We start from the raw sequence: 117,628 nt of genomic DNA, 5'->3' as shown, positions 1-117,628 counted from the left end.
CCATCCCCGTGCTGTGAGTGTGAGTGTGTGACTGTGATTCCCATCCCGTGCTGTGAGTGTGAGTGTGAGTGTGATTGCCATCCCCATGCTGTGAGTGTGAGTGTGATTGCCATCCCCATGCTGTGAGTGTGAGTGTGAGTGTGATTGCCATCCCCGTGCTGTGAGTGTGAGTGTGTGACTGTGATTCCCATCCCGTGCTGTGAGTGCGAAGTGTGTGAGTGTGAGTGTGAGTGTGAGTGCAATTCCCACCCCATGCTGTGAGTGTGTGAGTGCAATTCCCATCCCGTGCTGTGAGTGTGTGTGAGTGTATGAGTGTGAGTGTGAGTGCAATTCCCATCCCACGCTGTGAGTGTGAGTGTGTGAGTGTGAGTGCAATTCCCACCCCGTGCTGTGAGTGTGAGTGTGAGTGCAATTCCCATCCTGTGCTGTGAGTGTGAGTGTGTGAGTGTGTGAGTGTGTGTGTGTGTGTGTGTGTGTGTGTGTGAGTGTGAGTGCAATTCCCACCCCGCGCTGTGAGTGTGAGTGTGTGTGAGTGTGAGTGCAATTCCCACCCCGCGCTGTGAGTGTGAGTGTGTGAGTGTGAGTGTGAGTGCAATTCCCATCCCACGCTGTGAGTGTGAGTGTGAGTGTGAGTGTGAGTGCAATTTCCATCCCGCACTGTGAACGTGAGTGTGTGAGTGTGAGTGTGTGAGTGTGAGTGTGAGTGCAATTCCCACCCTGCGCTGTGAGTGTGAGTGTGTGAGTGTGAGTGTGAGTGTGAGTGTGAGTGCAATTCCCATCCCACGCTGTGAGTGTGAGTGTGAGTGTGAGTGTGAGTGCAATTCCCACCCCGCGCTGTGTCCCATCACACCCCCGGCCATTCCCCCCTCCCCGGAGCTGCAGCGCTGCCGGTGCCGCCTCTGCCGCCCGCAATTATTTCCCAGGGTGCCAAATGATTAATTCAGCTCAGGAACGGAGCCGAGGCTTTCTGCAAACTCACCCGAGCAATTCCCTGGCAGCTCCGCGCCGCCCCCCCGGCCGGGGAAGGCTCCGTGCCAGGCAAACTTTCGGCGAGATCTGCTTTAAAAAACCCTCGGTGCCAGCTGGGTGCTGCCCCTTTGCCAGCGGGCTGTGCCAGCTGCCCACCAGACCCCACCCAGGGGTGCCCAGGTCCCCAAAATTCCTGCAGGATTGAGGATTTGAGGCACTGCAGCCTAAAGATGCATCAATGATCCTGGCCCTGGCGCAGATGCGGGTAAACTGAGGCACTGCGAGTGCTGTGCTGTGCCAGCTCGGCTCTGGCTGCTCCCACAACCAAAGGGGTTCGTGGATGTCCCTTGGAGGGGTTTGTGATGTCCCTTAGAGGGGTTTGTGATGTCCCTTAAAGGAGTTTGTGATGTCCCTCAGAGGGGTTTGTGATGTCCCTTAGAGGGGTTTGTGGATGTCCCTTAAAGGGGTTTGTGATGTCCCTTAGAGGGGTTTGTGGATGTCCCTTAAAGGGGTTTGTGATGTCCCTTAGAGGGGTTTGTGATGTCCCTCAGAGGGGTTTGTGATGTCCCTTAAAGGGGTTTGTGGATGTCCCTTAAAGGGGTTTGTGATGTCCCTCAGAGGGGTTTGTGGATGTCCCTTAGAGGGGTTTGTGATTTCCCTCAGAGGGGTTTGTGATGTCCCTTAAAGGGGTTTGTGATGTCCCTTAAATGGGTTTGTGGATGTCCCTTAAAGGGGTTTGTGGATGTCCCTTAAAGGGGTTTGTGATGTCCCTTAAAGGGGTTTGTGATGTCCCTTAAAGGGGTTTGTGATGTCCCTTAGAGGGGTTTGTGGATGTCCCTCAGAGGGGTTTGTGATGTCCCTTAGAGGGGTTTGTGATGTCCCTTAGAGGGGTTTGTGATGTCCCTCAGAGGGGTTTGTGGTGTCCCTCAGAGGGGTTTGTGATGTCCCTTAAAGGGGTTTGTGATGTCCCTCAGAGGGGTTTGTGATGTCCCTTAGAGGGGTTTGTGATGTCCCTTAAAGAGGTTTGTGATGTCCCTTAAAGGGGTTTATGATGTCCCTCAGAGGGGTTTGTGATGTCCCTTAAAGGGGTTTGTGATGTCCCTCAGAGGGGTTTGTGATGTCCCTTAGAGGGTTTGTGATGTCCCTCAGAGGGGTTTGTGGTGTCCCTTAGAGGGTTTGTGATGTCCCTCAGAGGGGTTTGTGATGTCCCTTAGAGGGGTTTGTGGATGTCCCTTAAAGGGGTTTGTGATGTCCCTCAGAGGGGTTTGTGATGTCCCTTAAAGGGGTTTGTGATGTCCCTTAGAGGGGTTTGTGATGTCCCTTAAAGGGGTTTGTGATGTCCCTTAGAGGGGTTTGTGATGTCCCTTAAAGGGGTTTGTGGTGTCCCTTAAAGGGGTTTGTGATGTCCCTCAGAGGGGTTTGTGATGTCCCTCAGAGGGGTTTGTGGGGGCTGGCAAAGCCCTCGGACTCCTCCACCCACCTCGGCCCCGCAGCAAAAGGGGTTTTACATGACAAAGCCTCTGCTGGCTACCGGGACCCCCTCCCGCCGCCCCCTCCCCATCCAGCCGAAGCTGCCAAATCCCAGGAATCGCCACCCCAAGGGCATTCCCGAGCCACGGAGGGGTCTCTGGGGAGGACACCCCCATTCTCTGCTCCCCAATTCTGCTGCATCGGGCTGAGCATCCTCCTCATCCTCCTCATCCTCCTCATTCTCCTCTCGTGCGGGCTTTGCCAGCTGCCAGGAGGGAGGGACGGGGAGGGACGAGCAGCCTGCCAACACGGTAGTATCTTTTTTTTTTTTTTTTTTTTTTCTTTCTTCTCCTTCTTAATTAGGGGAAGGAATAAATATAAAAGGAGGAGGGAAAGGGGAAGGGAAAAAAAGCAAAAAAAAAAAAGCGGAGTGGAGGACACGGACACACACACACACACACACACAGAGAAGGCTCTTTTCTCGGTGCCTGCACTTATGCCTGGTGCAGCTCCGTGCCAGCCCTGCTGCCGAACTGCCCGCGCTGCCCCGGAGGAGCCGCAGCTCAGCCACACGCCGGGCCCCGGGGCCGGGGCTGCGGGCCCGCACCGAGCCAGGTGAGCTGGGGGTACCGGGGAACCCCGGGATCTGCGAGATCTGCGGTGCCCCTGGGATTGGTGCCCCCGGAATTGATGCCCACAGGGTCTGCGGTGCCGCCGGGATCCGCGGTGCCCCGAGATTGGTGCCCCGGGATTGATGCCCACAGGATCTGCGGTGCCCCGGGGATTGGTGCCCCGGGATTGGTGCCCCGGGATCTGCGGTGCCCCCGGGATTAGTGCCCCGGGATTGGTGCCCACAGGATCTGCGGTGCCCACAGGATCTGCGGTGCCCCCGGGATTGCTGCCCCGGGATTGGTGCCCGCAGGATCTGCGATGCCCCCGGGATCTGCGGTGCCCCCGGGATTGGTGCCCCGGGATTGGTGCCCACAGCATCTGCGGTGCCCCCGAGATCTGCGCTTTCCATCCCGGTCTCGCCTTTCATTCAGCCCCGCACAGAAAGCGAAACGAGAGCCGGGCTGGCTCAGCTCTGAAGTTTCCCCGGGGTTTTTCCCCTCGCACCGTCCTGCCCTGCAGCGGGGGGGGCTCGGGTGGCTTTGTCCTTGTCCCCGAGGTCTCTGGAGGGGGCGGCTCCGCAGCGCCGGGGGCACAGCGGGGGCTGGGGGGGTTCTGCCAACTTGGGAGGAGAAAGGAGTTTGGTGCCGCCCGGCTGCTGCAGCCTGGAGCCCAGCTTAGAGCCCAGCCTGGAGCCCAGCCTAGAGCCCAGCCCAGCGCAGCAGCAGGGCTCCGAGGTGTTGGGCACAAAGGGCATTTTCGGGGCTGTTTCCTCGGGAACCCCGTTTTGGGAGAGTCCAGGATGGGGTTGGTGTGTTCCGTTTGTCCTGCAGAGTCGCTGCTCCGTGTCCCAAGGAGGCTGCAGCAGCGCAGAGGGAAACTGAGGCACGGAGCCGGGCAGGGATCAGGCTCTCCCCAGCTCCTTCCCGTTCGTGTCGCTGGGCTGAGCTAGGGGCAAAGCTGTCCGGTCTGAAAAATCCCAAAGTTTGAGATTTTGGGATGGTTTTCCCCGTCCTCCCCCAGCTCTCTCTGCTGGGAGGCAGGAGGGGGGCAAGAGGTGAAATATTTCGGGATTTTCACGGCTTTTTCCCAACCCACCAGCCCCGCTGTGAAGCCCAGACCCGCCGGGGGTGTCTCGGGGAGGGGGGAATTTTCCCCGCTGCCCTTTTCCCCTCCCGCAGCCGGAACATTTCACCCCCAGGGTGAAGGGGCTGCCCTTGAGCATCCCTGCCAGGGACCTCTGCCCCTGCCACTTCTCCACCCCAGAACCTGTTGCTCTTCCTCCTGGCTGGCACTCGGGGTGGGAGAATCCCCCCTGTGCCCATCCCGGAGCCTTTTGCACGGCAGGGAGAGGCTGAGCTGGATATTTTAGAGGCTGAGCTGGATATTTTAGAGGCTGAGCTGGATATTTTAGAGTTTCTCAGGGAATGGTTTAAACTGGGAGCTGGGGTGAGGTTGTGCTGGGAGGGTGGGGGGGACATGCGAGTTTGGGAGGTGCTGAAATCAGGGACCCGCGCGCTACTGCCCCACCCCGCGCCTCAGTTTCCCCAGCAGAGCCCCGGGAAGGCGGGGGTGGGTGTGCAAACCTTCCACGTGCGCGTGTGACACACTTAGCCACGGCTGCACGTGCCGGGGTGTCCCCGGCGGCTCCTGCGGGCTCTGCTCGCCCCCCGCCCCTCCGAACCTCCCCCCGGGACCCTCCCCGCGCTCTCCCCCGCACAAGGAGCCCCTTTCTTCGGGGGGCTCGGGCTCCTGGCAGCTGCAGGGACCCCCCCCCCCTTCCCCACCTCCTTCCGGCCTTTCAGCTCTGCCAGCTCCGCTGCCAGGAGCCCTCCGGGCGCTCCCGGGGTTGGCACCGCCTGGCACGGCCCCGCTCCCCACGGGGACCCCTCTGGGGGTGGGCACGGATCCTGGGGGTTTGGGGCAGGGGTGGGCACGGATCCTGGGGGTTTGCAGCTGCCGGGGGACGGACACGGAGGGGACAGGAGAGAATGGCAGCCGGGACAGCGGGTCCGTGCCCGTGCCCGTGCGGCAGCGGCGTGTCCGGAGCCCTTTGGCGGTGGGGACGGGGCTGGAGCAGGGCCAGGCTGTGCCGGAGGCTGCTGACTCATTCTGCAGCTGAGCATCCCTGGAAAGGCACCGCTCTGCTCCCTCCTCCTCCTCCTCCTGCTGCTCCGGATCGCTGCGGGCTGGCAGGGCACCTTGGGAGCGGCGTGAGCAGCATCACGTGGAGGGACAGGAGAAAACTCCTCTGGAGATGAAAAGGGAGAGGAGGAAAACCCCTCCGGAGATGAAAAGGGACATCCACAAACCCTGCTAAGGGACATCACAAATCCCTCTGAAGGACATCACAAACCCCCCTCCGGAGATGAAAAGGGACATCCAGAAACCCTTCTAAGGGACATCCACAAAATCCTCTCTGGAGATGAAAAGGGACATCACAAATCTCTCTAAGGGACATCCACAAACCCCTCTAAGGGACATGATAACCACCTCCCTCCGGAGATAAAAGGGGACATCCACAAACTCTCCTAAGGAACATCACAAACCCCTTTAAGGGACCTCCACAAACCCCTTTAAGGGACATCACAAACCCCTCTGAGGGATATCACAAACCCTTCTAAGGGACATCCACAAACCCCTCTCTGGAGATGAAAAGGGACATCACAAATCTCTCTAAGGGACATCCACAAACCCCTCTAAGGGACATGATAACCCCCCCCTCCGGAGATAAAAGGGGACATCCACAAACTCTTCTAAGGAACATCACAAACCCCTTTAAGGGACCTCCACAAACCCCTTTAAGGGACATCACAAACTCCTCTAAGGGACATCCACAAACCCCTCTAAGGGACATCACAAACCCCTTTAAGGGACACCACAAACCCCTTTAAGGGACATCACAAACCCCTTTAAGGGACACCACAAACCCCTTTAAGGGACATCACAAACCCCTTTAAGGGACATCCACAAACCCCTTTAAGGGACATCACAAACCCCTCTGAGGGACATCAGAAACCCCTTTAAGGGACATCACAAACCCCTCTAAGGGACATCACAAACCCCTCTAAGGGGCATCACAAACCCCTTTAAGAGACACCACAAACCCCTCTAAGGGACACCACAAACCCCTTTAAGGGACATCCACAAACCCCTTTAAGGGACATCCACAAACCCCTTTAAGGGACATCACAAATCCCTCTGAGGGACATCCACAAACCCCTCTAAGGGACATCACAAACCCCTTTAAGGGACACCACAAACCCCTCCAAGGGACATCACAAACCCCTTTAAGGGACCTCCACAAACCCCTCTAAGGGACATCCACAAACCCCTCTAAGGGACATCACAAACCCCTTTAAGGGACATCCACAAACCCCTCTAAGGAACATCACAAACCCCTTTAAGGGACATCACAAACCCCTTTAAGGGACCTCCACAAAGCCCTCTAAGGGACATCACAAACGCGCCCCTGGAGATAAAAGGACACATCCACAAACTCTTCTAAGGGACATCCTCAAACCCCTCTCCAGAGATAAAAAGGGACATCCACAAACCCCTTTAAGGGACACCACAAACCCTTTAAGGGACATCACAAACTCCTCTAAGGGACATCACAAACCCCTTTAAGCGACATCCACAAACCCCTCTGAGGGACATCACAAACCCCTTTAAGGGACATCCACAAACCCCTCTAAGGGACATCACAAACCCCTCTAAGGGACACCACAAACCCCTTTAAGGGACATCACAAACCCCTTTAAGGGACACCCACAGGCACAGCCCCAGGTGCTGCAGGTGCCACGTTCAAGGAGCCAGCTCTGAAAGCAGGGCCGAGCTCAGGGCAGACAGGAGGAGCAGCGCTGTCCCGAAATAGATCCCAGCTCCATTTTCCACCTGGTTTCCCACAGAAATGGAGGTTAGCCGGCCCTGCCACGTGCCTGCCCGTGTGTCTGTCTGAGCCCGGCAGCTCCTGAGCTCTGAGGTCTCTGGGACAACTCTGAGCCTCACGAGTTGCTGACATTATGATTATTCAACATTTTTTGGCTGCTCTTCCCTAGTCCTGCTCTCAGATTTTCCCTCAGAATTTGTGAGTTGAAGGATTTTCCATTTGTGGCAAACAGCAAAGATACCCAGCGCAAAAATCCAACCCTGAACCCCAAAGTCTGAGAGTCTCTGCTCGTGGGGCAGGGTGAAATTTGCTTTAACCCTTTCCACACCCCATTCCCGGTGCCAGCGCACACTCCGGGATGGGCACAGGAGGAGGGCAGCCACTCCAGCTTACCCAATTCCTGTGGCATTTTATCTCTTGGATTTCCTCCCCGGGATTTCAGGGCCGCTGTCCGCGCCATCCCGGCGCCTTGGGGACGGGAAGGAAAGGTGCCAGTGACAAAAGCCTGCCTTGCCAGGCTGCCCAGGGGGTGGCACCAGCCCCCGGGCTGGAGCCTGGCCACGGCTGCCACGCAGGAGGGTTTTGTCCCTCACACAGAGCCATGGGGCTGCATTCAAAATATCTGTCTGGAGCACAGACAGCCCCAGCCTTGGCCCTGGCACCGCTGGGCAGCCCAGCTTTGGCTGCCCCTGCTGGGAAGGGGATGTCTGCGGTCTGCACTGGATGGTTGGTGCCCACGGGATGTGGTGCCAGGGGATTTTTGTTGGCGTTGGGAGCTGTGCATGCACAGCGCCTGGTGCTGTGTACCCGTGGGGTGTGGTGCCAGGGCTGTGTACCCACGGTGTGGTGCCAGGGATGTACATCCATGGTGTGTGGTGCCAGGGGCTGTGTACCCATGGTGTGTGGTGCCAGAGATGTACATCCATGGTGTGTGGTGCCAGGGATGTATGTCTGTGGTTCCAGGGATTGTACATCCATGAGGTGTAGTGCCAGGGCTGTATACCCATGGTGTGTGGTGCCAGGGCTGCCCATCCATGGTGTGTGGTGCCAGGGGCTGTGTACCCATGGTGTCTATCTGTGGTGCCAGGGATGTATATCTGTGGTGCCAGGGATTGTACATCCACGGTGTGTGGTGCCAGGGGCTGTGAACCCATGGTGTGTGGTGCCAAGGTCGTATATCCATGGTGCCAGGGGCTGTGTACCCACGGGGTGGTGCCAGGGATGTACATCCATGGTGTGTGGTGCCAGGGATGTATGTCTGTGGTGCCAGGGATGTACATCCATGGTGTGTGGTGCCAGGGGCTGTGTACCCATGGTGTGTATCTGTGGTGCCAGGGATGTATATCTGTGGTGCCAGGGATTATACACCCATGGTGTGTGGTGCCAGGGGCTGTGTACTCACAGTGTGCAGTGCCAGGGAATGGATATTTGTGGTTCTGGGTGTTGTGTGTCCATGGCGTGTGGTGCCAGGGCTGTACATCCATGGTGCCAGGGCTGTACATGCATGGTGTGTGCTGCCAGGGGCTCTGCACCCACAGCGTGTGGTGCCAGGACTGTATCACCATGGCTCCAGGGGCTGCCCATCAGTGGTGTGTGGTGCCAGGGTTCCAGGGGCTGTGGATCCATGGTGTGTGGTGCCAGAGGTGTACATCCATGGTGTGTGGTGCCAGGGGCTGTGAACCCATGGTGTGTGGTGCCAGGGATGTACAGCCATGGCTCCAGGGGCTGTGTACCCACGGTGTGTGGTGCCAAGGTCGTATATCCATGGTGCCAGGGGCTGCGTGTCCATGGTGTGTGGTGCCAGGGATGTACATCCATGGTGTGTGGTGCCAGGGCTGTATATCCATGGTGTGTGGTGCCAGGGGATGTATATTTGTGGTTCCAGGGGCTGTGTGCCCACGGTGTGCACTGCCAGGGTTATATATCCGTGGTGTGAAATGCCAGGGCTGTATGACTGTGGTTCCAGGGGCTGCCCATCCATGGTGTGTGGTGCCAGGGGATGTATATTTGTGGTTCCAGGGGCTGCCCATCCGTGGTGTGTGGTGCCAGGGTTCTAGGGGATGTGTGTCCACGCTGTGTGGTGCCAGGGCTGTACATCCATAGTGCCAGGGGCCGTGTACCCATGGTGTGTGGTGCCAGGGCTGTACATCCATGGTGTGTGATGCCAGAGATGTACATCCATGGTGTGTGATGCCAGAGATGTACATCCATGGTGTGTGGTGCCAGGGCTGTATATCCATGGTGTGTGGTGCCAGGGCTGTACATCCATAGTGCCAGGGGCTGTGTACCCATGGTGTGTGGTGCCAGGGGATGTATATTTGTGGTTCCAGGGGCTGCCCATCCATGGTGTGTGGTGCCAGGGCTGCCCATCCATGGTGTGTGGTGCCAGAGATGTACATCCATGGTGTGTGGTGCCAGGGCTGTATACCCATGGTGTGTGGTGCCAGGGTTCCGGGGGATGTGTGCCCACGCTGTGTGGTGCCAGGGCTGGATTCACAGCCTCTCCCAGAGCAGTGCTCCCCTGGGCACACTCTGGGCACACGGCTGGAGGAGGGGCACAGGTGACAGGGCAGCACGCTGTCAGTCTGTCCCTGCAGCCAGAGCCTGGGCACAGCCTGAGCTGCTCCTGTGGCTGCCGAAATCAACACAGCGCAAAGAGCTCGTAAATTACAAATCAGCTCAGAGCCTCAGGCTGCTCGCTTCCCTGGCAAGGGCACGATGCAGCCCTGGCACGGGAGGCTGAGGAGCCACGAGAAGCTGTGGGATCTCAGCACCTCAGGATGGAGGTGCAGAGTGACCGAGACCACCCTTGGGGGGCTCGGGAGTCCTGGAATGTTGCCAGAAGTGTCTGGTGGCTGGACTTTGATCCTGACAGGAGACGACACCTGTATGAGGATGGGAGGATTTCACTGGGTGAATGGTGAAGGGATAAGTTAATTAGAGTGTGAAACACAGGGTTTAGGATTTCTGTACAGGGGGGTCTAGAGAAGTAAGATGGAGGAATTGGGGCGTGTCCTGTCCTTCTTCTTCTTCTTCTTGGCCTCCATCTTCTGTGGTGATGGTGGCACTTTGGGATTGGTCTTTACTAGAAGTGCACCGGTTAATAAGGGTGAAAGGTATTGGAGAAAAATCATAAATATTGTACACGTAACTTCGGGTATAAAGATAAGTGACCGCCCCAGGGGTTGTGGAGTGTGCCCATGGCTGACTTGCTGTGCAGACCTCTGTTGGGCTGAAAGAAAATCTTTTAGATAAACAATTAATAAACACCAAGACTGAGTCAAGATCAGAAGTCTCTCCTCGTCCTTTGAAGCACCGGGCTGTCCAAGGCCACCCTGGGCCTTTCCAGGTCATTAAAACAGCCGAGAAACCGACAAGTGGCATCCCTGAGCTATCTCCGGACACAAAACAGCCGGGAAGAGAAACATGAAAATCTACAAGGAGCCTCTGCAGAGGGGTCGGGGGTACGGAGCAGTGCACCAGGCAGGGACATTTCCCCACATTGGCAGCATCAGCCTCCTCTCTGGATGGCTGCAAGAGCAGCGAGACTGCAAGGACACCCAGAGCCCCCCATGATGTTCTTATCACGATGTTCTTATCACCCCCTGCGCTGCCCACAGGGCTCTCCTCTCAGCAAGGACACCCAGAGCCCCCCATAATGTCCTTATCACCCCCTGTGATGCTCCCCAGAGAGGGCTGGGTGATGCCAGTGCTGGCCCCGGGGCTCTCTCTCAGCGCTGGTGCCTACCCCACCGGTGGCAGCCCTTTGTGCCAGGCAGCCTGAGGGAGGCACGGGACATAAAGGCTGCTTTGGGCAGCCTCGCTTTTCCCAGCCCGCACACAGGCGTGAGCTGAATGGCAAAGGAGCCGTCCTGCTCCTTCCCTCCCCCCTGCCCCGGGCTCTGGGTGTGCTCTGGGCTGTGCCCCCCTGCTCGCTGAGCTCAGCTCCCTCCTCCAGCCCCCCCTGGCAGGGCAGGCGTGTATGAGGGCATGCACACGCGTGTGCACACCTGAAGTGTGCCCTGCCCGCTCCCTGAGCTCCCTCAGCACCTCCTTCCTCACCAAACCCTCCCTGAGCTTTCTCACGGTGGCACCATGGGCACACGGCCCTGGCGCTGGCATCGCCTCCCTGCCCGCTGCAGCCAGGGCTTGGGCTGGCACCATCTGTGCTGGGCAGGCCAGGCTGGGCTCTGCTGTCCCCAGGGGAGGTCAGAGGGGCTGGATGGCACCCAGTGGCTCCCAGCCAATGCTCCTGGGTGCTCATGCTGTCTTCTTCCTCTTGTAAGCCAGGGCACCTTCCCTTCCCTTCCCTTCCCTTCCCTTCCCTTCCCTTCCCTTCCCTTCCCTTCCCTTCCCTTCCCTTCCCTTCCCTTCCCTTCCCTTCCCTTCCCTTCCCTTCCCTTCCCTTCCCTTCCCTTCCCTTCCCTTCCCTTCCCTTCCCTTCCCTTCCCTTCCCTTCCCTTCCCTTCCCTTCCCTTCCCTTCCCTTCCCTTCCCTTCCCTTCCCTTCCCTTCCCTTCCCTTCCCTTCCCTTCCCTTCCCTTCCCTTCCCTTCCCTTCCCTTCCCTTCCCTTCCCTTCCCTTCCCTTCCCTTCCCTTCCCTTCCCTTCCCTTCCCTTCCCTTCCCTTCCCTTCCCTTCCCTTCCCTTCCCTTCCCTTCCCTTCCCTTCCCAAAACTTCCCTTCCCAAAACTTCCCTTCCCTTCCCTTCCCAAAACTTCCCTTCCCAAAACTTCCCTTCCCAAAACTTCCCTTCCCTTCCCTTCCCTTCCCTTCCCTTCCCTTCCCTTCCCTTCCCTTCCCTTCCCTTCCCTTCCCTTCCCTTCCCTTCCCTTCCCTTCCCTTCCCTTCCCTTCCCTTCCCTTCCCTTCCCTTCCCTTCCCTTCCCTTCCCTTCCCTTCCCTTCCCTTCCCTTCCCTTCCCTTCCCTTCCCTTCCCTTCCCTTCCCTTCCCTTCCCTTCCCTTCCCTTCCCTTCCCTTCCCTTCCCTTCCCTTCCCTTCCCTTCCCTTCCCTTCCCTTCCCTTCCCAAAACTTCCCTTCCCAAAACTTCCCTTCCCAAAACTTCCCTTCCCAAAACTTCCCTTCCCTTCCCAAAACTTCCCTTCCCAAAACTTCCCTTCCCAAAACTTCCCTTCCCTTCCCAAAACTTACCTTCCCAAAACTTCCCAAAACTTCCCTTCCCTTCCCTTCCCAAAACTTCCCTTCCCTTCCCTTCCCAAAACTTCCCTTCCCAAAACTTCCCTTCCCTTCCCAAAACTTCCCAAAACTTCCCAAAACTTCCCAAAACTTCCCTTCCCAAACCTTCCCTTCCCTTCCCAAAACTTCCCAAAACTTCCCAAAACTTCCCAAAACTTCCCAAAACTTCCCTTCCCAAAACTTCCCTTCCCTTCCCAAAACTTCCCTTCCCAAAACTTCCCTTCCCAAAACTTCCCTTCCCAAAACTTCCCTTCCCTTCCCTTCCCTTCCCTTCCCTTCCCTTCCCTTCCCTTCCCTTCCCTTCCCTTCCCTTCCCTTCCCTTCCCTTCCCTTCCCTTCCCTTCCCTTCCCTTCCCTTCCCTTCCCTTCCCTTCCCTTCCCTTCCCTTCCCTTCCCTTCCCTTCCCTTCCCTTCCCTTCCCTTCCCTTCCCTTCCCTTCCCTTCCCTTCCCTTCCCTTCCCTTCCCTTCCCTTCCCTTCCCTTCCCTTCCCTTCCCTTCCCTTCCCTTCCCTTCCCTTCCCTTCCCTTCCCTTCCCTTCCCTTCCCTTCCCTTCCCAAAACTTCCCTTCCCTTCCCTTCCCAAAACTTCCCTTCCCTTCCCAAAACTTCCCTTCCCAAAACTTCCCTTCCCAAAACTTCCCTTCCCTTCCCTTCCCAAAACTTCCCTTCCCAAAACTTCCCTTCCCAAAACTTCCCTTCCCAAAACTTCCCTTCCCTTCCCAAAACTTCCCTTCCCAAAACTTCCCAAAACTTCCCTTCCCTCTGTGCCCCAATTCCACATCCATCACCCCACGCCCCCCAGGTTCTTCCAAGCCACTTCCCCTCCTGCAGGGATGGGAGATTTTTGGTGCTTTTGTGGATTCTGAGCACATCTGGGTGGTTTTTTCTCCCCCCTTTGCAGGGCAGAGCATGGCCCCAGCCCTCCCCCTGCTGCTGCTCTGGCTGTTTGTCCCCACGGCGCTCCCGGAGGCGTTTGGCCCTGGAGATGGCACAGGTAACTCAGCGCCCCATTGGTGCCCTAGCAAGGATCTCAGGGGGCTCCTCACACCAATCCTGCTCACATCTCCTCTCTTCTCCCACCTAGAGGACCCCAAGGCTCTGCAGGTGTCCATGCCACGGCACCCAGCCCTGGAGGCCGTGCTGGCAGGAGATGTCACCATCCCCTGCCTCATCACCTACCTTGGCCCCCAGCCCACCACCGCCAGCACCGGCGGCCGCCGCGCCGTCCTGGGCACACCCCGGGTGAAGTGGACCTTCATCTCTGAGGGCAGGGAGGTGGAGATCCTGGTAGCTCGTGGGGACAGGGTGAAGGTGAGCGAGGACTATCGGCTGCGCGCCTCCCTGCCCATCTTCCACCAGCGCTACACCAACGCCTCGCTGCTGCTCACCGAGCTGCGCCCCAACGACTCGGGCATCTACCGCTGCGACGTGCAGCACGGCATCGAGGACGGCCACGACATCCTCCACGTCAAAGTCAAAGGTACCTCAGGGTGGGCACAGGTGGCATTCGGGGCAGCTTGGCTCGGCAAACGCTGCCCTGGGTGTTGTAGCAGGACGATCTCCAGCAGGGGAATAATGTGCAACGACTCTAGCGATTTCAGAAGGCTGAACAATTGCTTTATTAAGCAATTGTTTATTAGTTTATTAACTAATTGTTTTATTAAGCAATTAGTTAATAAACAATTGTTTAATGAGGACGGCCACGACATCCTCCACGTCAAAGTCAAAGGTACCTCAGGGTGGGCACAGGTGGCATTCGGGGCAGCTTGGGGCCCTCTCCTGGCTCAGCAAACGCTGCCCTGGGTGTTGTAGCAGGATGACCCCCAGCATGGGAAAAACATGCAATGACTAGTGATTTCAGAAGGCTGAACAATTGCTTTATGAAGCAATTGTTTATTAGTTTATTAAAGAATTGCTATATTATACAATTGTTCATTAAATAATTACTTTATAAGCAATTAGTTTATTAGTTTATTAAATAATTGCTTTATTAAGCAATTGTTCGTTAAATAATTGTTTTATAAGCATATTTTTATTAAATAGTTGCTTTATAAGCAATTAGTTTCTTAGTTGATTAAATAACTGCTTTATTAGGCAATTGTTTATTAACTAATTGCTTTATATTAGTTTATTAACCAATTGCTTTATAAGATATTTTATTATACTGCACTCAAACTGTATTATACTTTGCTATACCATACTATAAGCTTTATAATAAACTTTATTAGTTTATGAAACAATTGCTTTATTAAGCAACTAGTTTATTAATGAAATGCTTTATATTAGTTTATTAAGCAATTAGTTTATTAAATAATTGCTGTATAAGCTATTATAACTGTATTATACTACACTCAAACTATACTATACTTTTCTATACTATACTATAAGCTTTATAATAAACTTTATTAGTTTATTAAACAATTGCTTTATAAGCAATTAGTTTATTGGTTTATTAAGTAATCGCTTTATTAAGCAATTAGTTTATTAACTAAATGCTTTATATTAGTTTATTAACCAATTGCTTTATAAACTATTATAACTATATTCTACTACACAAACTATACTATGCTATACTATGCTATAGTAAATTATAAGCTTTATAATAAACTTTATTAGTTTATTAAATAATTGCTTTATTAAGCAATTGTTTATGGACCAATTGCTTTATAAGCAATTAGTTTATTAGTTTATTAAACAATTGTTTTTTAAGCAATTAGCTCATTAACTAAATGCTTTATATTAGTTTATTAAGCAATTAGCTTATTAACAAATTGCTTTATATTAGTTTATTACGCAATTAGTTTATTAACTAATTGCTTTTTAAGCTATTATAACTGTATTATACTATACTGAAAATGTACTATACCATTACTATTACTGTACTATCCTATACTATACTATATTATTACTATTACTATTATTATACTATACTATACTATACTATACTATACTATACTATACCATACCATATATACTATACTATATATACTATACTGATACTAAAAAAATCCCCGTGGCTCTTTTTCAACAATCACAACACAGCTTTGACCTAATTGGTCAATCAATCCAAGCAACCATCACCATTTTCTAATTAACAAACCCCTTCCTGTACACAATCCCCATAACACATTCCGCGTGTGCCAAACAACAGGAGCAGCACGTAGAGATAAGAATTGTTTTCATTCCCTTCCCTGAGCTCTCTCACTGCCTTCCCCAGGAGAAATCCTGGGAAGGATTTCTCTGTGAAGGGAGCTGCAGCAAACCCTAGGTGCATTTGTGGGGGGCTGCCATGAAGCCCCTTGCCCACATCCGTGTGTGTGCCCGCAGGGGTGGTGTTCCACTACCGGGAGGGCTCCATGCGCTATGCCTACACCTTCTCCGAGGCGCAGGAGGCTTGTGCCAGGATCGGTGCCAGCATCGCCACCCCCGAGCAGCTCTACGCCGCCTACCTGGGGGGCTACGAGCAGTGTGACGCCGGCTGGATCGCCGACCAGACCGTCAGGTGGGCACCCCTGTGCCTCGCCCTGTTGTGGTTTGCTTTTGGGTCTTAATTGTTTAATTCGTAATATGTTAGATTGTTCTATGTTAGAAAAACGGTTCGTTCCGTACCCCCCTGTTCAGTTTCCCAAAGGGTTCTTCCCTGAGTTGTTTACCCCATATTTTTCCCTTATATCAATCCCCATGTCAATCTCCTCCACCCCTCGCATGTTCCCAAACTCTACCCTGTCAATCCTCTAAACTCAGCCCCTACAGTTTGTCAGTGATGGTTTTTTTACACCCCTTTAGCCAGTAAGTTCTGCATCAGTGATGCTGTTTCCCTTCACCCATTTGCTAATTACCTATTCACTCCTTCTTCCTCATTGGTGTTAGGTTGATGTGAGCCCACCCCATGTGTGGTGGTGTTCACAGGAGTCCCAGGATGAGGGAAGAGATTAAAATCTTGACTCCATGTTTCAGAAGGCTGATTTATTATTTCATTATATATATTATATGTTATGTTATGTTACGTTACATTATATTAATCATATCATATCACATTAAAAGGATATATTAAAATTATGCTAAAAGAAGAGAAGAAAGGATTTTATCAGAAGGCTAGCAAGGAATAGAAAGGAATGATAATAAAATCTTGTGACTGACCAGCGAGTCTGAGACAGCTGGACTGTGATTGGCCATTAATTAAAAACAACCACCTGAGACCAATCACAGCTGCACCTGTTGCATTCCACAGCAGCAGATAATCATTGTTTTTATTTTCCTCTGAGGCTTCTCAGGAGAAAAAATCCTGGCAAAAGGATTTTTCATAAAATATGTCTGCAACACCCATGCTCCTCCTTGCTGTCTCCTGATTGGTTTGTAGGCAGTCTCCTCCCCTGGACTGCCCCCCTTTATAAACTGTTGTAATCCTGTGGTCAGTGCTCTTCTGTGTGTGCTCCCTCGGAGTTTGTTTGGTTGTAACACATCTGTGTGTGCTCCTTTGGAGTTTGTTTGGTTGTAACACTTCTGTGTGTGCTCCCTTGGAGTTTGTTTGGTTGTAACACTTCTGTGTGTGCCCCCTCAGTGTTTGTTTTGTTGTAACACCTCTGTGTGTGTTCCCCTGGAGTTTGTTTGGTTGTAACACCTCTGTGTGTGCTCCCTCGGAGTTTGTTTGGTTGTAACACATCTGTGTGTGCTCCCTCAGTGTTTGTTTGGTTGTAACACATCTGTGTGTGCCCCCTCAGTGTTTGTTTGGTTGTAACACCTCTGTGTGTGCTCCCTTTGGGTTTGTTTGGTTGTAACACCTCTGTGTGTGCTCCCTTTGGGTTTGTTTGGTTGCAACACCTCCGTGTGTGCTCCCTTTGGGTTTGTTTGGTTGCAACACCTCTGTGTGTGCTCCCTTTGGGTTTGTTTGGTTGTAACACATCTGTCTGTGCTCCCTCGGAGTTTGTTTGGTTGTAACACCTCTGTGTGTGCTCCCCTGGAGTTTGTTTGGTTGTAACACCTCTGTGTGTGCTCCCCTGGAGTTTGTTTGGTTGTAACACATCTGTCTGTGCTCCCTCGGAGTTTGTTTGGTTGTAACACCTCTGTGTGTGCTCCTTCTGAGTTTGTTTGGTTGTAACACCTCTGTGTGTGCTCCTTCTGAGTTTGTTTGGTTGTAACACCTCCGTGTGTGCTCCCTTTGGGTTTGTTTGGCTGTAACACCTCTGTGTGTGCTCCCTTGGAGTTTGTTTGTTTGTAACACCTCTGTGTGTGCTCCCCTGTGGTTTGTTTGGTTGTAACACCTCTGTGTGTGCTCCTTCTGAGTTTGTTTGGTTGTAACACCTCTGTGTGTGCTCCCCTGGAGTTTGTTTGGCTGTAACACCTCTGTGTGCGCTCCTTCTGAGTTTGTTTGGTTGTAACACCTCTGTGTGTGCTCCCTCAGTGTTTGTTTGGTTGTAACACATCTGTGTGTGCTCCCTCAGTGTTTGTTTGGTTGTAACACCTCTGTGTGTGCTCCCTTTGGGTTTGTTTGGTTGTAACACCTCTGTGTGTGCTCCCTTGGAGTTTGTTTGGTTGTAACACCTTGGCACTGCTCCCAGCCGTTCCCCAGGGAGTCAGCAGCTCCCCTGTGCTCCCTGCCCCAGGTACCCCATCCAGACTCCCCGTGAGGCCTGTTATGGAGACATGAACGGCTTCCCAGGGGTGAGGAACTACGGCGTGGTGGACCCTGAGGACATGTATGACGTGTACTGCTACGCTGAGGACCTGCCAGGTGCCCGTGGTGCCACCTCTTGCCCTCCTCTGCTCTTCCTCCCATGCTAACTTGCCCCTGTAACCCGTTGTGAACTCAAGTGAAAAGCTGCAGGTGCTGTCTTTGGGTGTGGGAACCTGCTGTGTGTTTCCTAAAGCATTCCTGGTTCATTTTGGGCTGGTGTGGGGCTCTGTCCCTGGCAGCAGGCAGTGCCCAGGCTGCGCTGTGCCCGCAGTGATGTGCCCCAGACCAGCAGCACGCTGGGTTGGGTGGTTTGGGTTTGGCTGTGTGTGTGCTGTGCTTTGCATGAGGAGCAGGGCTGCAGATCCTGCCTGGCTCTGTGTGCCTGGGGGTGGCTGGTCCCTCCTTTTGGGGTCCCCGCTGGTGGTGGCAGCTGCTCTGGGGTTGGTTGGTGCCGGGGGTGAGGGGCAGGGAGGCAGGGGCAGCTGTGGGGTTGGTTCATGCTGTGCTTTGGGGCCGTGGTCCCCAGCCCTCCTGAGCATGGAGCCTCACTCAGGTGCTCGCTGGGCTTGCAGGTGTCCTCAGAAACGTCCCACACGCGGATTGCTCAGTGCAGGGCATGCACCTGCTCCTCTGCAATCCCGTTCAGGGCCGCTTCAAAGTCTCAGCTCTGTTTGCAAGGGCAGGGATCAATCCCACGTGGCGTGAGAGCTCCAGATGTGCCTGCACTCTGGCTTTCTGTGCATGGGCAGGGAAACAGGCAGGGATGCATGCAGGGATGAAGGGAAGCAGGCAGGGAAGCACTCAGGAAGGCGGGGAAGCAGGCAGGGATGCAGGCAGGGATGCAGGCAGAGAAGCAGGGATGCAGGCAGGGATGCAGGTAGGGAATCAGGCAGGGAAGCGCTCAGGAAGGCAGGGATGCAGGCAGGGATGCAGGCAGGGATGAAGGGAAGCAGGCAGGAATGCAGGCTGGGATGCAGAAAAGCAGTCAGGGAAGCACTCAGGAAGGTGGGGAAGCAGGCAGGGAGGCAGGGAGGGAAGCAGGAAGGCAGGCAGGGATGCAGAAAGGCAGGGATGCAGGCAGAGAAGCAGGCATGGATGCAGGGATGCAGGCAGAGAAGCAGGCATGGATGCAGGGAATCAGTCAGGGATGCAGAGATGGATGCAGGGATGCAGGCAGGGAAGCAGGGATGCAGGCAGAGAAGCACTCAGGAAGGCAGGAAAGCAGGCAGGGATGAAGGGAAGCAAGGGAACAGGCAGGGATGCAGGCAGGGAAGCACTCAGGAAGGCAGGGATGCAGGCAGGGATGCAGAGATGGATGCAGGGATGCAGAGATGGATGCAGGGACGCAGGCAGGGAATCACTCAGGCAGGGATGCAGGCAGGAGGGCAGGGATACAGGCAGGGATGAAGGGAAGCAGGTAGGAACGCAGGCTGGGACGCAGGCAGGGATGCAAGCAGGGAAGCACTCAGGAGGGGCAGGGATGCAGGCAGGGATGAAGGGATGCAGGCAGGGAGGCAAGCAAGAAGGCAGGAAGGGATGCAGGGCAGGGAATCAGGTAAGCAGGCAGGGATGCAAGGATGCAGGCAGGGACGCAGGGGAGCAGTCATGGATGCAGAGATGGATGCAGGGATGCAGGCAGGGAAGCACTCAGGAAGGCAGGGATGCAGTGATGCAGGCAGGGATGCAGGCAGAGATGCAGGCAGGAAGACAGGGATGCAGGCAGGGAAGCACTCAGGAAAGCAGGCAGGGATGCAGGGATGCAGGGAAGCAGGGAAACAGGCAGGGATGCAGGCAGGGAATCAGGCAGGGAAGCACTCAGGAAGGCAGGGATGCAGGCAGAGGTGCAGGCAGTTAAGTAGGGATGCAGGGATGCAGGCAGGGAGTCAGAAAAGCAGGCAGGGATGCAGGAGAGCAGGCAGCGATACAGGGATGCAGGTGTGCAGGCAGAGAACCACTCAGGATGGCAGGGAGGCAGGCAGGGATGCAGGGAAGCACTCAGGAAGGCAGGGATGCAGCGATGCAGGCAGGGATGCAGGCAGAGATGCAGGCAGGAAGGCAGGGATGCAGGCAGGGAAGCAGGCATGGATGCAGGGAAGCAGGGACGCAGGCAGGGATGCAGGCAGGGATGCAGGGAAGCAGGCAGGGTTGCAAGGATGCAGGCAGGGATGCAGGGAAGCACTCAGGAAGGCAGGGATGCAGGCAGGGATGCAGGCAGGGATGCAGGGAAGCAGGGAAACAGGCAGGGATGCAGGCAGGGACGCAGCCCTCCTCCAGCCCCCGTTCTCCCTCCACACACCGCATTCTCCATCTCCACACCCTCTCCTGGGCTCACGCCCAGAGCGGACCCGCCGAGGGGGCTCCCCCCGCCCCTTCCCAGCCCCATCTCTAACCCCCCTCTCCCTCCTCTCTGCCCAGGTGAGATCTTCCTGGAGACATCCCCGGCCAGGTTCACCCTGGAGGAGGCTGCGCAGCGCTGCCGGGCTCTGGGCGCCGAGCTGGCGAGCCCTGGCCAGCTGTACGCCGCCTGGAACGCGGGGCTGGACGCCTGCAGCCCCGGCTGGCTGGCCGACGGCAGCGTCCGCTACCCCATCGTCACCCCCCGGGAGCGCTGCGGAGGGGCCCTGCCCGGCGTCAAAACCATCTTCGTGTTCCGCAACCAGACGGGATTCCCCGATGCCCAGAGCAGATACGATGCGTACTGCTTCCGAGGTAAACGGGGATGGGTGGGAGGGTCGCCCCGGGTTGGGGTGCGTGTGCCGGGGTTGTGCTGGGGTCCCTGGGTGCTCTCGGTGCTGCTGCTGCGCTGTTGGGGCAGGGCAGGGGTGTTCGACAGCGGCTGAAGCTGCGGTGCTAGGACAGGGGTGCCCTGCATGCTGGTAGAGCCGAGAGGGGAGGCGTAACCTGCATGTCCTGACACTGCATGCTGACACCTCGATGCTCTGCACGGTCCTGACGCTGCATGTGACGGCTCTCCATAGGGCAGGGATGCTCTGCAGGGCACCAGAATTGCATGCTGAGCCCTCTCCATAGGGCAAGGATGCTCTGCAGGGTCCCAGAATGACATGCTGGCCCCTCTCCATAGGGCAGGGATGCTATGAGGGTCCCAGAATTGCATGCTGACAGCTCTTGGTACAGCAGGGATGCTCTGCAGGGTCCCAGCAGTGCATGGTGACACTTCTCAGTGGGTCAGGGATGCTCTGAGGGTCCCAGAATTGCATGCTGACCCCTCTTCATAGGGCAGGGATGCTCTGCAGGGTCCCAGAATTGCATGCTGACCCCTCTCCATAGGGCAGGGATGCTCTGCAGGGTCCTGACACTGTGAGCTGACAGCTCTCAGTAGGTCAGGGATGCTCTGAGGGTCCCAGAATTGCATGCTGACCCCTCTTCGTAGGGTAGGGACGCTCTGCAGGGTCCTGACACTGTGTTGTGACAGCTCTCAGTACTGCAGGGATGCTCTGCAGGGCTCCAGCAGTGCATGCTGACCCCTCTCCATAGGGCAGGGATGCTCTGCACAGTCCTGACACTGCATGTGACAGCTCTCCATAGGGCAGGGATGCTCTGAGGGTCCCAGCAGTGCATGCTGACAGCTCTTGGTACAGCAGGAATACTCTGCAGGGTCCCAGAATGACATGCTGACCCCTCTCCATAGGGCAGGGATGCTCTGCAGGGTCCTGACACTGTGAGCTGACAGCTCTCAGTACTGCAGGGATGCTCTGAGGGTCCCAGCAGTGCATGCTGACAGGTCTCAATGCAGCAGGGATGCTCTGAGGGTCCCAGCAGTGCATGCTGACAGCTCTCAATGCAGCAGGGATGCTCTGAGGGTCCCAGCAGTGCATGCTGACAGCTCTCAATGCAGCAGGGATGCTCTGCAGGGTCCCAGCAGTGCATGCTGACAGCTCTCAATGCAGCAGGGATACTCTGCAGGGTCCCAGCAGTGCATGCAGACACGCTGTGGCAGAGGAGGGAGGCCCTGCATGTCCTTGGTGCCAGTTCTGACAGACCAGGGGTGTCCTGCATGGCACCATCACTGTGCGTGGGCTCTGTGGGCACAGCTCCAGGAGAGTTCATCCCCCAGGGCTGCAGGCCTGGCGGGCACTCCTGGGCCCTGGGGCTGTGGGGCACAGCCTGCCAGGCTGGTTTGGGGTGATGCTGGGCAGCAAGGATATTGGAAAAAGGCTCCCAATATTACCAGTTAGATTGTGCCTGGGCCAGTCTGACCCTCGCTGCTGGGCCAAAGGCAGCAACTGCGGTGTATCACCCCAGAGATACCTTGGCTTGCTGGTGGTTGCAGCTGGGCACTGAACGAGTCCAGGCTTGTTAGGAACCCCGTTTACCTCAGGAGGAATGGCTTCAGGCGATGGTGAAGAGAAAAAGGAGAGGATTCTGCTGGAGGGTTTAATGTCCAGAGGTTTATTCCATGGTTACAGAGGTCTGAACGTGAGCAACTGCTCCAACAGAACTTGACCGCATGGTCTGATCACCTTTTTAAGCTCAGGGACAGGGGGAGGGGAGGTACAGGTGAGCCACCAACCAGGTGAGAGGGGCAGGGTCTCAGGGGAAGATGACACCCAGACAGGCCAATGACCTCTGGGCATAGGGGCATCCTTTGAACTTGACCAACCACACGACGCCTTGCTGGAATGTTCAGCCTGACTGACAGGACTCACTCAGCATGGGGGCAAGGGGGAAGGGAGAGAGGTATAGGCACACCTGGGGGAATGACCTGGAAGGCCAAAATGGGACATCACAGCACACCACAACACAAGGAGACCTGTGGGGAGCAGCAAGGTGAGCAGTGAGGCAGGACGCAGGCTGGCAGGGATAAAGGGCACAGAAGGATCAGAGCTGTCCCCGCACTCCTCCTGCCTGACCCCACATCTCTGCGTGTCTGCTCAGGGCCGCGGGGGCTCCCAGTGTGGGGATGCTGAGCATCTCTGCGCCTCAGTTTCCCCATCCCTCTGGCTTAGGCAGGATGGACCCGTGCCGTGACTCCACCACCCCTGTAACCCACTAACCCCCCACGCATGTCTGCCCTCCCCGGGGTGGGGATGGGGGTGCAGAGGAGGATCCCCACAGCGAGGGGAATGCACGCTTTAGGATCTGGCCCCGCCACGTGCTGCTGAGCCCCACTGCTCCTGCTGGGGCTGGTGGCACTGCCAGCTCTGGTGGCACTACCAGCTCCTGCTGGGGCTGGTGGCACTGCCAGCTCTGGTGGCACTACCAGCTCCTGCTGGGGCTGGTGGCACTGCCAGCTCTGGTGGCACTGCCTGGGAGGGCCTGATCCTCCCCCTGCTGACCCCATGTAGAAGGGGAAGGGGAGGCTGAGGAGAGCTGGGGTGCCCAGGCTCCAGGCCTGCTGTGGGGTGCGCTCGTCTCTGAGCGCTGCGGAGCCACGACAGGGCAGTAATATCCCACTTTCTTTCTGCCCACAGAAGGGACAAACCCTTTCCCTGAGGCTGCAGGAAAATACCAAGGCCAAGAGCCCGAGGAGAATCTCCTCCAGGAGATTGTCACAGTGGCAGAAAAGCTGGAGGAGCTGCAGCTGCCCCGAGCGCCCGTGGAGCTCGAGTCGCGAGGGGCCATTTACGCCGTGCCCCTCTTTGAGGACCCTGACCTGGGCAAGCCAAGCCAGAGCCCTGGAGACACCCCGGGGCCACTAGCTACCTCTGTGTCCTCAGGTCACCCCATCCCCGCCTCCCCTTTCCCCACAGCCCCGGCCAGCCCCCAGGCAGGTCCTGTTTCAGCTGGGGAGCTCATCCCTGCCCAGGAGCACGGGGGACAGCGGGGGCTGGCACGGTGGTGCCAGGGCTGGGCACAGAGCAGGCACAGATGGTGCCCAGGTCACCCCAGGTGCCCCCGTCCTTCCCCATGGATGGTGTAGGGCAGTGCAGGGACAAAGGGACATCTGCGTGTCCCAGCATGCAGGGCAGTGCTGGAGCGGGGATTGGCAGCACCAGGAGCTGCAGGAGGGGGCTGGCAGCTGGAGGGGCACCGGGCAGCGGTGAGGGCAGAGCTCGGGCAGCCGCGCCCTGCGGAGGGGACGGGGTTCAGCGGCACACGGGCTGGGGGCCACTCCCATCTGCCCGCACAGCTTTGTGCCCGCGGGATGGGCAGAGCTGGCAGTGCCCGCAGGGTGGGCACCGTTGGCAGTGCCCGCAGCCCTGAGCTCTGGCTGGCAGTGCCCGCAGGGTGGGCAGAGCTGTCAGTGCCCGCAGAGAGGGCAGTGCCCGTAGAGTGGGCAGCGCCCGCAGGATGGGCAGTGCCAGCAGTGCCCTTAGGGTGGGCAGAGCTGGCAGTGCCCGCAGGGTGGGCACCTCTGACAGTGCCCGCAGCCCTGGGCTCTGGCTGGATGCCCGCAGGATGGGCAGTGCCCGCAGGGTGGGCACCGCTGGCAGTGCCCGCAGAATGGGCAGAGCTGGCAGTGCCCGCAGGGTGGGCAGCGCCCTTAGGGTGGGCAGAGCTGGCGGTGCCCTTAGGGTGGGCAGAGCTGGCGGTGCCTGCAGGTTGGGCGGAACTAGCAGTGCCCGCAGGGTGGGCAGCGCCCGCAGGGTGGGCACCGCTGGCAGTGCCCGCAGTGCCCTGTGCCCTGGCTGGCTGCCGGCCCTCACTGCCTTTCCGCCTTGCCCTTTGCAGAGGAGCCGCAGGGAGCAGCGCCGGGCAGAGCTGGCAGCGCATCCCCGGAGCGCCCGGCCGGAGGGCGGCACCGCGGGCACCCCACGGAGCCGGAGGCACCCACGGCTGCCCCCGCAGGTGACACGGAGCCTCCCGAGGGCTTCCCTCGCCCTCCCACACAGCGCCCGGACCCTCCACGGGACGCCTTGGGGCGGCCGGCCGGCCCTGCCACCCCCGGGCCACCCGGGCACCGAGCGCCATCGCCAACCGGTGCCAATTCTGCCACCTCAGAGAGCCGAGAAGGCGCCGGGAGCCCCCGCCGCGGGCACAAATCCGGCGGGGCCAGCACTCCGTTTTCCGGGGCTGAGGACGCCGAGCTCTCCGGAGATGTCGGAGATGCCCTCGCTGTGTCCCCGCTGCCCCCCGCGCCCCCGCAGGAGGACGGAGAGGAGCACTCGGGGGCCGTGTGGTTCCCCTCGCCCGCAGCGACCCCGTGGCTGCCCCGCAGCAGCGCCGCACCGGCCCCGGGCACACGGCGAGGGATGCCCGCTGCACCTTCTGAGGAGGAGGATGAGGATGAGGAGGAGGAGGAGGAAGAGCATCCCTCCGTTGGCACCGTGGAGGGTTTCCTTACGGCCGTTCCGGGAGAAGCAGGTGGGACCCGCAGGGATGGCCTCAGCTCTCCCCGTCCTGGCACCTCGGGGGTGGTGGTGCCAGGGACCCCCAGCTCGGCCGTGCCCCTGCCCGCCGTGCCCACCGAGCGGGCCAGCGTCGGGGCGGGCGCCTGCTCTGCCCGGCGTCCCTGCCGTGCCAGCCTTGCCCTCGGGGCAGCCGTGCTGGCCGCTCTGTGGCACTAGAGATAGGCGACACCTTTCCTTCACTGCTGCCCTCTGTCTGTCTGTCTGTCTGTCTGTCCGTCCGTGTCTCCTCTCTCTCTCTCTCTCTCAGCTGGGTAAGGGAAGGTTCCAGGTCTGGAGAAGCACATATTTGTCAAACAAATTGGTCTGATCTCTGCATGCACTTTAAATCTCTTCTACTTCTGTGAAGTGTTTTAATGACTGTTTCCATGAAAAAGCCCCGATAAGCGGAAAGGCGGCCCCAGCCCCTGCTCTGACTAACCGTGGTACTAATAAAGGGAATTAATTAAAAGCTTTGTAGAACAAGCATCTCGGCGAGCTCTTCCCTTCGTCCTTGCGCCTCTCCCACTGACGAACTAATCCCTGCCCCCGGCCCTGCCCTGCCCTGCCCGGGAATGGGGTGGAAGGGACCCCTTGGTGGGGGGGTTTGGGAGGGCTGGGGCTGCTTTTCCCCCTCCATGTGCCCCCAGGACTGACCCTGCAATGCCCTGGGAGGGCTGGGGCTGCTTTTCCCCCTCCATGTCCCCCCCAGGACTGACCAGGGGCTGCTTTTCCCCATCCATATCCCCCCAGGACTGACCAGGGGCTGCTTTTCCCCCTCCATGAGCCCCCCAGGATTCACCCTGCACTGCCCTGGGGCTGCTTTTCCCCCTCCTTGAGCCCCCAGGAATGACCAGGGGCTGCTTTTCCCCCTCCATGAGCCCCCCAGGACCGACCCTGCACTGCCCTGGGAGGGTTGGGGCTGCTTTTCCCCCTCCATGTCCCCCCCAGGACTGACCAGGGGCTGCTTTTCCCCCATCCATGTGCCCCCAGGACTGACCCTGCACTGCCCAGGACTGACCCTGCACTGCCCTGAGATGGCTGGGGCTGCTTTTCCCCCTCCATCTGCCCCTTCAGGACTGACCCTGCACTGCCCTGGGAGGGGGGGTGAGGGTTGGGGCTGCTTTTCCCCCTCCATGTCCCCCCCAGGACTGACCAGGGGCTGCTTTTCCCCCTCCCTGTCCCCCCCAGGACTGACCAGGGGCTGCTTTTCCCCCTCCATGTCCCCCCCAGGACTGACCAGGGGCTGCTTTTCCCCCTCCCTGTCCCCCCCAGGACTGACCCTGCCCTGCTCTGGGAGGGGGGTGAGGGCTGGATGCTGCCTGGCACGAGCAGGGGGACACACGGGGGACACAGAGCCCCACCAAGGCCACCCTGCCTTGTGCAGCTCTCCCTAAAATCACTGCAGATCCTTCGGGCCACATCCCCCAGGGGCTGAGATGGGTGAGCAGAGGGACCACGAGCTGCTGTGGGTGGGTGGGGGTGGTCACCCCTGGGGTGATGCCAGCTCTGATGCCCATCCCAGTGCCAATCGCCTGCCCCATCCCGCTCCCTGCAGCACAGGGCACCGTGTGGGGTCCCTGCCCTCCCTCCCCAGGGCATAACGAGAACACACACAGGGCTTAAGAAATGCCCTGAATTAGGAATTCTATTTGCATCCACAGCCTGGCAGCCTCCAGCTCTGTGATTTCCTCCCGAAATTCCGAGTTCCCACTCTCCTCCTGCATTGTGAGAGGCAGACAGAGAGGGCAGTGCCCAGCCCAGCCCCAGGGCACCAGGGAGGCTCTGTGCAGGGTGCCCAGACCCCGTGGCATGGCTGCCCTTGCCTTGGCAAGGAGAGATGCCCAGGAGGAGCCAGCCACGGGACATTTTGGGGCACCCATCCTGTGCCATGCCTGGGGATGGATGGGCTGCACAGGGAGCCACCAGCGCTTCATGGGGAGGGTGACGGTGGCAGCATTGTCCTTGTCACAAGCCCAGGAGCATAAAACAGGGCGTGATTGGGCTGGAATGGGTCAAGGGCTCTGAGCAGCAGCCGTTCATCACACTGAGCTGGGAGCACACGCTGTGCTCCGCCTTCATTAATGACCACAACGGGCTCCTGGGGCAGTGCTGGCGGAGTTACCAGCCTTGGCCAGGCTGCAGGTGACACCAGAAGGACAGGACAAGGACACAGGGCTGGGATGTGCCGAAGGCTTTATGGTCTGTGCTTCCCTCCCAAAACGCTGCATCAGCCAGGGAAAAGCAGGAAATGGTGTGGTTGTATTCGCAGTGGTCTGGGGATGAGGGAAGAGATGAGGATCTGACTCCACGTTTCAGCAGGCCTTATTTATTATTTTAATAAATTATATTATTATACATTATATTAATAATTATATTAATATATTATATATTATATTAATATATATTAATATATATTACATTAAAACTATACTAAAAGAATAGAAGAAAGGATTTCATCAGAAGGCTGGCTAAGAATAGAAAAAGAAAGAATGATAACAAAGGCTTGTGTCTCAGACAGAGTCTGAGCCAGCTGACTGTGATTGGCCATTAATTAGAAACAACCACATGAGACCAATCCCAGATGCACCTGTTGCATTCCACAGCAGCAGATAACCATTGTTTACATTTTGTTCCTGAGGCCTCTCAGCTTCTCAGCAGGAAAAAATCCCAAGGAAAGGATTTTTCATAAAAGATGTCTGCCCCAAGCTGTGCAGAGGGAGTGGGGCAGAGACTGGTGTGGCAATGAGCCCAGGGGAGATAAGAGCATCCAGCTCTGAAGGAAAGGGAGATAAGAGCATCCATCTCTCACCTCTGTGCTCCAGGGGAGGCCAACACCCCAGGTGTGGCCAGCTCTGGGCCAGGGATGCTGGGCTGTGCACACCCAGAGGTGGACGGGAGGTGTGGGATTGCTCCAGGCACCTCCTGGTGCACCTGAGAGCCTCACCTGGCCCAGAGCTGGTGGCCCCAGAGCCAGCTCAGAGCCCTGCTTGCTGTGGGACACTGCAGGGGTGAGGATGTTGAGTCAGGGATGGAAAGAGAACTCCACTCTTGAGGTGGATCAGAAGGCTTTGTTTAGTGAGAGTAGAGGGTCTTTAATAATGGGACTCTCTAAGGTGGTTGGTCTCAAATTAGAAACATCTCACGCTATTGGTGAGCGCAAAATTAGAAATATTTAATTGGTCTGAAAGCAGAGACATCTCACTTTATTGGTGAGCTCAAAATGAGAAACATCTGATTGGTCTCAAAGTAGAAACGTGTCACACTCTTGGTGAGCTAAAAATCAGAAATATCTAATTGGCTTCAAAGTAGAAACATCTCACTTTATTGGTGAGCTCAAAATCAGAAAAATCTAATTGGTCTGAAAGGAGAAACATCTCAAATTATTGGGGAGTTCAAAATGAGAAACATCTAATTGGTCTGAAACAGAAACATCTCACACTATTGGTGAACTTAAAATGAGACACATCTAATTGGCTTCAAATTAGAAACATCTCACTTTATTGGTGAGCTCAAAATGAGGAATGTCTAATTGGCTTCATTCAAAGCAGAAACATCTCACACTATCGGTGAACTCAAAATGAGAAATATCTGATTGGCTTCAAAGTAGAAACATCTCACACTATTGGTGAGCTCAAAATTAGACACATCTAATTGGTCTCAAAGTAGAAACATGGTAATTAGCAACATATCACATTATTGGTGAGCTCAAAATGAGAAACATATGATTGGTCTCAAAGTAGAAACATGTCACACTATTGGTGAGCTAAAAATCAGAAATATCTAATTGGCTTCAAAGTAGAAACATCTCACTTTATTGGTGAGCTCAAAATGAGAAATATCTGATTGGTCTGAAAACAGAAACATCTCACACTATTGGTGAACTTAAAATGAGACACATCTAATTGGCTTCAAATTACAAACATCTCACTTTATTGGTGAGCTCAAAATGAGAAATATCTGATTGGTCTGAAAGCAGAAACATCTCACACTATTGGTGAACTCAAAATTAGAAATATCTGATTGGCTTCAAAGTAGAAACATCTCACTTTATTGGTGAGCTCAAAACGAGGAATGTCTAATTGGCTTCATTCAAAGCAGAAACATCCCACACTATTGATGAGCTCAAAATCCAAAATATCTAATTGGCCTGCAAGTAGAAACATCTCACACTAGTGGTGAACTCAAAATGAGAATATCTGATTGGCTTCAAAGTAGAAACATCTTACACTTTATTGGTGAGCTCAAAATTGGAAATATCTAACTGGCCTCCAATTACAAACATCTCCCACTATTGGTGAGCTCAAAATTGGAAATATCTAACTGGCCTCCAATTACAAACATCTCGCACTATTGGTGAGCTCCAAATTAGAATTATCTAATTGGCCTCAAGGTAGAAACATCTCACACCATCAGTGCCCATGAATAACACACAGTGGAGAAGCACAACTCCAACCGATGCTGACAGAAACATATTGGAAAAAGGCTCCCAATGTTACCAGTTAGATTGTGCCTGGGCCAGTCTGGCCCTCGCTGCTGGGCCAAAGGCAGCAACTGCGGTGTATCACCCCAGAGATACCTTGGCTTGCTGGTGGTTGCAGCTGGGCACTGAACAAGTCCAGGCTTGTTAGGAACCCCGTTTACCTCAGGAGGAGTAGCTTCAGGCGATGGTGAAGAGAAAAAGGAGAGGATTCTGCTGGAGGGTTTAATGTCCAGAGGTTTATTCCATGGTTACAGAGGTCTGAACGTGAGCAACTGCTCCAACAGAATCCCGGCCGCATGCTCTGATCACCTTTTAAGCTCAGGGACAGGGGGAGGGGAGGTACAGGTGAGCCACCAACCAGGTGAGAGGGGCAGGGTCTCAGGGGAAGATGACACCCAGACAGGCCAATGACCCCTGGGCATAGGGGCATCCTTTGAACTTGACCAACCACACGACGCCTTGCTGGAATGTTGAGCCTGATTGACAGGACTCACTCAGCATGGGGGCAAGGGGGAAGGGAGAGAGGTATAGGCACACCTGGGGGAATGACCTGGAAGGCCAAAATGGGACATAACAGCACACCACAACAGAAACAGATAATAATTGTTCGAGTTCTTTCCTCCACAATTCTCAGGCTCAGGCTGGCAGAAATGCTCTGAGCTGAGGATGCCCAGGTGGCACCGCTGGGCAGCGGGGAGGTGCTGAGCCCTGTGGTGAGCACGGCTGCTGTCCCTTGCAGGTGGCTGTGTCCCCAACCCCTGCCTGAACGGAGGCACCTGCGTGGAGGACGGCGCCCGGCTCACCTGCCTGTGCCTGCCCGGCTACGGGGGCAGCAGCTGTGAGAGACGTGAGTGCCCCGGTGCCAGCCTGGCCATGGGTGCCAGCCTGGCCTGTGAGTGCCCCGGTGCCAGCCTGGCCTGTGAGTGCCAGCCTGGCCATGTGAGTGCCATGGGTATCCATGTGAGTGCCATGGGTATCCATGTGAGTGCCATGGGTGCCAGCCTGGCCTGTGAGTGCCCCGGTGCCAGCCTGGCCATGTGAGTGCCAGCCTGGCCTGTGAGTGGCAGCCTGGCCTGTGAGTGCCCCGGTGCCATCCTGGCCATGGGTGCCAGCCTGGCCTGTGAGTGCCACCCTGGCCATGTGAGTGCTCTTGGTGCCACCATGGCTATATGAGTGCCCTGGGTGCCACCCTGGCCACTGGAGTGTCCTGGTGCCACCTTGGCAATGTGAGTGCCCTGGTGCCACCCTGGCCATGTGAGTGCCCTGGTGCCATGTGAGTGCCCTGGGTGCCACCCTGGCCTTGTGAATGCCCTGGGTGCCACCCTGGCCACTGGAGTGTCCTGGTGCCACCTTGGCCATGTGAGTGCCGCCTTGGCTATGTGACTACCATGGGTGCCACCCTGGCCATGTGAGTCCCCTGGGTGCCCATGTGAGTGCCCTGGGTGCCATGTGAGTGTCATGGGTGCCACCCTGGCCATGTGAATGCCCTGGATGCCAGCCTGGCCATGTGAGTGCCCTGGGTGCCCATGCGAGTGCCCTGGTGGCACCCTGGCCACGCTGCCCATCTCCCAGCAGCCCGGGCACACAGGAGGGGCGATGAGGAGTTTGGGGTGAGCTGGGCTCCGTGCTCACCCTGTCCCCTCTGCCCTGGCACGGCTCAGCCCTGAGGAGCTGCAGCCCGGGCTGGGACAGCTTCCAGGGCTCCTGCTACCGACACTTCCCCACCCGGAGGAGCTGGGAGGACGCCGAGAGCCAGTGCCGGCACCACGGGGGGCACCTGGCCACCATCCTGACCCCCGAGGAGCAGGACTTCATCAACGGTACGTGACACTGCTGCTGTGTGACACTGCTGTGCCCTCCACACTGCTGCTGTGTGACACTGCTGTCCCCTCCCTGCCGGTGTGTGACCCTGCTGTCCCCTCCCTGACACTGCTGTGTGACACTGCTGTCCCCTCCCTGCTGCCGCTGTGTGACACTGCTGTCCCCTCCCTGACACTGCTGTCCCCTCCCTCCTACTGGTGTGTGACACTGCTGTGCCCTCCCTGACACTGCTGTCCCCTCCCTGCTGCCCGTGTGTGACACTGCTGTCCCCTCCCTGACACTGCTGTGTGACACTGCTGTGCCCTCCCTGACACTGCTGTCCCCTCCCTGACACTGCTGTCCCCTCCCTGCTGGTGTGTGACACTGCTGTCCCCTCCCTGACACTGCTGTCCCCTCACTGCCGGTGTGTGACACTGCTGTCCCCTCCCTGACACTGCTGTCCCCTCCCTGCTGCCGAGCCCTGCAGGGCTGCGAGTTGACAGGAGGTGGAGCCCGGCCCTGCAGGGATGGATGGACACACAGACAGACACACAGACAGACAGACAGGCCAGAACAGGGATGGTGCATGCAGAGACGTGGGAGCAGATGGGTTCAGCCCCCTGAAATGTGTCCGGAGATGGGAACAGAGGGGGGAAAGGGCTCTGGAGCACCTGAGGGGGCTCAGGGTGGGATTAGGGGGGACCTTCTCACTTTTTACAGGGTGGAGTCGCTTGGGGGTCAGAGAATGTCCAGGGATGGGAACAGAGCTGGGGAAGGGGATCTGGAGCTCCTGAGGGATGTGGGGAGAGCTCAGCCTGGAGAAAATGAGGCTCAGGGGGGACATTCTCCCTTTTTACAAAGTGGAATCACTTGGGGGTCAGGGTCTGGAGAATGTCCAGGGAAGGGAACAGAGCTGGGGAAGGGGCTCAGGAGCTCCTGAGGGAGCTTAGGTGGGACTCAAGGGGGACCTTTTCAGTTTCAATAGTTCCCTGACAGGAAGGTGGAGTCACTTGGGGGTCAGAGAGTGTCCAGGGATGGGAACAGAGCTGGGGAAGGGGCTCTGGAGCTCCTGAGGGATGTGGGGAGAGCTCAGCCTGGAGAAAAGGAGGATCAGGGGGCGCCTTCTCACTTTTAACAGGATGGAGTCACTTGGGGGTCCGGCTCTGGAGTGTCCAAAGAAGGGAACAGAGTGGGGAAGGGGCTCTGGAGCTCCTGAGGGATGTGGGGAGAACTCAGCCTGGAGAAAAGGAGGATCGGGGGGCACCTTCTCACTTTTTACAAAGTGGAGTCACTTGGGGGTCGGGCTCTGGAGAATGTCCAGGGAAGGGAACAGAGCTGGGGAAGGGGCTCTGGAGCACCTGAGGGAGCTCAGAGGGGGCTCAGCCTGGAGAAAATGAGGCTCAGGGGGGACATTCTCCCTTTTTACAAAGTGGAATCACTTGGGGGTCGGGCTCTGGAGAATGTCCAGAGAAGGGAACAGAGCTGGGGAAGGGGTTCTGGAGCACCTGAGAGAGTTTAGGTGGGACTCAGGGGGGACCTTTTCACTTTCAATAGTTCCCTGACAGGAAGGTGGAGTCACTTGGGGGACAGAGAGTGTCCAGGGAAGGGAACAGAGTGGGGAAGGGGCTCAGGAGCTCCTGAGGGATGTGGGGGGAGCTCAGCCTGGAGAAAAGGAGGCTCAGGGGGCGCCTTCTCACTTTTTACACGATGGAGTCACTTGGGGGTCGGGCTCTGGAGAATGTCCAGGGATGGGAACAGAGCTGGGGAAGGGGCTCTGGAACTCCTGAGGGAGCTCAGAGAGGGCTCAACCTGGAGAAAATGAGGCTCAGGGGGGACATTCTCCCTTTTTACAAGGTGGAATCACTTGGGGGTCAGGCTCTGCTCCCAGGGAAAAAGGCTCAGGAGCAGGAGAAGCAGCACCAGGGCAGGGCTAGGTTGGATATTGAGAACATTCCCCCACGGAGATGCTGCCGGTGGCTGAAGGGGTTTAGGAGACCTGTGGATGTGGCACTTGGGGACAGAGGTGCCCCTGGCTGTGGGGGATGGCTGGGCTCCATGATCTCGTCCCTTTTCCAACAAAATCCCACAGTCCGGTGATGGGTGGGCAGAGCAGCGGAGGGGTGGGTGTGTAAATTTGAAAATTGGGTGTAAATGTGAAGGCAAAGCCAGGACCCGCCTGAAATGAGCCTTGGAGGGATGGGGGAAGGCAGAGCAGGGCAGAAGTGCTGTGGGAACAGGACAGGGAGCAAAGAACCTGAAGGAACTGAGGGCGGAGGGGGAGGAAGGGGCAGGAGAGACCTCACAGGGACACAAAGGGACACAAAGGGACACAAAGGGACACAAAGGGACACAAAGGGACTGGCTGGACCTGAAAGGGGACTGGGAGAGCCAGGTGGGGACAGGTGCAGACAGGTGGGGACCTGCAGGGACAGGTGGGGACTGGCAGGGCAAGGTGGGGACCAGCTGAACCAGGTGGGGACAGGCGGGGACAGGCGAGGACCTGCAGGGACAGGTGGGACTGGCATAGCCAGGTAGGGACCTGCAGGGAGAGGTGGGGACAGGCAGGGACAGGCGGGGACAAGTGGAAACCTGCAGGGACAGGTGGAGACCAGCAGAACCGGGTGGGGACAGGTGGGGACCTGCAGGGACAGGTGGGGACTGGCAGGGACAGGTGGGGACAGGAGGGGACAGGTAGGGACTCACAGGGACAGGTGGGGACCTGCAGGGATAGGTGGGGACCCGAAGGGACAGGCAAGGACCTGCAAGGACAGGTGGGGGACTGGCAGGGCAAGGTGGGGACTGGCATAGCCAGGTGGGGACCAGGAGGGCAAGGTGGGGACCTGCAGGGACAGGTGGGGACAGGCGGGGACAAGTGGAAACCTGCAGGGACAGGTGGAGACCAGCAGAACCGGGTGGGGACAGGTGGGGACCTGCAGGGACAGGTGGGGACTCACAGGGACAGGTGGGGACAGGCGGGGACAGCTGGGGACGGGCGGGTCCCGGGCTCTGCCGCCCTCTCCCGGCCGCTCCTGTCCCGCCTCCCCGGAGCTGAGGGGCAAAGGGGTTCCCCGATGTCCCTTTGGGGTGTCCCCAAACCTGCCAGCACCTTCCTGCTGCAGCACGAGGGACACCCCCAGGTCCCAAATCCCCCTGAGCGCGGCCCTTCAGCCCCCTCCTGACACCTGGCTGTGTCCCTGTCCCAAACATCCCCTGTGTCCCCCAATATCCCTTCAGCCCCCTCCTGAAGGTGGCACCTGGCTGTGTCCCTGTCCCCACCACACCCTGTGTCCCCCAGGAGCCCTTCAGTCCCCTCCTGACACACCTGTGTGTGTCCTTGCGTCCCACACCTGGCTGTGTCCCTGTCCCCATCACACCCCGTGTCCCTTAGCAGCCCTTCAGCCTCTCCTGGCAGGTGCCACCTGGCTGTGTCCCTGTCCCCAACACCCCCCGTGTCCCCCAGACCAGTACAGGGAGTACCAGTGGATCGGCCTCAACGACCGCACCATCGAGGGCGATTTCCAGTGGTCCGACGGGAGCCCCTTGGTAAGTGGGGCTGCCAAGCCCTGGGTGCCCTCACAGGGCGGGCACCGCCAGCCTGGCACCTCCTTATCCTCCCCCACAACTCGGGTTTTGGGGCTCCCAAGCAGGAGCTGCCTGCTTCACCTGGCTGAGCATCCCCACTCCTAGCCAAGCTAACAAACAGCAAAGCTCATAGCACGACTGACTGTTGTAATCACACTTTACAACTGATCTGCCTTCACAATTATCCTAACAGGAGCTGCAATCCTACTTATTGCCTCTTTCACCCTGTGCAATCCATCTTATTGCCTCTTTCACCCTATGCAATCCACCTTATTGCCTCTTTCACCCTAAGCAATCCACCTTATTGCCTCATACACCCTGTGCGTGCTCACAATGACACAACGACATGTCGCAGACATCTTTTCTGAAAAATCCTTTCCCCAGGGTTTTTCCTCCTGAGAAGCTGAAAGGCCTCAGGAACAGAGTATAAACATTGATTATCTGCTGCTGTGGAATGCAGCAAGTAGATTTTTGATTGGTCCATGTTGGTTGTTTCTAATTAATGGCCAACCACAGCTGGCTTGGACTCTGTCTGAGCCACAAGCTTTTGTTATCATTCCTTCTTTTTCTATTCTCAGCCAGCCTTCTGATGAAATCCTTTCTTCTATTCTTTTAGTACAGTTTTAATATAATATATATCATAAAATAACAAATCAAGCCTTCTGAAACACGGAGTCAGATCCTCATCTCTTCCCTCAGCCTGAGACTCCGGTGAACATGGTCACACCGAGGCCCTGTCCCATCCCACATCACATCAGTCCAAAACTCCTCCACACCAGAACATCTCCTCATAGCCCCACATAAAATCCCCATAATGCTCCTAATCCTCAAACCTGAACTAATCTCTGGTATCCCCATTTGCAAGTACAGTTTCAACCAGAACATTAGACTCTAAAAAATAGAAGTTAAACCCTTCTTACCGGCCAAGGAGAGGTAAAACCAGTGAGAACTGCTAACTCTTGTATCTGAGTATAAAACCTCAGTCTCCTTACTTTCCAAGGATAATAGTAACACAGTGGTTTTAGGAGCCACTCATCTTGGTGCAGGTCCAAGTGAAAGTCATGGACCTCTCACTAGTCCTAAACACATTCATGCTGTGAAAAACGCCAATCACTTGTTTTTAAAATTGTAAAAGTTTAATAGTAGTACAATGGTTATAAAAATAGTAATACAATTAGACTAATAATAATTTGGACAATTTGAATTAGGACAATATGAGACAATATGAGACAAAGAGTTATGGATGTCCGGGTACCTTTTTCTGGGCAGCACAAGGTCAAAAAAGGACCCACGTTAACAGAGGATTAACCCTTAAAAGCAACAGCCTGTTGCATATTCCTACACCTCATACATGATGCATAAATTCCATTCAAATACAGAATTCTGTCTGGTCATCATCAACTTCTTCCTCTGAATCCTAACAGCACCTTTGAAGTGGGAAGAAGTTCGTTTCTTCTGATAATGAGCAATAAATTCTCTTTCTCTGAAAGATTCAGGTGTCCTGTGGCTGCTATCTTGCTGCAAGTCCTTTCTTTAAAAAAAATATCCCACATAGCATAGTTTCTATTTTAACAATTTTTATAACCTAAAAACTATATTTAGCACACTACTTAAGAGAATTAATCCAGCATTACTTCCTAACATACCACATATAATATTCACTTCAATATTTGCAAAATGCCAATCATAAAATACATGCATTTTTCACAATACTCTTAACCCTCTCCACCCCCATCCTATTTCCACTTCTATCCAAGAACAACCCCAGGGAGCCACACCTGGGCTTTGCCATGGAGGTGGCACCTCTGTCCCAATGGGGGTGGCAGTGCCAAGATGCTGCCCCCACACCTGCAGGGTGTGCTGGATGCCCCCCTGCACCCCCCTGTGCCCCCTGTGCCCACAGCTCTACGAGAACTGGCACCCTGGGCAGCCTGACAGCTATTTCCTCTCGGGGGAGAACTGCGTGGTCATCGTGTGGCACGACGGTGGGCAATGGAGTGACGTGCCCTGCAATTACCACCTGTCCTACACCTGCAAGATGGGGCTGGGTAAGCTGGGCTGAGCCCTGATTTGTGGGAGCAAGCAAACCGCGCGATTTTTGTGAAATTGGAAAGTTGTAAATTTGTGACGTTTGTAAATTTGTGAAAGTTGCATGTTTATTACAGCGATTGTTAGGATGGTTCCCCTTAAAATGACATGAGTGCCTCTGGGAATTCCAGATCCTTTTTTAGCTCCCTCTCAAATCCACATGCAAGCAATTGCACAACTGGTCATAATTTCATTGTTTCACAAGTTCACAGTAGGTTCATACATATTCATTTTTACAAATTTTGCGTGACATTTGCGCTAATTTTTCTTTATCAGCAAGAATTCCTGGGTCAGGTTGCCCTGCTCTGTCTGCCCTCCCCTTTAATCTCTGTCCTTCACTGAAGCAGCTTCTTAGAGCATTGATTTTCAGGAGAACAGGCAGTCAGATTAAACAGCAATGTTTTCAAGCTACAGAGCTAACTCAAAGATGTACATTTCACCTCAATCAAAACGGATTTCTGGAAAATTTCCACTCTGTCTTACCCCCCCACCCCGAGGAGGGGCTTTGCTACCACCTCCACAGCGGGGAAACGAGTCCTGGGCATGGGCCCCTCAGCCTGTTTGGGCTTTTTGGGGCTTGCTCTGGGCTGGGGGGGCTTTACTGCAATTCCCCCTTTTTGGGCTCTGGGATGGGGGAGGGCTTTACCCCTGTTTGGGCTTTCAGGGCTGGGGGGGCTTTACCCCCATTTGGGTTCCGAGATGGGGGGGTTTTACCCCTGTTTGGGCTTTCTGGGCTGGGAAATGCAATGTTCCTGTTTGGGCTCTAAGCTGGGGGGGCTTTATTGCAATTCCCCTGTTTGTGCTCCGGGCTTGGGGGGGGGGGGCTTTACTGCAATGTCCTTGTTGGGGCTCCAAGCTGGGGGGGCTTTACCCCTGTTAGAGCTCCAGGCTGGAGGGGCTTTACCCCTGTTTGGGCTTTCTGGGCTGGGGGGGCTTTATTGCAATGTCCCCATTTGGGCTTTCGGGGCTGAGGGGCCTTTACTGCAATTCCCCCTTTTTGAACTCTGGGCTGGTGGGGGCTTTACTGCAATGCCCTGTATGGGTTGTCCGAGCTGGGAGGGCTTTATTGCAATGCCCCATTTGGGCTCTGAGCTGGGGGGAGGCTTTACCCCCATTTGGGCTCCAAGCTGGGGAGGTTTTACCCCCGTTTGTGCTTTTTGGGCTGGGGGGGGCTTTACTGCAATGCCCCTGTTGGGGCTCAGGGCTAGGGGGGACTTTATCCCCCTTTGGGCTTTCCGGGCTGGGAAATGCAATGTTCCTGTTTGTGCTCCGGGCTGGGGGGGGCTTTACTACAATGACCCCCCATCCTTGCAGTGCAGTGTGGGCCCCCCCCCCGCCCTCATCAACGCCCGAGCCTTCGGCAGAGCCAAGCAGCGCTACGAGATCGGCTCCACCGCCCGCTACCGCTGCCGGCCCGGGCTCGCCCCGCGGCGCTCGCCCATCATCCGCTGCCGCGAGGATGGCACCTGGGAGCCCCCCCAGCTTTCCTGCCGGCCTGGTGAGTGCTGAGCCCCCCACTGAACCCCCCCATCTCGGGTTGTGTTGAGAGTTGCTGCCCCGAGATGTTGTCTCGGTTTTGCAAAGACAGGAGTCTGCTAAGGAAGGCAGGAGGCTCCCCTGAAATGGAGAATGTAAACCCGCCTCAACCCTCCCAATTGCTATAAATTTTAAATTAAGGGGCTCTCAGGAAAAAATATGGGAGCAGGAAATAACAGCTTTTTAATAGGGACGGGAAAATAAAGATAAAATAAAACTATGCAGTACACTAGAACAACACTGCCAGAGTCAGAACCCAACCTGACACCCTGTGGGGTGTTGGTAGCAGTCCAATTGGAATTGTGCTGCAGCCCTCCTGAAGTATCAGATGTGGTTCCGTTGGAGCAAGGGGGATCTGTAGAGAAGGATGTATTCTTCCTCTGAAGATCCAGTGGAAGAGGCAGCTGCTGTTCCTCTGGGGAATCCCGTGGAGAAGCCGTGCTGGTGTCTCAAAACCTCTGGATTATATCTGGGTAGCAATGCTTGGCTCCTCCCTCTGGGCGGAGCATTTCCCAATGGGATGTTATAGTTCTTATCAGCCATGCAGTGACATTCAATAGCTGTTATCAGCAATGTCCCCTCCCGAGGGAGGTGTGATTGTGGTCACACAAAGAGAGAGATAAGGCAAATTGCCCACTTGACAAAGATAATCTGCCATGCAGATGGTAATGGAAAACATCTTGCATTGCAATCTTCAATAGATGTGCAGGATGTCTCTGTTTCGGCCCACGTGGCTGAAGAACGAATCTGGACTTTTCACTTTTCGGTCTTGAGGTTGTTTATTAATTGTTATCTATAAAATATTCTTTCTGCCCAGCTAAGGTCTGTGACACCAGCAAGGGGGGCTATTTACAGATGCGAATGAGATGGGGCTGCTCTGGGAAGTGCCTCGAGCTGTTTTAATTTCCAGCATCAGTCTCATTACATGGTTATGACAATGGGAAGATGCCAGCAGCTCACATTCCAGGCAGCAAGCCAAAATCTTAATGTTACAACTTACTTTATAAGCTTCTTGACCAATCACACAAAGCAAAAGCACATTGACAGTAGTTCTATCCCATTACCATAAGTACAGGTACCTTTGGTTGAAACAATGCTTACTTATTTCCTATACAATACCTGCTTGTGAGCTTTAAAACACAATGCACAGAGCTCCATTATTAACCTTTAACCTTCCTAATATCTTGCTAGATAAACTTTCTGCAGCTTAGAGAGCTATTCAGACAAGCGTTAATACACAGGCCATTGTTCTATTTGTTCTTGCTTTTTCTACAGTTTAAACAATTTTTCTGCTGACCTATCTCATGGCTGCTGCTTGGCTCTACTCACAGTTCTGCTGTCTCTGAGGCCTGCCTTTTGCAGCTTTCCCAAAACCCTCTGATTTTGTGGATTCCCACAGTCTGCTCAGCAAGGCAGCCACAGGCACTCTCTGTGTTGTCCTTTTATACTGCAAACTACGTGTAACATATTTACACTTAATTCCCAATACCCATCACCCATGTTAGACAGTGAGCTTCTATTCCAAATATAACATATTTACACTTAATTCCCAATACCCATCACCCATGTTAGACAGTGAGCTTCTATTCCAAATATAACAAATTTACACTTAATTCCCAATACCCATCACCTGTGTTAGACAGTGAGCTTCTACTCTAAATATAACATATTTATAATTACTTCCCAATACCCATTGCCTCTGTTAGACAGTGCACTTCAACTCTAAACCAATCCCTCAGTGTCAACATCACAGCAGAAAATGGAGAACAAGAAGAAGAAGAAAGAAAGGCTGGACACGCCCAGATTCCTCCATCTTGTCCCCATAACCAAAAATCCTAAAATCTACATTTTCACCCTGTGATCATTTTGTTATTGCACCATTCAAACCTGTGTGACTTTCAGGTCCTCCTACAAAGTTGGCAACTTGCTCCAAGGGTCAAAATCAAATCCCCAGGTGTTCTGGGCAGCATGCCAGTGTTATAAATGATCAAATCGAGGGCCAACTTATAAGAAAATTTAGCAATGATTTATTAATTTGTCAGTGAGATTGAATTTTGATCGTCAAAAACCACCACAGCCAAGGGCAGTCAGTATTCACATGTAACAGGGTGGTCCATCAATCATCGTGGGAGATGCAATCTTCGAGGTGAAAATCACTCTTGAGTGGTCCTGGCACCCAGGGAAGCAGGTGATTATCACCTGGAAGTTTCCATTCCTACGTTAAAAACCCCAAAGTTATCTCAACATAGTCTTGGAACTAGATGAATATGAATAAGACACTGCTCCTGACCAGGGTGGTCAAAAGACATAGTTTGGATCTTACAACATTTTATACATTAATAGCATGAATTATCTCTATCATATACTACATCAGGGTGTCCGAGCCCCCTGACGGGGTCTTCGACAACTCTGGACACCCAGAGGGATGTGCTGGGTTCTGACACCCCTTTGGTGGTGCTTTCCCTTCATCTGGCACTTCTGTGTCCCCCCAGGTGTGGCTGAGCCCCCCAACAAGTGAGGGGGTCCCCAGTGCCTGGACTGGTGTGGATGGCGACAGCACTGGGAGACCACGATGGAGTGAAACCTCGCTGTTGGGTGTCTGCCCCCTTTGTTTGTTTTATATCTGTACAAAAATATCCTAAAAAAAAAAATTAAAAGAGCCCATTGAAAGGAGCCCCCAGAGCCCCAAAATGCAGCACAGGAATTTTGTCCTCAAAGTCACAGCAGAGCTGAAATCCAGAGGAGACACCACGGGCAGAAACGTGCCAGCATCACCCTCCCATCCAGCTGGGGGTTGGCATGGGGACATCCGGGCTCTGCTGCAGCTCAACACCCACCCAGAGGGGTCCGGGGGGGCTCCTGCACCTCCCTGGAGAGGCAGAAGCTGCTGCAGCAGGCTTGGAGTGGGGACCTGCTGCCCAAACCCCCTCCCCGTGCTGCTGTGGGCATTAAAACCAGTAAACAGATGGCACAGAGTGGCGAGCTGGTTATTTGGGGTGGGGGCTGGGGGCTGGCACAGCGGTGGGTGGCACTGCACAGCCCTAAAGCAAGGAGGGTGGCAGCCGGGGAGAGCCTGGGCACAGAGACACTCCAGGAGCCACAAAAACAGGGAGAAACTACTCCAAAATGCCCCCAAATCCCAGAGACACCCCCAGGAGCCACAAAAACAGGGGGAAACCACCCCAAAATGCCCCCAAATCCCAGAGACACCCCCAGGAGCCACAAAAACAGGGGGAAACTACCCAAAGTGACCCCAAATCCCAGAGACACCCCAGGAGTCACAGAAACAGGGATAAACCACCCCAAAATGCCCCCAAATCTCAGAGACACCCCCAGGAGCCACAAAAACAGGGGGAAACCACCCCAAAATGCCTCCACATCCCAGAGACACCCCAGGAGTCACAGAAACAGGGATAAACCACCCCACAGTGCCCCCAAATCCCAGAGACACCCCAGAAGCCACAGAAACAGGGGGAAACCACCCCAAAATTTCCCAAATCCCAGAGACATCCCCAGGAGTCACAGAAACAGGGGGAAACCACCCCAAAATGCCCTCAAATACCAGAGACACACCCAGGAGCCACAGACACCACCCAAAGTGCCACAGTTGGGCACAGAGACACCAGAGGAGCCACCAAAAACAGCGACAAACCAACCCAAAATGCCCCCAAATCTCAGAGACACCCCAGGAGCCACAAAACCAGGGGGAAACCACCCCAAAATGCCCCCACATCCCAGAGACACCCCCAGGAGCCACAAAAACAGGGGGAAACCACCCCACAGTGCCCCCAAATCCCAGAGACACTCCCAGGAGCTACAGAAACAGGGAGAAACCACCCCAAAATGCCCCCAAATCCCAGAGACACCCCAGGAGTCACAGAAACAGGGAGAAACCACCCCAAAATGCCCCCAAATCCCAGAGACACCCCCAGGAGTCACAGAAACAGGGATAAACCACCTCATAATGTGTCCCACAAGTTGTCCTAAACACCCCACAAGTCATCTCAAACACTCCACAGGGAATCCCAAACAAATAACACGTCCCAAACACCCCATGAGGAGTCCCAAACACCCCATGAGGAGTCCCAAACACCCCACAACATGTCCCAAACACCCCACAGAGAGTCCCAAATACCCCACAGGGAGTCCTAAACACCCCATAATGTGTCCCAAACACCCCACAAGGTGTTCCAAACACCCCACAACATGTCCCAAACACCCCACAGAGAGTCCCAAATACCCCACAAAGGTGTCCCAAACATCCCAGAGGGAATCCCAAACACCCCAAACACCCCACAAGGTGTCCCAAACACCCCACAACATGTCCCAAACATCCCATGAGGAGTCCCAAACACCCCATGTGTCTCAAACACCCCATGAGGAGTCCCAAACACCCCACAACATGTCCCAAACACCCCACAGAGTGTCCCAAATACCCCACAGGGAGTCCTAAACACCCCATAATGTGTCTCAAACACCCCACAAGTTGTCCTAAACACCCCACAAGTTGTCTCAAACACTCCACAGGGAATCCCAAACACATAACACGTCCCAAACACCCCATAATGTGTCCCAAACACCCCATAATGTGTCCCAAACCCCATGAGGAGTCCCAAATACCCCATGAGGAGTCCCAAACACCCCACAAGGTGTTCCAAACACCCCACAACATGTCCCTAACACCCCACAGAGAGTCCCAAATACCCCACAGGGAGTCCTAAACACCCCATAATGTGTCCCAAACACCCCAAACACCCTACAAGGTGTCCCTAACACCCCACAGAGAGTCCCAAATACCCCACAAGGTGTCCCAAACACCCCATAATGTGTCCCAAACATCCCATGAGGAGTCCCAAACACCCCATGAGGAGTCCCAAACACCCCACAACATGTCCCAAACACCCCACAGAGAGTCCCAAATACCCCACAAGCCTGCTGGGGTGGGACATGGGCACCCTTTCCATCAGGGGATGCACCAAGAACCCACACCCAGCCCTACCAGAGGATGCACAAACCACCCAAGCCTTCTGGGAGAAGATCACCCCTTCTTCCTCACCTCCACCTCTCTGCCCAGGTGATGAGCTCTAGTGACCCACCACTGTCACTCACATATTTTATGAAAATCCTTTCAGCAGGATTTTTCTCCTGAGAAGCTGAGAAACCTCAGAAAAGAAAGGTAAACAATAACTGATGGCTGTGGAATGTGGTCTGGAGATGGTTCACCAACAGGTGCATCTTTGGTCTCACGTGGATTGTTTTTACTTGATGACCAGTCATGGTCCAGCTGTGTTGGACTCTCTGGTCCATCACAAGATTTTATTATTCATTCCTTTCTAGCTTTCTGACATCTCCTTTCACTTTCTTTAGTATAGTTTTAGTATAGCATTTTCTTTTAATATAAAATATATATGCCATAAATAATAAATCAGCCTTCTGAAACATGGAGTCAAGGTGTTCTTATCTCTGCCCTCGTCCTGGGGACCCTCAAACACCAACAAACCACCACTGTCCCCTGTGCTCAGCCCCATGTCCTCACTTGCCCATGAAGCAGTAGGAGCCCTAGGTCCTCCTTTCTCTTTCTCTAGTATAGCTTTAGCATATAATTTTCCTTTAATATAATACACACCATAAAATAATAAATCAGCCTTCTGAAACATGGTGTTCTCATCTCTTCCCTCATCTTGGAGACCCTCAAACCCCACCACACCAGCACTGTCCCAGTTGCTCCACCCCGTGTCTTCACTTGCCCACAAAGCAGTAGAAGCCATAGGTCCTCCTTTCTCTTTCTTTAGCATAGTTTTAGTGCATAATTTTCCTTTAATATAATATACATCATAAAATAACAAATCAGCTTTCTGAAACATGGAGTCAAGATGTTCTCATCTCTCCCCTCGTCCTGGGGACCCTCAAACCCCACCACACCACTGCTGTCCCCTGTGCTCAGCCCCGTGTCCTCACTTGCCCACGAAGCAGCAGGAGCCATAAGTCCTCCTTTCTCTTTCTTTAGTATATCATTTTCTTTTAATATAATATATACATCATAAAATAATACATCAGCCTTCTGAAACACGGAGTCACAACGTTGTTATCTCTTCCCTTGTCCTGGGGACCCTCAAACACCACCACACCAGCGCTGTCCTCTTTGTCCTCAAATGCCACCAAACCACCCCTGGTTTGGTGCCCAGCCCACCCCTGGTTTGGTGCCCCAGCTGCCCAGTCCTGTGTCCTCACTTGCCCATGAAGCAGTAGGAGACGTAGATCCTCCTTTCTCTTTCTTTAGTATAGTTTTAGTGTATCATTTTAATATAATATACATCACAAAATAATAAATCAGCCTTGTGAAACATGGTGTTCTCATGTCTTCCCTTGTTCTGGGGACCCTCAAACACCACCACACCAGCACTGTCCCCTGTGTCCCCAAACGAACATCACCACACCCCCGCTGTCCCAGCTGCTCAGCCCAATGTCTTCACTTGCCCACAAAGCAGTAGAAGCCATAGGTCCTCCTTTCTCTTTTTTTAGTACAGTTTTAGTATTTAATTTTCCTTTAATATAATACATACAATAAAATAATAAATCAGCCTTCTCAAACATGGTGTTCTCATGTCTTCCCTTATCCTGGGGACCCTCAAACACCACCACACATGGGCTGTCCCCTGTGTCCTCAGACAAACCCCACCACACCAGCACTGTCCCATGCGTCCTCAAACACCGCCACACCAGCGCTGTCCTGTGTGTCCTCCAACAAACACCACACACCAGCGGTGTCCCATCTTCTCGGCCACGTGTCCTCACTTGCCCACGAAGCAGTAGGAGCCGTAGGTCCTCATCTCCTTGCTGGGGAAGCCGAAGCTGCGCACGCCGGGCTCGGGCAGCCCTCCGCATCGCTGCCGGGGCGTGGTGATGGGGTAGCGCACGCTGCCGTCCGCCAGCCAGCCCCCATCACAGCGATCCAGCTGGGAAAACTTCCAGGCTGAGTAGAGCTGGCCCACCTTGGCCAGGGCAGCACCCTGGTTTCGGCACGCCTGCGCCGCCTCCTTGAAGTTCAGGTGGCCCCGGATGAAGTAGACTTGGCCTGGGGGATGGAGAGGGTGTTGCGTTGTGATTTCAGGGTTTAGCTCAGAAATTCAGGTCCCTCCCCTGATAATTCCCTCCCAGGTGTGTCAGTCACCTCTCCTTTTCCCTCCCAGCGCTGTCTGCCAGTCCTGGAATTCCAGAAGGAATCGAGTGATTGGCACATTCAAACCCCTGGGGGGGCATTGGGCCATCCAGGTGTCCTTTGTCCCTTTGTCCCTGCCCTCCTGTCCCTGGTTGGTGGCTCCCTACCCCTTCCCTGCCCCTCTCCCTGGGGTTCAAAGGAGCAGCAACCACAGGCTCAGGGAGTTCTGTTGGAGCTGGTGCTGCATTCAGAGGCCTGTGGGCCAGAATAAAGCTCTGGATCCAAACCCTCCATCAGAACCGACTCCTTCACCATCACCTTAAAGCTTGTCCAGCAGAGATAAACCCAAGGAAGAGACCCTGTTATGGGGGAAGATCCATCCCACCATCACCAGAGCTCCTGCAGGCCTGGACTTGTCTCCATGCACCCAACTGCAACATCCAGCCACCCAAAAGTGTCTGTGGGGTGAAACACCACACACCCAGCCGGCCAAAAGTGTCTCTGGGGTGAAACACCACAGTTGCCACTATTTTGTTCAGCATCAAGGGCCAGACAAGCTCAGGCACGTCCCATCTGGCTAATTGGTAATATTCCAATATAAGAGGGGACACGGCAGGTGAGCAACCTTCCTGCAAACAACTGTCACTGTCACATTTGCTGAAAAATCCCCTTGCCCAGGATTTTTCTCCTGGGAGGCTGAGAAGCCTCAAAGAGGAATGAAAACAATCTGATTTGCTTCTCCTGTGTTTTGCTGCTTTGGACATTGTTTACCAACAGGTGGTTGTTTCATTGGTTTCATGTGAATTGTTTTTGACTCAATGACCAATCACAGCCAAGCTGCGTCAAGGCTCTGGAAAGAGTCACGAATTTTTCATTAGTATCTTTTAGCCTTCTGTCTGTATCCTTTCTGTATTCTTTAGCATAGTTTTAGTATAGCATTGTTTAATATAATATACATCAGAAAATAATAAATCAGCCTCCTAAGAACATGGAGGAAGATTCATCACTCCTTCCTTCGTCTGGTGTTCCAGATTGCAATGCAAGATGTTTTCCATTACCATCTGTATGGCAGATTATCTTTGTCAAGGGGGCAGTTTGATTTATCTCTCTCTTTGTGTGATCACAATCACACCTCCCTCGGGAGGGGACATAGCTGATAACAGACTATTGAATGTCACTGCATGGCTGATAAGAACTATAACATCCCATTGGGAGATGTGAGCCCAGGGGGAGGAGCCAAGCATTGCTACCCAGATATAATCCAGAGTTTTGAGACACCAGCATGGCTTTCTCCACAGGATTCCCCAGAGGAACAGCAGCTGTCTCTTCTTCCACTGGATCTTCAGAGGAAGAATATATCCTTCTCTACAGATCCCCCTTGCTCCAACAGAGCCACACCTGACACTTCAGGAGGGCTGCAGCCACATTTCCAATTGGACTGCTACCAACACCCCACAGGTGTCAGGTTAGGTTCTGACTCTGTCAGTGTTGTTCTAGTGAACTGCATTGTTTATTTTATCTTCTTATATTTCCCTTCCCTATTAAAGAACTGTTATTTCCTGCTCCCATATTTTTGCCCCAGAGCCCCTTAATTTAAAATTTATAGCAATTCGGAGGGGTGGGGAGGGTTTTACATTCTCCATTTCAGGGGAGGCTCCTGCCTTCCTTAGCAGACTCCTTTCTTTCCAAACCAAGACATCTGCGTACCCCGCGAATACACGAAAAAACCTGCTGCAGATCCGGGTGGGCAGCAGGGCTCGGGGGCGTTGTGAGCAGCACAGGGGAACGCAGCACTACCTTGAAGGGCAGAGGTGAAGCAGAAAGCATCGAATCTGTCCTTCTGCTTGTCCCTGGCGCCGTAGGAGCGCACCCCGGGCAGGAGGAGGCGGCCGCCGCACGGCTCCCGTGAGTTAATGATGGGGTAGTGCACGGTCCCATCCAGGATCCAGCCAGCGTTGCACCAGTCCAGCCCCTCTGTCCAGGCTGTGGGGAGAGAGGCAGCTCAGTCATGGTGTTGTAGGTAAAAGTTAAGTTATGTTAAATTATAGTTCAATTATATTGTATTAATTATGTTATATTAATTGTATTATGTTAAGAGGGGAGGTTATTAGAATGTTCTAGGAGAAGGGTCCAGGGTTTGGTGGAAGGGCAGTCTGGCAGGGCAAGGTGAGGTCAAAGCGAGATTGGATGGAAGATCTGAGCAATCATTCGAAGCCCTGCAGAAACAGTTGGTCCAGAATGAACGGTGTTAAAGACCAATGAGAAGCCTGGAAATTGATCAATCACCATGCAGATCCAAAATGGACCAATCCTGGACTCGAAGGTGGCTATAAATGGGGGAGTTAAGTTGGGTCTAGGTTCTTTTTGGAAACTTGTTTTGTGGGGACAACCCAGTGCACTTGGGGGTAGCACACTGTTCTGTTTTTGGCTGTTTGGGCCCTCAGGCTTATCCTGGGTACTCCATTCCTTGCAGCCATTTTAATAAACAAGAACCTCTTTCTCCAGAGAAAGTTTCGCCTCGTTCATATTCATAACACTGCCGTTTCCCCCCTCCCCATCCCCAGACAGGCGTGGGTTTGGGCTGAAAAGGAGGTTTTTTGGATGCTTCACCTTTGTAGAGCTGCTGGTAGGTGGCGAGGCGGGAGTCCTGCTGCTCGCAGGCTCGCTTGGCTTCGTGGTAGTTGAATTTGTAGCGCCCGTTGCTGGGCTGGTAAGGGAAGACAACACCTGAGGGGACAGAGATGGGGTGAGGGCAATGCTCTGCCCAAGGAGGCTTTGACTCAACACCTCTGGGGATTCAGTGCTGAATTTAAGGCTGGGGAATGGGGATGCAATGGGGGTGGAGGCTCCCAGCCGCAGGCAATCTTAGCAAGCAGCTCAGCTCTTAAGCGAGATCAGCTCTTTGGTGAATTCAGCTCTTTAGTGATTTCAGCTCTTTGCTTGCTAAGTGCCTCTGCAGATGCAGGGATGAGAGAGGAGAAGAGTTGTGTGAGGTTCCATAGTGTCTTAATTAGCAGCTTCTGTGAAGGGTGACAGTGACAGCTCTTGTCCTGAACCCACATACCCTATATAAACCCAGAGAATGTGACATTCACATTCTCTGAAAAAATTCCTTCGCCCAGGGTTTTTCTCCTGGGAAGCTGAAAAGCAGCAAGAGAAGCCTCAGAGAAAAGGAAAACAATTCTTATCTCATTTGCTTCTCCTGTGTTGTGCTCATCTGGAATGTGTTAGGAGACTGTTTACCCACAGGTGATTTTTTTATTGGACTCCAGTGTGAGTTGTTTTGACTCATTGGCCAATTACAGCCAAGCTGTGTCGGGACTCTGGAAAGAGTAATGAGTTTTCATTATTATCTTTTTAGCATTCAGTAGCATCTTTTCTGTATTCTTTAGTATAGTATAGTATTCTTTAATATAATATAGTATAATAAAGTAATCAATTAGCCTTCTGATAAGATCGAGTCAGGCGCATCATTCCTGCCTTTGTCGGGGGACTTTGTTTACAAGAGACACCAATGGAAGCACAAAACCTCAGACTGTTATAATGCACCCCAAGCTCACCCTCAAGGTGCAGCGTGAGTGAGACGCCCTCATCCCCCAGGGCTGTACCCCAATCTCACCCTCGAGGTGCAGTGTGAGCGAGATGCTCTCATCCTCCAGCCCATTGGTGAGCTGGCAGCATTAGCAGCTCTCATCTCCCAGAGATGATTCCAATCTCACCCTCGAGGTGCAGCGTGAGCGAGATGCTCTCATCCTCCAGCCCGTTGACCAGCTGGCAGCGGTAGCGCCCCTCGTCCTCCAGCGCCACGTCGCTGATGGTGAGCGAGGCGTCGTAGCGGTGGCTGTGCCGCAGGCGCACCCGCGGGCTCAGGGGCCCGTAGTTCTTGTGGAACAGCCCGTTGGTGATGATGATGATGTTCTCCCCGTAGTTGGCCGGCTCCACCTTGCTCCACTTGACGCGGTAGTTGCGAGGCAGGGCGCGCAGCACGCAGGGCAGGGTGGCCGTGGCGCCGCGCTGCGTGTGCACCGTGGGGTGCAGGGGCTCCAGCAGGTACTGCAGGTGCAGGGGGGCTGCAGCCCCCCAGGCGGGCTCAGCACCACTCCTCTGACACCCCCTGAGCAGCCTCAGCCCTCACCAACATCTGGTGGTTTCTATCATCCATCCTGGCCCCTCTGCATCAACCTTCTCCAGTGTCTGATGGTTTCTATCATCCATCCCAGCCCCTCTGCATCAACGCTCAGCAGTGTCTGATGGTTTCTATCATCCATCCTGGCTTCTCTGCATCAACCCTCAACCCTCTCCAGTGTCTGATGGTTTCTATCATCCATCCTGGCTCCTCTGCATCAACCCTCAGCAGTGTCTGATGGTTTCTATCATCCATCCCGGCCCCTCTGCATCAACGCTCAGCAGCATCTGATGGTTTCTATCATCCATCCTGGCTCCTCTGCATCAACCCTCAGCAGTGTCTGATGGTTTCTATCATCCATCCTGGCCCATCTGCATCAACTCTCAGCAGCATCTGATGGTTTCTATCATCCATCCTGGCTCCTCTGCACCTCTCCTGCACCTTCAGGAGGCACAGCTCAGCTCCTGTCCGGGCTGGACTCATCCAAAATCACCTCCCCTCTCCAGCACTGAGTCCAAACAGCAGTGCCCAGTCCTCCCTGCAGGCCCTGCACTCTACAGGGGCTCCACATCCATATATATATATATATATATATATATATATATATATATATAAAAATAAATATACATATATATAAATATACATATATATATACATTTATATAGGGCTCCACATCCATATATATACACATATACAGGACTCCACATCCATATATATACACACATATACAGAACTCCACATCCATATATCCATATATATATATAGGGCCCCACATCCTGTCCCCCATTCCCTGCTCGCTATAGGGTTCCACATCCATATATATCCATATATATCCATATATATAGGGCTCCACATCCTGCCCCCCAGGATATCCACCCTCTAAGGCCCCACATCCTGCCCCCCAGGGCCTGCACCCTATAGGGGCTCCATATCCATATATATACATATATATAGGGCCCCACATCCTGCCCCCTAGGCTCTGCACTCCACAGGGCTCCAGATCCTGCCCCCCAGACCCTGCTCCCTACAGGGGCTCTACATCCTGCCCCCCAGGCCCTGCACCTCACAGGGCTTCACATCCATATATATATATATATACATATATATATATATAGGGCCCCAGATCCTGCCCCCCAGGCCCTGCTCCCTACAGGGGCTCTACATCCTGCCCCCCAGGCCCTGCACCTCACAGGGCTTCACATCCATATATATATATATATATATATATATATGGCCCCAGATCCTGCCCCAAAGGCCCTGCACCCTACAGGGTTTCACATCCATATGTATATATATACATGTATATATATATTTATATATATAGGGCCCCACATCCTGCCCCCCAGTCCCTGCTCCCTATAGGGCCCCACATCCTGTCCCCCACTCCCTGCACCCTATAGGGCCCCCCATCCTGCCCCCCAGTTCCCGCTCCCTACCTGGGGTCCCCGTTGGCCTCTGGAAGATGCTGGAGCCTGGGGGTGCTGCCAGGAGCCAGAGGCAGCCGAGCAGGAGCAGCCTGTGCATCCTCAGAGCCGGGGGCAGGACAGAGCCTGGGGGGAACACAGGGGTCAGGGACATGCAGAGGGACACATCCCAGCTTTGGGGGGCCCTGGAGGGTCTCACCCTGCTCTAGGGGGGTCTCTGTGGCATTTGCTGTGCAGAGAGGACATGGATTGCAGGACCCCACAGCCCGTGCCAACCCTCCTTGCTGGCACTGCCCCGCTCTCTTACCGTGCCCAGCCAGGTCCTTGGGGGATCCGCTGTGCCCATCCAATGCCCCGTGCCCACGAGCAGCTCCTGCTGCTGCCCTCCTCTGTCACCAACACCCCATGGTGGGGCTGGGGGTCCCACGGAGACAGAGGTGACACGGGGACACACGGGAAGTGGCGAGCAGGTGCTCCCAGCCAGCCCTCCTCTGTCACCGTGCTGGGACGGGCAGTGCCCTGGCACCCCCCTGGCCCTTGATGCCCGCTCCCATGGTGCCCTGCCCTGTCACCGTCTCTTCCTGCTTTCTTCTCTTTTATTTTGTCCCCTCTCCAACACCTCCCCGAGGAGCGCACGGGGAGGAGGAAGCACAATTTCCCATTGTGAGTGTCTTTCTCTTTATTGTTCTGCTCGGCAAAACACAGTGTGCCCGGGTAACAAACATCCCTTTATCTGCAGGGCACAGCTTTGGGAATTCAGGGAAAACGACTCGGAATTCAGGGTGAACGACTTCAGTTCTGCATCGGCCTCCAGCAGCCTCTTGGGCTGGCAAACCCCCACCTTGTGCTGGGATGGAGCTCTCTGAGCCCACAGTCAGCAGGGCAAGGGTTAATTTAATTCCCCTCTCTCTGTTCCTGATGGAGGGATGATGTTCCCTTTGGGAATTCAGGAAAAACCTCTTGGGCTGGCAAAGTCCCCCCTTGTGCTGGGATGGAGCACTCTGAGCCCACAGACAGCAGAGCAATGGTTAATTTTATTCCTCACACCCCATCCATGTTGAGACATTCTCTTGGGACATTCCCTCTCCCTGATGGAGGGATGATGCTCCCTCTGGGAATTCAGGAAAAACCTCTTGGGCTGGCAAAGCCCCCCTGTGCTGGGATGGACTCTGTGAGCCCACAGACAGCAGGGAAATGATTCATTTAATTAATTTAATTTAATTCCCCTCTCCCCATCCCTGATGGAGGGATGGTGTTCCCACCCCTTGAGGCTCTGGAGGGTTGTGCAAGGGGGCTGCCCCACCACTCGAGTCCCTCTGGATTTATCCTGCCCTCCAAAAAGGCATCAGAGAGGCTTCCCCATCACCCCCTCTGGCCAGGAGCAGAGCACAGGCACACAATGGTGCTGTGTTCTGGGCTGCCACAACTCCTTCCTCCCCCAGGGTCCATCTCCAAGGATGGAGGAAGCTTTTCTTGAAAGAAGCACGGGACAAGCAGTGACTGTCCCCAACACCAGCCTGGCCTGGCCATGGCACACACAGCACAGCAAACAGCCCCACAAGGAAGAAAGGCACTGGGGTGCCCTCGTCCTCCCCAGTCCCCCCAGCCTCTTTTCAAGGAGGAGCATCAATTTTGGTGGCAGCAGGTTGAACTGGAAGCTTCTTTGTAGGAGTGTCGGGGGGTGGGATGGTCAGGATGGATGGAGACAAGAGATCTCTGAAGCCAGGTCCTGGAATTTGGGGTTTTTTGCAAAGGGCCAAGTGCAGGGGCCTTTTGGAATTTGGGGTTTTTTGCAAAGGGCCAAGTGCAGGGGCCTTTTGGAATTTGGGGTTTATTGCAGAGGGCCTGGGTGCAGGGCCCTGCTGGGATTTGGGGTTTATTGCACAGGGCCTGGGTGCAGGGCCCTGCTGGGATTTGGGGTTTATTGCAAAGGGCCTGGGTGCAGGGCCCTGCTGGGATTTGGGGTTTATTGCACAGGGCCTGGGTGCAGGGCCCTGCTGGGATTTGGGGTTTATTGCACAGGGCCTGGGTGCAGGGCCCTGCTGGGAGCTGCAGCCACAGCTCGGAGCAGGCCTGAGAGAAGAGAGGGGTAGAGAGGGTGAGAGGGTGAGAGAGTAAAGGAGTAAAATGGGTAAGAGAGTAAAAAGGGTAAGAGCTTAAAAGCCTAAGAGGGTGAGGTTTCTGTTACAACACAATAAATCTTCTTCTTCTTGAATATTGTAATTCTCACTAACCAGTCTAGTACAAGATACAAATCCTACAGCATTTCCATACAGCCTATAAGAATCATTACATTACCACACTGTGTTACATTTTAAACCCTAAAAACTCCTCTTTGGACCCCTTCTGCCAAGCTGTAGGGTCTGCTCTGAGCCTTGGAGCTGTCTGCAAGCAGAGGGTGTTGTTCCATCAAAAGGGGATTACCTTCAGTCCAGCCACACCATTGTTTTCCAGGTGTTCAGTAATTAAAGGATCTCAAAGCTTCCTTTCATTTCAATCTCACTTATAGTTTCTATATTCTCAAAATCTTTTGCCAGACAATCACATTTATAAGGCTTTCCTGTTCCATCTTCCCCAACGCTTCCTCCAGCTCAGAATGCTCAGAACTTTGTGATCATCGCTGTGATGAGCAGAAGGTGCCCGTAGCTTTGCTCTGCCGGGCTGAGGGAGGCTAAACTGGAGCAGCAGCACAGCAAACTCCTCCCTGCATCTCCCCAGGGACATGGGCTGGGTCCGAGGCTCTTCAGGGAGTCTGTCATCTCCCTCCCTCACACTTCCTGTGCCCACGGCTGCAGAAGCACATCCTGTTCTCCCCTGTGAAAAATGCATGTATTTTATGACTGGCTTTTCGCAAATATTCAAATGAATATGGTATGTGTTGTGTTAGAAAGTAATGCTGTATTAATTCTCTGAAGTAGTTTTAGGTTATAACAAAATGTTAAAATAGAAACGATGCTATGTAGGATACTGTTTTTAAAGAAGAGACTTGCAGTGAGATAGCAGCCACAGGACATCTCAATCTTTCAGAGAAAGAGAATTTATTGCCCTCTTATCACAAGAAACGAACTTCTTCCCGCCTCAAAGGCGCTGTCAGGATTCAGAGGAAGAAGTTGATGATGACCAGACAGAATCCTGTGTTTGAATGGAATTTATGCATCATGTATGAAGTGTATGAATATGCAACAGGCTGTTGTTTATAAGGGTTAATCCTTTGTTAACGTGGGTCCTTTTTTGACCTTGTGCTGCCCAGAAAAAGGTACCCGGATGTCCATAACTCTTTGTCTCTATTGTCTCATATTGTCCTAATTCAGTTTGTCCAAATTATTATTACTCTAATTGTATTACTATTTTCATAACCATTTTATTACTATTAAACTTTTACATTTTTAAAACCAAGTGATTGGCATTTTTCACATCCCCCAGCAGCAGCTCTGGATTTCTTGGCTGCAGGATGCTGACTCCCAGCTCGGTGCTATCACAGACGAGCTGTTTCTCACATTTTTCCCAAGTGAAGGCACCAGTTAGAGCCCTCAGCAAACCACAGCCCGAGGCAGAACACTTGCAGGGGCTCCCGTGAGTGACTCATCCCCCTTTCCCACCCCCGTTAGCATCAGGGTTTGACCCCAGCCCACCACTGCTTATCTGAGTTCAGAGTTTGGCCCAACGCTGTGGGAAGGAGTCACCCAAGTGACTTCCCAAGTCATTTCTCTGCTCCTTGTCTCTTTTTCTCCCTTTTTGGGATCTGCACCCACTCTACAAACACCTCTGCAGCAGCAGAGGCAGCCAGAGAAAAGCCAAGGAGCCCCTGGTGCTCAGCTCCACCAGCTCCTGGCTGGGCTCCATCACGAGCCTCCGACTCTGCTCCTTGTTCTTAAAACTCAGATTTTCCTTCTCTCCTCTCGACCCCACAGGAAATCTCACCCCCAAAGCCCCTTGAACACTCATTTTTCCTTCTGACCAGGGAATTGGAGCCAAGCTTTGCTGACAGCACCTCCACAGCAGCTCAGCCCCTTGTGCATCACCCTCCACCTCCACTGCCTGACCCAGTGCCCAAACCCCACCGTGTTTCTGCAAGGCAGAGGCAGAAATCTCATCCATCCCCCCCCATATCTCCTGCCTGTGGGAACCCAGGAAATTCTTCTGGCTGCCCTGGATGGCTCAAACCCCTGTCAGGGGGCTCAGAGCCCTTGGCACAGAGCCCCAGACCCCTGTGCCTCTGATTTAGCCCTTGGAAAAACCAATTACCAACCTTGTATGAAGAATTACAAGCCACGACAGTTAAAGCAGAATGACAGTGAATTCACCACAGAGTGGAAAATAGATTTTTTGGGGTTTTTAGAATGGGGGTTCAGGGAACATGATGGAGGAATCTGGGTGTGCCCAGCCTTTCTCCTTCTTCTTCATCTTCTGCTGTGATGGTGGCATTTTAGATTGGTTTAGAGTAGAAGCTCACTGTCTAACATAGGTGATAGGTATTGGGAAGTAATTGTAAATAAAATGCACGTAGTTTTTAGTATAAAAAACTAACACCATCGTAAGGGCTGGAAAAAATTACCAGCTTTGTGTGAGGAGTTACAAGCCACAAGAGTTTGAGTAGAATGATAGTGAATTTATCACAGGGTGAAAAATAGATTTTTTGGGGTTTTTAGAATGGGGGTTCAGGGAACAAGATGGAGGAATCTGGGTGTGCCCAGCCTTTCTCCTTCTTCTTCATCTTCTGCTGTGATGGTGGCACTTTTAGATTGGTTTAGAGTAGAAGCTCACTGTCTAACATGGGTGATAGGTATTGGAAAGTAATTGTAAATATTTTTTGGTAAATATTGTAAAGTAACTGTAAATATTTTCTAACATAGGTGATAGGTATTGGAAAGTGATTGTAAATTTTTTAAAAAGAATATTATAGATAAGATACAATAAATAACCTTGAGACTGAGAAATGAAGAGCCCTGACTTCTTTGAGCACCGGGCTGGGAAAAGAGATTTTTTTAACATTTCTTGGGGGTCACAGTGACCAGCTAGAGACCCCGAGACTGCCCAGAGAGAGGAACACGGACCCCACACACTTCCCAGCACAGTGCCTGCAGCCACCTGGTGTGGCATCACCACCTGTGCAGGTGTGATCCCAGCCCGAATTTCCGTGTTGGCAACGCTGCCCTGCTCCCGGCACTCCCTTCGAGGTGAGGAGCAGCTGGCAGCCACCCCAACAGGAGGAGTTTCAGCCCTAACCTGGCTCTCCCTCCCCATGCACCCCTTTCTTGGGAGGGTTTCACCTGCCCCCCGACATGCCTGAGCACGCAGCCGCCTCCAGGCTGTGCTTCTCGGGGCTGTGCTTCCTCCTGCAGATCCTCCTCATCCTCCTCTTCGCGGTGTTGGTGCGCTACAGCCCCGAGGGCAGCCCCGAGCCGTGCCCCCCTCAGCTGAACTGCAGCCAGAGGAGCCAGGACCCGAATTTCCTGCAGCCCCGTGAGTAGAACCCTCCTGATGAGGGGATGGCACTGGGTGTCACCTGCAGGGCTGGCACTGGCTCCAGAGATACCAGAGAGGCACCATCGAGCTGCAGGTGTGGGGTGCTGGTGATTCCCAGAGGGGCAGAGCAGCCACGCTGCAAGGATTTCTGAAATACTTGCAGCAAAAGAGGGAAATTTGGGGCAGAGACAAACTGGGGATCATCATTCCATACCTGGTAAGGAGCACAGCAGCTGCTCCTGGCACTTCAGGGTGTGCAGAGCTTCCCACCTGGCTTTGCAGTGCCAGGGGATTCACACCGAGCCCCTTCCATGGAGGATTGGAGCTCAGAAGGGATCACTGAGTGCAGAGACAAACTGGGAATCATCATTCCATGCCTGATAAGGGTGCACAGCAGCTGCTCCTGGCACTTCAGAGCTTCCCCAGCCAGGTTTGCAGTGCCAGGGGATTCACACTGACCGCCTTCCACGGAGGATTTGAGCTCAAAAGGGATCACTGAGTGCAGTGAAAAACTGGGGATCATCATCCTGGTAAGGAGCACAGCAGCTGCTCCTGACATTTCAGGGTGTGCAGAGCTTCCCAGCTGGGGTTTGCAGCCGGCATCCAGCAGGTTCTCCCGGTTTCTTTCTCCTGCCCACGTAACCCCACCCTGCAGTGACTCACAGCCTGCCCCACAGCTGTCAGCTGTGCAAAGGGCACCCAGCCCGAGCAAGAATCAGGCCCCCCATCCTCTGGTTTGCCACCAAATGGTGCCAGACCGACCCCAGCTCTCTGCTCATCCTGTCAACTGGGACGTGATGCCTTCAGGGGTGCTGACATCTCAGAGCCACTTTGATGCTGCTCTGGTGGGTGCAGCCAGCTCTGAGGTTTCTGTGCTGTGGGGAGAACGTGCTGAGATGTCTGCACAGGGCAGATGAGGATGGGGTGGCCTGGAGCTGCTGCAGAGGGTCAGGGGTGGCTGGAGCTGTCCCTGGCACTCCCCACTGCAGATCTCCAAGGAAGATCTTCTGTGGGAACCCAGGACATCCCTCTGGCTGACCAATACCCCTGCCAGGGGACTCAGAGGCCCAAAACACCTGTGTGGTTTTGATTATGACCCATGGAGCAAATTACCAACCTTATATGAAGATCAGCAAGCCACAACAGTTTAAGTAGAATAATAGTGAAGTTATTACCGGGTGGAAAATGGGTTTTTGGGGTTTTTAATAGGGGGGTTCAGGGGGCAAGATGGAGGGATCTGGGCATGCCCAGTCTTTCTCCTTCTTCTTCTTCTTCTTGGCCTCCATCTTCTGCACTTTTAGATTGGTTTAAGGTAGAAGCTCACTGTCTAACACAGGTGACAGGTATTGGGAAGTAATTGTAAACATTGTACATGCAGTTTTTAGTATAAAAAGACAACACTGCCCCAGGGGCAGGCAGAGTGCCTGGAGCTGTCCTGCTGGACGGGGCAGGAGAAAATTTTTTCTAGATAAGACACGATAAACAACCTTGAGACTGAGAAATGAAGAGCCTTGACTCCTTCTTCAAGCACTGGGCTGGGAAAAGAGACTTTCCAACTTTTCTCGGGGTCACTCTGACCAGCTAAAGATCCCGACAATCTTCCACCGTGGCTCCAGACTCACATAAAGAGGAGTGAGCCTTCATCTCCCAAACCTGGGGGTGTCTCAGCTGTTGGGGACCATCAGGAGGGTGTTTGCCCTCCCTCAGTGCCCCCAGACCCATCCCTGTGCCTCTCCCCCCGCAGGGTTTCAGGATGTCCACGTCCAGCTGCTCCTCAGCTTTGGGCTGCTGGTGGCCTTCCTCAGCCGCTATGGGCCGGGCAGTGCTGCCATCATCATCCTCATCACTGCCTTCTCCATCCAGTGGGCTGTCCTCATGCAGGGCATGCTTTTCTTCTTCCTCAGCGGCAAGATTTCCGTGGGAGCTCAGAGGTAAGGCCGGAGGGAGCTGCTGAGCCCAGCCCAGCCCTGGCGCACTGGCTCCCTCCTCTGTAAAACTCGGGGCTCTGCTTTGGAGGAGGATTTTGCCCACAAGTGGGACGGGGTTCTTTGAGTAGCACTGTAAGAGCCTAAATGAGAGGTGTGGGACTCCAGGTGGCTCTTCAAAATGCAGTTTATAACATCCAAGAGTCACAGCAGTCCAGGATTGTGGGTGACAGAGCCTGTGCCTACAGCTGTCAGCTCCAGCTGCAGGCAGGCCTGGAGACCCTTTGCTTTTGGTTACATTGCATTATTAACTTTTCTTTTGCTTACATTAGATTATAAACTTTTCTTTTCCTTACAATGCATTACATACTTTCCTTTTGGTTACATTGCATTATGTACTTTTCTTCTGGTTGCAATGCATTATATACTTTTCTTTTGCTTACAGTGCATTATAAACATTTGGTTACAAATGCATTATATACTTTTCTTTTGGTTACAAGGCATTATAAACTTTCCTTTTGGTTACAATGCATTATGTACATTTATTTTGGTTACATTACATTATAAACTTTGCTGAGCATCTAAATACACTAGAACCAATCTATACCTTAACTTTTACCTACAGCCTACCATAACTACTGTAATTACCATCTTCATGTTACTGCTCTCCAATCACTAAAAGTCAGTACATTACAGTTTAAGTGGGAAGTTTTTTTCCAGTTTTCTTTCTGTGAAAAATTCTGAGACCTTTTTTCTGCTTGCAACTTTGCTGTCTTGTTTGCCCGTGCTATCTTTCTGCTTGGTAAAAACATCTCCTTGTTTGGAGTGGGTTTATCCTTTATTCAAAGCCATAAAACCCCTCATAACTAACATGAAATACCCTTTGTCTCCTTGGTTAGCCAGTTAGACTGGCTCAACAATTCTTTTCTTCTGTATCAAAACTTGCTTCCATCTTTATTCCTTCATCAGACTCTACATTTAAAGCTAAGCACACATATCTGTGAGACTTTCTTGTCAAACTTTCATCCTTCCCAACACAAAATAGTGCTGGGGCCATTGCTGGCTGCTGAGGCTTGGCTGGGTTTGGGGTGTTTGTGTCCAAACTCTGATATTTTCACCTCTGAGCACTTCCCCACCCCACTGGAGCAGCCTGGAACACCCAACTCACCCCAGGGTGCAGGAGATGAAGGTTCCCCCCTGCCTCTGTCAGGGTTTGGGGGAGAACTGAGCAGCTCCAGGCTCGGGGAAGGTGATTCCTGAAGGGTTTTGTTCTCATTCTCTAATGGGCAACTGAAGTTACCCAGGTGACCAAAGAGCCACCTCCTGGTGTCCCCACTGTGACCTGAGAACCCAGCAGTGCTCCAGGGCTTGGGGTGAAAGGGATGAGGCCATTTCTTGCCTGTCTGGGCATTTTGAGCACCTGGAGAGTGCAGAGGAGGCTCCTTTTCTGCCCCAGCAGAGGTGAGGTGTGTCCTCTGAAAGAGCCCAAACCAAACCTGGGCATGGAGAAGGTAAAAGCTGTAAATAAACCACCTCCAGAAAGCAAGGGTAAATCCAGCACTCTTTCAGCTCTTTTTTGCCAAATGCTTGAGACTTTCTTGTCAAACTTCCATCCTGCCCAACATCCCACCCTGGCAAGGGCTGTGTGAGCCCTGCCCAGGGATTTAGGGGCACACTCTGCCTCTCACCTGCCTCAAGCCCAGCCATCCCTGTGCCACCAGCACCACAGGGCTGTGCCTGCTCAGCTCCTGATCCCTGCCAGCTCTCCCCAGCCCCTGTGCTCACCCCTGGCAGTGCCAGCTCCAGTCTCACACTCTTCCTCTCCTTCCCAGCATGGTCAGTGCTGATTTCTGCACTGCAGCTGTTCTGATCTCCACCGGAGCTGTTCTGGGCAGGGTGAGCCCTGTGCAGATGCTGCTGCTGGCCCTGCTGGAAGTGACCCTGGGCACCCTCCATGAATTCATCCTGCTCAGGCTCCTGGGGGTGAGTCACCCACTGGGGAGCCACCAGAAAGGGACTGGCCTGGGTTTGGGCTCCTCATGGCAAGTTCTACCTCATCTGGAGAGGCAAATCCCTCACCCTGCTGTAGTATTTGTACTAGTTGTTGTTGGTTTCCTGGGTCTGGATTGAAGGCACTTGAGACAGTAATTCATATTTGGACTCAGGTGTTTATTATTTCTTATCAGTAAAACAGCCTCACTGCTGTGAGTTCAGCAGCTTTTCATTAGAAGGCACAAAATGGCCAATAATCTTTTGTTACAAGGTCTTTTAAGACTAAACTATCCAATTACGAAATAACACTTAGATTATTTCCCCTTTTAACCCAATAACTGATCCCAAAGACCCCGCAATGAGGACTTTTCTGCCCAAATACAAAATGCTGGAAGTCACCCTGTGCACCCTCAATGAATTCATCCTGCTCAGTCTCATGGGGGTGAGTCACCCACTGCGACAGGGAGTGGCTCCTCATGGCAAATTCTGCCTCATCTGGAGAGGCAAATCCCTCACCCTGCTGTAGTATTTGCACTAGTTGTTGTTGGTTTCCTGGGTCTGGATTGGAGGCACTTGAGACAGCAGTTAGCGTTCGGACTCAGATGTTTATTTTTTCTTAATTTCTTAATTTCTTATCAGTAAAACAGCCTCACTGCTGTGAGTTCAGCAGCTTTTCATTAGAAGGCACAAAATGGCCAATAATCTTTTGTTACAAGGTCTTTTAAGACTAAACTATCCAGTTACGAAATAACACTTAGATTATTTCCCCTTTTAACCCAATAACTGATCCCAAAGACCCTGCAATGAGGACTTTTCTGCCCAAATACAAAATGCTGGAAGTCACCCTGTGCACCCTCAATGAATTCATCCTGCTCAGGCTCATGGGGGTGAGTCACCCACTGCGACAGGGAGTGGCTCCTCATGGCAAATTCTGCCTCATCTGGAGAGGCAAATCCCTCACCCTGCTGTAGTATTTGCACTAGTTGTTGTTGGTTTCCTGGGTCTGGATTGAAGGCACTTGAGACAGCAGTTAGCGTTCAGACTCAGATGTTTATTTTTTCTTAATTTCTTAATTTCTTGTCAGTCAAACAGCCTCACTGCTGTGAGTTCAGCAGCTTTTCATTAGAAGGCACAAAATGGCCAATAATCTTTTGTTATAAGGTCTTTTAAGACTAAACTATCCAATTGAGAACTGACACCTAGATTATTTCCCTTTTAACCCAATAACTGATCCCAAAGAGCTGCAACAGGGACTTTTCTGCCCAATTACAAAATGCCACCCAAACCCATGAAGAAGAAACCCAGGATGACACCCTGTGCATACTAAAAACCCCAAAAACCTCAATCTCTCACCAAGTGATAAACCTACACTACTCTCTATAATTTATTTCACACTTTTGTGGGTTCCAGTCTATCTTGAAGTCTGGGAAACTTTCTCCATGAATGAGAGTCAAAGTCAGAGCTCCCCGGGGGTCAGAGCAGACAGAGGAACATTCCTGGTCCCCTGGGTTTCCATATCACCCCAATTAATGCACTTTCCATGTTTCCCACACTCCCCAGGTGAGCGACAGTGGAGGCTCCTTGACCGTGCACACCTTTGGTGCTTATTTTGGCCTGGTGGTTTCACGGGTCCTGTACCAGCCCCACAAGGACAAGAGGAAGAGGGAAGAGCAGCAGGATAAGGGGCACCACAAGGATGTCTTTGCTGTGGTTGGTATGGAGCTCAAATCTGCAGCACCTAGAGCTGGTGGTGGAAGGGTTGTCACCAATCTGAGGGTGTGGCTTTGAGCAGGAGATTGCTGCAAACATCAAGGACAGATGTCCTGCAGCTCCCTATGGACTTGTCTGGGCGGCACCACCCTCTTCTAGAAAAACCATTTCCTTGTGTTCTATCTGAACCTCCCTTGTGGCCTCGTGCATCTCTTGGCCCTCACAGGAACTTTCTGTCCCCACAAGGGATCAACTCCAGCACCAAGACCTGTTCTGCTCCCTGCAGGAACCATCTACCTGTGGATCTTCTGGCCCAGCTTCACCTCCACCACCACTGTCCACCATGATGGAGAGAACTGGGCAGTGCTCAACTCCTACTTTTCACTGGTGGCAAGCACCGTGTCCACCTTCATCCTCTCTCCTGTGCTCTATGAGGAGAGCACCCCAAGGATGGTAGGTCAGTCCTGTCCTGGGACAAACCCACACCCTGCCCTGTAGGAACAGGCCTGAACACACCCAGGGAAAAAGGGGAGGCCTGTTAGGCTCATTAAGGTTCATTAAGAACAAATTTGTGACCGTGTTCACGGGGGTCCGAGGAAGAGGGAAGAGACGAGGATCTGACTCCATGTTTCAGAAGGCTTGATTTATTATTTTATGATATATATTATTGTCACAAACATCTTTTATGGAAAATCCTTTCCTTAAGATTTTTCCTCCTGAGAAGCTGGGAGGCCTCAGGAAGAAAATATAAACAATGGTTATCTGCTGCTGTGGAATGCAACAGGTGCATCTGTGATTAGTCTCATGTGGTTGTTTTTAATAAATGGCCAATCACAGTCAGCTGGCTCAGACAGAGAGCCCGAACCACAAACCTTTGTTATCATTCTTTGCTATTCTATTCTTAGCCAGCCTTCTGATGAAATCCTTTCTTCTGTTCTTGTAGTATAGTTTTAATGTAATATATATCATAAAATAATAAATCAGCCTTCTGAAACATGGAGTCAGATCCTCGTCTCTTCCCCCAACCAAAAACCCCTGTGAACACGGTCACGTATTATATATATTAAAACTATACTAAAAGAATAGAAGAAGGGATTTCATCAGAAGGCTGGCTAAGAATAAAAAAGGAAGGAATGATAACAAAGGCTTGTGGCTCAGACAGAGTCCAAGCCAACTGTGGTTGGCCATTAATTAGAAACAACCACATGAGACCAATCCCAGATGCACCTGTTGCATTCCACAGCAGCAGATAATCAATTATTACATTTTGTTCCTGAAGCCTCTCAGCTTCTCAGGAGGAAAAATCCTAAGGAAAGGATTTTTCAGAAAATATCATGGCCACAGCAATTTGAGGAAGACAAACCCCTCTCCCAGCCCCGTGCTGGTGCTCTCCATGGAGTCCATTCCCCTGACCGTGTCCTGCTCCATCAGGTTCAGCTCCAGGATGCCACCCTGGCTGCCATGGCTGTGATGGGCATGGCTGGAGAGATGCTGCTCACCCCCTTTGGTGCCCTCATCGCAGGGTTTCTGGTTGGCCTCATCACCCCCCTTGGCTTCAGATTCTTCACGGTGAGTCCCCAGGGATGCTGATCCCAGCCAAGGGATCTGATTCCCAAACCCACAGACACCTGGGCAGCTGATCCCAGCCCACCACCAGCTCTTCCCTGTGCTCTCCCCAGCCTGTTCTGCACTCCAAGCTGAAAATCCAGGACACGTGCGGGGTGCACAACACCCACGGGCTGCCCGGGGTGCTGGGGGCCCTGCTGGGGACGCTGCTGACGCTGCTGGCCACCGCTGACACTTTTGGTTACAGGTGAGAGGAGCCAGAATCAGGGCTGCCAGTGCCTTATGCACCAAGCTGGGGTCACCACAACCCCTGAGATCAGGGCTGCACCACGCCCCTGGTACAGCAGCCCTTTAGGAGGCAAAACCCAGAGATATGAGCCAAACAAAGCTCCCAAAACAAGCAAAAGCAGCTCCCCAAAGCCTGTGCCCTGTCTGGCATGCAGGCTGGAGCTGCTGTTCCCACTGGTGACCCAGGGCAGCCGGACAGTCACTGACCAGGCGTTGATCCAGCTCAGTGCCCTGCCCCTCACCCTGCTGCTTGCCACGCTCGGGGGCTGCATCACGGGTGAGTTTTGCCTCCAGCACAGAGGGACGGAGGGGCAGGGAATGGATGGGTTTGGGGGAAAGCGCAAGAGCAGCCCCAAAGCAAAGCTTCCCCTCAGGCAGGCCGGGCAGAGCCCAGGGGTGCTCAGCACTGGGCAAACCCAGCCGAGATCGGGGCCAGGGCTCCCCTTGGGGCTGGGTTTCTCATGCAGGGCCGGGGCCATCCATGGGGCTTTACTCCCCTCTGGCCGGGGATCTCCCCAGTCTGTGCTCTCCCCAGTCTGTGTTCCCCTCGGGATTGAGGCTTTCCCCAGGTCCGCTCTTCTCCCGGGGTCTGGGCTCCCCCCGGTTCCGGATCCCGGTTCCCCATGGCACCCCTGTGCCAGGGTGCCGGTTCCCCCAGGTCCCAGTTTCCCCCGGTCCCAGCACCTCCCGGCCCCTGTTTCCCCGGCACCCCCCGGTCCCAGCTCCCGGCTCCCCCCAGTCCCGGTTCCCCCCGGCTCACCCCAGTCCCGGTTTCCCCTCGGTTCCCCCCGGTCCCGGTTCTTCCCCGGTCCCGTCTCCCTCCGGCTTCCCCCCGGCTCCCTCCAGCTCCCCCCAGTCCTGCTTCCCCCCCCGATCCCCCCGCTCCTCCCGGTCCCGGCACCCCCCGATCCCGTTTCCCTCCAGTTCCAGCTCCCGTCTCCTCCCCGGTCCCCGTTCCCCCCGGTCCCAGCACACCCCGGCTCCCGGGACCGGGGGGAACGGGGAGTTCCCCTCCGGTTCCCCCCGGTGCCGGTTCCCCCAGTCCCGACTCCTCCCGGTTCCCCACGGCTCCTCCCGGTCCTAGCACCCCCCTAGTCCCGGTTGTCCCGGCTCTCCCTGGTCCCGGCTCCCTCCGGCTCCTCCCTGTTCCCCCCTGCTCCCCGGTCCCGGCTCCCGGTTCGTTCTGGTTCCCCCTGCTCCTCCCGGTCCCCGCTGCCCCCGATCCCCGCTCCCCGCAGTCCCGGTCCCGTCTCCTCCCGGTTCCCCCCGCTCCCCCGGTCTCGGTCCCCGCCGCCGCCGCTAGATGTCAGGGGAAGCCCGGGCAGCGGCCGCCCCACTCTCAGCCGCCCTCGCCCGGCTTTGGGTGTCCTCAGGAACCATCCTGAAAATCAACGTGCCGAGGTGCTGCGCGGACACCCAGTACAAGGAGAGCCCCGGCTTGCAGGAGGTAAAGCTGGGAATTGTTGGTAAAAAGGGATTTTTGGGTCTCAGGCAGCGGCAGGGGTTGGGTATTTTCCTCCAGCTCCCTCCTCTTGCAGCAGCATTTAGGTGAGCTGCACTAAATGCCCCTGGCCAGAGAATCCCCGACTCTCTTTAGGTGTTTTAGGTGCTCCCCTCTAAAAGCACCAGGTCCAACCATTCCACTGCTGCCGAGGCCACCACTAAACCATGTCCCCAAAAGTCTGATAAATCCCTTCAGGGATGGTGACTTTATCTCTCCCCTGGGCACCCTGTGCCAGTGCTGGACAATTCTGTGGTGGAATTTCCCCCAGTATTCCATCTAAACCTTCCTGGTGAAAGCTGAGCCCCCACCCAGCCCCAGTGTGCCCTGAGCAGGGCCCATTTCTGCCCCTCCCTTGTTTCTGAGCAAGGCTCATTTCTGTCCCTCTCTGGTGCAGGGCCCATTTCTGTCCCTCTCTTATCCCCAACCAGGGCCCATTTCTGCCCCTCTCTGGTGCAGGGCCCATTTCTGCCCCTCTCTTGTCCCTGAGCGGGGCCCATTTCTGCCCCTCTCTTGTCCCTGAGCAGGGCCCATTTCTGCCCCTCTCTTGTCCCTGAGCAGGGCCCATTTCTGCCCCTCTCTTGTCCCTGAGCGGGGCCCATTTCTGCCCCTCTCTTGTCCTTGGTGCAGGGCCCATTTCTGTCCCTCTCTTGTTTCTGAGCAGGGCCCATTTCTGTCCCTCTCTTGTCCTTGGTGCAGGGCCCATTTCTGCCCCTCTCTTGTTTCTGAGCAAGGCCCATTTCTGCCCCTCTCTGGTGCAGGGCCCATTTCTGCCCCACTCTTGTCCCTGAGCAGGGCCCATTTCTGCCCTCTCTTGTCCCTGAGCAGGGCCCATTTCTGCCCCTCTCTGGTGCAGGGCCCATTTCTGCCCCTCTCTTGTTTCTGAGCAAGGCCCATTTCTGCCCCTCTCTGGTGCAGGGCCCATTTCTGCCCCTCTCTTGTCCCTGAGCAGGGCCCATTTCTGCCCCACTCTTGTCCCTGAGCAGGGCCCATTTCTGCCCCTCTCTTGTCCCTGAGCAGGGCCCATTTCTGCCCCTCTCTGGTGCAGGGCCCATTTCTGCCCCTCTCTTGTTTCTGAGCAGGGCCCATTTCTGCCCCTCTCTTATCCCCAACCAGGGCCCATTTCTGCCCCTCTCTGGTGCAGGGCCCATTTCTGCCCCTCTCTTGTCCCTGAGCAGGGCCCATTTCTGCCCCTCTCTGGTGCAGGGCCCATTTCTGCCCCACTCTTGTCTCTGGTGCAGGTGCCTGAGGAAGGATCTGAGCCCAGTGCCAGTGGAAAGGAGGAGCTGGGCATCAGCACCTTGGTGTAACAACCCCAAAACCCCTCTGTGGGGTGTGCCATGGCCAGTGCCAGCTGGTTCTGGCAGCCTGAACCTCCCAACAGGAGCCAGCCAAACATTTTGGGAGCAGCTGCGTGTCCACAGGCCTCTGCAGGGTGAAGAGGAGCTGCAGGATCCCTGTGTTTGCTCAGGGTGTCTCCAGGCTTGGCTCAGCCACGTCCCCTCCCTGCTCCTTGCCTCAGTTTCCCCATCAGCTGCTCTCTGGATGGAGGCAATGGGGAGAGGAGGGATGGCTGTGGTGGGGAGCGGGCCCAGCAGGCTGAACAGAAAGCAGCAAAGACTTTGTACAGATATTTGTGTGCACATAGCAATTAAAATATATGGAATTTTTCGTAACTTCAGGATTTGCCCCTGAATTCTCATGGCACCTGCCCAGCTCTGCTGGCTGTTTCCTTCAGGTGTCATCCAGTGGGGAAGGCAAAGCCCTCCCAGTTTGCCCTGCACCCCAAACACTGATGCCCATTTCCATTGCTCTGGAAACCCCCAGTTTGCCCTGCACCCCACAGAGGGGCTCCCACTCCCCTGGGAGCAGATTGGAACATTCTGGAACACTCTGGAACCCACAGAGAGCCCTGCAGTGACTGGAGCAAGGCCACAGCCCCAGAGGGCTCCTAGAGGGGCCATGCTGAATGTGCTGGGGGTCCCCAATGTTGGGGACACCTTGGGGTCCCTTCTCCCACGAGCCTGGGGTGGCTGCCAGACGCTTTCACACCTCCTGTGCCAGACTGGCACTCACCACGTGGGATTCCTGTGGGCACAGGTGTGCCCAGCTGCCAGTGCCACCATCCCTGAGGAGGGGACACAGCCCCATAGGGGTGCAGGGACAGCACAGCAAAGTTTGGGGGAAATGCTTTGCCACAGGTGGGACTCTCTTGTGCTGGTATCTGCTGCTGTTGAAGCACACGGGTTTCCTTTAACTGAATGGACAAAAAAGGAGGACAACATTTCAAAATTTCAATTTCAAAATTTCAAAAGAAGGAAAAAAAAATTCATTAATTCAATGCATTAATGAAATTATTAATGGAAAGCATTTGTTTGCAGGTGATCATAAAACGTCACTTTAAAACACAGCAGGAAGTCAAAAGGTCTTGCTTTGATATAAGTCAAAGTATCACTTTAAACCTTCCCCAGTTTCATTGTCCCTTACAGAAAATGGTAAAATCAGCACAATAAAGCCTCGGTGTCACTGAAATTCCATGACGAAACACAGGGAAGTGGGTCAGGCGTTCCTGCTGCCGCTGCAGGCCCTGAGGAAGGTCTGTGCAGGGACCAGAGCCCCACTCCTGGCTCAGGGGGCAGGGGAGGACACGTCCCCGTCCCCATGTCCGTGTGACACGAGGAGGGAGACGTGGGGTGCAGCAGGGCTGGTGCTCATCGCCCCTTGCCTGAGCTGCAGAACCCCGGCCCCACATCCCAGTGCAGAACCCCGGCCCCACAGCCCAGTGCAGACCCCTGATCCCACATCCCCCTGCAGAACCTGACCCCACATCCCCCTGCAAAACCCTGACCCCAGAGCCCCCTGCAGACCCCAGCCCCACATCTCCCTGCAGAACCCTGACCCCACATCCCCCTGCAGAACCACGGCCCCACATCCCCCTGCAGAACCCTGACCCTGCAGACCCCGGCCCCACATCCCAGGGCAGAACCCTGACCCTGCAGAACCCAACCCCACATCCCAGTGCAGAACCCTGATCCCACATCCCGGGCAGAACCCTGACCCTGCAGACCCCAATCTCACATCCCAGGGCAGAACCCTGACCCCACATCCTGTGCAGAACCCCAGCCCCACATCCCCCTGCACAACCCCAGCTCTGCATCCCCCTGCAGAACCCTGACCCCACATCCCCCTGCAGAACCCTGACCCTGCAGACCCCAATCCCACATCCCAGGGCAGAACCCTGACCCTGCAGACCCCAATCCCACATCCCAGGGCAGAACCCTGACCCACATCCCCCTGCAGACCCTGACCCCGCATCCCCCTGCAGACCCCAACCCCACATCCCAGTGCAGAACCCTGACCCTGCAGAACCCTGATCCCACATCCCCTGCAGACCCCAAATGCCCCTGCAGACCCCGACCCCACATCCCCCTGCAGAACCCTGAACCCACATCCCAGTGCAGACCCCAACCCTACATCCCCTGTTTATTTCACCCTGCAGACCCCTGACCCACATCCCCTGTTTATTTCACCCTGCAGACCCCTGACCCACCTCACCCTTTCCCCAATCCCTCTCCTCCCCTTTCCCAGCCATCCCCCTTCTCCTTTTTTTGATCTCCTCGCAGCGCATCTCAAAAGCAACCCCACTGCGCCGGCCAGCAAATCCGCTGCAGTGAGATCATTGCGAGACCCTCAGACGTCGGGGTCGGGTGTGAAATGGACCCTCCCTCCTCCTCCTCCTCCTCCTCCTCCTCCTCAAAGGCTGTTATGTTTTGTAATCGGATTAAGGGCAGCCCCGCGCCCTCCCCACGCCGCTCCGGCCGCTCTCCCCGCGCTTGTTTAAGCGAGCGCGGAGCTCTCCGTGCGCGGGGAGCCTGAAAGGTTTAGTCAGCGAACAAATTGCTTCTCTGTAGGGGCCGTTTTCTTCCCGAGCTGAACATAATGATGGCAGTTTGAGGAACAGATGGTGCGGCTAAGCACGGATAATCCCGACGGGCTCGGCGAGAGCAGCGCCGGCTCTGCCCGCAGCGCCCGCGGCCGGCCCGGGACCGGAGGGACCCCGGTGATCGCACCCGACCGAGCACGGGGAGCTCACCCCGTCCTCACACCTCTGCTGCCCCCGTTTGGGTGCCAGACTCCGCTCGTGCCTCAGTTTCCCCCGTGGGGAGCCTCTGCTCCATCACTCTGCAAGGCAGGGCTCACCTCCGGATCGCAGGGACCTGGGGAGATGTAATGTGAGACAGAACAGCCTTCCCACAGCTGAGAACAGCTCCTTTCCCTCTCCTTTTCCTATTTTACCCTTCTCCCCAGCAGTACTGGAGATGTGGAAAGAGCTGAAGAAATTCCAGCAGCTCCTTTCCCTCTCCTTTTCCTATTTTACCCTTATCTCCAGCGGTACTGGAGATGTGGAAAGAGCTGAAGGAATTCCAGCAGCTCCTTTCCCTCTCCTTTTCCTGTTTTTACCCCTCTCACCAGCAGTACTGGAGATGTGGAAAGAGCTGAAGGAATTCCAGCAGCTTCTTTCCCTCTCCTTTTCCTGTTTTTACCCTTATCTCCAACAGTATTTGAGATGTGGAAAGAGCTGAAGAAATTCCAGCAGCTCCTTTCCCTCTCCTTTTGCTATTTTACCCTTATCTCCAACAGTATTTGAGATGTGGAAAGAGCTGAAGAAATTCCAGCAGCTCCTTTCCCTCTCTTTTTCCTGTTTTTACCCCTCTCTCCAGCAGTACTGGAGATGTGGAAAGAGCTGAAGAAATTCCAGGGGTTGGGTGTGCAGTGTGCCCGTGTCAAGCTCAGGGATGCCGGGATCTGCTCACTAAATGAGTCTTTATTTAAAACTTGATTAAAACTTGATTAAAAACATCAGCGGGAAGAGCCCGAGGCCCCACAGACGCGATGCAGGCAGGGCAAGGGACGGACCCAGGAGCAAACCCTGCCCATGCCAGGCTGGCACCAGAGAGCCTTCCCTACATCATGGGGCACAGACACATCACCATGGAGCAAGCCCTGCCCATGCCAGGCTGGCACCAGAGAGCCTTCCCCATGCCAGGCTGGCACCACAGACCCTTCCCCACACCAGGCTGGTACCAGGGACCATTTCCCACACCAGGCTGGCACCAGAGACCCTTCCCCATGCCAGGCTGGCACCAGGGACCCTTCCCCACACCAGGCTGGCATCACAGACCCTTCCCCACACCAGGCTGGCACCAGAGACCCTTCTCCACACCAAGCTGGCACCAGAGACCCTTCCCCACGCCAAACTGGCACCAGAGACCCTTCCCCACCCCAGGCTGGCACCAGAGACCCTTCCCCACACCAGGCTGGCACCAGAGACCCTTCCCCATGCCAGGCTGGCACCAGAGACCCTTCCCCACACCAGCCTGGCACCAGGGACCCTTTCCCACACCAAGCTGGCACCAGAGACCCTTCCCCACACCAGGCTGGCACCACAGACCCTTCCCCATGCCAAACTGGCACCAGAGACCCTCTCCCAGCCCCCAGCACACACCCCAGGCACCCTGCACCCCATGCCCGTGTCCGGAGGGTTTGTTTATTCACATCCCCTGAGAGCCCCGGCTCTGACAGCTCCGTGCCCTCTCCGTGCCAGCCCAGCTGCCAGCAGAGCTGCCCAATTTCACCTCTCGATAATGCAGGAGCTCCATCAGCCGCTCGGGGGGCGTTTCACAAGTCAAAGCAATACCAGCATGCCTGTGCTATACAGCTGGGGAAACTGAGGCACACAAAGAGGTGCCCGGGTGTGGGATCTCAGCACATCAGTCCAGATGTGCAGAGTGACCGAGACCACCCCTGGGGGGCTCGGGAGTCCTGGAATGTTGCCAGAAGTGTCTGGTGGCTGGACTTTGATCCTGACAGGAGACGACACCTGTATGAGGATGGGAGGATCTCACTGGGGTGAATGGTGAAGGGATAAGTTAATTAGAGTGTGAGACACAGGGTTTAGGATTTCTGTACAGGGGGTGTAAAGAAGATGGAGGAATTGGGGCGTGTCCTGTTCTTCTTCTTCTTCTTCTTCTTCTTCTTCTTCTTGGCCTCCATCTTCTGTGGTGGTGGTGGCACTTTGGGATTGGTTCTTACTAAAAGGGCACTTGTCAATAAGGGTGAAAGGTATTGGGGAAAATAGGTAAATATTGTATACGTAGTTTTGGGTATAAAGATAAGTGACCGCCCCGGGGGCTCTCAGTGTGCTCATGGCTGGCTGCTGTGCAGACCTCTGTCGGGCCGAGAGAAAATCTTGTAGATAAAAACTAACAAACACTGAAGGCCGAGAAAAAACCTGAAGACTCCTTTCATCCTTTGGAGCGCGGGCTGTCCCAAGGCCACCCCGAGCCTTTCCAGGCCATCAAAAACTGTGGGATCTCAGCACCTCAGGACGGAGGTGCAGAGTGGCCGAGACCACCCTTGGGGGGCTCGGGAGTCCTGGAGTGTTGCCAGAAGTGTCTGGTGGCTGGACTTTGATCCTGACAGGAGACGACACCTGTATGAGGATGGGAGGATTTCACTGGGATAAATGGTGAAGGGATAAGTTAATTAGAGTGTGAAACACAGGGTTTAGGATTTCTGTACAGGGGGATCTAGAGAAGTAAGATGGAGGAATTGGGGCGTGTCCTGTTCTTCTTCTTCTTCTTCTTGGCCTCCATCTTCTGTGGTGATGGTGGCACTTTGGGATTGGTTATTACTAAAAGTGCACCGGTTAATAAGGGTAGAAGGTATTGGGGAAAATTATAAATATTGTACACGTAACTTCGGGTATAAAGATAAGTGACCGCCCCGGGGGCTCGCAGTGTGCTCATGGCTGGCTTGCTGAGCAGACCTCTGTTGGGCTGAAAGAAAATCTTTTAGATAAACAATTAATAAACACCGAGACCGAGAAAAGATCAGAAGTCTCTCCTCGTCCTTTGAAGCGCCGGGCTGTCCAAGGCCACCCTGGGCCTTTCCAGGCCACCTAAACAGCTGAGAAACCGACAGAAAACAGCCGAGAACGGGACGCCCGGGAGTCCACTGGAATTAGGAGCAGGACAAAGCCCGAGCTCGTGGTGTGCGTGTCCTTACACATGCACAGCCCCCACCCCCGAGCAGCTGATGCCGTGTGCTGGTTGATGGAAAGGCAGCTAATCATCTTTGCCACCTTCCTCGGAGTGTGAATCGTTATCCCTGCGACACCTGGAGAGCTCCTCGTCAGACACGTCCCAGAATGGGCACCAGATGGGAGAGGCAGGGCTGGGGAGAGGGGCCACAGGGGCCTGGCCGCCCCCACTCTGAACAAAGAGCTTCCCAGTACGGAGCCAGGAGCTTCCCAGTACGGACCAGTATCACCAGTGCCGCTTTGGAGGGTCAGCAGCAAGGAGAGAGCCCAGGCAGAGGTGGCAGTGGAGGAAGAGGCACCAGGGAACACCTCAAAAACCCCCCAGACGGCCCTGCCCTTGGGAAAGGACATGAAAAATGACAAGTGCAGGGTAAAGGCAGCAGAGATGTGGAGCCCTGGCACCCCAAATCCTCCAAAGCACATCAGAACTTCTGCTCATGCCAGCCTGGCAGTGACACCATGGGTGTAGGGAGCCCTGGCACCCCAAACCCTTCAAAGCACATCAGAGCCTCTGCTCAATGCCAGCCTGGCAGTGTAGGGAGCCCTGGCACCCCAAACCCTTCAAAGCACATCAGAACCTCTGCTCATGCCAGCCTGGCAGTGGCACCGTGGGTATAAGGAGCCCTGGCACCCCAAACCCTCCAAAGCACATCCCAGCATGTCTGGGAGCCTCTCCTCATGCCAGCCTGGCAGTGGTACCATGGGTGTAAGGAGCCCTGGCACCCCAAACCCTCCAGAGCACATCAGAACTTCTGCTCATGCCAGCCTGGCAGTGGCACCGTGGATGCAGGGAGCCCTGGCACCCCAAACACTCCAAAGCACATCCCACCATGCCTGGGAGCCTCTGCTCATGCCAGCCTGGCAATGTAGGGAGCCCTGGCACCCCAAACCCTCCAAAGCACATCCCAGCGCTGCTCAGAGCCTCTGCCCATGCCAGTGGCACCATGGGTGTAGGCAGCCCTGGCACCTCAAACCCTCCAGAGCACTTCCCACCTTGCCTTGGGATCTCTGCTCATGCCAGCCTGGCACTGTGGGTGTAGGAACCCTGGCACCCCAAACCCTCCAGAGCACATCAGAACCTCTGCTCGTGCCAGCCTGGCACTGTGGGTGTAGGAACGCTGGCACCCCAAACCCTCCAGAGCACATCCCAGCACACCTCAGAACCTCTGCTCAGTGCCAGTCTCACAGTGGCACTGTGAGTGTAGGAGCCCTGGCACCCCAAACCCTCCAGAGCACTTCCCACCTTGCCTTGGGATCTCTGCTCATGCCAGTGACACTGTGGGTGTAGGAACCCTGGCACCCCAAACCCTCCAAAGCACATCAGAACTTCTGCTCATGCCAGCCTGGCAGTGACACCATGGGTGTAGGGAGCCCTGGCACCCCAAACCCTCTAAAGCACGAGAGCCTCTGCTCATGCCAGCCTGGCACTGTGGGTGTAGGAACCCTGGCACCCCAAACCCTCCAAAGCACATCAGAACCTCTGCTCATGCCACCTGGCACTGTGGGTGTAGGAACCCTGGCACCCCAAACCCTCCAGAGCACATCAGAACCTCTGCTCATGCCAGCCTGGCACTGTTGGTGTAGGAACCCTGGCACCCCAAACCCTCCAGAGCACATCCCAGCACACCTCAGAACCTCTGCTCAGTGCCAGTCTCACAGTGGCGCCGTGGGTGCAGGGAGCCCTGGCACAGTTTGGATGGTGACACCATGGGAATTAGGGCCAGGTCCCTGTGCTGCCCCAGAGCCCCCCAGTTCCTCCCTGACCCCAAACTCTGGGGGCACAGCTCGGTGCCCACTGCAATTACAGAGCCACCTTCTCAGGCCCCCATTCATTGCCAGAGCCATAATGAGCCCCCAGGCCTCATCAGGGAGGGAAAAACAATTAAAATTGCTGCCCTGGTGGCTCCGTGGGTGGCTCTGGTGTGGGTTGATGCCAGTGCCCCTTTTGGGGTGAGTGGGCACTGCCAGGCTGGGCAGGGCTCAGATTGCTGCGTGTCCCTGGGGGTGAACAATCGCCTCGTTCTTCCCTGGGTTCAAAGAATAATAAAATAAAAATAAAGAGGGAATAAAGGCCTCAGCAAAGGCGGGAGTCAAGTTTATTTACAAACCGAGTATGAAGTGAAGGGCCTGGAACAAAGGTGTTATGTAAGGGACAGTCACTAAGGGGCTCTTTACCCACGCTAATTGCCACTTGCTCCGTGATATCCATTTATCTCACGGCTGAAATGGCCTCCTCAGCCCTGTGGGTTGTTTGCAGCACTGCCCAGTGCAATTAGTGCAGCAGCACAGGGGCTGCTACAGTCCTGTCAGCACCCAGGGCATCCCTCTGTCTGTCCTGAGCAGCCCAGACCCTGCCAGGGGGCACAGGGACGCTGGCACAGAGCCCAAAATGCCCCTATGTGGGTTTGATTATGACCCGTGGAGCAAATTACCAACCTTGTATGAAGATCAGCAAGCCACAACAGTTTAATAGAATAATAGTGAAGTTATCACAAGGTGATAAAATAGATTTTTAGGGTTTTCAAAATGGAGGTTCAGGAGGCAAGATGGAGGGGACTGGGTGTGTCCAGCCTTTCTCCTTCTTCCTCCTGGCCTCCATCTTCTGCTGTGATGGTGGCACTTTTAGATTGGTTTAGAGTAGAAGCTCACTGTCTAACATAGGTGACAGGTATTGGGAAGTAATTGTAAATATTGTACAGGTAGTTTTTAGTATAAAGACATAACACCACCCCAAGGGCTGGAAACAATTACCAGCTTTGTGTGAGGAGTTACAAGCCACAACAGTTTAATAGAATGATAGTGAATTTATCACAGGGTGAAAAATAGATTTTTTGGGGTTTTTAGAATGGGGGTTCAGGAGGCAAGATGGAGGGATCTGGGCATGTCCAGCCTTTCTCCTTCTTCCTCCTGGCCTCCATCTTCTGCTGTGATTGTGGAACTTTTAAATTAGTTTAGAGTAGAAGCTCAGTATATAACACAGGTGATAAGTATTGGGAAGTTGTTGTAAAAATTGTACAGGTAGTTTTTAGTATAAAGACATAACACCACCCCAAGGGCTGGAAACAATTACAAGCTTTGAGTGAGGAGTTCCAAGCCACAACAGTTTAAGTAGAATAATAGCGAAGTTATCACAAGGTGATAAAACAGATTTTAGGGTTTTCAAAATGGAGGTTCAGGAGGCAAGATGGAGGAATCTGGGCATGTCCAACCTTTCTCCTTCTTCCTCCTGGCCTCCATCTTATGCTGTGATGGTGGCACTTTTAGATTGGTTTAGAGTGGAAGCTCATTGTCTAACACAGGTGACAGGTATTGGGAAGTTATTGTAAACATTGTACAGGTAGTTTTTAGTATAAAGGCATAACACCACCCCAAGGGCTGGAAACAATTACCAGCTTTGAGTGAGGAGTTACAAGCCACAAGAGTTTGAGTAGCATAATAGTGAAGTTATCACAAGGTGATAAAATAGATTTTTAGGGTTTTCAAAATGGAGGTTCAGGGGGCAAGATGGAGGGAACTGGGCATGTCCAGCCTTTCTCCTTCTTCCTCCTGGCCTCCATCTTCTGCTGTGATGGTGGCACTTTTAGATTGGTTTAGAGTAGAAGCTCACTGTCTAACATAGGTGATAGGTATTGGAAAGTAATTGTAAACATTGTACAGGTAGTTTTTAGTATAAAGACATAACACTGCCCTGGGGGCAGGCAGAGTGCCTGGACTGTCTTGCTGAGCTGACCTTGGCAGGGCAGGAGAAAATTTTTTATAGATAAGACGCAATAAACAACCTTGAGACCGAGAAATGAAGAGCCCTGACTCCTTCAAGCACCGGGCTGGGAAAAGAGACTTTCCAAGTTTTCTCAGGGTCACTCTGAGCAGCAGAGATCCCAACACAGTCCCACCACCCAAACCCACCAGGAAGCCTCACACCTCCCCAGAAATGGGATTGTGCCCACAGTGGGTGGGTGTGCTGGTGGGCACGGGGCTTGGCAGGGAGAGCTGCTGCCCTGGGGGGGACTTTGGTGCCAGTTGTGTAACAGGGAGGGACATCGAGCTCATCCCAAGCCAGCCTGGCTGGAAAATCAATGTGGGATTCTTGTGGAGAATGATGGCCCTGAAAGGAGACCGAGGTCTGGAGAGGATGAACAGAACCTGATTGTGACCGTGTTCACAGGGGTCTGAGGATGAGGGAAGAGACGAGGATCTGACTCCGTGTTTCAGAAGGCTGATTTATTATTTTATTATATATATGACATTAAAACTATACTAAAAGAATAGAAGAAAGGATTTCATCAGCAGACTGGCTAAGAATAGAAAAAGAAAGAATGATAACAAAGGTTTGTGTCTCACACAGAGTCTGAGCCAGCTGACTGTGATTGGCCATTAATTAGAAACAACCACATGAGACCAATCCCAGATGCACCTGTTGCATTCCACAGCAGCAGATAACCATTGTTTACATTTTGTTCCTGAGGCCTTTCAGCTTCTCAGGAGGAAAAAATCCTGAAGAAAAGGATTTTTCATAAAAGTTGTCTGTGACACTTGATGTTTGTGATGGTGTTTCCCAGGGGTCCAGCTGGAAACTGCCCTCAGGTACAAAAACCCCAAAAGGCAGAAAGCAGAATTAAAACCCCCAAGGGGAGGAGAAGGTGCTGAGGGTGCTGCTGCTGCTCCAGCCCTGGCATGGCACAGGGACCACAGAAAAACCTCAGATCTGCTCCAGCCAAACCCAGGAAAAGGGGAAAGATGAGGTGGCAGCACCCCCAGGAGCCAAGAGGTCGATTTTATTGACAAACTGCCTCTTGAATGGAGCAGGGCGAACAATGCTGGCCTCAGCCCGGGTCACTGGGGCTGTGTAAAGCTCCAGTGGCCCCGGGAGAGCCCTCCAGGCAAAGTGGCCTTTCCCAACGTGTTTGCATAACCTCTGACCCCTTCTTTTGGGGTTTAATTGAAATCCCAGCTCGGTGACAAATTGGCACGACCAGCGGGCTGGAGGCTGAGAGGGTGAGCGTGGAGTGATGCTGGAAATTCCTTTTCCTGCTCTGGCACTGCCCGACCTGCTGCCCCTTCCTGTCCTGCCATGGCACACCTGCAAAGCCCAAGGGGGGTTTAATCACACCCTGCTCCTTCCTCTTGGCCCCATGTCCCTGCCCAAAGGCCACCACAATGGGCTTGGGACAGGAATTCACCACCAGCTCTGCCTCAACACTGGGAGGAGCAGAAAATCACTGTCTGAGGAGTGTGAGCTCCTTCAGAAACTTCAGATATGTTCTGAAACCTCATTGGACTGGAATCTCTGATGGAGAGCTCCTTAGGATGAGGCATTCGCAGTTGGCACCCTAGCAAAGCCCCACCAGAGACCCCTCTCCCTCCCTGCCCAAAGGGAAAGGTCACAGCCCTTCTCCAGCCTTGTCTTGAAGTAAAAATGGTTTTTTAGAGCCAAAAGGAGAAATGACTTAACTGTAACTGAACCCCAAAGCAGTTCCCATTGACTGGGATCAAAAACTGACATGCAGCCAAAGGGAGCTGAAGCCATCCTATCTCAGAAGTTCCTGGGAGAGAGGTGAGAAATGACACAATTCCCTGTGATGGCACAAATCTCATTTTTCTGGAGAAACCAGACTGAAAACAAAGAGGAAAAGCCCCAAACCAGAGTCTTCTCAATCCCCATCCCTTTTGCAGAGGATTTTCAGCATCCCAGCTGCTCCTTGCAGCACATGGGTGATGCAGAGCTGTGCTACAGTGCACCTGACAGGGATGTCCAGGTGGGTTTTCCTGCTGGCTAAAGGGATGCACAGTTACAGCACAACCCTCCGGAGCACAAATATTTTTCCCCTCCACTTTTCTCCCTGTCCCAGGACACCAGATTCTGGGATTAGACTGCAGGATTTTCCTGCCCACAGGTATAAAGATTGAATATTTCACGTTGTGTAGAGCATGTGAAATGAATCCCAGCTGCCTTTTAACAATAATGTCTGGTATCATGTGCAACCACACCCCTGGCACAAGTGAGGCTTGAACAATTCCCACTAAATCCCCGGAATTTCCAAATTTCCACGTGCAGCTGGAGGCCTGTGCATCACTGAGGTTCCTGCCTGTGGTTCTGCTGGATTCCACTGATCCTGGATTTTATATCCCACACTTTGGAGCAGCACTCACACATTTTGCAGCAGCAGCACAAGACTTTCCCTCAGCAGCGCGTCTGTACATCCAACTCACATCGAAGCACCTTAAAAACAGAGCAGCCCCACACTGAGGCAAAACCCAAAAATATCTCCATTGCTGCCTGCTTTACTGTCTGCACCTCATTTGCAAATCATTTACAGGGATTTTTACATATCCTAAAATACTTCTAATTGCAGGTTTGGTGTCTGTCATCCGTCACTGATTAATACATTTCGTTGCTATTATTGTTATTATTACTATTAACCGTGCATCCATCCAATTCACAAATCAGAGTCTGTTGCCCAGGATGGAGCCACGAGGATCAGGTTTGTTTCTAGGAGGTGCAGCCATCAGAGGTGATGAGACCCATAAGGGCAGCCCCTTGCCCTGTGGATTTCAAATTTATTTGCAAAGAGCAGAGATCATCAGTTTGCAGATGTATGAGGTGGGGTGTAAATCAACCCCAATGCCTCCAACAAACTGGGGATACTGGTGGGGACTGGACAATTCTGTCCCTTTACTCTCCCACCTTCTAATGCCAGTTTCCACTTTTCAAGAGGGGACAAACCAGTTGTAATTTTGTTTTGTTCACGTCCTTTTCTCCCACACCGCTGGGAATAAATCCAGGGTGATTTTATCCCCACACCGTGATGGGACCCATAAGAGCAGCCCCTTGGATCTCTGCTGTGCAAAGAGCAGAGATCAGCACTTTTTAGGAGATGGGGTGGGGTGTAAATCACCCCAATGCTACAAACAAACTGGGGATACTGGTGGGGACTGGACAATTCTGTCCCTTCACTCTCCCACCTTCTAGTGCCAGTTTACACTATTCAAGGGGGGACAAACCAGTTGTAATTTTGTTTTGTTCACCTCCTTCTCTCCCACACCGCTGGGAATAAATCCAGGATGGTTTTATCCCCCCTGTCACTGAGCCACCCTACCCTGTGAGGGACCCATAAGAGCAGCCCCTTGGATCTCTGCTGTGCAAAGAGCAGGAGATCAGCACTTTGCAGAAGATGGGGTGGGGTGTAAATCACCCCAATGCTACAAACAAACTGGGGATACTGGTGGGGACTGGACAATTCCGTCCCTTCACTCTCCCACCTTCCAGTGCCAGTTTCCACTTTTCAAGGGGGGACAAACCAGTTGTAATTTTGTTTTGTTCACCTCCTTTTCTCCCACGCCGCTGGGAATGAATCCAGGATGGTTTTATCCCCCCCTCACGCTCTGCTGGCTGTCACCGAGCCACCTTCCCCCGTGCCCCGTGGGTCACCATTCCCCCACACAAACTTCGCTTTCCACCAGCCGAAGAATCTTAGAGGCTTCTCGCACAAAACCCTTTGAGGTATTTCATGCGAGGCTTGAAAAGGCTCCTGCTTCCTCTGGGGGGCATTATCATGACAACCGCCTTTAATTCAGCGCCGATGCCGGCTCCCAGCTGGATCCTCAGCCACGCCAAGTCCCCCCGACACCCTTCGGCCGCCTCAGAGAGGCCAAAGGAGCGCTCGGGTCCCAGGATCGCGGGGAACCGGCCCATCCCCATTTCCCAGTGCCCCATCCTCATATAAATTCCCTTCCAGTCGCCCCGCACTGTTCTCTCTGCGTGTTCTTCTTTTTTTTTGCCCTCCTCTTCCCCACTCCCACCGGGCGCTTCCCTCCTCCCCGCGGTCCCTCCTCTGTCCCCAGCATCCCCCTTTTCTCTCGGCTCTCTATAAACAAAGCGCCTCAGTGTCTGCGAGGGGAAAGAAAAGTTGCATTATGCAAATGGGAAAAAGCGACCGGGAGATTTCTCACTCCGAGAACCCCCAGAATTCCGGGCTTGCACCTCGGTTTCCATGGCATGGCCAAAGCCTGCTGGAAGCTGGTTTGCATACGGATGAGAGAGGAGATGAAATCAGCACGAAAGCCCATCGCTGACAGAACTCCATTGTTTCGCCTGTCTGATTTGGAGGCTAATAAAACGCCATTAAAAAAAAAAAAAGAAAGAAAGAGGGAAAAAAAAAAAAAAAAAAAAAAAACCCGCCGCTTTCATCCTGCCTTTGCTCAGGGATGGGGAGGGGGCGGTAAATGTGGTGATGACGGAGGATCAGCTGCGCTGTCGGACCTGGGGTGAAGGAAATTCCCAGGATGCACTGCCCTGCGAGGCACAGCGATGCCGACAGGAGATGGTGCTGTGGGCAGAGCGCTGGGCTGCGAGCGGCTGCCAAGGCAAAGCCAGCTTTGATCCTCTCCCACAGGAGCATTAAAACAGCCCAGATGCAGCCACAGACCTGCCCATCCCACGGCACATCTCGGGGAGTCTGTCCATCCATCCATCCATCCATCCATCCATCCATCCATCCATCCATCCACTCGTGCCATGTCCAGGGGAGACACTGGGCTGGGGTCAGGCTCTCCTTTCAGGGTGGAATGAATTAAAAACTGAATAAAAGGCTGGCGTGGGGAGAAGGTCAGGGAGCTGCTCAGTGTTTCCACGCTCCTTTTCCACACCAACCAGCACTCTGCTGGAGGAGAGGGAAGGGACAACACAGAATAGCAACACACATGGGTGCCCCACCTGCCCCATCCTCACAGCTCCCTTGGGCTGTTCCTGCTGCTCCAGCCCATCCCAGCACCTTTCCCAGGGCTCTGGATGGAGCAGGAGCCTCCTTGGATGGCTCCTGATGCTCCAGCACATCCCAGCACCTTTCCCAGGGCTCTGGATGGAGCAGGAGCCTCCTTGGGCAGTTCCTGGTGCTCCAGCACATCCCAGCTCCTTTCCCAAGCCTCTGGATGGAGCAGGAGCCTCCTTGGGCAGTTCCTGGTGCTCCAGCACATCCCAGCTCCTTTCCCAAGCCTCTGGATGGAGCAGGAGCCTCCTTGGGCAGTTCCTGGTGCTCCAGCCCATCCCAGCCCCTTTCCCAGGGCTCTGGATGGAGCAGAAGCCTCCTTGGATGGCTCCTGATGCTCCAGCACATCCCAGCCCCTTCCCCAGAGCTCTGGGAAGTGAGCTGGATGGAGCAGGAGCCCCAGCCTAAGAGCCTCCAGCACATCCCAGCACCTTTCCCAGGCTTTGAGGACTGAGCTGGATGGATCGGGAGCCTCCTTGGGCTGTTCCTGATGCTCTAGTACATCCCAGCCCCTTTCCCAGGGCTCTGAGGACTGAGCTGGATGCAGCAGGAGCCTCTTTGGACTCTTCCTGCTGCTCCAGCCCATCCCAGCACCTTTCTGAAGCCTCTGGATGGAGCAGGAGCCTCCTTGGGCAGTTCCTGGTGCTCCAGCACATCCCAGCACCTTCCCCAGGGCTCTGGATGGAGCAGGAGCCTCCTTGGATGGCTCCTGATGCTCCAGCACATCCCAGCCCCTTCCCCAGAGCTCTGGGAAGTGAGCTGGATGGAGCAGGAGCCCCAGCCTAAGAGCCTCCAGCACATCCCAGCACCTTTCCAAAGCCTCTGGATGGATCAGGAGCCTCCTTGGGCTGTTCCTGATGCTCTAGTACATCCCAGCCCCTTTCCCAGAGCTCTGAGGACTGAGCTGGATGCAGCAGGAGCCTCTTTGGACTGTTCTTGGTGCTCCAGCCCATCCCAGCACCTTTCCCAGGGCCCTGAGGACTGAACTGGAGGCAGAAGGAGCTCTTGGCCCTCGGTGGCTCTCCTGCCCTGGGCCTTGCCACGGCCACCCAGTCCCTCTGCTGCTGCCAGCAGGGCATTGTGTGCAGTGTGTGCCTTCCAGAGCAGCGTGATTGGCCTTGAAAGGGCTGATTTGCTTTCCCCGGTCCATTGAAGCTCAGAGACCAAAGGCTGTTCCCTCCAGGCGCTCGGAAACCTGGCACCCTTTCCACTTTGCTTCCCCGTGCCCCTCAGCCCAGGGGCTCCTGCTGAGATTTTGCTGTCAACAGAGTTTTGTTCCCTTTCTAGGGCGGCGCAGAAGGGACACAAGGACCTTGAAAATGGCAGCTTCTTTGACACGGCTATTCTCCTTCGACCCCCCTGGCTGAATAAAAAACGCACAAAAATGGAGTTTACTGTATTTCCTCCTTAGGGGGAAAACACTGCATCTTGGTACTAATTAATTTACCTAATTAACATTGGGTCTGTATGCAAAGACCTCTTTCTGTACTGGTCGGGACAGAGGAAATAACAGGAATAAAAAAAAAAAAATAAATATTCAGGCAACTCTCAGCCCTGACTGTAAAAGGGGCATCACAGGATGAACTGTGCCACGGTGATCATTCAATGCTCAGAGAAAACCTCTGCAGGAGAACGGCCTCCACCTCCACCTCCCCTGTGTTTGGGGCCAAACCACACCAGAGTCCTGACACTGGGCAGGAGGTGCAGAGGGAATTCACAGCTCGGGGGGATGGAGCAGCAAGGAGACAAGAAGAGGTTCTGTGCAGGAGGGGAACAAGGAGGATGCCCATGAGCAGGGCACAGTCCAAGCTGCTGCCTTCACCACAAGCCCTGGGCCGTGCTTAGACCCTGAATTTTCCCAGGCCTTGCCCATCTCCCACTGCTCCTGCCTAGGAAAGCCCTGCTCTGCTATTTTGTTCTTTTCCCTGCCAGATGCCAGCTCTCTTCAGCCTCTTTCTTCTCCCCACGCTTTGCTTTGCCGCATAGTTCCGGAAATCAGAAACAAAAGGAGAGGAAAGAAAATAGGCTGGATCTGGGGGGTGGTGGGGGGGAAGGAGGGGGAGTTTCCCTTCCGTTCAGCTTTTCCAGCTCTCCCTGCCTCCCAATTTCAGGCACTATATGGCACCTCACATGACGAGCGCTGGCGCCCACGTGCGTGCCCACGTGATGAGATGCCCGCTTGTGCCAGGCTGCTGAATGAAGGGGAAGGCAGAGAGGCTGGGTTTGAGCCCAGCTTCGTTGGCAGGAGAAGCAGGAGGATGGAGGAGGAGATCCTCACTGCTCTCACTCTGCACCCTGAAGGTGCACGGTAGGCTGGAGGGAAAGCATCCCCAGGCCACACACTTCCAGCTTTGTGTCAGAATTCAGGGCATCCCTCTGTCTGTCCTGGATGGCTCCAACCCCTGCCAGGGGGCTCAGAGACCCTGGCACAGAGCTCAAAATGCCACTGTGGTTTTGATTGTGACCCATGGAAAAAATTACCAGCCTTATATGAGGATCTGCAAGCCACGAAAGTCTAAGTAGAATCATAGTTTGTCATGGGGTGGAAAATAGATTTTTTGGGGGGTTTTTAGAATGGGGGTTCAGGAGGCAAGATGGAGGAATCTGGGTGTGTCCAGCCTTTCTCCTTCTTCTTCATGGCCTCCATCTTCTGCTGTGATGGTGGCACTTTTAGATTGGTTTAAGGTAGAAACTCACTGTCTAACTCAGGTGATAGTTATTGGGAAGTAATTGTAAATAAAGTACACATAGATTTTAGTATAAAAAGATAACACCAGTGTGCCTCTGTCTGACCTGCTGAATGGACCTAAGCAGGCCAGAGAAAGAATTTTATAGATAAGAAACAATAAACAACCTTGAGAACAAGAACTGAAGAGCCCTGACTCTTTCTTCAACAGCCAGGCTGGAAAAGAGACTTTCTAACACATTTTGGGGTTACTCTGACCAGCAGAAGTCCTGAGTTGGAACATAAGAGCTGGGCTCTCAGGGCAGGATGTTGGCTCAGTCCCACTGTGGTTATATGGGTCCTACAGCTCAGATTCTGGCAGGCAAAACTTCCCAAGCAATGTGAACTGCAGACCCTGAGTCACTCATCTGCCTCCGCATCTTCGTGTAACCCTCCCCTTCCAACAGGGCTGGCAGCACGGTTTGGGTGTCCACATTGTCTGAACAGTTTGATTCACAGATATTTTTGGTTTATAAAGGGAAATCCCCCATCCTAGGTTTCATGTTCACCCACTGAAATGGGCCAGCAATCATCCTAGGATTTGCTTTCCACAACAAATAAAACCCCAGCTCAGCGCGTGTGCTCCCATTTGGCAGTGCCAGCTCCCACTCTGAGCACGCTGCCTTTCCCAGCTCCCCTCATTTCTGACAGCGCTGAATTTCAATGGCACTGGGAGCAATTCCCACCCTCAGGATTCTCCACAAGGGAGGCAGGATGGGCAGGACCCTTTGTGCATCCCCATGGACAGGAGGGAAGGAGTTTGCAGCACGGGATCTGTCAGGCTTTGCAGGGAGCAAAGTGCCCCAGCACTGGGAATGGTGCTGGGGCTGCTCAAAACTCTGTGGGGCAGGGGCTGCTTGGCTGCAAAAAGATGAGAAAATGGGCCAGAAAAGGACACACAGAGAGCCCCTGGCACTGGGGCACTCTCGGGTTGCTGTTGATAATTGCTGCCCTGAGATGTGCAGGATGTCTCTGCTGTGGCCTGAAGAATGAGTCTGGACTCTTCACTTTTCAGTCTTGAAGTTGTTTATTAATTCTTATCTATAAAAATTTCTTTCTGCCCAGCTGAGATCTGCTCAGCAAGGCAGCCACAGGCACTCTCTGTGTTGTCCTTTTATACTCCAAACAACGTATTATATATTTACACTTAGTTCCCAATACCCATCACCTATGTTAGTATGTTAGACAGTGAACTTCTAAATATAACATATTTACACTTAATTCCCAATACCTATCACCTATGTTAGACAGTGAACTTATATTCTAAATATAACATATTTACAATGACTTTTCAATACCCATCACCTATGTTAGACAGTGAGCTTGTATTCTAAATATAACATATTTACACTTAACTCCCAATATCTATCACCTATGTTAGACAGTGAACTTATATTCCAAATATAACATATTTACACTTAATTCCCAATACCCATCACCTTTGTTAGTATGTTAGACAGTGAGCTTGTATTCTAAATATAACATATTTACACTAACTTTCCAATACCTATCACCTATGTTAGACAATGCATTTCTATTCTAAATATAACATATTTACACTTAATTCCCAATACCCATCACCTATGTTAGACAGTGAGCTTGTATTCTAAATATAACATATTTACACTTAATTCCCAATACCCATCACCTATGTTAGACAGTGAACTTATATTCTAAATATAACATATTTACACTTAACTCCCAATATCTCTCACCTATGTTAGACAGTGAACTTATATTCTAAATATAACATATTTACACTTAACTCCCAATATCTATCACCCATGTTAGGCAGTGAGCTTCTATTCCAAATATAACATATTTACACTTAATTCCCAATACCTATCACCTATGTTAGTATGTTAGACAGTGAACTTATATTCTAAATATAACATATTTACACTTAACTCCCAATATCTATCACCCATGTTAGACAGTGAGCTTCTATTCCAAATATAACATATTTACACTAACTTTCCAATACCCATCACCTATGTTAGACAATGCACTTCTATTCTAAATATAACATATTTACACTTAATTCCCAATACCCATCACCTATATTAGACAATGCACTTCTATTCTAAATACAACATATTTACACTTAATTCCCAATATCCATCACCTATGTTAGACAGTGAATTCTATTCTAAATATAACATATTTACACTAACTTTCCAATACCTATCACCTATGTTAGACAGTGAGCTTCTACTCTAAACCAATCCCAAAGTATCAACATCACTACAGAAAATGGAGAAGAAGAAGAAGAAGAAGAAAGGCTGGACACACCCAGATTCCTCCATCTTGTCCCCATAACCCCTGTACCAAAAATCCTAAAATCTACATTTTCACCCTGTGATCATTTTGTTATTGCACCATTCAAACCTGTGTGACTTTCACATCCTTATACAAAGCGGGTAACTTGCTCCAGGGGTCAAAATCAAATCCCCAGGTGCTCTGGGCTGTGTGCCAGGGTCTCCAAGCCCTCTGATGGGGTCCTGGGCAAGTCTGGACACCCAGAGGGATGCACTGAGTTCCAACAGGGCATCTCCCAGGTTTCCTGCTGGAGGGACAGCACTGCATCCACACCCAGCTCCCAAAGCAAAGCCCAGCATGGCTCCAATGGAACACAGAGCTGCCAAAAGCAGTGCCCAGCACCAGCCCTGCCAAAACAACCGTGCCACGGCCCAACCCTCCTGTTGTGTCCTCCTCAGACCACTTCACCTGCCGCTGGAGCAGGAGCAGGGAGATGCTCCCACCATCAGAAACCTGCTATTAGTGGCAGGTGCTCCGTCCACCCCTTTTCAGCTGCCGCCAGACTTGCAGTAATTCTCGGTGACCTCGTTTTCACTTCATTTTGTAAATCATTTTTGGGTTGTTGTTTTTCATTTTACTCAGTTTTTAATTTGTTGTTGTTTCCCTCTGAGCTGGAGTTTGTCATTTAATCAACTTAGACCCAGATATCCTGGAGGGTGTTTGGGGAAGGGGGGTGAGTGGGGGGGGAAGAATGAAAACGCTAATGTCACATCACCTCCCTAAAATGAGTTTTAATTGTAATCCTTTAATCCCTCTCAGATGGCCCTCTCTTCACTGATGTTTTTCATAATTATTCCTTGCCATTTTCCCATCGGTCTAAGGAGTGTCTTCAAGAGGGAGGGGGTGGAGAAAAGGCCCTTTTATAAAATAATAATAATGGGCCAAATTAAGACACAAAGAGGGAAATAACAAGGGGGCAAGGGCTGCAGAGACAGAATGGGGATTATTAATGCCTCCCCCCTCAGAAATTTCAGCGATGGTGCTCTCAGCCACCCCAATCAGTGGGCAATTGAAGCTTGTTTGCTCGAGTGGCTGCATCCTCCTACAATGACCCACATTTAGCCAAGTGGCTGCATTGACAGAGTACCAGGTGCGCAGGGTTGGGAAAGCGCCTCGAGGCAGAGGCGGCGTCTGGGCAGGCCAGCCCCGAGGGTCTGCACGGGCCTGTGCCCACCTCGGGGACAGTGCCCACCACTGGGACAGTGCCCACTATGGGGCAGTGCTCACCTTGGGGACAGTGCCCACCTTGGAGACAGTACCCACTCTGGGACAGTGCCCACCTTGGGGACAGTGCCCACTCTGGGGCAGTGCTCACCTTGGGGACAGTGCCCACCTTGGAGACAGTACCCACTCTGGGACAGTGCCCACCACTGGGGCAGTGCCCACTCTGGGACAGTGCCCACTATGGGACAGTGCCCACTCTGGGGCAGTGCCCACCTTGGGGACAGTGCCCACTCTGGGACAGTGCCCACCTCGGGGACAGTGCCCACCTCTGGGACAGTGCTCACTCTGGGACAGTGCCCACTCTGGGACAGTGCCCACCTTGGGGACAGTGCCCACTCTGGGACAGTGCCCACTCTGGGGCAGTGCCCACTCTGGGGCAGTGCACACCTTGGGGACAGTGCCCACTATGGGACAGTGCCCACCACTGGGATAGTGCCCACCACTGGGGCAGTGCCCACTCTGGGACAGTGCCCACTATGGGACAGTGCCCACTATGGGACAGTGCCCACCTCTGGGACAGTGCCCACCACTGGGGCAGCGCACACCTTGGGGACAGTGCCCACCTCGGGGACAGTGCCCACTCTGGGACAGTGCCCACCTCTGGGACAGTGCCCACTCTGGGACAGTGCCCACTCTGGGACAGCGCCCACCTTGGGGACAGTGCCCACTCTGGGGCAGTGCCCACCTCTGGGACAGTGCCCACTCTGGGACAGTGCCCACTCTGGGACAGTGCCCACTATGGGACAGTGCTCACTTGCTGAGGATAGGGGCAGTAGGTGTTGGAATTTAGGACATCCTTCTGGCTGCCGTGGATTCCAGAGGATGTTCTAAATTGTCCCAGCTCCAACCCCTGCCAGGGGGCACAGGGACCCTGGCACAGAGCCCAAAATGCCCCTATGTGGGTTTGATTATGACCCGTGGAACAAATTACCAACCTTAGATGAAGATCTGCAAGCCACAACAGTTTAATAGAATAATAGTGAAGTTGTCACAGGGTGAAAAATAGATTTTAGGGTTTTCAGAATGTGGGTTCAGGGGGCAAGATGGAGGGAACTGGGCATGTCCAGCCTTTCTCCTTCTTCTTCTTGGCCTCTATCTTCTGCTGTGATGGTGGCACTTTTGGATTGGGTTACAGTAGAAGCTCACTGTCTAACATAGGTGATAGGTGTTGGGAAGTAAGTGTAAATACTGTACATGTAGTTTTTAGTATAAAAAGATAACACCACCCTGCAGGCAGGCAGAGTGCCTCTGTCTGTCTTGCTGAGCAGACCTTGGCTGGACAGGAGAAAAAAAAATTTATAGATAAGAAACAATAAACAACCTTGAGACTGAGAAATTAAAAGCTGTGACTCCTTACTCGACTGTCGGGCTGGGAAAAGAGACTTTCTAACATATTTGGGGTCACTCTGAGCAGCAGAGACCCCAAGAAGGGGGAACCTCCCCTGCAGAACTGGTGAGCCGCAGGGCCCTCTGCCACTCTGGAGGGCACTGAAGGGCATGGTTCCCACTGCTGCTGCCAGTCCTCAGCCCCATCACCCTCTCAAACCTGTTCTCACCCGGCAGGATCCTGAAGGATGCTGAGGAGGGGAGGCACTGACTTCCCCAGCAGCAGCACAGAGGTCATGCCTAGGTTGGGGAGGAGGAGGTCAGAAAGGGTTTTCAGGATGGTGCCAGTCCTGCCAAGGGGCACTGAGCCCTCCACGTGTGGCCTTCACATTCTCTGAACACACAGAAACATAATTCTCTCTCTCAGGTTTTTTTCCTAAGGAAGCACAGAGATCAAAACAATTATTATCTTATTTGCTGCTCCTGTGTTTGTGTCCATAGAGAATGTGTTCCAGAGATTGTTTAACTGAGGTGACCAATTGGAGTATAAATCAAAACTCTCAAGCAGACAGTCACAAGTTTTGAGTAGTTAGAAGTATAATGCAATACTAATATAGTAGAATATAATGTAATATATAGAATGCAATGTAATATAGATATAGCAGAATATAATGTAATATATAGAATATAATGTAATATAGATATAGTAGAATATCATGTAATATATAGAATATCATGGAATATAGATATAGCAGAATATCATGTAATATAGATTTATAGTAGAATATAATGTAATATATAGAATATTATAGAATATAGATATAGCAGAATGTAATGTAATATATAGAATATTATGTAATATAGATATAGTAGAATATCATGTAATATATAGAATATCATGGAATATAGATATAGCAGAATATAATGTAATATATAGAATATCATGGAATATAGATATAGTAGAATATAATGTAATATAGATATAGTAGAATATAATGTAATATATATAATATAATGTAATATAGATATAGTAGAATATAATGTAATATAGATATAGTAGAATATAATGCAATATATAGAATATCATGGAATATAGATATAGCAGAATATAATGTAATATAGATATAGCAGAATATAATTTAATATATAGAATATAATGTAATATAGATATAGTAGAATATAGTGTAATATATAGAATATAATGTAATATAGATATAGCAGAATATAATGTAATATATAGAATATCATGGAATATAGATATAGCAGAATATAATGTAATATAGATATAGTAGAATATCATGTAATATATAGAATATAATGTAATATAGATATAGCAGAATATCATGTAATATATAGAATATCATGGAATATAGATATAGTAGAATATCATGTAATATATAGAATGGAATATAGATAGAGCAGAATATAATGTAATATATAGAATATCATGGAATATAGATATAGTAGAATATAATGTAATATAATTTTAATATAATGAGTGTTCAGCGTTCTGAAGCCTTGGAGTCAGATGCCAATCATTCCCAGAGCTGGGGTCACCTGATTTTACATTATCCATGCCATCTCCGTGCTCTTGCCTGCACCCCTCAGGGGATCCACTCCAGTCCCCCTGCAAAGCTGAGCCAGCAGGAGACCAAAGCAACCCCTGTCCCTGGCCAGAGGCTCTGAGCACCCACCCCCACACAGGATTTCAGGGTCTCTGCTGCTCTGGAATTCCAAAAAGCATTCAAGTGTCCAGGTTAATGTGGCACTCAGGGCTCTAAAACACAGGGGTGTTGGTTCAGGGCAGTTAAAGGAGCACAAAGAGGAGCTGGGATGCTCTGGAAGTTGGGTCCCTAACACAAAGTGCCGAGCTTTCATTCCAGAGCTGCTCCGGGGAGCGTTTACAGCCCACTGAGCTTGTGTTTAATCTGGGAAACCTCTTGTACAGGTCTGACAGGGGTTAATCCAGCCCTAACGTCTCTTTCACCCTCTCTCCTCCTCCCCAGCCATCAAGCTCAGCAATCCTTGCTAATCATCCCATTACTTCAATGAGCTTGACCCAAAAGGCACCAGCAACGCCTCAGCTCCCGTTCCAGCTTTTCCCCTGCTGCCACCTGCCCCATCTCAGCCTGACCATGATATTCCAGCTTTCCCACCTGCCCCATCTCAGCCTGACCATGATATTCCAGCTTCCCACCTGCCCCATCTCACCCTGAACATGACATTCCATCTTCCCACCTGCCCCATCTCAGCCTGACCATGATATTCCAGCTTTCCACCTGCTCCATCTCAGCCAGGCCAGGAAATTCCAGCTTTCCCACCTGCCTCATCCCACCCTGAACAAGACATTCCAACTTCCCACCTGCCCCATCTCAGCCAGGCCAGGAAATTCCAGCTTCCCACCTGCCCCATCTCACCCTGAACATGATATTCCAGCTTTCCCACCTGCCCCATCTCACCCTGGACATGACATTCTATTCTTCCCACTGCCCCATCTCACTCTGGACATGACATTCCAACTTCCCACCTGCCCCATCTCAGCCTGACCACGACATTCCAGCTTCCCACCAGCCCCATCCCACCCTGACCACGACATTCCAGTTTTCCACCTGCCCCATCTCAGCCTGACCGTGATATTCCAGCTTTCCCACCTGCCCCATCTTAGCCAGGCCAGGAAATTCCAGCTTTCCCACCTGCCTCATCTGACCCTGAACATGACATTCCAGCTTCCCACCTGCCACATCTCAGCCTGATCACGACATTCCAACTTCCCACCTGCCTCATCTCACCCTGGCCATGACATTCTATCTTCCCACTGCCCCATCCCACTCTGACCATGACATTCCAGTTTCCCACCTGCCCCATCCCACCCTGGTCAGGACATTCCAGTTTCCCACCTGCCCCATCCCACCCTGCCCAGCACATTCCACCTTTTTCCTTGCTCCACCTGCCCCATCCCAGCCTAACCATGATATTCCAGCTTTCCACCTGCCCCATCCCAGCCTGGCCAGAACCAGGGATCTGCCTGAAAGTGCGGGATGACCCTTGGGGACAGCAGGTCGTGGCCGCAGTGACCTCAGAGGGCAAAGTGATTCTTGCAGGAACAAAGAGCCCCTGTGTGCCAACAGGCCAGAGTTTGCGTGTAATTAACTCCGGACAAACCAAACAGAGCGAGTTGATGAGCACAGAGGCCGGGAGAGGCTCGGGGTGTATCGACTCCCAGCTCCCATGGAAGGGGGAGCAGCAGCCCCTGAGCTGCACAAGCTGAGATGAAGAGAGCCCTGCACACAAAGGAAGGGGAGCAAAACCAGGATTACAGCAGGGCTGGGCTGACAAATAGTGTCAGGCACCAGGAGCAGGAGGGGGAAGAGCTGGGAGAAAAGGATCTCTTTAATTATTTGAGTGTCAGAGGAGGAAGTACTGCATGGCTGAAGGGGATGAGATGGTCAGTGGGAGCTTCTCCTCCACCCTGGAGGGCCACCACTGGAGGTCAGCTGGACACGGGTGTCTGTCCTGCAGCCTGACTCAGGCGCAGGAATGGGAAAGGTGGAAAAACCTTGGCTGTGCCACAGCCTGGGGCTGGTCAGGGTCCTGAGCTTGGCACAGAGGGGCTGTTTTACCTCTCTCCAAATCCCACCCTGCCAGGGAAAAAAAGAGGAGCTCAACATCACAAAAGGTCCCCTTCCTTCCCAACACATCTCCCTCAAACAGCATCTGTTCCTCCTAACAGAGAAGAAAAAAAAATTAAAATTGCTGAGTGGAATTCCTCAAGAGTTCCCACGCAGGAGCAACAAAGTGTTTGGGTTTGAATTGAACTGGAACATGACAATTACATGCAGAATTTTCAATTATTTGTGCAGTGCAGTGTCACTGGAGAGGTAACAGACAGCAGAAGTTTACTGAAAGTGAAGTACTAAGGTACTTTACGGTATGTTATGTTACCAGACCTCAATAAACACATTGGAATATCATATTAGTGGGGTTATTCTGCTGCTGACAGAGAAATATTCTCATAAAATACATCAATTTCAACAAAAGTGCGCTTTCCTGTTGATGTATCACCAACAATATGAACACATCCTCTCCTGTCAGCCCTGGGCTGCTCCCAGGCACAAATGAACTCCACTGGGCTGCACCCAGAGGCCTCAGACCCCAAAAATGACCACAAATCCCCTTTTCCCCCCTTCTCTCACATGAAATTTGTGCTCCAGCTGCAGCTCTGTCCATCCCCTGCAGCACCCTTTCTTCAGGTGACACTTTTGAACAAAGCCACACCGCCAGTGATTCCAATCCCCAGCCTCAAATATTCCCTTCGAGCTGCCTTTTTCCGGGACAAATGCCTTTTTTGACTCGTGACAACAAGATATATCCATGAAAGAAAAACAAAGGAAGAAGGAAGGCTGGAGAAAACAATCCAATTTGCTTCTTTTTGAAGCGATTTTTCATTTTTTTATTTTTTTTAACACCCGATTTGGGAAATTTGGAGCTGTGGGTTCAGCTGCAGCGATGCCACGTCCCTGAGCACCGTTCCCCCTTTTCCCAGCCCCTCTGCAGCCCCCCGAATCCCGAGCCCTTCTCCCAGCCCTGCTCATTGTCCTTGGCATGGAGGTTGGCACCGAGGCGTGGGAAGCAGAGCAGCAGCTGTGTGCCCTGCCAGGCCCCTGCACCCCGAACCCGGTGCCATCCCCACCCCAGGGGCAGCTGGGGATCCTCAGGGAAGAACTGGAGCGAGGGTGGATAAAAAGAGGAGCGAAAGAAAGGGAAAACAGCCCCCTTTAAAATAAAGAGGAGGAGGAGAGAGCAAAGGGGGGGGGGGGGGGGAGTGTAAAAATCGTTAGCACTAATTATCAGGCACAGGGACAAACGATTAATTTGCAAGTCAATTAGTCTCAGATAGGTTCACGTTTCCTGTTCTCAGCCACTGAGGGGGAAAGAAAGAGGGAGACACAACTGCGGCCTTAATCCTCCTCAGAGGCGGCCATGGCGGGGCTGCCTGCCTGTGCCAAGGCGGAGGGAGGGGGGCACAGCTGGCACGGCCATGGCGAGGGGCGGCCGTGGCCAGGGCCGTTATGTGCCACTCATTGTGCCCTCGCAGCGGCCCTGGCACCGCGCCGGGCCCTTCCCCGCCAGCCCCGGCCGCCATTTGGGAGCCGTGACGCCATTTTGTTGATGCCAGGGGAGAGCGGTTGCTGTAGTGGATTTTCCACACTTGGGGGCCACTGCCACCACTGGGGATGCTCATGCCTCCCTCCATCCCTCACTGGGGGTGCTCCTGCCTCCCTCCATCCCTCATTGAGGGTGCTCCTGCCTCCCTCTGGGACAGCCATCCCGCTGTGTGGGAGCCCTGACGCCATTTTGTCGATGCCCAGGCAGAGCAGCTGCGGCCGTGGATTTTCCACACTTGGGGGCCACTGCCTCCCTCCATCCCTCACTGGGGGTGCTCCTGCCTCCCTCCATCTTTCATTGGAGGTGCTCCTGCCTCCCTCTGGCACAGGCACCCCTCTGTGAGGGTGCCCTGGCGCCATTTGGGAGCCCTGACACCATTTTGTCGATGCCGGGGGAGAGCGGCTGCTGAGGTGGATTTTCCACACTTGAAGGCCGCTGCCTCCCTCCATCTCTCACTGGGGGTGCTCCTGCCTCCCTCCATCCCTCACTGGGGGTGCTCCTGCCTCCCTCCATCTCTCACTGGGGGTGCTCCTGCCTCCTTCTGGCACAGCCACCACTCTGTGGGTGCCCAACCACCATTGGGGAGCCCTGATGCCATTTTGTCGATGCCGGGGGAGAGTGGCTGCTGAGGTGGATTTTCCACACTTGAAGGCCGCTGCCTCCCTCCATCCCTCACTGGAGGTGCTCCTGCCTCCCTCCATCCCTCACTGGAGGTGCTCCTGCCTCCCTCCATCCCTCTCTGTCCCTGCCAGGCCCATGCAGCTGCAGGCACCATTGAGGGCATGGTGGTTGAGGATATGGAGGGACCCGGCCGGGCCTGGTCGGGCCTGGGGTTATGACAGTGCTGTGGGGACAGGCAGAGCTCTTGCCACCAGGGACAGGTGGGTACAGCCACCCCATTCCTGCCCAGATCAGAAGGGTTTAGCCCAAAGTTGCCCTCTGAGATGCAGCAAACATCCCCCAGGCTCGGGGCTCAGCTGACGATAGGCAGGAGTTGGGGGGAAAAGACATTGGTGGTCAGGGTGTCCCCAGCCCAAACCCGACCTGTGGTTGTGTGGTTTGTGAGCTGATCAAACAGTAAAATAAACATTTCTCAGGGATGGCTTGAGGAGCCAATCAAACCTCACCCATCCCTGAGAAACGTGGGTGGAAAACTGAAAAAAACACAAGCTCAAACGACGGGCAAAAGCAACAGCAGAGGGAAGCTCCTGGCTCCATCCTGCAGGACAGACAGCATCCAAGGACACACGGACATGCTGGGGAATGGCCCCTGCACCTTTGCCAGCCCAACCACCCTGCAGCTTCATGCAAAGTTGCCCTCTGAGCTGCAGCAAAGATCCCCTGGGCTCGGGGCTCAGCTGAGGATGAGCAGGAGCTGGGGGAAAGAGAGGAGGAGACATTGGTGCTCAGAGTGTGCCCATCCGAAATCCGAGTTGTGGTTGTGTGGTTTGTGAGCAGATCAAACAGTAAAATAAACATTTTTAAAAATAAAGTAGCAAAATAAACATTTCCCAGGGGTGGTTTGAGGAGCCAGTCACACCTCACCGATCCCTGAGAAACATGGGTGTAAAACTCAAAAACCAGCTCAAAGGATGGGCAAAATCAACAGCAGAGGGAAGCTCCTGGCTCCGTTCTGCAGGACAGACAGCACCCACGGACACACGGACATGCTGGGGAATGGGCCCTACCCCTTTGCCACCCCACATCTCCGTGCCAGCCCCTCGGGTGGGTTTGTGGTGGCAATGCCCCCCGCGCGTGGCAGCTGAGCGCGCCCCGCGTTCCCCACGCCCTGCCCTGCCCTGCCCTGCTCTGCGCAGGGAGATTTGTGCGCCTGTGGACACAACATGTCTGGGACCTGACAAAAGGCATCTGATTGACACAAAAAGGGGGCTGACAAAAGGCCGAGCGGGGCTGCAGAGCCCTGCACAATGCTGGGCGCCGGTACCACGCGCAAGGGTGGGCACGGGGTGGATTTTGAGGACACCTCCGCCTTCCACGGTCAAAAAATGCGATAAATATTTTAAGAATTTTTCAGTGCAGAGCGGGAGGTTTGTAAGACCATCCCCAGCAATGCCAGGGACACAGAGCTGTGGGTTTCACGCTGTGCCAGAGGTGAAACTCACACCCAGAGACAGCTGCAGGGCACCAGGCTTTGTCATCCATTTTCCAGCTCTTCCACAGGGTGAAATCCAGCAAACTGTGAAGCACCATGAATGTGGTTAAAATGATTTTGGATCCAAAGCAGCCAAACTCCTCTGCAGAGGGGCTGCAGCCCCCAGACCAATACCCTGCCCTGCCGTGGCCACCCGTCCCCTCCAAACTCATCCTTCCCTTCCAGTGCACTGGCTGCGTGATAAAAAACATTGATTTTTTTTTCTTCTTCTTCTTTTTTCTTTTGTCCTTTTGCACCCAGCTGAATCCCCGGGAATACTTGTATTTTTCTAAGAAAATTTCTCAAAACTTTTTAAAGTTGTTTTTTTTTTTTTAATTTTCCCCCCCCTTTTCTTAATGAGCACAAAATATTTGAGATTTAACTCTCCGTTGCTGGAATGGATTTGCTGCATGAGCTGCTGAGCAGGGACAGTGAAACACACTATATATCTTTAAAAAGTAAAAACTTTCCACACTTTTATCCTTTTGCTTTAATTTTTAATGAAAATTTCAACCAGCTTCACAATGGATTAATGTTTCTGAGCAGGGCTGACACACGTTTAAAAACTTTTATTCAACTACACACCTGAGATCTCCTGTTTCTGTGTATGCATGGAATAAGTTCCAAAACACAAAATCAATTTTTGGATAATTTTTTTTTCTTTTTTTTTTTTTAACTTTTTTTTTTTCCAAGAGAAAAAATGTGAACACTAAGAAAATGTTTAGTTCACAATAAAGAATCAATCCAAATTCCTAAGAATAATAGGAAATACCCTGGGATGATGCTACACAAAGGAGCTAAATTGGTTCCCACCAGCTCAGGACCCTGTAAAAGCCTTGTTAAAATTTTTTTTTAATGTGGATATTTAAAATTGTAATTTCAAAATACGGTATTTTGTCAAAATAATTTCTAATTAAATACCGAAATTTCAGTGCACTCAAACATTTCTTAAATACTGTTCATTCTATAAATGAACAAACATTAGTGGCAGTAATAATAAAGTGGCTAAAATCCTTTTTTTTTTTCAAACTTCTGGGGGAAAACGATCACTGCCATTTATGCCCCCAGCGAAAAATTGGGGTTTTTTCGTTTGCTAAATTAAGAGGCAAAGTGGGAGAATTACATTTAGTAACTGGCTTAAAACGGGATCCTGCTTGACCCGACAAATCCCGGGTAACAAGACGGCTTTGTCTGAACGTGTGGCAGGAGAGATTTTACACTTCCTCCGGTACAGAGCTGGGAGCAGACCCAAAACCCCCGAAATTCCCCCAAATTTCCCCTCTTGCCTTTTAGGGGACATAATTCCACTTCAACGATTTTTAGAGGGAAAAAAACCCCAAAAATTAAAACACGGGTTAGATCAATTTAAAGAGGTTTTTGGTTTTTTTTTTTTTTTGGTCTATTTGACGGGATGGAAAATTGAGAGGAGAAAAGGCAGAAAACGAAGCTGAAGTTAGGATGGGAAGGGTGGGGGCGTGGGAAAGTTCTCAAAACCCCCCAATTCTCCCCAATCCTTCCCAGAGCCGGAGGGAGCCAATCCCACCCGGGACGGTGCGGAGAGGCTCCTCCGTGGGAAATAAATCTAAAACAAAAATAAAATAAAGAGAGAAAAATAGAGAGAAAAGAAATGCCAATGAATATTTTAAAAGGAGGCACTGCGCGCTTTGAGCCCGAGGTCCAGCGCTGCACCCCTCCCTAAAAATCCCCTTTTTTTTGCAGATTTTGGGTTTAACCCGGGATAAAACAACTCCGTTCCTGCGAGTTCAACGCGGATCTTTCCGCTGCCGGCAGAACCGTGGTTGCAAATGAATTATTTGAGTTGTTGCGAGCCGGCTGCACCCCCGCAACCTCATTGCCGGGTCATCCCCCCCATTCCCAGCTCATTCCCCCCATTCCCAGCTCGTCCCCCCGTTCCCATCACGTCTCCCCCAATCCCGGCTCATCCCCCCCCAATTCCCGGCTCATTCCCCTCATTCCCAGCTCGTTCCCCCAGTTCCTGGCTCGTTCCCCCCCATTCCCAGCTCGTGTTCCCATTCCCAGCTCATCCCCCCCAATTCCCATCACGTCCCCCAGTTCCCAGCTCATTCCCCCATTCCCAACCCATCCCGAGCCCAATTCCCGGCTCGTCTCCCCCATTCCCATCACGTCCCCCCCTTTCCCATCTCGTCCCCCCAATTCCCAGCTCATCCCCTCCCAATTCCCGGTTCATCCCCCCGCAATTCCCGGCTCATCCCCCCCAATCCCGGCTCATTCCCAGCTCACCCATTCCCAGCTCTGCTCCCCTTCGGGACCCCCCCCCCATTCCCAGTTCATCTCCCCCCCATTCCCGGCTCATCTCCCCCAATTTCCATCTCGTCCCCCCAGTTCCCACCTCGTCCCCCCCATTCCCATCACGTCCCCCCCATTCCCAGCTCATCCCCCCCAATTCCAGGCTCGTCCCCCCCAATTTCGGGCTCATCCCCCCCCATTCCCCGCCCTGCTCCCCTCCGGGTCCCCCCAGCAGCCGCCGAGGTGGCACCGAACGAGGGAAGAGCCGACAACTTTTGTGTCCTTTGTTATTTTTATTTGTTGCCTTTGCCTCGCTCCTACTCTGGGCTTACTCCGATCAACTCCGTACCAACTAATTTAATTTTTAAAGCTTATTTTATAATCTGGTTTGGGAGGGGGAAATCTCCATTTATGATTTTTTTTCATCCCCCCCCCTCGCCCCGCGCCTGCTGGACGCTGTCATTATTCTTACATTTTCTAATGAAAAGCAAGATTACAAATTAATTGAATTGCTTTTTCCCCCCCTCCCCGGCCACCCCTTTCAGTCTGTCGTCTCTGGTAAATTTGGGGCTAATGGTAAATAAATTGCGAATATCCACGACGAGGATGGAGGGTGGTTTTGGGTTTGGATTTTGGGTTTGGTTTGGGGAAATCCCGGCGAGCCGAGTCCCATTCGGGGCCCCTCATTCCCCCTCGGCTGCCCCCAATCCCTTCTGGGGGAACGGCAAGAAAAACACCACGAAACAGAGAAAAAAAAAAAAAAAGATTTGAAGGGCTGGGAGATGGAAAACGGGTTTCTTTTTTGGTTTTTTGGGGGATTTTTTTGTTGTTGTTTTTTCGGGGTTTTTTTTGTTTGGTTTTTGGTTTTTTTTTTTGGTTGGGTTTTTTTTATTTTGGGGGATTTTTTGGAGTTTATTTTTAATAAACACCACAAACACGGGGATTTCAGCCGATTACACAAAACAAACCAGAGCAGGAGCAGCAGCAGAAGCTCCGAAATTGTCCCAAAAGCCGCGACCCCCCCCGAGCTGCCCCTGGAGCCGGCGCGGTCCCTCCTGTCCCCTCTCCATCCATCATCCCCAGGCTGTGTCCGAGCTGCAGCCCCCCAAAAACACCCCAAAATAACAAAATAAAATCCATTCCTCTCCTGAACCACCAGTTACAGCTGAAAATCTTGAGAAACAACAGATAATTTGTGGAGTTTAAGCTTTCCATTTGATCCTCTAATATAAATTTCATTTATTTTAATTTTAGTCTTATTTTGTTAACATCCCTAAACACAGGTCCTATATTTATAATAATAGAAATTAAATCTGACGTTGTTTATTACTATTATTATTATTATTATTATTATTATTATTATTATTATTATTATTATTATTATTATTATTATTATTATTATCACTACTGCTAATTTTTTTTTTAAACAGCACAAATCTGTTAGAAAACATTGCACCGGGATTGTTTTTATTTTATTTTCACAAAAAGCTTCAAATCTGCCCATTTTTCTCGCTGGTATATTCAGTCACTATTTGATTTGACTCACTGTAAACATGGTATTTATTAGGTCGTTTTATATCACATAAATAACGGCTAAAATTGATGAAAAGTTGTTTATCTACCACATAACCCATCCCTGAAGCAAGAGTCAGGGTTGTGCCTCCTGTACAGGACTCTCCACACTCACAGCAGAGGATTTCACATTTCCCCCTGATTTATTCCATTGGCCTCGAGTGAACAATTTTTCACATTTAGCCAAAACCCAGCGTGTTCCAGGCTAGAAAATCCCTTCCTAAATGTATAAATTTCTGGGGTTTTTTTGCTGCTGCTTCCCCAGAAGAGCCAGGACTGTCCTGTTTCCACTTTTTTCTTGCAAGCAACAGAAATAAAAGTTTTGTGGCAGAGCCCTCCCCCAGCAGAGACGGGAGATGTCCCCGTGCTCCCTTTGCATCCTCCCAGCTCCGAGGCTTTTTCCAGCCCCGTGGCTCTCCAGGAGCCCTTGAAATCCCTTTTTTACCCTCTCCCTTCTTCAGTACAAACTCATTTTCTACTAAAATCTGTCACCAATACACAGATTTTAGAGAGGGGGGAAAAAAATTTAAATATTCTGTGTCCTGCAACGCCAGGGATTTCCCAGCTCTGGGATGGGGAGAGCACACTCAGGGCTGTTTTACTACAGAGAAATCTTCCACTGAATGTTTGCTTTGGAATGAAGAAAAACTGAAAAATCAGCAAAGTGGCATTCAGGGAAGCACTGGAAAGGCAACATCTCCAAAATTTATAGGAATTTAAATGTGAATTTTAATGTTTCTTTTGGAAAGTTTAAACCTTTTTCAAGCTGAAAAAGCCCAGAAGTGACTTTGAAACCGAGCATTGCTCTTAGCAGAGCTCAGCTGAAGGCAGCCCCACATTTTCCCCTCAAATGAATTTTTAGAAAAGCCCAGACTCAAGCTCTCATAGTCCCTGCCTCAGCCTGAACCCTCTTCTCCCTCTCTGGAAAATGCCAAGGAAATGTTTCACCTGTGTCAGGCAGGGATTTGGGAGGAGGCTGCCGGGCTCTGCAACCCCCCAGGACAGAGAGGAAAATCTCAGGATAAATTCAACCTCACTCCCAGGGTTTTGTTCTCCTCGGATTTCTCCTCATTTTCTGGGCTCTGAACCCCTTTTTATCCTAATTCCCCCTTAAAAGGAAATAAAATCCATTCTCATTTGAAAATAAAATCCATTCTCATTTGGAAATAAAAACCATTCTCATTTGGAACCATTCTCTGCAGCCCCCCAGGACAGTGAGGAAAATCTCAGGGTAAAATCAACCTCACTAACACCCACTTCCACGTTGTTCTTCTCCTTGGACTGCTCCTCATTTTCTGTGCACTGAACCCCTTTTTATCTTAATTCCCCCTTAGAAAGGAAATAAAAACAAATAAAAATCCATTTTCATTTGAAACAGGATGAAGTCACACATGCATGTCCTTTAATCACATATAAACAATTTGAGATTTTAATTTCTTTCTGATCCTGACAACTTTGATTCAATCTTTCCCTCTGGCACCACCTTCAGCTGCAGGAGCAGCCCAGGCCTGATCCTTCCCTCCTTGCAGGTGACACCAACAAAAGCAGCAATTTTTAGAGCCACAGTTGTTAAGCAATGAGGTATTTGGGATAAATGAGCCTGCCCTGGCTCTGGCAAGCTCAGGGAGGTGTCCATGAACACAGAAATTCTGATTTCTCTGCAGGACTGCTGGGAGGCAGCACCAAAACCTGCCTGGGGAATGGATAAAGCCAAAATTATCATTTAAACCAAACACAGTTCTGAGCAAGGTGCTGCCAAAGTGGGTATTTCATATTTCACATCCTCTGGAGACTCCCCCTCCCTGCAGTGCTCCAGCAGCAGCTCTGGGGTTGGGCACACAAGGGCTAGGAAAATCCCTGATCCCATTGGAAAGGGAAAAAAGGGGAAGGAAGTGGGGACAGTGCTACAGCCACCACCCCAGAGCCAGCAAAGGTGGCACAGATGGGCAGGAGGAGCCCCAGGAAAGGTGGCACGCAGGGCAAGAGGTGACCCCAGAACAAGGACAGGTGGCACACAGGGCCAGGAGTAGTCTCTGGCCTCAGGAAAGGTGGCACACAGGGCAGGAGGAGCCCTGGGAAAGGTGGCACACATGGGCAGGAGGTGACCCCAGAGCCAGGAAAGGTGGCACACACGGCCAGGAGGGCAGAAGGAGGCCCTTGGTCCCTGCCCACCCCACTGACCTGCCCAGAGCTGGTTCCCAGCCCTGCCCACAGGAAAGGGACACGGGCACCCCCATGAAAGGGACACAGACACACCCTGAAAGGGACATAGGAACACCCTGAAAGGGACACAGACACACCATGAAAGGGACATAGGAACACCATGAAAGGGACACGGGCACCCCCATGAAAGGGACATAGGAACACCCTGAAAGGGACACGGGCACCCCCATGAAAGGGACACAGACACACCCTGAAAGGGACATAGGAACACCCTGAAAGGGACACGGGCACACCATGAAAGGGACATGGGCACACCATGAAAGGGACACGGACACACCCTGAAAGGGACACAGGGACACCTTGAAAGGGACACAGGGACACCCTGAAAGGGACATGGGCACATCCTGAAAGGGACACAGGAACACCCTGAAAGGGACACAGGCACATCCTGAAAGGGACACGGGCACCCCTTGACAGGGACACGGGCACACCCTGAAAGGGACACAGACACACCCTGAAACGGACACAGGAACACCCTGAAAGGGACACAGGAACACCCTGAAAGGGACATGGGCACCACCCTAAAAGGGATATGGGCACGTCCTGAAAGGGACACAGGAACACCCAGAAAGGGACACAGGACACACCCTGAAAGGGACACGGACACACCCTGAAAGGGACAAGGCACACCATGAAAGGGACACAGGGACACCTTGAAAGGGATATGGGCACCAATCTGAAAGGGACACAGGAACACCCTGAAAGGGACACAGGAACACCTTGAAAGGGACATGGGCACACCCTGAAAGGGACACAGGGACACCCTGAAAGGGACACGGGCACCAACCTGAAAGGGACACGGGCACACCCTGAAAGGGACACAGGAACACCCTGAAAGGGACATGGGCACCAATCTGAAAGGGACACAGGAACACCCTGAAAGGGACACAGGAACACCCTGAAAGGAACATGGGCACCAATCTGAAAGGGACATGGGCACACCCTGAAAGGGACACAGGAATCACCCTGAAAGGAACGTGGGCACCACCCTAAAAGGGACACGGGCACCCCCTGAATGCCCAGGGGATCCTTTCTCTCCCCACTAAACCCAGCAGCATTTCCCAGTGCCAACACCCTGGCACACAGCACAGGAAAAGAGGGCAGCAGCTGCCAGGCAGTGCCAAAGCCATGGCAATTACTGGGGGGGGGGGGGGGGGGGGTCGATGGGGGCAGCTGGCTGCTGATTTTTTTATTCATTTATTTATTTATTTTTAATTCATCTCCCTTTAAATAAGATCGTTCCAGTGAACAAAGCGCTCGGCCAGAACAGGTTTGGGAGGAGAGGAGCAGGCGCAGGACGCGCCAGCCCCACACACAAACAACCTAAAAAAAGGAGATTCCAAATCTATTTTTATCTCTCTGTCTCTCGCCTGGGCTGCTCCAGGAGCCCGGCATGGAGGCTGCGGGGCGGGATTTGGGATTTCACCTCCGGGATTTCACCTCCGGGAGGTGCCCGGCTCCTTGGCTGGCAGGGCGATGCCCAGGATGGTGCCAGCCCTGCATCCCTTCCCCACCTCGACCTGCTGTACCTGCCCCAGCCTTTTGTCTGGCGTTTTAATGCCATTAACGTGCAGAAAACAAACGGAAAATAAACACTTTATTCACAGCTGAGTGCCACATCCCACTCCTCCAGCCCGTTAATACAACACGGAGCCACTGACAAATATTCCCTTTAAAATTCCAGCACGGCTGGGAAGGGATTTGTTTTCATTTAGGGGAGATGGGGAATTTTTACCTTAATCAATGTTTTTCCTCGTTTGCACTGGAACGGGATATTTATGAGGGGTCAGCTGTGGCAGCAGCAGCTCAGGCTGCAAAAACAGTGGAAGGGCTGTGGTGCCACAGCATCACTGCTCTGTGCCAAAATTTTAAACCTCAAAACCAGCTCTGATGCTTAACTCGAAGATTTACTAATACTTCATCATATCTAAAAATTACTTTATAAAATTATCTTACCTAGGGAGCACAGGGAATTGCACAGCAATTGGTTATATTCAAAATATTTTCAGTTTTTATTTTTGGTGGTGTTTTTCCTATATTTGTGCCTATAAATATCCTATATAAATACTATAAACATATCCTATATAATGCTATATATATCCTATATAAATGCTATATATATATCCTTTAAAAATCTTATATAAATGCTATCTAGGACTATGTGGATATTACATGACCAAAAAAAAAAAATCTGGTTTACTCAAGGAGGTTTTTTCTAGTTTAAATACAAGAAACTATTGGTTTTGTTTTTTTTTTTTTCCTTGACAAAAGTTTAACAGAATTCTTGTGTTCCTTTAAAAAAATTTAACTGACATCCCCCTTTCTCCTCCATGCCACTTTTTTCCTGACTTTTTTTGCAGGTGAAGGCAGGGATCCACTGCCTCACCTGGAAAATTTATTTCAGAAATTCCACCAACATTCCCAAACCTGCCCTGTGCAGCAGAGCCCTCCCTCCTCACAGCCAGAACAAGGGAAATAAATGTATTTTATTGAATAGTTTACGTTGGAAAATAACTTTAAAATCAATCCAACATTAAAAATTCAGAAGTATTTGAGTCTTCACTGACAATCCCTCAGGCAGGGCAGAGCCCTGTGGCACAGGGAGGGACAGACGGACAGACAGGGACAGGATCTGCAGCCCTTGCCCCAGCAGTGCCTCTCACAGAGCCAAATTGTCCTCACTGTCCCCACTGCCCACCCAGACACCACCCCTGCTTAAATCTCCCCGAGATATTCAGCACGAAATCAGCAATTTTAACCCTTTAAATGCTCTCCCAGCATCCTCCTGCAGCCCCAGAGCTGAATTTGGGGTTTCTTTTCCTCTGGATTTGGGGTTTCTTTTCTTTTACCCTGGAATTTGGGGTTTATTTTCTTTTCCTGTGGAATTTGGTGTTTCCTTTCCCCTGGAATTTGGGATTTCCTTTCTCCTGCAGTTTGGGGTTTCTTTTCTCCTGGAATTTTGGATTTATTTTCTCCTGGTATTTAGGGTTTTCATTCCCCTGGAATTTGGGTGTTTCTTTTCTCCTCACATTTGAGGTTTTGTTTCCCCTGGAATTTGGTATTTCTTTTCTCCTCCCATTTGAGATTTCTTTTCCTCTGGAATTTGGGGGTTCTTCCCTTTTCCACTGGAATTTGGTATTTCTTTTCCCCTGGCATTTGGGATGTCTTTTCTCCTGTAATTCAGAGTTTAATTGCCCTGGAATTTAGGGTTTCTTTTCCCCTGACATTTGGGCATTCTTTTCTTTTCCCCTGGCATTTGGGGTTTCCTTCCCCTTGGAATTTGGGGTTTCGTTTCCCCTGGAATTTGGGGTTTCTGTTCCCCAGGAATTCGGGATTTATTTTCCCCTGGCATTTGGGATTTCCTTTCTCCTGGCATTTGGGGTTTCCCCTCATTTCCCCCTCTCTGAGGATGCAGGGCTGCACTGCAGTTCCAGTTCCAGGGCCAGCAGAGGCTCCCAGTACCACCTCCTGCCCTCCCTGGGGCTCTGGGCATTTGTGCCACCTCCTAAGCCCCAAAGTGGGGTCCCAGCACAGGGGACCCCAGCCCCAGGCAGGGTGGGGGACTCTGCAGCACAGCCAGCACCTCCTCCATGGCACAAAGCCACCACTGCTGCTCTGCTCCCCACTTTTAAACCCTTTTGTCGTCAGCCAAAGGGCTCAAATACTGGGGCACAGGAAGGCCCAGACCCATCTGCTTCCCATCTGATTTTCTGGGGGAAAACCCCGAAAATTATGCTTTTAAAAAATAATCCTGTTTCTGCACTGAGCCAAGCATTTGGCAAGAAGAAATGAAGGAGTGCTGGGCCTTCCTCCTGAGAGCTGCTCCTTGCTTTCTGGAGGTGAATTATTTACAATTTTACCTTCTCCATGCCCAGGTTTGGTTTGGGCTCTTTCAGAGGACACACCTCACCTCTTCTGGGGCAGAAAAGGAGCCTCCTCTGCACTCTTCAGGTGCACAGACAGGCAGGAAATGGCCCCATCCCTTTCACCCCAAGCTCTGGAGCACTGCTGGGTTCTCAGGTCACAGTGGGGACACCAGGAGGTGGCTCTTTGGTCACCTGGATAACTTCAGTTGCCACAAAACCCTTCAGGAATCACCTTCCCCAAGCCTGGAGCTGCTCAGTTCTCCCCCAAACCCTGACAGAGGCAGAGGGGAACCTTCATCTCCTGCACCCTGGGCTGAGTTGGGTGTTCCAGGCTGCTCCAGTGGGGTGGGGAAGTGCTCAGAGGTGAAAATATCAGAGTTTGGACACAAACACCCCAAACCCAGCCAAGCCTCAGCAGCCAGAAATGGTCCCAGCACTATTTTGTGTTGGGAAGGATGAAAGTTTGACAAGAAAGTCTCACAGATATTTGTGCTTAGCTTTAAATGTAGAGTTCTGATGAAGGAATAAAGATGGAAGCAAGTTTTGATATAGAAGAAAAGAATTGCTGAGCCAATTTTACTGGCTAACCAAGGAGTCAAAGGGTATTTCATGTTAGTTATGAGGGGTTTTATGGCTTAGAGCAAAGGATAAACCCACTCCAAACAAGGAGATGTTTTTACCAAGCAGAAAGATAGCACGGGCAAACAAGGCAGCAAAGTTGCAAGCAGAAAAAAGGTCTCAGAATTTTTCACAGAAAGAAAACTGGAAAAAAACTTCCCGATTAAACTGTAATGTACTGACTTTTAGTGATTGGAGAGCAGTAACACGAATATGGTAATTACAGTAGTTATGATAGGCTGTAGGTAAAAGTTAAGGTATAGATTGGTTCTATTGTATGAAGATGCTCAGCAAAGAAAAGTATACAGTGCATTGTAAGAAAAAGAAAAGTTTATAATGCAATGTAACCAAAAGAAAAGTTAATAATGCACTGTAACCAAAACCAAAGGGTCTCCAGGTCTACGTGCAGCTGGAGCTGACAGCTGTAGGCCCAGCTCTGTCACCCATGACCCTGGACTGCTGTGATGTATTGGATACAATAAACTGCATTTTGAACAGGCCCTGGAGTCCCACATCTCTCAGTTTGGCTCTTATGGTGGCGCTCAACGTGCAGCACCATCCCTAAGAGCCCAAATGAGGGATGCAGGTCTCCAGGCCTGCCTGCAGCTGGAGCTGACAGCTGTAGGCACAGGCTCTGTCACCCATGATCCTGGACTGCTGTAACCCTTGCATCTAATAAACTGCATTTTGGAGAGCTGCCTGGAGTCCCACATCTCTCATTTCAGCTCTTACAGTGGCACCCAACGTGGGGCACCATCAGTAAGAGCCTGAATGAGGGACACGGGTCTTCTGGAGCTCACAGTTGTAGGCACAGGCTCTGTCACCCACAACTCTGGACTGCTGTAACACCCTGGATACAATAAACTGCATTTTGGAGAGCTGCCTGGAGTCCCACATCTCCCATTTAGGCTCCTGCTGCGGCGCCCAATGTGGGGTGCCATTAGTAAGAGCCTGAATAAGGGATGCAGGATTCCAGGCCTGCCTGCAGCTGGAGCTGACAGCTCTGTCACCCATGACCCTGAGTGCTGTGATTCTTGGATACAATAAACTGCATTTTGTGTACAATAAACTGCATTTTGAAGAGCTGTCTGGAGTCCCACATCTCTCATTTCAGCTCTTACAGTGGCACCCAACGTGGGGCACCATCAGTAAGAGCCTGAATGAGGGACACGGGTCTTCTGGAGCTCACAGTTGTAGGCACAGCTCGGTCACCCACAACTCTGGACTGCTGTGATTCTTGGATACAATAAACTGCATTTTGGAGAGCTGCCTGGAGTCCCACATCTCTCATTTAGGCTCTACAATTCTGGATTTTGGAGATCCAACTCTGGACTGGTGCAGGGATGGCAGCAATCATTTAATCCTGATGAGCTCCCCTCTGCAGTTGTGCACTGAGGCTGTTGGGGATATCACCATTAGTGGGTGGAGCTGGCTGGGCATTTTTCTGATGGAAAATGACAATTCATCAAAAGCAAGATGTCATGCCTAAACACAGTCAGTTCCTACAAAGAGCTTGTTTGGAAAGAGAAATTGTGAGGGGAGAAGCACTGAAACGAGATCAACACATTTTGCTTTGGGCTTTTCAAGAAGGAACACTGAGCTTGTTGAAAAAAAAATCACTTTTCATTTTAATATTTCACATTATAGAGTCTAAAGTAATTTACTTTGCAATTTCACTCTGAGAAAAACATTGAAGTTTCATCTCTTGTTTTCCCTCAGAAGTGGAAGAAAGGGGGGAAGGAGAAGGGAAGAAAAACTCGAAGTGTTGCCAATGAATTTAAAACATTCTCTTCCCCTTTTGGCTGCCTTCATGAAATCAGCCCTGAATCTACAGGATTCAGGAAAAATCTCATTCCAAATGTTTTCTCAACAACAACAAGAGATAAGGGATGGAAATGCCCACGGGAAAGCAGAAGGTGACCACTGGTGACCATTTTTTTGGGAAGGGAGAGGGAGCTTTTGGTGAGGAGGAGCACGAGGAGTCCCCTGGGATGGGGGAAGGGCCCATCTGGAACCACTTGTGGTCGATCAAGGGGAGCAGCAGCAGATGAAGCATGGGGGGGTGCACCAAACCTCTCCTTTGGGTGGGAACAGCCTGAACCACCCCCCAAAAACCAGCCCAAACCCCTCCTTTCAGTGGGAACAGCCTGAAGCACACCCCAAAACCCACCCAGAGCTCACCCAAACCTTCTTTCAGTGGGAACAGCCCTGAACCACCCCCCCAAAACCAGCCCAGAGCTCCCCCAAACCCCTTCACTTCAATGGGAGCAGCTCTGAATCATCCCCCAAAACCAGCCCAGGGCTCACCCAAACCTCTCCCTTCAATGGGAGCAGCCCTGAAACACCCCCCAAAACCAGCCCAGGGAGCCCTGAAATCCCTCCCTTGAGTGGGAGCAGCCTGAGCCATCCCCCAAAACCCATCCAGAGCTCACCCAAACCTCTTCCCTTGGGTGGGAACAGCCTGAACCACACCCCAAACCAGCCCAGGGCTCACCCAAACTCTTCCCTTCAATAGGAACAGCCCTGAACCCCCCAAAACCAGTCCAGGCCTCCCCCCAAGAGCAGCTCCTGTCTCTGGCTACCCTGGGGAGCTCCAGCTCCAAAGCTCCAGCCCAGGCACTGCTGATGGAATAGGAAGAGTTGGAGAAAAGCAAAGTTCTCCGGGATGAGGTGGAGCAGCAACTCAACTTGCAGCTGCTGCTGGAGACGCACAGCTGGGCAGGGCAGCTCCAGCTGCTCCCTTGAAGGAGAATTGAGGTGCACTCACCCTGATTTTTGAAGATTTTTCCAAGCCTTCTGATGTTTGCATTCTTGTGAGGAACTTTCTCACACACTTTCTGTAAATAACTCATTGTTTTGCGTTCTTTTATGGAGGAGGAGAAATTTGATGGACTGTTGGATTGTCCAGTGTCATTGGAGGGGGGGCACTGTCACCCTCCAAGCCACTGTCGCTTTTGGAAATCTATAAATGTTGGAGTCAGAATTAAACTTCTCCTTTTTGCCTTGGAAAATCCAGTGTCTGCATCTGTTTTGTGTCCTAGAGTGTCCCCAGTGCCCCTGGCACAGCTTTGCACAAACAATGGCACCACCAATGCCCCTGGCACAGCTCTGCACACACAATGGCACCACCAATGCCTCTGGCACAGCTCTGCACACACAATGGCACCACCAATGCCTCTGGCACAGCTCTGCACACACAATGGCACTGGTGCCCTTTGGCACAGCTCTGCACACACAATGGCACCACCAATGCCACTGGCACAGCTCTGCACACACAATGGCACCACCAATGCCCCTGGCACAGCTCTGCACACACAATGGCACCACCAATGCCTCTGGCACAGCTCTGCACACACAATGGCACTGGTGCCCTTTGGCACAGCTCTGCACACACAATGGCACCACCAATGCCCGTGGCACAGCTCTGCACACACAATGGCACCACCAATGCCCTTGGCACAGCTCTGCACACACAATGGCGCCACCAATGCCCCTGGCACAGCCCTGCACACACAATGGCACCACCAATGCCCCCAGTGCCACTGGCACAGCTCTGCACAAACCATGGCCCCACCAATGCCCCTGGCACAGCTCTGCACACACAATGGCACTGGTGCCCTCTGGCACAGCTCTGCACACACAATGGCACCACCAATGCCCGTGGCACAGCCCTGCACACACAATGGCACCACCAATGCCCCCAGTGCCATTGGCACAGCTCTGCACAAACCATGGCCCCACCAATGCCCCTGGCACAGCCCTGCACACACAATGGCACTGGTGCCCTTTGGCACAGCTCTGCACAAACCATGGCTCCACCAATGCCCCTGGCACAGCCCTGCACACACAATGGCACTGGTGCCCTTTGGCACAGCTCTGCACACACAATGGCACCACCAATGCCCCTGGCACAGCCCTGCACACACAATGGCACCACCAATGCCCCTGGCACAGCTCTACACACACAATGGCACCACCAATGCCCGTGGCACAGCTCTGCACACACAATGGCACCACCAATGCCCATGGCACAGCTCTGCACGCACAATGGCACCACCAATGCCCTCAGTGCCATTGGCACAGCTCTGCACAAACCATGGCCCCACCAATGCCCCTGGCACAGCTCTGCACACACAATGGCACTGGTGCCCTTTGGCACAGCTCTGCACACACAATGGCACCACCAATGCCCCTGGCACAGCTCTGCACACACCATGGCCCCACCAATGCCCCTGGCACAGCTCTGCACACACAATGGCACCACCAATGCCTGTGGCACAGCTCTGCACACACAATGGCACCGATGCCCCCCATGCCCCTGGCACAGCTCTGCTCAAACAGCCTTTCAGGGCTCTCCTGGCTCTCCCTGCTGCCATAGAAACCCTCAATCAGCTGGAAGTGCATTAGAGGGTGGTGCTGAGTCCATCACATTGTGTTCCACCAGGAGAAAAAAAGGAGATCCCACCCCTTTGTGCCTCTCCTTCACTTGCTGTGCCCAGGGGATGGTCCCTGTGGGGTTCACTTGGTGTTGGCAGTGCCATCCCCCCTCCCCAGGCATGGCACAACCCTGGCAAGGAACATTTCACCCCATCAGGCCTCTTGGCACTGCATCTCCCAAACAGCACCAAGGAAGCACCAAAAGGTTCTTCAGAATAATTTCAAAAAGCAGATCTGAGAAAATGTGGGAGTGAATCCTTCCCTACTCCCCCAGCCTGCCCTTCTCCCTCATTCCTCCCCAGTGCTGCTGGATAGAGAGGGATGTGCAGCCAAGGGGTCCCAAAAGGGTTTTTTGAGAAGCAGAGACAAATCTGGGCACACACATCCCTGTCCTCACAGAACCAGGCTCAACAGGGAATTCCCAGCTTGACCAGCAGCAAAAATGCCACAGAACACACCTCAAATAGAGATTAAATCATACTTGAGGCATGATTTGAAGAGGAATAAACTCAATTTTCCCGAATTGCTGAGTGAGCTCACCCCCTCAAAAGGGACAAGGCCGTGGCACAAAGCTGGGCAGAGCAGCTTTGCCCACCCTGAGCAACCCAGGGGTAATTCAGTCATTTCAGAGGTAATTTAGTCAGTTCAGAGATAATTTAGTCATTTCAGCACGAGCTGGGAGTCCCCAATTCAAGCCGATTTCGTGCCCTGCCCCTGCCTGTATCTCTCTATGACATATCTGGGCACACACATCCCTGTCCTCACAGAACCAGGCTCAACAGGGAATTCCCAGCTTGACCAGCAGCAAAAACGCCACAGAACACACCTCAAATAGAGATTAAATCATACTTGAGGCATGATTTGAAGAGGAATAAATTCCATTTTCCCAACTGATGAGCAAGCTCACTCCTTCAACACGGACCAGGCCTTGTCGCCAAAGTCCCTCTGAGCAGCTTTGCCCACCCTGGGCAGCCCAGGGGTAATTCAGTCATTCCAGAGGTAATTTAGTCATTTCAGCACGAGCCGGGAGTCCCCAATTCAAGCAGATTTCATGCCCTGCCACTGCCTGGATCTCTCTATCAGGGAGGCCAGCAGAGATCCTGAAATCCATGGGAGACCTCCAGCCTGCCCTGCTCCACCACAGCCAAGCCCTGCTGAGCCCCAGGACCTTCCATGGTCACAGCAAGTCCAACTGTGCCAGTCCCAACCCAGCACTTTGGGGCTACAACCTCAGTTTTCACCTCTAAAAAGGGAAAACCTCCCTGTTTCTTGCAGAGTTTTCTTGTGTTTTTTAACAAATTCTCCTCCAGGGTTTTTGTGTCCAGTTCCACCCCCACCCCTCCCCACCCTGAGGATTTAATTTTGTTGGGTAATTCCTCCCAAGGCTTTCCATTCCAGCAAAAAGGGATCAGTTTTGCTCCAATTGATTGGCCTTTGTTTTTAGGCAGAGCAGTGCTCAACCCTAAACTGACCTCACTCCTCATTGCTTCACCCACAGAGGTGCCTGAGCACAGTCCCTGCCTCAAATCTGCCATGAAAGCATTGCTTAAATTTCAAAAAAAAAAAAACCCTCGCACCAATTTAATTTTTAAACCATTTATTTTACCTCCACTGCCAATAAAAGCAGAAAGGATCAAAGCCAAGGCCTTTTGTGGCTCGGGGTGCCCCTTCCATCAGCGTGCTTTGTTCGAAACACCCTCAAAGAAACTCTCATTTTGGTCAAGAGCCAATTATAAAAATTGGGTTGGGGGGTTTGCTTAGCTTTAGAGGTGCTAAAATTGTCATCACATCTGTAAAGCTCTCAAATGGGCCTGCACAGGCTGTGCAGGAGGCAGAGGGAGGGGAGGCAGGGGATGCTCAAAGGTTGATGCAGGAAGGCAATTTCTGCTCTGTCCTCATCCCTCTGTCCTCATCCCTCCTGCACAGAAGCATCTCTGTGTCAGTTTAGGGTTGAGCACTGCTCTGCCTAAAAACAAAAGCCAACCAATTGGAGCAAAACTGATTCCTTTTTGCTGGAATGGGAAGCCTTGGGAGGAATAATCCAACAAAATTAAATCCTCAGGCTGGGGGAGGGTGGAATGGGACATGATCTCCCCTTCCAGGCCTGGCTCCTCAGGATCACAGCAAAGGGTTTCTGGCCTCTCACAGCTCTGTTGGTCCCCACACACACCCTGGGGGTCTCAAGGTGAAAGGAGATCCCACATCACCCCACACAGATCCCAGCAGGAATTGGAGCTGACACCAGTGCTGGAAAGAAAACCCCAAAGCCCACAGACCCACCCGTGGGTAGGGGGTGCCCAATGTCCCATCCCATGGCCAGCTGTGCCCCAAATGTTTGTCACCTCACCCTCCTTGTGCCCACACCTGCAGCCCCCACCCACGAACCCTCAGCGTCCACAATTTCAAAGTAAATTGAACTTCTTGCTCAAAAAGTTTGTGGGCAGGCCAATGGATAGAAATTTGTCCTGAGTAGGAATCCAGAGCAAACTGCAACGCCTCATCTTCCTAAAGCAAATTGTTTCAACATTTTCTTAGTAATTTGGCCCAATTTTAACTCGATTGGAATGTGAATGCACTCAAATCACATCCTGCCAGCTCCCTGATCTGGGTCCTGGCTTTCCAGATCAGTTCTATCAGCTCCTGGGGCTTTGTCATTCTCTTGGACCTTTGGTGACTGAGGAAAACTCACTCTATGATCAAGAGAGGATCCCTCTGGTCTTGACCCTTTTTAGGTGTTTCCTTTTTAGGTGTTTGTTTTTTCTGGCAACTCGCCTGAGATGATAAATTTAAACGGCAGCTCAGGCTGACATCGGTTGGTCTGTCTTGTGGCCATCGCCATCTGAACTTTTTCTAGAGCTTTCTGAGCCCTATTTCAACTCTATTGGAATGTGAATGCAATCAAATCACATCCTGCCATCTCTCTGATCTGGGTCCTGGCTTTCCACATCAGTTCTGCTCTTGGGGCTTTGTCATTCTCTTGGACCTTTGGTGACTGAGGAAAACTCACTCTATGATCAAGAGAGGATCCCTCTGGTCTTGACCCTTTTTAGGTGTTTCCTTTTCAGGTGTTTGTTTTTTCTGGCAACTCGCCTGAGATGATAAATTTGTTGGTCCCCACAGACATCCTTGGGTCTCAAGGAGGAAAAAGCTCCCACATCACACCACACAGATCCCAGCAGGAATTGCCTGCACCGAGCTGACAGCGATGCTGGAAAGAAAACCCCCAAGTGCCCTTTTTATTGGTGTTTCCTTTTTAGGTGTTTGTTTTTGCTGGCAACTCACCTGAGATGATAAATTTGAACGGCAGCTCGGGCCAACATCGGTTGGGCTGTCTTGTGGCCATCGCTGTCTGAACTTTTTCTAGAGCTTTCCGTGCCTCTCTGGGGTGACAGCCCCAGGAGAACCCGGGTCCCCTGTCACCGTGGGGGGACCCTGCCACGCTCGTCTGGCCGCTCTGGGCCCATCTGCATCACAAAAGCTCCATTCTTGTGAACTTGGGCGACCTCCCGACCCCGCCAGCTCGGGGAGTGAATGGCTTTAGTCTGCCACGACCATCATGTCACTTTGATTAGTGCGTGAATAAACTCTCAATCCCGGCCTGCCCGGGGGAGGCAGGGCTGACAGCGGCAGCAGCTCTGCTCCTGCACCCCGGGGTGGCCCCAGGGTCCCCAAACTGCAGCAGCGTCACCCCCGTGCCAGGCAAACCACCCTGCCCTGCCCTGCCTGTGCCCATCTCCAACCGTGCCACCGCTGGCACCTGCCCACGGCACCTTCAGGTGGGCAGAATGAAATGTTTAAGGATGTTTATTTTAATAATTTATTTAAATTAGCCCTGCCCTGCCTGTGCCCATCTCCAACCGTGCCACCGCTGCCACCTGCCCACGGCACCTTCAGGTGGGCAGAATGAAACGTTTAAGGATGTTTATTTTAATAATTTATTTAAATTAGCCCTGCCCTGCCTGTACCCATCCTCAACCCCTGCCACCGCTGCCACCTGCCCATGGTACTTTCAGCTGGGCAGAGTGGCAGAATTCAATCTTTAAGGATGTTTATTTTAATGGTTTATATAAAATAGCCCTGCCTGCACCCATCCCCAGCTCACCCCAACCCCTACCACAGCACCTGGGTAGGCGGGCAGAGTGGCAGAATAAAATGTTTAAGGATTTTTTAAAAAATAATTTATTTAAAATCAATTCATTTATTAAAAATAAATGTATTTATTAATATAATTTATTTAATCCATTTATTTGTTAAAATCATTTATTTAATCGATTTATTTATTAAAAATTAATGTAATAATTAAAATAATTTCTTTAATCAATTTAAATATAAATTTTTATTAAATTTTTTATTAATTTTTTATTAAATTTTATTAATTTTATTAAATTTTAAATTAAATTTTTATTTATTTTTATTAGTCCATTTTTATTAAAAATCAATGTATTTATTAAAAATCAATGTATTTATTAAAACAATTTCTTTAATAAATTTATTTTAAAATAAAATGTTGAATTTTAAGGGAAATGCTGTGAGTTTTCCCCATTAGCTCAGCGCTCAAAACTCAGGCAGCAGCTCCAGAAGCATCGAGGGAAGCTCCCTGTGCAAGCACTGCTGGACCAGACAGGGCTGGAGCCACCCAAAAGTGCCATCAGCACCTGAGGGGTTTGTAAAGGAGCCTCTGGAATTCCTCCCAAATTGCACAGGGAGAGGGCAGCAAGGGCAGGACAGGGTCTGGGTGAGGTTCAGTTTCTGTGCCAGCAGGCACCCAGGGCAGGGATGGGTGCTGTGGGCACACCTGGGTGCCCCAAGGACTTTTCAGCTCCTCCACATCCAACAGCCAGGAGCAGCTCCACGGGAATGGCCACACAATCCCCTCCGGCAGCTCCAAGCATCATCCAGGGCATCAAAAATTCCTCAAGAGCTGACACAAGCTCCTGGGCAGGCAGAAATTTGTGATTTTGGGGGGAAAACCTGGGGAATCTCATGTGCCAAGAGGAGTGCGCCTCAATTCAGGAGGCAAGCTGGGGTGTGGAAAAGCTGAATTCCTGCATTGAACTCCAGCTTCAACTGAAAAATCAAGCATCATCCAGGGGATCAAAAATTCCCCAAAAGCTGCTAGCAAGCTCCTGGGCAGGCAGAAATTTGTGATTTTGGGGGGAAACCTGAGGAATCTCATCTGCCAGGAGTGTGGCAGCAGTTTTTGAGGAAAAGCTGAACTCCTGCATTCAATTCCAGCTTCCACTGGAAAATCATCCAGGGGATCAAAAATTCCCCAAAAGCTGCTGGCAAGCTCCTGGGCAGGCAGAAATTTGTGATTTTGGGGGGAAAACCTGAGGAATCTCATGTGCCAGACGAATTGAGAAAGCAAGCTGCAGTGTGGCAGCAGCTTTTGAGGAAAAGCTGAACTCCTGCATTCAACTCCAGCTTCCACTGGAAAATCATCCAGGGGACCAAAATTCCCCAAGAGCTGCTGGTAAGCTCCTGGGCAGGCAGAAATTTGTGATTTTGGGGGGAAAACCTGGGGAATCTCATGTGCCAGGAGAATTGAGAAGGCAAGCTGCAGTGTGGCAGCAGCTTTTGAGGAAAAGCTGAACTCCTGCATTCAACTCCAGCTTCCACTGGAAAATCATCCAGGGGATCGAAAATTCCCCAAAAGCTGCTGGCAAGCACCTGGGCAGGCAGAAATTTGTGATTTTGGGGGAAAACCTGAGGAATCTCATGCGCCAGGAGTGTGGAAGCAGTTTTTGAGGAAAAGCTGAACTCCTGCATTCAACTCCAGCTTCCACTGAAAAATCAAGCATCATCCAGGGGATCAAAAATTCCCCAGCAGCTCCTGGGCAGGCAGAAATTTGTGATTTTGGGGGAGAAGCTGGGGAATCTCATGTGCCAGGAGAATTGAGGAGGCAAGCTGCAGTGTGGCAGCAGCTTTTGAGGAAAAGCTGAACTCCTGCGTTCCCTCCCACACCACAACATCCAATAAACCCCGAGCTGCTCGACACCCATCAAACCTGCCAAAACATCAGCAGCTTTAAGCCTAAAAAATGCAAGATCCGTAGAAAAGAGTGAGGAAGACAGTAAATTAGGCCCTGCACGAAGGGTTCTACATGGGAAGCTAATGACC

General features: G+C 52.6%; 3 protein-coding genes across 6 annotated transcripts; 2 read left to right on the top strand and 1 right to left on the bottom strand.

Annotated features, from left to right (window-relative positions):
* Window positions 1–2,892: 2,892 nt before the first annotated feature.
* BCAN (brevican) lies at window positions 2,893–41,551 on the top strand. 4 transcript variants are annotated; one of them, XM_058043020.1, is made up of 15 exons: window positions 2,893–3,054; window positions 13,037–13,129; window positions 13,220–13,615; window positions 15,463–15,637; window positions 17,739–17,866; window positions 20,225–20,518; window positions 23,242–23,427; window positions 24,443–24,559; window positions 24,713–25,075; window positions 30,321–30,428; window positions 31,243–31,401; window positions 34,842–34,924; window positions 36,867–37,011; window positions 38,366–38,549; window positions 41,080–41,551. In XM_058043020.1, the coding sequence occupies exons 2-15, from the start codon at window positions 13,045–13,047 to the stop codon at window positions 41,087–41,089; spliced, it is 2,433 nt and encodes an 810-aa protein (XP_057899003.1). In that variant the 5' UTR covers window positions 2,893–3,054; window positions 13,037–13,044; the 3' UTR covers window positions 41,090–41,551. The 4 variants fall into 4 exon arrangements, with proteins under 4 accessions (XP_057899003.1, XP_057899002.1, XP_057899004.1 ...); XM_058043019.1 differs by having other exon boundaries at window positions 23,242–23,487; XM_058043021.1 differs by lacking the exon at window positions 23,242–23,427.
* A 3,308-nt stretch (window positions 41,552–44,859) lies between these two features.
* HAPLN2 (hyaluronan and proteoglycan link protein 2) lies at window positions 44,860–51,830 on the bottom strand. The gene is made up of 6 exons (XM_058043012.1): window positions 51,604–51,830; window positions 51,309–51,422; window positions 49,466–49,816; window positions 48,357–48,473; window positions 47,544–47,729; window positions 44,860–45,662 (listed from the first exon to the last, which is right to left on the bottom strand). The coding sequence occupies exons 2-6, from the start codon at window positions 51,394–51,396 to the stop codon at window positions 45,379–45,381; spliced, it is 1,026 nt and encodes a 341-aa protein (XP_057898995.1). The 5' UTR covers window positions 51,397–51,422; window positions 51,604–51,830; the 3' UTR covers window positions 44,860–45,378.
* A 4,748-nt stretch (window positions 51,831–56,578) lies between these two features.
* Window positions 56,579–65,546, top strand: RHBG (Rh family B glycoprotein). The gene is made up of 9 exons (XM_058042632.1): window positions 56,579–56,759; window positions 58,507–58,693; window positions 60,520–60,670; window positions 62,240–62,393; window positions 62,676–62,842; window positions 63,821–63,958; window positions 64,069–64,202; window positions 64,399–64,520; window positions 65,482–65,546. Exons 1-9 carry the CDS (start codon window positions 56,579–56,581, stop codon window positions 65,544–65,546), a joined length of 1,299 nt encoding a protein of 432 aa, XP_057898615.1.
* The last annotated feature ends 52,082 nt before the right edge of the window (window positions 65,547–117,628 follow it).

Source organism: Melospiza georgiana, chromosome 33 (genome assembly GCF_028018845.1).
Source record: "Melospiza georgiana isolate bMelGeo1 chromosome 33, bMelGeo1.pri, whole genome shotgun sequence".
In the NCBI taxonomy this organism is placed as follows: domain Eukaryota; kingdom Metazoa; phylum Chordata; class Aves; order Passeriformes; family Passerellidae; genus Melospiza; species Melospiza georgiana.
The sequence above is the reverse complement of the archived record's forward strand: the minus strand, read 5'-3'. Positions and strand labels throughout refer to the sequence as shown.

Coding starts and splice junctions, on each gene's coding strand:
- BCAN (XM_058043018.1), top strand. CDS start 13,045: ATGGCCCCAGCCCTCCCCCTGCTGCTGCTCTGGCTGTTTGTCCCCACG. Junction 13,130..13,219: donor TGGCCCTGGAGATGGCACAG/GTAACTCAGCGC, acceptor TCTCCCACCTAG/AGGACCCCAAGGCTCTGCAG. Junction 30,429..31,242: donor GGGCAGCAGCTGTGAGAGAC/GTGAGTGCCCCG, acceptor GGCACGGCTCAG/CCCTGAGGAGCTGCAGCCCG.
- RHBG (XM_058042632.1), top strand. CDS start 56,579: ATGCCTGAGCACGCAGCCGCCTCCAGGCTGTGCTTCTCGGGGCTGTGC. Junction 58,694..60,519: donor ATTTCCGTGGGAGCTCAGAG/GTAAGGCCGGAG, acceptor TCTCCTTCCCAG/CATGGTCAGTGCTGATTTCT. Junction 62,394..62,675: donor GGATGTCTTTGCTGTGGTTG/GTATGGAGCTCA, acceptor TGCTCCCTGCAG/GAACCATCTACCTGTGGATC.
- HAPLN2 (XM_058043012.1), bottom strand. CDS start 51,396: ATGCACAGGCTGCTCCTGCTCGGCTGCCTCTGGCTCCTGGCAGCACCC. Junction 49,817..51,308: donor GAGGCCAACGGGGACCCCAG/GTAGGGAGCGGG, acceptor GGGGGGCTGCAG/CCCCCCTGCACCTGCAGTAC. Junction 45,663..47,543: donor CTTCACCTCTGCCCTTCAAG/GTAGTGCTGCGT, acceptor TCCATCCCCCAG/GCCAAGTCTACTTCATCCGG.